The sequence below is a fragment of the Idiotropiscis lumnitzeri genome, chromosome 13 (genome assembly GCF_059441095.1).
Source record: "Idiotropiscis lumnitzeri isolate Australia: NSW breed Sydney's pygmy pipehorse chromosome 13, RoL_Ilum_1.0, whole genome shotgun sequence".
Lineage (NCBI taxonomy): Eukaryota > Metazoa > Chordata > Actinopteri > Syngnathiformes > Syngnathidae > Idiotropiscis > Idiotropiscis lumnitzeri.
This window is the reverse complement of record NC_142403.1, coordinates 11,327,823-11,465,509: the sequence shown is the minus strand read 5'-3', so window position 1 is coordinate 11,465,509 and position 137,687 is coordinate 11,327,823. Positions and strand designations below refer to the sequence as shown.

General features: G+C 42.7%; 5 protein-coding genes across 8 annotated transcripts; 2 read left to right on the top strand and 3 right to left on the bottom strand.

Annotated features, from left to right (window-relative positions):
* Positions 1–16,399: 16,399 nt before the first annotated feature.
* fbn3 (fibrillin 3) lies at positions 16,400–73,101 on the top strand. Its single transcript, XM_088312889.1, has 65 exons — positions 16,400–16,532; positions 18,976–19,296; positions 25,739–25,821; positions 25,938–26,039; positions 30,663–30,758; positions 30,896–30,991; positions 39,630–39,827; positions 40,890–41,015; positions 44,125–44,250; positions 48,885–49,037; positions 49,325–49,576; positions 50,463–50,606; positions 50,782–50,901; positions 50,971–51,096; positions 51,170–51,292; positions 51,817–52,092; positions 52,175–52,228; positions 52,312–52,437; positions 52,848–52,973; positions 53,142–53,261; positions 54,777–54,914; positions 55,026–55,076; positions 55,160–55,285; positions 55,393–55,617; positions 56,570–56,695; positions 56,765–56,893; positions 57,006–57,131; positions 58,466–58,591; positions 58,659–58,781; positions 58,858–58,983; positions 59,084–59,209; positions 59,604–59,726; positions 59,804–59,926; positions 60,032–60,157; positions 60,227–60,349; positions 60,439–60,561; positions 61,111–61,272; positions 61,566–61,634; positions 61,709–61,834; positions 61,924–62,049; positions 62,121–62,270; positions 62,367–62,438; positions 63,237–63,362; positions 63,434–63,559; positions 64,458–64,583; positions 64,662–64,778; positions 65,167–65,295; positions 65,363–65,482; positions 65,562–65,687; positions 65,842–65,994; positions 66,171–66,236; positions 66,321–66,446; positions 66,784–66,903; positions 66,992–67,114; positions 67,190–67,321; positions 67,500–67,625; positions 67,730–67,936; positions 68,081–68,206; positions 68,314–68,436; positions 69,390–69,506; positions 69,581–69,709; positions 69,809–69,928; positions 70,012–70,243; positions 70,401–70,557; positions 70,647–73,101. The coding sequence occupies exons 2-65, from the start codon at positions 19,112–19,114 to the stop codon at positions 71,019–71,021; spliced, it is 8,679 nt and encodes a 2,892-aa protein (XP_088169015.1). The 5' UTR covers positions 16,400–16,532; positions 18,976–19,111; the 3' UTR covers positions 71,022–73,101.
* Positions 73,102–73,428: 327 nt separating this feature from the next.
* ctxn1 (cortexin 1) lies at positions 73,429–85,814 on the bottom strand. Its single transcript, XM_088312890.1, has 2 exons — positions 85,728–85,814; positions 73,429–75,927 (listed from the first exon to the last, which is right to left on the bottom strand). The coding sequence occupies exon 2, from the start codon at positions 75,289–75,291 to the stop codon at positions 74,893–74,895; it is 399 nt and encodes a 132-aa protein (XP_088169016.1). The 5' UTR covers positions 75,292–75,927; positions 85,728–85,814; the 3' UTR covers positions 73,429–74,892.
* Positions 85,815–102,651: 16,837 nt separating this feature from the next.
* timm44 (translocase of inner mitochondrial membrane 44 homolog (yeast)) lies at positions 102,652–108,924 on the bottom strand. Its single transcript, XM_088314187.1, has 13 exons — positions 108,827–108,924; positions 108,330–108,434; positions 107,973–108,176; positions 107,806–107,886; positions 107,563–107,712; positions 107,311–107,447; positions 107,096–107,181; positions 106,127–106,219; positions 105,678–105,802; positions 105,212–105,262; positions 104,978–105,067; positions 104,291–104,401; positions 102,652–103,661 (listed from the first exon to the last, which is right to left on the bottom strand). Exons 1-13 carry the CDS (start codon positions 108,854–108,856, stop codon positions 103,542–103,544), a joined length of 1,383 nt encoding a protein of 460 aa, XP_088170313.1. The 5' UTR covers positions 108,857–108,924; the 3' UTR covers positions 102,652–103,541.
* Positions 108,925–109,592: 668 nt separating this feature from the next.
* hnrnpm (heterogeneous nuclear ribonucleoprotein M) lies at positions 109,593–116,230 on the bottom strand. 4 transcript variants are annotated; one of them, XM_088313017.1, is made up of 16 exons: positions 116,006–116,230; positions 115,312–115,493; positions 113,831–113,883; positions 113,123–113,130; positions 112,933–113,026; positions 112,623–112,853; positions 111,827–111,980; positions 111,686–111,735; positions 111,552–111,609; positions 111,340–111,450; positions 111,217–111,261; positions 111,055–111,129; positions 110,881–110,976; positions 110,210–110,784; positions 110,073–110,124; positions 109,593–109,989 (listed from the first exon to the last, which is right to left on the bottom strand). In XM_088313017.1, exons 1-16 carry the CDS (start codon positions 116,092–116,094, stop codon positions 109,826–109,828), a joined length of 2,037 nt encoding a protein of 678 aa, XP_088169143.1. In that variant the 5' UTR covers positions 116,095–116,230; the 3' UTR covers positions 109,593–109,825. The 4 variants fall into 4 exon arrangements, with proteins under 4 accessions (XP_088169143.1, XP_088169141.1, XP_088169140.1 ...); XM_088313015.1 differs by lacking the exons at positions 113,831–113,883; positions 115,312–115,493; positions 116,006–116,230 and having other exon boundaries at positions 110,881–110,979; positions 111,055–111,123; positions 113,123–113,789; XM_088313014.1 differs by lacking the exons at positions 113,831–113,883; positions 115,312–115,493; positions 116,006–116,230 and having other exon boundaries at positions 110,881–110,979; positions 113,123–113,788.
* Positions 116,231–116,650: 420 nt separating this feature from the next.
* On the top strand, positions 116,651–122,473 carry dmap1 (DNA methyltransferase 1 associated protein 1). Its single transcript, XM_088313018.1, has 10 exons — positions 116,651–117,109; positions 117,296–117,387; positions 117,608–117,803; positions 117,902–118,060; positions 118,165–118,332; positions 118,578–118,763; positions 119,116–119,187; positions 120,445–120,517; positions 120,999–121,339; positions 121,975–122,473. The coding sequence occupies exons 1-10, from the start codon at positions 117,014–117,016 to the stop codon at positions 122,032–122,034; spliced, it is 1,443 nt and encodes a 480-aa protein (XP_088169144.1). The 5' UTR covers positions 116,651–117,013; the 3' UTR covers positions 122,035–122,473.
* The last annotated feature ends 15,214 nt before the right edge of the window (positions 122,474–137,687 follow it).

Below are 137,687 nucleotides of genomic sequence, written 5' to 3'. Positions count from 1 at the left end.
ATCTACTAGCAATTTCCTGAGACCCACCGATCTATTATTTGCTCAGACATCTTTTCTATCATTGTGGTTGTTGCCATCCAACCAGTCAAAGTGCTCAAGACGTATAAATTGTGTAACTGGAGATGTGTGTGAGTGCTTTAGCGCACGGGAAGGAATTTACGAGTGGCAGACTCCAGATTGGCGTGTGCTCTACCTGAACCGCAACCAATGTTGTTTTTGGTGCGCAGAGCTTGCTTACATCTTGACATGTGAACCTGCGAGCAAACGCAAGTAGCTGCGCAATGATAAGCGAGATGGAAAGATTTTGTTTTAGCAGCAGGCAGGAATTCTCCAAATTGTGTGAGAATGCGACAGGTGTCTCGAGGAATTAAGGACATTTAACATAGATAGAAAGTGCAAGCTGCAGTGTAGTATTGTGACTTTATAATGCAATCTGCACACAAATCCGAAAGTTCGATTCTGCATTCTGTTGAAAAAAATTCAAATGAATGAAGAATTTTAAGGGTGCAAGCTGCTTAATTTTAGGCAAGATAATTAATTCCCTAGAAGAAAGAAAAGCCGTTTGTGACGCGGTGTGTTCTGCTATTAACACCAGAGCAGGAATGTGGGCTGTCTGGAATCAAAGCAGGTCACTTCATTGAAGCTGGCACGGTGCATGGACTGCAATCACTTCAGCATATATGCGCTGCTATACATCGGCAGATAAAATTAATACATATTGCACAAAACGTATTGTGCAAATTTCTCAATCAAGTAAAGTTTTGAGTTAAAAAAAAAAAGACGATCGACCACTTTCTGGCATACTTTCAAATGAACTTATGGGTTAAAGGTCGGCTCAAAGGTCGACACTTGAACCCGTACGCATGAACACTCACAATAGATGTTTTTTTGGCATGAACGTGGTCGAAGGTTATGAATGTTGCTCAAAAAGGGAGTCAGATGCTCAAAAAGTGGAATCGTGGCGTGAATACGGCAGAAATCCTGCCGTAAATTAGAGCAGACCAAGCAAGGCTTAGTTTGAAGGAGGTGAATAAAACAATTTGCAAATCAAACTCCAGATTTGATTAAATCATTTTCAAATTAAAACAAACAAGCAAACTGTTTCCATCCATTCTTCTGACGTTCCTCGTCGACATTAAACTGTTAAAGTTCGCACTTGCATCTGATATGTTTTAGAGATTATTTTTCTTTCTTCCGTGATAATCTTTTGAATGTCACATTGACAAAAACATTTCAAAATAACTTTTGCCCGGGAATACGCCAGACATGGCAAACCGCAAATCATGGTGAATGTGCTCCTCAAGGTGGTGCTAGAGCAGAACTCTTGGAAGTTTTTGTTTTTTTTCCCCAATGGGATGCCCCTCCAGTGTCATGATATCAAACGACCTCAATATTTCATTTGGAGTGACGGCGTATAGTTCATCCGCTCACAGTGACCAGCGAGCATGCGGGCCCACGCCGCCCATCCGACCGCCAGCTCTGCGGTCGTCTGCTATACTCTGCCAATAACAACATGGCAGGGGAGGTGGGAACTCAATTCAGGAAACCAGCTGGCTCACTGCAGCAGTGGTGGCGGCCTCAAGCCTGCCTGGGCTGCTGAGGAGCTCAAACCACAGCGGCCATATTTGCAAGGCAAACTCCAGGACGTGCGCACACACACACACACACACAAAAACAAACACACATACATTGACAAGGACATCTGACAGGGACAATACAACGACGACAACTGAAAGTAAACAGGGAACTAAATACAAACAAACTAACGAGACAACGAGGAGCACCTGGACCAGACACAATGGATTGGAAGGCTGGGATTGGGTAGACGAACACAGGTGGACGCAATGAACATGATGAGACACACCAAACACAAGGAAAAAACATGAAAGTAAGTCCTAAAAAAAAACCAAAAAAAAAAACCAGACGAATCATGACATGGAGTTTGCATGTATCCTCGTCCCACGTTTCCAAAACGCACCGGTTCGGTTCATTAAAGTCGTTTTTGGCTGTGTGTGTACTGCAAGGGTGTACCCCGAATAGGCTTTAGTTGATCAAATCAAATAAATGAGTTGTCCAAAATGGATGGGTGGCTCTTGTCTTGGTGGTGGGAGAATTGGACCATTTTGTAACCACTTCCCATGGACATTGGAAATTGGATCTGGACTTTGAGGCGGTCAAGCCATGTGTGAAAATGATGTCTCATGCTCCCCAAAGCGCTCTTTCACTATTCCAGACTCATGAATGCTGCTATTGTCATCTTGGAATGTGCTCCCCTCGTCAGAGAAGCTGAGAGAGAGAGAGAGAGAGAAAAAAGCCATTCGTGGAAAAACCTGCTCATTTTGGATATTCAGCCAGATGGCCTCATTTTGGGGGAACATGTCAAATTGGAGAGCAACTGAAGCAAGTCCAGTTTAGAACAGCAAGCATGACAACGGCATCATCATCGTCCTCGCCCAACGTGCCCTCCACTTTTCACCAAACCACATAAAATGATGAATTAAAATCGTTTATTTGCAACTCAACGCATGTTTTCCTCATCACGTACGCTCACCCGGAGAAAAGCCACGCAGATGCGGGGAGAACATCCAAACTCCACAAAGGAAGGCCGGAGCCAGAATCGACCTGTGCACCTCTCAACCATTCGCCCCTGCCGACCGTCACGTGGACATGCACAATAGAAATCGAAAAGGATTACATATCGTCCTATTTAAATCCAGATGGTAACTTTATTTTTTGTTCATGCAATGGATTTTTCTTTGACACATATTGCTTTTCCTGTACTTTACCCGGTTTTCTCATCATAAACATCCTGCCCCCCCCCCCAAAAAAAACAAAAACAAAAAAAACAACTATGAGCTCGAACACTCCTTGGCATCCTCTTCCTCACTCGGCCAGGTGCTCTGCCAAAACTTGGCAAGGCCTCGCGTGTATGCGCCATCTTTTTTTTATTTTATTTTATTCATCTGCACTCCTCCACCAGCTCCACTGTTTTTGCTTCTTCTTTTGTCTGTTGTGCTTGGCATTAACGCTCCTGTCGACCCTCGAGCGTGGAGCCAGTGAACTCTCCAGCTCTAAGCTAAGACAACAGGCCCCCTCTTCTTAACACACACAATATTCAAGATCAGGCTTTCACAATAACTGGAGGCGTACTGTAAAAATGTTGCTCGTCGAGTGTGTCTCCCTCTTGGACCACTTTTGACCTCCTTTCTGAGGAAACCTAAACGTGGCTGTATCAATTTCTTCCACTAGAGGGCGCCAGATGTTGATGCATGTTGAGACTTCACAGCAGTAGACAAACAAAAGTGAATATTTGATACTTACCTCGGGGTCTACATTTCATTTCATTTACAGTTGAACTGAATTCAAAATGGATTCCTTCGCGTAGAAAAGTCAACCGAAATGTGGTGCTAATTTGCTTCCCTGGATGCATTCACTTTCAATTTCCAAGGAATTCCTGCAAGACACACATGTTTTCCTTCCTTCTAACAACTATGCAAAAGTGATTTCATGGAGTTTTATTTTTTAGGTGCGCCAAGATAATAATAGTAGTTATATAGATTCCTGCTGTGGAAGCAACAAACGAGGTTGCCTCATGCAACAAGCAGCTCTAAAGTCCGCTCACATTGCATGGTGGTACACGACTGTTAGTTGGGCTGCTTGGTTCAAGGCTTGATTTCCATCCTTGGAAGGAGACCAGAAATGCAAACACAGTGTGACTGAAAATGAACACATTTGATTGTCAAGTAGAAAGTCAGCAACCATGCACGTTTCCAACCTTCATGAACAGCTAAACTTCAATTCGGGCGTGGCTACGGCATCAATTCTGTCTGGCTGCTGGGGTTACTCTGTCGTGGTTTCACCCTGGAACTATTTGGAAGCTCTGAGGTCATAGGGTAAAGGTCAAAGTCGATTTAATGTCTAGCTAGAAAGTCTTCCTGTGTGGAGTTTACATACATGATAGTTGAAGATGAAATTGTGGTCGTGCTATGCCCAAACTATTTTTTTTTTTTTTTTGTCAAGGTCACACACACACACACACACTTCCGAGCCTTACATGTGCTTTGTGGCTCATTTCTGGAGAAGTTGTTTCATTTTATGTGTATGCCCGTTCTGATGAGAAACAAGTCAAGCATTTGAATAAGTCCTTGATATTTAGTCCCCTCCTTTTTGTGGTTTAAAAACTAAATAAAATATTTTGGAAAATTGGCATCTTCATTGGTTCACTTAAAAAGTTTAGTTTTGTGCAACTGTATATAATTAAAGGGAGGACAAGATCCAAGATGGCTGATTTTTCACTAAAAAGCACAGTTGACATGTTTTTTTAATCAGGAAACTGAAATGTGTTACCATTTTTTAAAAATCTTTTTATCATTTCTTTTCAAAACTTAAATGACGACAAAATTTTTTTAGGCAATGCATTTTAGTACAGATGTCATTTTTAACATGCAAACCTATCTTAAAAGTGCCAATGTTCTTTTTGTATAAGTTTCTCTCCTCCTATCATGGATAGTGTGAGACCCAAATATGTACAAGAAGACACAAAGGATAAGAATTTGCCTCCAAGGGCAATGGCGCTAAATCAAATCGGGTTAAAGCTTACTTTTAGTCAACGGCATTGAAAGTATTGTGGAACATGACAACAAACTGTTCACAAGACAGAACGAGTCACGAGGTTAAAAGTCCTCGAGATGATTGCGGACAACGAGAGGCGGGCCAGCAAGGCACAATCAGCAAGAAGGAGAAGAATGACGAGCTAAACACGAGCAGGTGGGCCTCTTTGTTCCTACTCGATCCTTGTTTATGCTCAGGTTACGCAACTGTTTTCCAACATGCTCTTGTCTTTTCTGGATTGGGAAATAAGAATTTTTGTGTCTTATGGAATGATTAATACTGGATTTTTCTTGGGTATCTCATTGTCATGCTGACGGTTATTTATTTATTAATTTTTTTCATGAAACGCACAATTCGACGTGATCCATGAACTCATCATCGTGAACGACGTCATCATCCGCCTCCACATTCACTTGAATGCGCACTTAATCAGACCGATAAAGTCAAAGCTCAGGACAGGAAATGAATAATTGGGATTAAAGATATTTACAAGAGAGACGAGCCAAAGTTGCTCATGGCGGCATTTCAAGGGCTTTCGAAAACTTTTTCCACATGTTCTGCATCTTGTCTTTTAACAGCAAACACGGCTGCAGGCATGTCATTGATCGATAAAAATCTCAAATGAAAGCTCGCCTGAAGTGCCGCCCTTCAATGAACCTGTCTGCGCTTCTCCTTCATCCCAGCTGTGCTTTACAGGTCGGGACGCGCAAATGTGGGGACCCCCCCCCCTCCGCCCCCCACCGCCTCTAACTGCCACCAAATCTTGTCATTGTCTTTGTCTGACATCATCAAATTACGTATAGCATCAGCGTCTCTCACCGCCATTTCAATAAAGATCATCATTATCATTCTAAGCTCGGACTGCATCATATTTGGCTGACTTTTCGGGTCAGCAAGGGAAAGGGCGGGTCGGATCCCAGACGCAGGCGTGCGTGACAGCAGGAGTACATTTTTACAAATGATCGCTCTGACTTAATGGCAAAGCTTGAACGAAATGAAAGACTAGCAACGAACGACTCCTCCACTTTGTGTTCCCTTGTCATTAGCGCTTAAACGCCATCATCACTCGATCAGACAGATACAGCGTTGCCACGCTTTGATTCTTGCCGTCACTATTTATGTGGGCGGTGGTGAATCTTCCAAGCCTGTTGCATTACTTCTGAATCGATTCTTCTTCTTCTGAATGATGCGAATGGTCTCCTGGCAACAACAGTGGCCGCATTGACCGATGCCAATGTAAAAGCGCCAACGAGCCCAAAATAATGTTTTCATGTTCCCCGCTACATGTTAGCGAGAGGGTGGCCTTACAACGGCTTCCTGTTTACAATGTTCTGTTTTCGTGCTTGCCTGATATCCGCATGTTGCAAACTTTTGAAAATGTCCCCAAATATGTGTGCCACTGATCACCCGCTTTAAGCCTGCCGCACACCAAGCAATGTGGCAGAACTCGACTATATTGTGTGAGGTTTGGTGAATGAATGGCGGGTAATTCGGTAGCGCTAGCTAGCTAGCGAGCTAATGATGGCAACCAAAATGATTAAAACTCAGCACGATAAGAGTCTCATTCGTGTGTGTGTTGGCTGAGGTCAAATAAGGCGAGCTGGCAATGGCAGGCCGTGAATTTTGGAACTTGGGCCCTCATTGGAGATGTCCCCAACTTCCAGACGCTTAATCCCACCGCGATCACATTGCAAGTCAGGCAAATGACCCTGACTCGCAAATGTAATAACTAAGGAGGTTCCTCAGTCCTTAAACCGCAGAGGTTTTACATAAACAAGTCTGAAGAGGTTTGAAGTACTGGTTCAGTTCACACCACTCAGAGAAAACTGTGGAGTTGGCGAATGGGTTTTGTTTGGTTTGTCTTCTGTCGCTTGCTCTTCTAAATCTCTCGTCTTCTTCTTCTTCTTTCTTTTGACATTCAATCTCGTGAGACGATGCTGATGTGCTGAAGGCCAATCCAGGAGTGCGACTCTCCACGAGAAATGGGAATATCGCCGGGAAGCACAATCCCAAAATGTGCGTTCCCGGCGATATTACAAGATTTTATGTCCCACTTGCGGATTTCCTTCATTGCGTCTGGTGTCTTTAAATCCATAGAAATATCCAAATTACATAATTGCAATTTTGGATACACCAGCTAGTTTCTGTCTTCTTTTTATTCCTCCTTACAGCTTTCATCAGATCAATGTCAACTTGTTCATTGCCCAAATTCCAAGCATCTTATCTCTAAATGTACTTCAACCAACCATCTCTTGTGGACTGCCAGGTTCTGCGGCGTATATGAAAGTTGACTGATGCCGCTGAGGAATTTGCCCTCCATCTCCAGAGCTGTAAATCACATGACGGGCATTTGGGAATGACCATAACGAAGATGGACGGCTGGAGTGGGAAATGACAGTGGGAGTTGCATTCCTCAGGCCAGTTGTCTGATTACAGTCATGGCTGAGATGTTCGTTCAATTCCCATACAAGGTTTTATGTTAAAGTATGTTGAGATCGGAAGTTTTGTTACAAAGAGACCATTTTCTCTGAACGGCTCATTATGATCCTTCATAAAAAAGTATTTAAAAAAAAATTTGACTGTGTGGCCTTCTTTCATGTTGTATTGAACGTCTGCTGCACATTCTTGAAGCCGTCCCAGAACGCTCCATTTAAGTCGTTTGTAAAGTGCATGTGCAAGCTTGACTTTCTTCTGTGACGCAGAATTGAGAAGAACAATTGAGTGAGAGAGCAAACGACACGGGGGATGTTCACAGTCGCATGTCGGCCGGCAGCAAGCAGCAGATGCTGGCGGCCGAAAAGTGGAACGGGTCTTCAATGCTGCCATTTTAAAGCCACTCCAGAGGAAATCTCGCCAAAATGGTAGACTGACCTTATGTAATATTCTGCATGGATAAAGTTTGGGAATGTAGCTCAGTGCTTATTCAGACCAGCAGAGAAAGTCGCCGTACTCGCCCTGATGGCTCCTCACGGCCACAAAAAAAAAAAAAGACAAAAAATGGACACACAAGTCGAAGATGAAGAATTATTCCTTCTTCTTCTTCGAAACGATCTTTGATCGTTTATTTCAACACGATCGCTTTTGCATTCATAGCTAATGAAGTAAAACACTCGATGCAAAAGAGCGCCATCGTTGTGACTTTGCTGCCTCGTGTGTGCGCTTTCTGTACAAAGTTGCCCAAGAAGCATTTGTGTACATAAGCAATCCAGAATGTGAAAATCGCCTCATCAAGTCTTTTCGATCTCCACTCTTGAGCTTTTGTACGTCCTGCTGCGTGTTTCCCGACAAAACACCTTCCCGTTTTTTTGGGGTTGGTCCAAAACTCCTGGGTGGTCTGTCGATGAGCCATTCCATGTTTGACCCGAAACAAACGTGTCGTGGACAGTTGCGAGGAACAACAGGATGTGTTTGTGTGTATAGCGCTACGTGAATCAAGTTTCCCATCAGCGACATGGCTGAGAAGCAGCTTTGGGGATTTGTTTTATCAGAATGGTGTTTAATTATTCGACAAAATGATGGCTTTGCTCAAGAATCCCTTGCTTGACATTGTTTTGAAAGGGTCAACCAAATCAAACTTATTCAAACACACAAACAATGCTGTATATGTTTTTTTTTTTTTTTCCGGCACCACTGCAATTGTTCCAAGTCGGCATGAGAACAGCTGCAAATAAAGACGTGTGTGCGTGTGTGTGTGTGTGTGTGGGAGGGGTCACATGAAAGGTGGCAGGAATGCTGATAGGCAGCTCGAGGATGTTACGAGGATGTTGCGAGTATCTCATCATTTGTTCCTCAAACCTCGAACGGAGCCGATCGGGCAAGACAGCGGGGAAGCATCCTGTCCTTCTATTTTGTCCCGACTCCACCTGCTTTAACTCCACTTTCACACTCATAAAAACTCTTTGTGACGTTTCCAGCTCTCGCACGCACGCACGCACAAAAGTTGACTGCCGCAACGTCATTGATGTCCGACAAAGTGAGGTAGACATCACAAAATAGTTTGGGATGCTTTTAATTTCCGATGGCTTCAAGGGAATCAGCTGGTGTTTAGTTTGGCCTTGACGGCCATATCGCCTCTTTGTAGATGACGCTCTTTGCTGAGAAATTCTTTTTTTTTTTTTTTTTTTTTTGCTGGAAATAAAAAAAAAAAAAAACATTAAATGACTGAATCAATCAGTTTGTCAATGACAGAAAATTCAAATAAATTTAACATATATTGTTTACTTTAAAATGACTGAATAGAATCGATAGTTTGTTTTTTTAGCTTTCTGACAAGATTCAAATACAGACGACAATGTTGTCCAATACTTGTTGATGTCACTTCAGAGAAGAATGAATTCATTTCACAAAGTAATTGAGGAGTTCAAAGGCAAAAGCAGACTTTTCCTTTTTTGGTCAAATGAGTTTTGCTTTGCTTTTTTTTTTTTTTATAGCATCTTAAACTTGATTTTTATTCATATTTTATTCATTTTAATCCCAAGTTAATAACATTTTTGCAATTAAGAGGCTAATGTGAGAACAGTGCGTACTCTGCGTTTTGCCTTAACAAAGCTGGCAGAGGCTCCAGCACGCCCTCAACCCTCGTGAGGAAAATGAATGATTGAAAGACGCTTGATGTCATTTTAGCGCAAAACTCCAACAACAGAAAATCCCAACATACATTTTTACACAACTGAAACGGAACATATCACGCATTATGAATGTGAATTCATAACAAGTGTGTGTGTACGAGAACTACAATCACTTACGAACCTTCAACCTTGATTTGAATTAGTGCTTAATCCAAACCGGTTGACGGGAGAGCAAGTCACAATATCTACTTGATTGCAAGGAGCAACAGCGCACAATTTATTGTACAATCTGAGCACAGAATCCATAACGATCGCTCCAATGTAACAATGATGGCCATTTCGATTGAGTTCCATCTTTCGACTCAACTCCCTGAAAACCTCATGACGGCTTCAAATGTAAGCAGAGTCAAGTCTTTCTGCAAATATGCAAGTGGCTGACAGGAGAAGACCAACGCCAGCTCGCTACAATACAGAATGTGTGTTAAAGCTTAGCTGCCGTCAGACAGATGTGATAAAAAAAAAAAAAAAATGCTCCTTTCCTCTCCTTTTACTTGACGCAAGTTTACATATGGAGCAAGCGATGACCTCACCCATTCCGAGTCCCGGCACCCCCAAGGTCTGGACAGGAAATAGGCCAGAGCAGCACCCCCACCCAGCTCGCTTGCGCCCCTCCCTACTCAATGGAAGACATCAAAGTCGACACGACCGACGAAAGAAACGACGATTTTAGAACGCAGACACACCCGCTCGTGTCAAATACCGAACGCTCTTAACACAGTTAGTTGGTTTTACATTTTTAAACTGTCAATTCCGGTCGTAGCTTGAATTCCTGTTTGAGGGGATGTTTTATGCGCCTTCGAAAATGAAGAAGAAGAAGAAAAAAAAAAAGCACATCTGAAAGCCATTAGGCGTTCAAACTGTTAGCGAGCACTCGGTGGATTCTTTCCGCTCTCTTGGCATGTCGCTACATCTCTTTCTTTGCCTTATTTCTCATGTGACCGCCTTCGACCTCTTTCGCTTTTTCTTACTTAAGTCCACACACTGGTCCCGAAACTCGGCGACATCTCCCAGTCGTGGCTCACGTCAGACACATGAGCCGCCGCCCGTCCATGTTTGAACAGCCACTTCGCTTTGGACACATTGACATTGTCACTGTGGAAGAGCATCTCTTCGCCACAAAAGCGGGCAGGGAACTTTGGGGGGCCGCTTCTCGTATAAACGTTTGTTTTATGAGATCACGTATCGTCGTGCCCTCGCTCGCCTCCGAACACTGCCGTTCTTTGTCTGCGCTCTCGTTCGACTTTGAAGTTGCGCATTCCAGTCTCACTGCATCACCAAGAACGCACAGCTGCCGTTCTCGACGGAGCCGAGCGCTGCCGAGCAGGTAAGGCCAGGCGACGAATGTCTATGCTGTCGGCAAATGATGGAAAGAAATACAGAGGCGTGAGAGACAGGGGTGGAAAAATCCAAACAGTAGACATGGGCGGAGAACACATAAAAACAATAAAAGTAACGATGACAATGACATAAAGCAAAGGTGATTCATGTTCTCCATGCTTCACGCTTTTCAAACAACATTAAAGCGCCACACTTGAACTTTGAAAACAAATGACGTTTGGGGACGCTGTCGTCTCAAATACGCGACACACATAACGATTATCGGACCAAAGTGGAGCATTTCCCGCCTCGCGATTCACGATCAGTCCACTCAGGCCCAATTTTCGCATGTTTCTGAAAGATTGTCCTGAGAGATTATCATATGCTGTGCGATGTGTACAATCAGAAATGTTAAACCTGTTCAATAAGCCGTGTGTGTGACGCGAAACAGAACCGTGGCCAATTAGCAGAGCTAGCCAGTCCGTCCCAAGGGCGAAATTTTTATAGATAAGGCCGGAGGGTGGAGGCCGGAACGGTACCTAGGTCACAGCCGGAGGGCGGGGGACTGACCGGCAAAAAAGGGTCAAGTGCCCAGCTCTGCTAATTAGGAAGCGACCTGGTGCTCATGCTGTTTTCCAATCAGCAGCTGCTTGTATTATGAATCTCGCAAGTCATTCAGCACAAGAAAAATGACATCGAGAAGAGTTTGTAACCACAATAAAAAAAGTTTAAATAATATTAGTACCTTTGCCATCCATTTGTGGGCGATTCACAGATTCCAGATTTGATGATCATTCATTTTTGAGGATCTGCTATGAAAAGGGATTTGTCCATCACTGTTTGCACTTTTAATCCTTGATGAGATTTTTGATAAAACAAAATTTGACTTGTTGAATAGTAACGCATTCCCATTCCTTTTGAAATCTGAAGCCTTTTTTGTAGAATTGAGTGCATGTGTGTGATGGTGCTGTTTGTATCATCGGCAAAAGGGGAAACGCACCCACGTACCACCAAATTCCCAGCTGTGCTCATCCTCAGATCTGGAGCCAGTCCAAAGTGAGAGCAGGACGACCCTGCCGAGCACACCAACATGCACTCCGTCCTGACCCACTGACCGAAAATTCCCACTCCAAGAAGTGATTTAGATAAAAAGCCATTGTGGAAAAAAAAGTGCGCGAATATCGCATACTCTGAAGCAGCAGTAATCAACATCTTCCCATTCATTGATTGGACTATTTTCTGGATGTTTTTCGTTTTTTCTGACGTGACCTACATATGCATTGGTTCGCCCCACTGGGCAAGCAAAGCAGTACAGTCTGACTAATCCTGGTCATTAATCTCCTCCTGCTGAGAATCTGCGGTGGAAGTGAATTTGGCAGGCAGCAAGATTTTCTCCCGTGATGGGCCAAAGACACTCTGGAAACGTCCACCAGGATCTGGTCGTCTCTCGCTCGCCTGTCAGCATGCAACACAGATCATCTTATACGCCCACAGACACGCTAACACATTTCACCTCAAAACATGAAATGAGTTTGCATAGTGGGAATTCTTCTCGACTGTATATTAAAGAGCGACGGTTCAAGCTTTTATTCTTAATAAATACTTAGTGGCTGGCTCGGGCTTGTCACGAAACGTCCCTCAGTTATTCTGCCATAGGCCGAAACTGCTGGAATGTTTCCCATGGTGCACCTTTCACCTCTGTCCTCCTCTCTATATTTTTTTTTATATACAGAACCAGTCCAAAGTTAGAATTCTATTGTTGATTGGCAATTTGAATGAGGTGCGGCCAAACTTTTCATTTAAGCCATTTTTCTCCCCTCTAATCAAAGTCAGTAGAGGCCTTGATTCTCTGATGTTTCTGTGATTCCAAAAAAAAAAAAGCCAATCAATATTTGCTTGGCCCAAAATAGGAGAGTGATTGGTTGTGTTTCTTGTGTAGGCAAGATTTGTGCCCAAACCATCAGCTTGGAATGCCGTTTCCAGATGCTTTCTTTTTTTAGGTTCCATTTAAATGAAAATTGTTTTCCTGAGATTGTTGTCTCTATGTACACGTTTTTACTAGCCTGCCCTTGAACACGTTTGTAATAATCATAATTATTAGGAGGTTTGATGATTTTGCCCGTTGGATTGTGGAATACAATTCCAATTTATGAACATAACCTTAATCTATGTTGCTATGTGCGGCCATCTGCCTCAATCTTCCGTTTTCATCCAAGAGGTCAAGTTAGACTCAACTGTGATTTTAATCGTTGAAAACGTTCACTTTCTGGAATACTCCAAGCATACGTGAGCAGCACTTATTTTGGACTCTTACAATATTTATTATTTCATCCCGTGACAGACATACCAACGCAGGTCCAAAACGTTTTGGACGTTATGCACAATGTAAACATTTCATATGTTGCTGACAAAATGTCGACGATGCAAAGAAGGAGGCGTTTGTTACTTTTGTCAGTCTTCTTAAATAGTTTGACAGTCTTTGAATGTCGACTGAGTTTGTTTAAAAAGACATTGGTATGAAAAAAAAAAAAGCAAAGAAAAAAATAATATATCAAATATCTTCCAACATGAGCGATATGTTGGTTATCCCTTTCTACTGGGCAACGTAACAATACAATCCGTTCCGTGTTCAACTAACAGCTCGCTTTTTTCCACAACCAGACATCACAACGTCCAAACAAGTGTGACTAATACCATCATTTAATGGGATCACCCAATTAAAGTAGACGACGGCAGCGTGTCTTGCTCGCACATGCTCGAGTCGCATGTTTACTCGCCGTCTTCACTTGAATCCAGCGTCAACAAAACTCCCATTTGACCGCGTTTGGGGGGGAAAAACCCCTGGCCTGCTTTTTGGTGGCTGAGGCAAACTGCTCGTCAAGTCGTATTTACCCTCGGTCGACATATGGTGTGCCTGTGTGTGTGTGAGTGTTGACATCCGTGTAAACAAATGCGTGTGCTGGGGAAAAGGAGATGAGAGACAGTGAGAGGCAAAGGGAGAACCTGGGAAAAGTTTGCGTCTGGATCCGAAAACTCTGGTCACATGTGGCGAATATGATTGTGCTGAGGGGGCGGAGTCATGATGGAAAAGTGACAGAAGTAGGTGAAATGCTTCCTGTATATAGTACGGAACAAATCTGATTCATACATTGAAGAAGTGTTCATTCTGATTTAGCGTTCCAAAACACATTTCAACAAGCAAAGTGACAAGAACAGAAGTGAACAAACCCATTCCATCCGTCATCATGTGGCGCCGGAGTCGATCCCAGTAGACTGCACTGGTCACCAGTCATGTGAGAGTTTTACATTTTTATTTTAATTTTTTTGGGCATCGACCGACTTCTCCTCAAACTTGCAAAGGGAATGAAACCTCGGCATTAAACCAGTGATCACCGTCGTTTTTTTTAGCCGTGACCCTGAACAGAAAAAGCCGCTCAAAATGGATCCACGGACAAGAAGGGCTTCTGTTCATTTTTTTTCATGACACTCATCTGAACTGGGCTGCACGGGAGGGGAAAAAATAGAACGGGGTCACTTGGAACAGTCAGTCTGAATCCGTCTCAAGTGGTACTCTTCAGTTCAGCGTGTTGTTCTTTGTTTAGTATTTTGTCCGACTTTTGGCAAATTGCAACAAATTAAATAAAGAAAAGTGACACACAGTCCTCTATTTCCGAACAGCTTTGATAGAGATCACGTTTTATATGTTAACGTGTACAATGGTACCTCGGATTACAAATTTTAAGCTCCGTCTGCCAATGCTAGAGTGAAGTGACAAAAAGAGAACAATGTAAAAAAAAAAAAAAAAAAAAAAATCAAACAATGACAACGCTCGCAAGGAGCGAGGAGAACTCACTCCCAGGCTTTCATACATGTGCTCCGTTTTCTGATGTCACACTAGGCCACGCCCATTAAAGGCACACATTCCTAAAGTTCATTTCTTTCAAGTTGCTGATAAATAAATGCTAATAAATGCTTAACACCTGTAGCAAATTTTTGCCACGTAAATGCTTAATCTAATGAAACGAACATAATAGAATCATTCGACGTACTTACTGATTAACAACACGTGTCACTTTTCAAAGACAAACTTCAGGCACATCCTGACAATAAAACACTCAATTGTATCTCCGGATCTTTTCCGCTTGTTGCATTTAGATCATCGCGACTCCTGCTGAGCCCAAACGTTTTATGGTTGTAATGATGTCACTTTCTTGACTTAACTTGAAGAGTGGTTTATTGCGGCAATTAAAAAACATCCCTGCCCTCCTTGGGTTTGTCAGAAAGTACGGGGGAAATTAATTGTGAATATTTACGGGTTGAATTCAGGCTGTTGATTGTCTAAAACTAAACATTTATGAGCATCACAAACACTTGAGAGTCAAACACACTGCTCATCTTGTCGTCCTCAAAGATGTTTCCAGGGACAACTTCTGTCTCTTACCTTTGACTCATTGAGAGGGACATCATAGCACAAAATTATGATCAAGATTCAAAACGATGCGGAGAGGCGAGCAACTGTCTACATGTCTCCTTGTCTGAGGCGCAAAGATTCCCAGATGGACCAAAAGTACTCGTCAAAATGAGCTGCGGTCACGTGAGCCGAATCGAGCCAAGGCCACAGCAGATGTCGGATTTCATGTTCATCATCAAATCATCCAGAGACTCGTTGCGGTTCGTCACCTGCTGACATTTAAGAAATTATCCCCAACATCTGGGTGTTCTTTTAGTGAAACGGCAACCACAACAATAAACATATCGTTAAATTAGTACCTCCCTGAAGGTGTCAATCAAAACTAAGAACATGCAAATTCTTTTGTTGTCGCTCTCATTAGATGCCGTGCCTACTCGAAAAATCTGTGGGTGTATAGATTGCCAAACGAACCTGCCGGAAGAAATTCTATCGTGAAGTGTGAATGTTTTGAGCAAATTGTGTTCAGATGAACGCAGAAGGTTGCAACATTTGACATGTGCTCAGCTGTCCCGACCAATTGACCACCCAGATGGCCTCCCCCCTTTTTGGTGCGAACTTCCCATCGGCACTTGAGGCAACAAAGCACAAGGATGTGTCAATCACAAGGTCTGCCGGTGTCCAGACCGTAAAGACACACTTCATTTGAACAGCAGGCGTAAATTGGACACAAAGCTGTTAATCCTTAAACAAAATAAAATAGAAAGCGTTTGCGTGTAAATTTTTGTATTGTAATTAAAATTACACTTCTTAGAAACATTTCTTTTAATACTTGCGTTTATTTGGCCTGTCCCAATCAAGATTTTTTTTTTTTTAAAGATGTTTTGGTACATGTACAGTATAGGTCACTTCTATCCAGCCCACCTGTCATCTACAAATTTCCTCTCCGTACGTGTAACTAATCCAAGTACAATGGCATCATGTGTTAGCCGTACTTCAGTTCGATTTTGGAACTTTTGGAAAAATGCTTTGTAAGTGGAGCTCTTGAGTAAACAGATATGGAACTGTGCTGCAATGTGAGAGTTTAAACTAACATTTTCTTGACTTGGAGTATATTTACGTAGTGTCAAAGCCATTATGAGCCCTTTCACCTTCTTTTGTTGATCAAGTGGGCTCCTTTTCCGCAGGCAGGCAGATGTGAATGCAAATGCATCTTATCACATGTGGAGTGTCCTGTTGCCCTGGAGGAGGGATGAGAGTGACGTCAGAGCACTGCTGGCCCCTGTTAGAACAACTCCAGGAGACTTCTTGAGGAATGTGGGTTTGTCCTGTAGACCGTTACCCCCCACCCCCCTTCCCCAACCCCCTCTTTTTCTTTTTCTTTCTTTTTTTTTTTTTTTTAACTCCCTCCCCTTATCCCAAACGGGGCAATTCCTTAACTTTTCTCCTCGTCCCCCCCACTCTCAATCCTCTAGTAGTTGAAAATTGCATCCTCGGTGCGCGTATATTCGTGCGTCTTAATTCCAACAGCGGGCTGCTCGACGTCAAGGCGCTTCGATTGTTCCAAGGTATTGCGGGCATGTTTATTAGTTATCTCGTGACAAAAGAGTGTAATGTGACTTATTCAATGACTCCGAGGGGGGGTGACTATTGTTCCAGAGACCAGTGCGCGTTTCACGGCGGATTAACTCGTCCTCGGAGAAGATTCACGTCAAATGTGCACGTTAACATGCTGCGCGCGTGCACGTTACTGCAAAAGTTTCACATCGCAATGTTGGTGTGTTTGTGTGCGTGCGTGTGTGTGTGTGTGTTAAAGCTTTTCATTGCCTTGCATGTATTAAAAAAATACGTTCGGGTTGGACTTTTTAGCTTGATTGTTTCCGCTGAAAAAAAAGTCCAATCTTTCTTTCTTCATTTGAGCCACTTTCGCTCCACGTCACGTTGAATGAAGCGCGTAGAGACTGATGCGTTTATTTCCATTCATAAAATTTGCTGCTGCTCTGCGGTATCAAATATATCGTCGTCATCCGACTTGGACACGGAAAGTGCCACTTTGATTTTTATATACTTGCATTTTCTTGGTGTAGTGGAAATGTCGTGGAACGGGTTGACTTTTCTTTTTTTTTTTTCTTTTTTTTTTTTTTTTTTTTTTTTTTTTTAGTAAGGAGTTTGCTGTTACTTTTTTCAGCCAACAACCCATGACAAGGCAACAAGTGGTTAGCACATCTGCCTCACACTTCCACCTTCTCTAGTTTTCCTGTTTTTTTTCCAGGTCGTCTGGCTTCCTGCCACAATTTCAAAAAATGTTTTTTATGTTGAATGGAAATTTGAAATGTTCAGAGGTGTGAATGAGAATGCTTGTTTGTCTATGGCATGCAATTGGCTGGCAGATGCCCCGCCTCTGTTGGAATTTAGTCACATCCTTCACCTCTTGGCCCAAATCAGCTGGGCTCGACTTCAATGGCCTGCTCATTTAAGCATGATGGTCATCAGTGCGGCATTATTATCACTTTCTCAAATTTTAAGTTCATTTCACACACATTTGAAGTTTGCCTTTTTGAATGAGCTGAAATGCTGTTGTTTTTGTAGTTGAGATTGTAGTTTTTTATTTTAAGAAAAATGCTTTACTATCATCATTGAGCAGCTCAACTTGGAATCGACTGAAACTACACAAAAAAAAGCTTTGTCCGGCTTTATTTGGACGGCCTGTGGTGTAAAAGTGCTCTGATCACCACTCTTGACTGCTGTACTGTAATGAATCAGGCGCAAGAATGCCGCTCAACTCCACTCTCTTATTACGAGGCGCTCCTTTGACCTCCGTGGAAAAGTCATAACATGCAGGAACACACACACTGTTTGGAAATCATGCTTTTATCTTTGCCAAATTCTGTCAAGTCATCGTCTTTGACTACTCATCATTATTTTTTTTGGTTTTATTTTTTTTACGTGGCCGTGTGTCAGATAGCTTTGTCCACTCTTATTTAGGTGGCACAATATGTATGTCATGTGGTCAGAGCCGCAGTTGCTCGACTCTGACCGGGGCCCCCGCAGTTCCTTCTTCAAGCTGTGGTCTATAATGAGGAGCTGAAGAGAAAATAAACCCCAAGGCTTTCCAATCCAGGCAGAGAGTGTTTTTCATATGTAACATCGCCCCAAAAAGGACAAAATGGGAAGACTATGCAGCACTTTGGATGAGGTCAGCTCATCCAAAATGGAATGATTTTAAATATAGATGACATAATGGACATAATTGGTATACTTGATGTGCAATTTGTCTTCATCTATTAAGTGGTCTGACGTCTGCTTGTGGAATGGCGGATTTTTCAAGGAGAAAAATTTTGGTCATTGGAGGTTTTAGCCTCACCATGTCATTCCCCGCCCATTACATGTGTGTCTTTGGCCGTCTCGAGGCTTTGAGGGGTGAGCTGCTCCATGTTTAAAACATGCAAAAAAAAAAAAACCCAAAACAAACATCACTATCTCACTTGCTGTTGTGTCAGCGTGTGGCTCCCCGTCACAGTGGCACACTACACGACCGACATTTCCGCACAAACTTCCTGCTTGTTATATACTTGTTATATGCATTGCATTACAACATACTTCTGTAGAAGATGCTGATTTTAGCAGAATGTCGGCTAACTGCACACTGTAGTAACATGCTAAGTTAGTAATTAAAAGTAAAAAAAAAAAAAGAAAAAATAAAGTGCGTCACTGGGTATTGTTTTAGCTGTGGCCCAAATTTCAAGAAAACAAAAATGCTGAAAAATCGTCGTTTTGAAGATGACATAACGTGACAACTCCACAATTTTGAGTGCTGCACAATTCTCAGTCTTGTCATGTTTTCAGCCATTACTTGCAAACGTGAACAATGTATTAAAAAAAACAAAATTTGGAATGAAATAACATTTCACATTCTTAACTGCCATTCTAGTGCAGAAGTGTAAACGCGAGAGGCATGCTGAATGTTTTCTGTTTTTCAAGACTTTTATCTCCATTTTCTTTTCTTTCCAGTCCCGACTGCGGCGTGCACACCAAGACTTGGTCTGGATCCAGGTCGAGATTGTTCCGCTCAGTCTGGGTCCAAACAGTGATCAGAGAGTCTGAGCAGGAACTCGTGTTTCATTTGGAGGGATCGCCGGCCGGACCAATGGGATCAGGGAAGCTGGCCCAGGTTCTGCTGGGATGGCTGGCGCTGTGCCTTGCGCCGGCCCAGGTGGCGCACGCTCAGACTGCCAATGGGAACGGACCACTCCAGGCGAGCCGCTTCACGGCCACCAACGACCAGAGAGAGGCGCAGCGAGTTCGGCGCCGCGGCTCGGAGACACTTCGGGGGTAGGCGCAACTTTACTGTCTGTTTTTATGCACCAAAGAATCGGCATGAAAGTTGATCCTCGATTGATTCCCTTGTCTGTTGGGACAGAACTCTCCAAAGTGCGCGTGAAGTGTGTCATGCACACAGCGGGTGCAATTTGCCACGTTCAGATAGTGAGGCGTGTGCTTTGAACCCGACGGGGTGGACGGAATGATTCTCGGGGTTTCAACTTCCTGTTGTTGTAGTGCTCATACGTTTACATGCGCCTCGGGTGTGTAAACATTTGAGCACAATTGAGCCAACTTTAAACTCAGCAAGTCTGGAATGGAAATGCTGACTTGGACGGCCGTAATGAAAGCGTTTTTTGTTGTCTTTCGCTACGCTAATGTGGAACATTCTAATGAAACGGCTTCATTAGCCGAAGAATGAAAAAGTGCATCTACTCCAGTTTTTGCATCAACATCTTTGTCGAGGCTTAAAACCATAAATGACTTTACCCCCCACCCCCGATTTCCTGGCAGCGCCCTTTCAACTGCTGTGAGGCCAGACCGCTTTCTATCAAATTATGCTGCCGAATACTAGCGCATTGTTTTCCCCACAACGACACATGTTTGACCTTAACAAGCTGCCCGTCACGCTCGACTCACATTTCCGAGGGAAAGAGTGGAAAAAGCAGCTTTCTATACATCGGGAGAGGGTGACCCTAAATTGTCGTGGGTGTTGGTTTGAAGCGGGAGAAAGTTTTTGAAGCTGTGCTATGTTGAGGCAGCTGATGTAACGTTCGCGCGAGTGTGAGCGAGCACCAAGCACAAGTGGCGAGCCGTCTGGCCTCGTCTGCTGGCCTTTACGCTAATCAGAAGCACGTCCAGATGATCGTTTGATCTCAAACAGTTATGTAGCATTTCACTTGGCTGCACTGTTTCTAGTATTTGAATGTTTTTTTTATTTTTTTAAGAAAGCTGATTTCATCCTCACAGGGTCATCTCGCTAGTCCGTGATGACGTCCGAATTTTTCATTTTTCTGATCGTTTGGTCAGAGCAAAACCAGTTCCAGTGGTTAATATGAGTTCATTTGGATTTGAATGTTTCCTATACTATTCCTCTTTTCTACAATTGCAACGTGTTATTAATTTGGGTAAATCTCCACTGAAGGCTCGATGAGCAAATGCAAATCCCGCCAATGATGTGTACCAAAGTGTTTGGACACTGAAAGTCAAACTGGGAGACAATCCAGTGGAGCCTTTAATGACAAGCTAATTATCAATTCCGTTTTCAGGAAAACCGAATTATTTCGATGATGTCCGATTGCATTTGCAAGTATGTCTTGCTTTTGCCTTTTATCTTTGGCAAACACTTCTAGCGTCACTTTTTTGCACGTGTCACAATTGCAAATGTCAATTGTTTTGGAATGTAAACTCATTGCTCATCACACGATGGATTGCGTTCAATATTGCTTCGTGTTCATACCATGTGCATGTATGGACATGCATGTTTTTAAAAGTTGTTTGTATGAGCGTCTGTGTAATGAACCTAAAAGGTCACATTGGCTCTCTACAGATTCAGGCCTAGTACCCCATCCATTGCCCCCCCGTCCTCTGTCAATTACAAACTTCCAAACCGTTTGGCCTTGTATATTGTGTTACTATGCAAAAAAAAAAAAAAAAACCCGTTTCGTTGGGCCCCGTTGTCCAAATCAGTTCTTCCAATCATGCACGCAACATGCTTGTGCCAAGCCACAGGAAATGAGGCAGTCCTATGAAAAGCGACGTTTGTTTCACCGGTGTGGTTGACAACGCAGCAGAAGCTGCACGTTGACGGCGACGGAATATACACACGTACTTTTGTTTTATTAACCGATGGAGGGTAAAAGTAGGGTTGACATATTGCTTGTTTAATTGTTCTCAAATGGGAATGTTGAGAAAATAAAGCTCTGGTGGAATATAAAGGCAGCTGTCGAGGAGTCTGGCTGACTCTTTGTTGCACATTTCATCATCTAGATCCGACATATCTCGACTTTTCTGAAGGGACATTCAATTGCTCAAATGAAATATATTACCCGGCAGAGCAATAAATTACATTCACAGTTTGTCTAAACCTCAAACAAAGGACCATTGTGCAATTGTATATTATTTGTCAAAAATGACAGAAGAATAAAAGCTTGCAGACTTGCAAAACGTGATCATGTGGAAACATGGCAGCCATCAGGACAAAAGTCTCGTCATGATTTTTTTTTTTTTTAATGCGTCGAATGAATGAATTGCGCAATAATAAAAAGTCTGCAGTGCACCACTACCACCAGCACGTCTTTCGGACATGAAATTGAAGTGGTAATGTAAACGTTAGCTGGCAACTGAAGCAGACTTTTCCATCCCCGGGAGCCGCAAGTTAGCCGGCCAAAGCAAATAAGTGTCGAAAGTTCATTTTTCATTACAGGTTGTCGCTGGCTGAAAACCAATTTTTAATTGTTTTAATTATGAACTTTGTTACTTTGAGGTGACTCTTGGGGGGAATATGCACCACATTGACAAAGTATTGGGACAGCTGGCCTGAAGAGCGAAAGGAAATTAAGACCGCCGTTCAAGACATTTTATTTTGTTCTGTGGGATTTTTTTTTTTTTTTTTTTGTCCATTCAACCAGATGAACTTTTGTGAAGTCAACGTCATTCTAATAAGTTCTTTTGCACCAATTTCATCCAAGCACACTTTTATGGAGTTTGTTTTGTGTGCAGAAAAAAAAATCTGCCTAACATTGCGAACATACAAGCTAGTAAGACGCAGAATTAGGATATTTGTGCATTTCGTGTTTGTGTAATCATCAGCTGGGCAACTTTGAACTACGCGGTAGGGAAAACGAGTGCTGCACAGAATTGAGTTGTTGAAGGTCAGCGATTGGCCTCCAAGTACAACGATATGCGATCCATTGGAGACCCTGCAGTGCATCCAAAATGGACCGGCAATCACAGCCGACTGTCAGTTTGTGTGCGTGTGGCAGATGGAGGGCGGTTAGCGTAATGACGGCCATTACGCCGACCTTGGGCTAACGTGCAGTGTTTATTTGCTGGCGAGAATTCTATATCCACAAACGTGTCCCAGGTCTACGCGCTTGTGCTGATGTTGACTACTTGTGACTATCGGGCTGCCGCAACACGGCTGCTTGCGATCAGTCCACTCAGACTTTTGCCTTGTTACCTTCAATGCTTTCATTCATGTTGGATTTTTGCTTGCAGGAAGGAGTGAATATGTTTAACAGTTGAATGCTATACCTCAGATGGATCGTTAAAAAAAAAAAAAAGATTATTTAGAATGTCTATGTCTATAAAGGCAAAAATTAGGTACACAATTCAGAGACTGCATTGTTCGGAGTCAGCGCTCGAATTAAAAAAAAGTCGTCTTTGGACAATCTAGGAAGTTACTATGCTACTTTATATGATTTCTCACTTTGTGAAAATATTTAAATTTGTCGAGATTTCTCGTGGAGAAGGACCCAAATTAAGTGAATGGTTAAAAACAAAAGCAGTTTAATTTAAAAAAAAAACAAACAAAAAAAAACAACCAAAAAGGCAAACAAGCTTCTTGGAAAATCAAAAACACTGTTGTACAAAACAACGAGAATCAAAGTATCAGACCGAACATGAGGAAAACAGAACTTGATTTGGACTGCAGACAAACAAAAACTACTTGACACGGACAAAAGAGCTGCCGAGGAAACGTTGAACTAAATACAAACAAACTGACGAGGCAACGAGGAACATCTGGACCAGGTGCACCTGATTGGCCAGCGCAGGTGGACACGATATGCTAATGAGCCAGACAAAGCAACAAGAAAAACAACCAACGTAATTCGGAGTCAAAAACCAAAATCACAACGACAGACCATGACAAAAATTGCTGTGACAATTTATGATGCGATCAGGACAGACTCGACTTTGCGTCACTTTCGTTGCTCTGGCAGAGTTGAACGAAGTTCCTCTAGTTGCCTCAGGCTGCATCAGCATGAGAGCATCAATAAATGTGTGACGAGAAATGCGTGCTCATCTTCTACTGTCTGTTCAAACAACAACTGCTATTTTCCACTCCAATTCGATGTGCATTTAGTTGAATTTTCGCTATTAATTTATCTGAGTTTTGTATGTATGCGCCATCCATGACGTAGGAATCACGACCAGCTGGTTGAAATCTCTACATTTGAATTTGTTGCCCACATGGAATAACTCTGCTTTGGGTGTGTGGCTCATCTGATAAGTTTTACTATTAATGAATATTGTAGCTGCTGTGAAGTACGTTCACCTTTTATGGGCATCCGACTTCCTCGTGAGCTCATGGCTCATTTTCTATACATTCCTCAATCCTCGTCACTCCCATCTCATGGCAAGCCGACAGGAATGCGTCAAATACCAGACTGATGACTTTTGCTCTTTAACAAGATCATAGACGAGGTACGCAGGCACTTCACCCAAACTTTTGCTCTTGTTTGTCTCGATGGAAACAGCCCACTGCGGTCAATGGCTGCTCTCAGCTGCTTTAAACTTTGACCCTGTGGATTCCCGCATGAGCGGGCTGAGCCTCAGGCGGTGCCGATGTTGCGCTTTCTAATTCGGTACCAATTTGCTGGAAACTCAGAGGAATGTCATCAGTGATTCATGACATATTTTGGTGTCCTGTGAGTTTTGTTTTGTGGTTGTGGAAGAGCACAACCAGTTGACGTTTAAAACGTGCGTAGAGCAATTCTTGCAAAGATTTAAAAAAAAAATTTTTTTTTTTATTTGACCTTCCACAGTTTCTGCAATTAGCAATATGCACACTGACAAGAATGAGGGAGTTGTTCTTACGACCGAAAATCTGCTTCCGATTCACGTGCGACTCGAATAAAGTTAATGAATGCAAATGCAGCGCATTTTTCCAAAGCCCAACTCAAAGATGAAATACTTTTTCTTTGTACATAAAGCACTTCTCCTTTGTCGAGATAATCTATTGACGTCACAAGTGTGGCAAATGAAGAATCATCATGAGCCTTCAGATCATCACAGTAAAAGCAGCTTTTTAAGTGAGCAGCCTGAGGCACGCTGAGTTTGAGTGGCCTTTTCTTGCGGACAGCCTAAGGCACACCTGTGCAATAATCATGCTATATAATCAGCATCTTAATACGCCTGCGAGGTAGAGATTTGTCAATGATATTTGAAAGAAACACACCTTCTGCGTACCTAAAAAAAAAAAAATTAAGTTCCGCTGATGCTAACTGGCAGCAACACCAAAAGTATCGCTTACCAATTTTCAAGAAGATAAGATGGCAGCCATCAACTTCATCAACATCAACTTGTTTGGCTTTCCCTCCCACTTGTCGCTTTTCCTTTGCCACCGTCTTGTCCTCCCCATTTGTGACGGTCTTATTTTAGGTGTGGCAATTGTCTCAAAGAACACACTGCTTCTAACTTTCTCTGTAACTTTTTTTCATGTGTAGGACAAACTTCACTGAGCGCGAAATTTTGAGGCCGGCTCCTATTTGTGATCTTAGTAAATCTGGCCCGGAGATTCATTCCATTTTTCATAACTTAAAGCATTCAGGGAGCAAATAAATGCTGAGCTTGGAAACGTTTTTTGAGAGCAGTTGACTCATTGGGAAGCATTTGTTTTAAAAAAACAAACAAACAATCAAAGCACCTCCCTCATCGACAATAAACACAAGCGGTCCTTTTCGATGAGGTATTTCTAAACAATTGTAAAATGGCTCTCACTCTGATGGGAACTCCCAAAAGTCACTGTGATGATGTCACCTCGATGATGTCACCGTTGACTGAAGCGCTATATAAATATTTTGAAGATCCCCTTTTACAGGGATGATGGCATCTTAACAGGCAGGCAAGTTTCAATCAAATGGAAATTATCGGTCACAAAACTCACAAAAGACGACAGAGCATAATTTCAAATTTAAATTTAAAGCAAATGCAAAGTACACAAATGACCACTGATATTCCCCGTTTTGTATGCTTTGAAAGGACAACATCACTGTTGGAACCGGTTCAGATTGAATTTACTTTTGTAGTCCGACTGGATTTGGCTTTTAGGGTTGATGCATGTGGGGGATTTCTTTCTCTGGATGATAACGAGTCATCCTCCTCTTATTGGTTTTAAAAGCCTCAAAGTGTGTGTGTGTGTGTGTGAGAGTAATGTCAGTCATTTGCAAATGTGGTTTTGCTGTTTCCTGAGAGGAAATCTCGCGGCCGAGACCAATCAAACGCTCCAAAGGCTGCGATGACAATTACATCTGTCAAGGGAGCGGATTCAGATCCGATTTTTGGGGGGAACAACTTGGTCATTGCTGGGCAATAACCTGACAGAGGCCCTCCTCGCCAGGTTCCCTCGCTGGGAATCCCATCATGCATCACTGGGGAGAGTTTTGCTTCACTGTCTTTTGTTGACCTTTTCTAAGTTAGTTTCTAACCCTCTTACTTTTTTGTGTGTCAGACCCAACGTGTGTGGTTCTCGCTTCCATTCCTACTGCTGCCCCGGTTGGAAGACTCTGCCAGGCGGGAACCAGTGTATTGTTCGTAAGTTCCACCATCCTTTCGTCTTCGTCGCTGTTATCAAACCCGTCGGAGAAAATAACTGTTGCTGCTTTAGCTGCTGTTTCAAACGACACGCCCTTTCTCCTTTGACCTCACAGCAATTTGCAGGAACTCCTGCGGTGACGGCTTCTGTTCCAGACCCAACATGTGCACCTGTTCAAACGGGCAGCTCTCTTCCAGCTGTGGGGCAGGAGGAGGAGGTGAGTTGGCATAGCACCTATCACAAAAACAACAACTCATCCAATCGTGCACATTTTTTTTTTTTACTGTACTTTTCAGTCTTTTATTGATTTCATATGCGTACACACAATCCAATCCTGGAGTCTGCTCAATGCTCAATTTGTTCCGATTTCAAAACAAATTTTCCCATCATTAATATCTCCGCGAAGGGATTTTTCATCACGCAACTCAAACTGGCCCAGCTACTTCTAAAATAACGTTCTTTCCAACGTGACATTTTTATTTCCCACCGGCCTCATCACTCTTATCGCGTGTGCAGAGTTACACATGGAGTCTGTCTCTCGCCAGCACTTCAGTTGAGCAATCTCTGGTTGCCTTGACCTATTTAAGGAGGAGTCCATGTATGTGGTGAGGTGCGTAAAGTCCAAATCGTCTGAGGGGAATTCAAGTTTAGCGTAATGGTGAAATGAGAAGGGTGTTAGCAGCAAATATTTGAAGGCCACTTTGGGAGCACGTAAAGTATGCGTGGATGTGCGCGTTAAGTGGCGTGCAATGGGTCTCGCCTCACTGCTTCAGTTAGGCCAAAATCAGCTCATCAGTCATGCGTGGCCTCTTGCCAGACCCTTTGCACATGCTTCCATTCCGTGTGAGGCGCGCAAACGCCTAACTTGCTCAATTTCACTCACGGATGTGCGTTGAATCTTATATGACATGAATTTCAAACACGGAAACACGGCCGGAGCGGGCACACGTGGAAAGATGCGTTCAAGGTGATGTCCCCTGAAGAGGAAGAGGAAGGGGCGGGGCCAGCCTCTGACCTGAACAGCAGGATGCTCACTGCAGCGTCAGCGTTTTGGCAGGAGCTATGAAGTCATGTTCCACAGTGGGTCAAAGGTCACCAAAAGATAAGTTAAAGCTTAGCGAGCTTTGGCGTGCTTCACTGAAGTGTCGCTCACTCACGCACACTGCGAGTCCTCGCCGTGCCCCTGCTGTGATTTATCGAGCGATTTCATTGGCTTGCGGGGGAAACGTCGCGAAGATGGGAGGCAATTTCATGTGACTGCGGTCGTGGTCTGTGTATCATGGTGTCATTACGTTCGCAAGCCTCTGAAGCAGTTCGAATGATAGTCAACGGTCAGGCCGGAGAGAATGTTTGTTCATTCATCCACTGGAACGTTTGTGAGCGGATACAAAGGCCAAGAGTTGAATTTTGATGACCCAAACATAACTTTATATCACGCTGGCATAGCAAAGAAAACTGGGCCGACCTCTTAAAAGCATGAAGCTGGAAACAAAGAATTCAAATTGAGACTCGTGGCCAGGGTGGTGCTTCACATAGCTGACTTGTGTGACGTTGGAGTCGGGATCACTTCCCAAAAGTGGAATGGAATGCTTATGAATGGTCAAGCGAGAAAGGAAAATTAGAATTCAAAACCATCCCTGAACTTGTTGCTATGGCAACCAGAATGTACAGTTGATGCGCCTCACTAAGACATTGCTATACTTGCTAAACAAACGAGCTGTTAATTTTTTTTTTTTTTTTTTTTTTTAGAATTAGAATTAGAAATCCCTTTATTGTCATTTGTTCACTTGCAGTAGTTTTTGACCAATTGGATCTTTTCTTTTTTCATGACGTTTTGCTTGAAGCTATGCAAAGGGGATTTTCATTTTTCGGCGGTGTCATTAGTAAACATCGTTCTCTTAAAAGTGCAACAGCCCAAGCCGATGTTTGGATAAAATACATCATTTCAAAGGGTAATTTAGCGCAATTAACGCGGTTCCAATTGACTTGACCTTTATTATCCACAGTCCCAATTTTGCAAACTGGTTTACTGAGTCTCAGATAATTAAACTTGCCAATTGAGGTTTAAAGAAAACTGAAGCCCATTGAGGGAGTTTCAACAGAAAACACACAGCCTTTTTTTTTTTTTTTTTTTTTTTTTTTTAAACAAAACAGTTGAAGCTGTGTGCACGAGTCAACATACTGATAACCTTGGAGCTATGCGTCAGTTCCCAGAATGTATGTCGCCCTGACAGAGGAGGGTGCCAAGCAGCTGCGCTAAAGAACGTCGAGGGTCACCTTTTGTTGCCTCATAACCGTTATTAAAAAAAATCATTACCGCCAACATTTTTGCCCTGATGTTGAGAAACAGCTGTCATCGGTCTAACAAGCTTCTGTAGACCTTTGAAAATTGGCAGCTGCGGAAAGCACAGAAAGACCTTTTCGAATTGGAAGTTGGAATGAGTTGTGTGTTAAGATACGGAACAAAAATGATTGATTGCAAGGAAAATTGAGGACATGTTCAAATTTGTGTAAGATTTAGGCACCAGACATCCTTTATCTGTTCCGCTTCTTCTTACGAGGGTCACCAGCATGCTGGAGCCTATCCCAGCTGTTTTTGAGCAGTAGGCCAGGTAGACCCTGAACTGGTTGGCAGCCAATCGCAGGGCACTCAAAGACAAACAACCACCAACGCTCACAAACACAACCAGGGGCAATTCAGAGTACAATGCATGCTTTTGGAATGTGGGAAGAAACCGAAGCACTTGAAGAAATGCCACCCAGGCACGGAGAGAACATGCAAACTCCAAACCGGAATCGAACCCACGACCTCTGCATTGTATTAGATTCAGTTTCTTCCACTAGATGGAGAAATGTGTTTTGTGTTATGGAACATGCATGACCCAAATCTGTGCATATGTTGGAATAAGCCGTATTCTATCACTAACACATGCATAATGACACATTCTTAAGCATGCTCTGCTCGAATCGCCATAAACTGAGGGAACCACGTATTACAGTCATCATGCTACTTTTGGAATCTTACTTAACAACACGGTTTGGTTGGTCGTCTGCGGGATTGAATTAGGTTTTAGACTTTTATGTTTTTCCGTACGAGTGTTTTTTTTTATCTGTTATGACACACAATGTCAACACAAATGAAAAACAAAAAAAACAGCTTTGACAAGAGTCCGCTTTGGGTCAAGACAAGACTAACGTGTCCTACGATGTGACAAAAATTGGACAACATTCATCGTTTTAATCTATGTCGTCGCAATCTGAAAATGGAGTTTGCCTCGTCACCGCGCTCTCTGTGGGTTGAGCTAATCACAACTCGGCACAGCAATAAAGCTCCCTAGTTTTCCATCACACTCAAAACACACACACACACACACAGGCATGGACTTCCTGTGTTTCGCAGCCTCTCGTAAAAAGCACCCAGATGTGAGCAGCTGAGCGACAACGCTAGCTGTAAGACAGAGGTGCATTGTGGTGGCTCCACAGAAAACGCATGCACATCCCCCAACAGCCACTCGCTGTGCACGTGCAACTTTCCAGGCTCGGGTCATTGGGGTGAACCGTCTCTCTCCCTCTCTCTCTCTCTCACGCACACACACACACTCTCTCTCTCTCTCTCTCTCTCTCTCTCTCTCTCTCTCTCACTCTCTCTCTCTCTCTCTCTCTCTCTCTCTCTCTCTCTCTCGTTCTCAACCTGCAGCCGATGCCATGGCACGGGGAGGAGGTGCAAGGCGATGTTAGCCAGTGAGATCATCTTCTCCTGTCGCCAAAAGAGCGTGTTTGCTTCTCGCCTCTCCTCTTTGACACCCCCCGCCCCCCCACTCCCATGCAGCTCCCGTGACAAAGAAAATATGACAAACGCTCCGATCAGGCCGCGACTGGGTCTTTGAGTTTGAGGTGCGCTTTGCAGTTGGAGCAATCTGCGAGAATTTTTGGCCCAATTTTTTATGTTGTGCAAGCATGCTCCATGTTGGACATCTTTGGCCCGAGTCAAGTCGCAAGACCTTGGACATGAATGTGTCCACCGTGGCTGATGTTCCTACCCAGAGAGGAAAACTTGACCGGTTTCCTTTGAGATGATCGAACTCAACCACAGAGAGAAAGACAATTGCACACTCAACTAAAAAGCCTCCTCCTCCCTAAAAGGGCTTCGTTGACAAAAGAATCACACTTTTGCACACTAGACTGAAATGTGCAGAAAGTTTTGAATTCGTGGTTCCGGTCTGGTCTGATGAATGGGTGGCTCCAAATACACTCTCACTGGACCAACGGGGGGGTGGGAGGTGATGCCCGGCCATTTCCCCTCTGCTGCTGCAAGGCCTCCGCATGCCAGAAATGGTAAAGCTGGAGACATAAACAGATGGTGGAAAAAAGAGGAGAGAAAGAGGAAATTAATGTTGAGCTTGCGATTAGGGTTTCCAAAGCATGGGGGTGAATGCAGGAATGTGGAGCAAGAAAGGAAAACAAACACACCAGGACGAAAGGACAACCGGTCATCATCCCGTTAAGCCAACATGAAAGGAAACGGAGAAGAGCGAAGTCGCTTTGCAGCTTCTTTAAAATCCATACGATAACTCAAATGGGGAGCAGGCGTCGCCAACATTTTTGGGTTCTGAGCAATATGAAGCCACATGATAACCTATAAACCTAGGCAAATATCAGAGTAAAATAATCAGCGCAAAATTTGCTTACGCTTAATATTTTACTCTCAAATTTTACAAAAATAAAATTGACTCCCAAAATGTTCAACCGGTTAAAAAAAAAAAAAAGTGAATATCAAACTGATTGCTCTCATCACCCTTTTTATGGACCGTGCTAATTCTTTTTTTTTTTTTTTTTTCAGTTCAGTCGTGTAACGTGAGGTGCATGAATGGAGGCAGTTGTGCTGAGGACTCGTGTACGTGCACTAAAGGCTTCACGGGCAACCACTGTGGACAGCGTAAGTACAATCCATACACATTTAACACATAACAAACAGCAAATTTCATTCTGTACAAAGAAGCACCATAAAACAAGCGCACGAAATATGAAAGAAAAATGTTGATCAGCATTTCTTTATTTATTTTTTTTTTAAAGCTGTGTGTGAGAACGGCTGCCAGAACGGTGGACGCTGCATCGGGCCCAACAGATGCGCCTGCGTGTACGGCTTCACCGGGCCTCAGTGCGAGAGAGGTCAGAGTTCATCTTCATTCATGTTACAGTGGTATCTTAACTTCCAAGTGCCTCAACTTACAAGTTTTTCAAGCTTGGTTTCTTTTTTTTCGTTGTTCAAAAGAATCACTGCCCGTGTACAATTCAGTTGTATTGAACTTTTTGTGCAATTTAGGTACAATTCGTGCATAACACGACAGTAACATAATTTTTATGAACACTTAGACCCACTATGCTACTGTATTTTTATATTTTTATATTGGTCTTGATGGTGGGACTTGGGCCACCCTGTTTTTATTTTTTTTAGGCAGTACTTGTTGTAAAAGTTGTGAGAACAACCGCTCAATTTGTCCATCTTTGTGAATGTGAGTATGTTGTTTGTCCGTATGTGATCTGCGATTGGCTGGCGACCTGTCCAGGGTTCACCCCACCCACCTCTCGCCCAGACACTTTTTTTTGGAGCAAATCAGTCAGAAGATGAGTTTACTTTTGTTTTTGTTAACACTGTGAAGGAAAAAAAAAAAATCCTTTTATCTCAAGTCTTTAGCAGAGCGCGATAGCTGGGAAGGACACCAAGCACTTAAAAGATTTTGTGTTATTTTTTTTAAATCGGTGCAAGACTTTAATGTGGTTGTTGTAGTGACATTATCTGGCCAGATGTATTGTATAAATGATGGCTTGAGTGCCTGTTTAGCATTCAGGCTCCTTCTGAGGCAGATGACTTCATGACTTCAGCGCAGACAGACAGACAGACTGGCAGACAGAGGGCGTTTGTCTGCCGCGCTTTGAGTGGAAGCATGTGGCTGCGAGCGATGAAGGGAGGGACGGATGAAAAGCTACACAAGTGCAAAGCGAGAGATGTTTGGAAAGTCTCGCTAGTGATCCTCAAGTGGATTGTGGGAAGGTTGGATTGCGTCTCCATATAGAGCATGAGGCAAAAGTCAACCGCGAGCTCGGGTTGGTTGAACTGTCCTTGTCATAAAAGTCATTTTAACATGAATACAACAGAAAACGTTTTAGGGCTGGTTCCATTCCATTTAACTTTAAGAGAATTCTGCTATTGTCATCTTATCCCGTGCTAGCTTTTCTTACTTTCTTGGTGGTAAAGTCATTCTTTTGGTTTGCAGTGAGTAGCTGAATTTTTCAGTTGATTTTTACCGTAACTCAACCGGAATGGAAGAAGCAAAAAGGGAAATCACATTTTTTGATTGGCCGTCTGAAAGTTTGCGCTGCAATTCACCTGCAGAAATGCCAGCCAAAGTCGCTGTCTACTGTCATTGATAACTCATATTTCCCTGGCTTGTCTTTGCCGAAATCTCCCAATTTTCCTCACTCCATTTTCCCTTCATCTTTGTGTAAAAGCCTCCACACAGTTGCCCGGCGTTTGTTTCCCCAAGTTTAGCGCTCCTCGCCATTTGCCATCGTCTTTGCTTGCCCCGTTTTGTTTGTTATGTTTCCTCCAACTTATGTTCCCACTTCATCATCTCTACCTTTTGTGTCTTGGGCGTCCCACTTTTCCCATGAAACAGCAGGGTGTTGTTTTCTTGCAAAATACAACATTTGTGTGTCGAGTGTGTCCGAGGGAGCCTTAATGACATCTGGCGAAAAATAACGCTGCCCCCCCCCCCTCGTTGGCCAACAAGCCCACAGAACTGAGTGCGTCGCCTTGCTTAGTGAAGTGCTCGTGGACATTTCCTGATGGAAGGAAGGGGAGAAAAGAAGGAGGGAGGAAGACAGGCACAAATAAAAATGGCCTCCCCAGCTGTGTCCACAAAGCCAAGTGGAGGCAAACAACCTTCATATCGGAGGGCAAAGTTGTAAAATCTTTGCTTGTGTGTTTTTTGTTGCCAGAAGGTCCCGTTGAAAGAATTACGGTAGTTTTATTGCTAACTATTACTCTTGTTGACGTATGCAAAGTAAATACTGACCATCCATAAGATGAAGTCGACCAACACAATCTAACAAGCAATGCGCTGCAAGAGCAATGCTAATGTAAGCTTTCTAAAAATAATTAGCATCATTTGTTGGACAGAAAATTCACTCAAAGAATGCAAATTTAATTGAATGTGTGAACACTAATATTCCAGGAGCCATGTCCGCTCAGGAATTTTTGTACATTTTGTCCTTGTTTGTTTTTCAATATGGCTAATATTTTAAATCATGCGGTTTGGCAGGAATTTCTTTTCTTGTTATTCTGACATGCAAGTCTTTTATAGTTTTTTGATATATTCCAACTTCAGTTCAGACTTAAGCCCATGAAACTTTAAACGCAAGTTTTATTTTTTGGAATTATTGAGTTTTCATTACAAAAAAAAAACATCCACAAAATTATTTTCAATATACCTAGAATGAATAATATTTTTTTTTTTTAGTCTTGCATAAGTCACAGATTATTTGACTGTGACTGCAGTTTTAGTCCCTCCCCCTTTTGGGGCCCAAATGATGTTATTGCCTGTCATCAAATTCACCAATTTCCATCTCTGCCGTTACTGTATGAAACTATAAATCCGGTCATATCAACATTCCATTTATTTGAAACACATTTGACATTTTCAGTCTTTTGCACCAGATTAAACTATTTCCCCATATCGGCTGACAAATTAAAATATTCGCTTTTTGATCTTAGCGTGTGCGTGCATGCGTGTGACCCGTGAAGCATGCGCCGATCATTTCAGGGTTGAAAAGAGGGCGTCTTTCGAGGGATGTTTTCTTGCGTCTTTGTCTCGCTCCAAGTAGACTCTTCCATCTATTGAGCGTCTTTGGCTCCTACGACGCCCAAATTGCCGTCCTTGGTTCCAAATAATCACAAAAGTCTCTTGAGCGCAACAAATGATGTCAGTGTGTTACAGTAAAAAAAAATATATATTCCCATGGACCACGGAGACTATAAATTGTATGATCGTACAATCACAACAAAGACCCCAAAACGTTGCGCTCACAGGAATTCCCATAAAATCAGCGTGGCCATATTCCGTATAGAAGTACACAATTTGAATCTTTTATGTCAATATCTTTACGATGATATGCTACTAATTGCTGTTATTTACAAAAGAAAATCACAACAGTGTATGCAGTTTCACAGTGCAATAATATTTAGAAAAGCGGTGAAATTGGAATGCCGAGGCCAAATTTAAACATCTCATTTATCGCAATCAAATGTTAAAATGAGGCCGTTTTCTCAAAAGAAAAACTAAATAATGGACGCTGCTTGTTTTCATGTTGCCATATTTATGTTCCTTTGCGGCGCACCATTGTGAGGGCGCATTTTCCCCGTCCCAAAATAACCGCCAAAGCACAATTCATGGATTTTTTTTCATCTTCACGGCACAATGGCCTAGCGACTCATACAATGACTTTTCTTGTTTCAAAGTACAGTTTCCAATGAGAAAGTTGACTAGATGAACGGGTCGATAAGCATTTGAGCTGATGCATGTTTCCTGTTTGAGTTGAGCGCACCGCTGACGCCGTCTCGCATCTCAGCCTCACATCGGTACACTTCATGCAAGGAACCGAGATCTTTGCGGCCCGTTTACAACGGCTGTGATAAGAGCCAGAAACGATGCTATGCTTGGAAGAAACACACAAAGACGCACACATGTGCAAATAAACAAATGTGCGCTTGAGACTCTTTTATTTATCAGTGGGAGGAAACAAAATAATGCAATCAGACTGCAAGATGTGTGTGTGTGTGCACAGGTGTGTTCCATTACATTTGTTCTAAAACCAAATTAGCCGCTGTACAGTTTAGAATCGACTTCCGGTTTGAAAATCACATGCTTGTGCTCACAGACAGACATTTTATTCATTTGACTTATTGACCTTGTTTCTTAAAAAAAAAAAAAATCCCTCCGAATAATAATCGCTTCATTACCATGCAATCAACTCATTTGAAATTTAGCATCATTCCAATACGCCTCTCGTGGGACTTTTGCAAATGTCCGCGGCATTATTAATGAGTCTGAAATGGATTTCCCTCCCTCCCACATTTCTCTTTCCCTCCAAGTGCTTGGGTCAGTGCCCCAGCAACTCCTTTACGATCCCACAACTGGACTGCATTGCTGGGAAAGTGCTGAAGACTTTCGTTCCAGACAGAATGATTTTTTTTTTTTTCCTCACTTCAACCTTGAGACAATTTTTATCTTGCTTTGCTCCAACATTCATCAGAGCATAAGAGCCACAGGCTTTTATGAGCACTCACATTTAATATCAGCTGCTCTGCTGGCGGGCTGACTAATTGAGCCCGAGTGATCAAGGTCAAAGTTCACCAACAGATCAGCTGCCTGAAGCAAACTTTGGCTTGCTTGAGAAACTGCTTTCAGATAGTAAGTGTTAAATAAAAACCTGATGGATGTTCAAAACTGGTGCTGAGAGAAGGTCTGGAGAATATTTTGGACTAAACGAGGTCAAATTGCTTCCCCATGTTGGATTTCTCTCATGTCCTGAGATGCCTGAGCTCATGCTCCCAAGCGTCCACAGAATTTCCATACAGTACGTCCAGATGGGACCGCGTAAACGTGTCCCCGACCCACCACCACCAAACTGCATGCACAGAACGGTAAAGTCATGTGACGCATGGACGACATGTGCTGCGTTTTACTGGGTTGAAAAAACATTCTTGTGTGTTATTTAATTGGAAAGAAAGCCTTCCGTTATTTACGTTGGCTCAACACGATACGACAACTCGGACACTGTGCTTTCCCACGCACCAAAATGCCTCATTTGCTATTTCGACTTGCATACATATAAAGTTGAGATTCTTTTTTTAATCAAGGACACACATCGTTGACTTGGCTGAACTTGTTTCCTTTCCTCTTCATCATTTTATTTCACCGAGGAGGAAGCAAGTGGCTTCGTTTAAAAGAGAAATGTCCTGGAGCAAGTTATTGTCGTCATTTCCAGACGCACAAAGTTTTAGTTTCTCTTTTGGCTTCAACACCATTTAAAACAATTTATTTTCGTGTGATATGTTTTTTCTGTTGTCTGTTACCAATTTGCACATTTGCCTTTCACTGTTAAATCCACTAGTAAAAATAGTCCCCACATTTTTTTTTGTATTAAACAAATATAATAGTTCACCTCCTTGTGGGCCCCAAAATAAGAATAAAAGCAGTCTGTGTTTTTCTACGGGGTTTTTTGGAGATAAATGTGTCGTCCAATATGAGGCGTACCTTATTCGCTGAAAATGGAGACTTTGACGCTTGGCAATTTTTTTAAAAAGTGTTTAAATGAGAACAGTGGTGCAAAACTTATTTTTGTCATGGGACACTTCATCGTTATGATTTCCTTCAAAGGGCCCTTATGTCTTTGTACCCATCTAAATGTATGTTTTATTAAAATTATGAGCAATTACTTTTTGAATCATAAGCCTCTAAATTGTTGTAACGTGGTATTGCTAACAAAAAAAATCTTTCATGTCTCAGTATTGACAATTTGCAATATATATGAAATTGTCGACACATGATTTGGCTTTGCAAATCCAGGCGCGGGCCACATTTGGCCCCTGGGCTTTAAGTTTGACACCTGTGGTTTAGGAGGTTGGTATAAATTCTGAGCTTTTCCAGCAACATGACTGTCAAAAAGTGATGAGAGCTTTTCTACAAAATGGCAGACACACTGCAACGAGCTGCACAGATAATTATCTTCCGTTAAGGGCTTATGTTAAATTACTATTTTTTTTTCAAGTTCTTTAAATACACTTTTTGAATGATACAGACATATTTAAAAATGTATATTAAGAGACGGCAAGATCAACGATTAATACAAAAATAATGCACATACAACTTAAAAAGGAACGAAAATGGGACAGGGAACGTGGAACACAATAGAGTGTTGTTTTTTTGTTGTTGTTTTTTTTTTAACTGTGTTCAAATAAAAACACCACATTTGATCAAACTTTGGCAGCCATTATGCGTTCTGCCATCATGGTTTGTTTTTTGTTTTCTTCACCCTGGTTTCCATCCTTCTATTAAAAAACCATGTTTGGTTTCCCCAAGCATTACGTTTGTATTTTTTCACCACAAATCCCAATTTTAGTCACGATTCACATTATTTTTAAAGACTTTGTTTTGTTTATGTTATAAAATTCACGCTTTTGAAATGTATTCTGTGGTAATTATAACCACATGTATTTTTTTTGGGGGGTTTTATTTTTGTTCAAGGATAAGTTGACCTTGTTCCATGATATTGTATGATGAGTGTGAGACAAAAATCGTCTGTGTTTGGGCGGGGTCCAGTTACATGAAGCAGATGAGAATTGCCTGTTCATGTGAGGCGATATGACCTCGCCTAAGGAAGAAACAGACATCAGCCATCCTGATTGTATTATCGTTAGTCTCAAAGTGCTGGTCCTGTCTCTTATGCTCTCAAGCGTTGACATTTTTCCTTTGACACTCCCCATTCCACTCTTATCTCCCAGCGGAACACAACTTTAAAAAGAAAACTGTCAAACCGAAAACAGAGTCCAGCATTTCAGTGAAAGAGTGTCAAAATAGACATAGTAAGAGCGCTTTGTCGTGGAGATGCCAAAATGCAGAACGTGGCGACCTGAATCGACGAGTAACGTTCGATGGCATTATGGCGGCAGCTCTGTAACAGACGATTACCACCTCTTGCAGCTCTAGTTTTTATTTTTTTTCTTTCCATTTTCTATTTTCTGATCGTTCAAGCGCATTTTTGACCCCCTAAACATTCACGAAAACTCACCAAACTTTGCAGTCTCATCAGGCACGGCGAAAAATGTGATATTTTAACGTCGTCGTAAACGACGCAAACAAAATGGCGGTGTGCTTCTTTTTGAATTGCAGACATTCCGTTCACGTCGTTGACTTGGGGAGAAGTCAACTTTCCGCAGGCGGATCTGTTTTGTTCCGTGTTATGGGGACAAAATCCACGTTTTCCAAAACTGAGACATACGGATAATATTATAAGGCGATTTTATGATGTTTGACCTCTTTGGTATGGAAAAAAATGGAGACAAAAACTCTAAAGACTGTCTTTATGTGTGCACCTCCGATAAGCTTCAGCTTCTGCATGACCTTGAACAGGGTGAGCATGAAAGAACACGGATGGATGGCTTACATTAATAACAGCGAATCATTTTTTTTGAATGAAATCCGACTAAAGCCTCGTGACAACAGGCTCAGTGGCGTATGAAGACCTTGAGAAGATCAAAAACGAAGCTAATGGGCAGGCATGAATTCCCAAAGTGGGCTAAGACAAGACAGGTGGATGAGAAGGAAAACTTTGCAGGGGCCAATGTTGACTTTGACCCCCCCCCCGTTCTTTCCTTTCTTTCCCTCCCTCCTATATGTTTCCCACATATGTAATCACTTTTCATGTATGTAGCACCACGAGCTGCTAAGGCCAATCAGTCTGTTGCCTCCAACAGGACGCCACACTGATTTATCTCTCCATCTCATTTTGTGGCTCGCGCCGGTGCACACGGCTCTCTTTTTACACATTTCGCTAGCCAAACTGCCGACCGTGTCAATGTCGTTTCAAAATTGAGCTTGTGTTTACTCTGGCCCTCCAGTTGCGATTTCTCATTTCAGGGGAAGTCGGAGTACACTATTGAAATAAAGAGCATTTGCATTGCTAAAAAAAAAAAATACTTTGAGCCTGAGATCACTCTGCGTTTACTTCCATTGTCTCCAACGTTGAGGCAATCGTCGAACGCGTATGCACATCTGTCTGACATTTGTCTAATGGAAGCGCGTGCATCGCATGAGGCGTGTTGTCCTGACGCGAATGCACTCAAATGAAAAGTGCATTGTCCCATTGTGGCATTCAAGTTTGGAGTGACTAGTTGTCACGCGGAAATGCTTGCTGATTATTGTGTCATATCATTTCTAAGACTGTTCAGTTCCAGTTTGAATAAAATGAGTGAAAGTTGATAGTAGGACTGTTTGATTTTGCCCAAGAAAATCACGATTATTTTTTCTCAAACTCGATTTTCCAATTTCAGTGTAAAATACAAATAATGAAAAATAAAGTATTTTGAATGTCTTTTATTTAAACTTAATTTTTCTTTCATGATGAATGATAGTGAATTTAATTTAAGACACACAGAACAATCCCTTGGGATAAACAACCTTTTACTTATACAACAGACTTCAGATCTGTTCTTATACTAATAATGAAAGAAGAAAGCGCATATACCATCTGAAACGAAATCAAACATGAGAGAAAGTAGTCAGACAGTCTGTAAAAACAAGTTGCAGAGGAAACTACGGTGGCCAAAAATAAAAAATCTTAAAAATCGTTTTTTCCAGAAAATTCCGTTACAGTTCAAAATCGCTTAATCGAGTAGTCCTAGTTGATACATCCAGGCATGGCAGTGGCTAACTGCTCACCGGAGCGGCTAAGATACCAGCACCGATATTGTTCTTGTTAAGTCTTGGCCAAAGCTGCTACTGCTAAATGTTTTTTTTTTGGTTCATTTCTTGATCCAAAAGCAATTTAAAACAATGAAAGTGGGCGTTAGTTTCAACATCAATGAGTCATGCTGCTGAAACCGTGCTGTGATGCTCGGCCAAACATCAATGACTCAAACTCGGTGTCTCCTAAAATAATCCCCTCGCGCACAACCAGATGCGCTCAGTGGACTGACTCAGAGCGTTATCGTAATTCAATCAAATCCTTTTCGCTCTCGCCACAACAGATTACAGGACCGGGCCGTGTTTCACGCAGGTGAACAACCAGTTGTGTCAGGGCCAGCTCAGTGGAATCGTGTGCACCAAGACACTGTGCTGCGCCACCATTGGCCGAGCGTGGGGACACCCCTGCGAGCAGTGCCCCGCCCAGCCGCACCCGTGCAGACGAGGCTTCATCCCCAACATCCGCACCGGAGCTTGCCAAGGTCAGTGTAATGTTCCGATCATTACTCATGACGTGTCGTCAGCGCCACTCAACATCTCCAGGCCAATGTCAACAAGTCGGAGGACCGTTTACATGTACACAGCAGGCAGGATGCTTACATCCTGGGAAAACTGAAATGTTTATACGTTGCAAATCCATAGTGTCCATATCAGTGTCCCAGTTATTGTAACCGGAGCCATTTGCAAACTTGGAATTTGGACTTCATCACTCAGGGTAGGAAATATAACCCGAGACACATTTTCCCGCCCCCCCAAAAAGAATCAGTCCAATTGCAGTTTGTCTTACTTCAGTTCAGAATCTTTTGACTTTAGAGGTTCTACAGGAATGAAGCACAGACAAAGAGAAGAAAAAAATAAAATTGCCTCCTTCAGATGGAGCTTAAAGTTTTGGAAAGCCTCAGCCCGCCCAAATATCATCTTGTAGGTCAAACAGATCTTTATTTATTGCACCTAATACATGTGCTAAAATCACCGAATCACCGGCGAGCCTTGAGCGACGTCTCGCTGGAAGCGCTACAAAGCGCACGTGACCGCAAATCCAAATGGAAGGAGTTCACGCCAGGCTGTGGGCGGCGACGTGCTCGCTTTGTGTCTCGCCCAGAAGAGCCGACAGCGTTGAGTTGTGTCGTGTTCAGGTGGAGCAGAGGTTGAACGTGTTCAGGAGATTGAAAACAGCATCTTCAAGAGTCTTTGGGTTGCGAAGACTGTCGAGGGGGAAATAAATCCACTTTATGAAATGGTGTATGCGCGCCGTTGCGTTCATTTCCCAAGGAGCCCGCCTACTGACATATCAGCAATGCTGGGAAAAGTGACTCATTTTGAATTCTGGGAAAACTTTACATTTAATAAACTTGTTTCCTGTTTAAACGAGCTCGTCTTGCTGGAAGTTACGACTCATTCTGCTAACGCGTCCATTGTAAACTCTTTTAATAAACCACAACAAAATGGCCACCACTCTCTGCATATGCGTTTGATATGCTGCATTTTAGCATCTGCATTGTGCCTTTTACGTTTCGCCTTTTGTCTCTCTCGTTTGCTGTCAGATGTGGACGAGTGTCAAGCGGTGCCAGGACTTTGCGCTGGAGGTAACTGCATCAACACTGTGGGTTCCTACGAGTGCAAATGTCCCGCCGGCCACCGTCAGAGTGAAAAGAGCCACAAATGTGAAGGTCAGTCTGGTATTGTTTTTAAATTTGGAATGTTTTATAATATTCTTATGCATGGTGATGTGGAAATAATCAACAAATTATCAAAATATGCAATCCAATACAATACAACTTTTTTTATATAGCACATTTCACAACAGCTAAAGCTATAACAAAAATATAAATAATATTCTTCTTCTTTTTTTCTTAAAATGTACTCTTAAGAGTGGCTAGCACATATAATGGACAGTTTTGAGGTTCGCAGTTCAAAACCAGGCTCCAGCCTTCCTCTGTGGAGTTTGCCTGTTTTCCCCATGCTGGATTTTCTCTGGCTTCCTCAGTCACAAATTAAAACAAACAAACAAAGAAACAAAAGAAAACAAAAAAAACACATGCATGTTAGGTCATTCGATAGAATGCACTTGAGTTGATCAAGAAGTTAAAAACAGAAACTATTTTTCTGTGTGCTGTCAAGAACCCACATGGAAATCTTGCCTTTACATAGATATCTGGATAGCTACATAGCTAGCTAGCTAGCTAGCTAGTTAGCTAGCTAGGTCGATTGATCGATCGATCAAGGTTTCCCACAATCGAGTAGTTGACAAAACAAAAGGAGAATTGTGGCAGTCTGCAAAGAGCTTCATGGTCTGAGTGGAAACAATCATCATGGGTCCTTTTGGGTCAGCTCGCCATGTTCGGACAAGCCGAGAGCCTGCTTGAGGTTTTGAGGCAATTTAGATAAAGTGCAGTTAAGATGTAAGATGTGGGTGTCTGATTGTTTTTGGCTCGACGTGGCACCTGCTTTTTATGGTCGGCTTTTACTTGAGTTGAGTGTGCGCTTAACTGTTTTTTTTCCAGCCGTTTTTTCCCCTTCGTAAGTTCAGAGTTTGGCTGCCAACCAGCGGTTGCTTTCTGAGCTCTTTGAGCATGTTTAAGTTACACACGATCTGCCAGGTTGTGGTGGAGGTTGAGGAGAACCCAAAGGCAGGGAAGCGAAGATTGGGTAACTTATTATTATAACTTATTTAATTGAAAATAAAAAGGCAAACAAGGCACTGGGAAAATCCAAAAATACATAAGTACAAAATAACAGCAATCAAGAAATAAGACACGCTGACAAGCAAATAATAGAAATATAGTGTGAATATTTATATAAAAAATTATTAGCCTACAAACAGATGAGAATACAATCTTTTGACATGAAAGTCTCCAAACAAAGAAATAAAACAAGCTGTAAATTTAATTCAAATTTCAGCTGAATACTCTCAAAGTCACCTTTGGTGTTTGGAATGTTCGATTTTTGTTTTACAGAATACGTTTTTTTGGCATCAGTTTGTATCAAAGTTAGTATCAGATCTGACTCAAAATAAATGTCTGAGATCTCAGATAAATACCCATCCATCCATTATCTGAGCCACTTTTGCTCACGAGGGTCGCGGGCGTGCTGGAGCCTCCCGCAGCTGACGTAGTGCAGAATTCAGGGTCCACCCTGAACTGGTTGCCAGCCAGTCGCAGCTCAGATAAATAAAATCCGCAAAAAGGAAAATCTTTTAGATTGTCCTACCACCCTCCAGGGAAATAAGTGGCCATGGAAATTCAAACATCTCTCACTGACATCCCTCGTGGCATCCAATCCAATCCACAGAGCGCAGTTCGACCCTTAAAAAATCTATCAGTCCCTCAAAAAATAACATCTTGCACAAAACGTGCAAGTTTACTCAATTTAAAAAAAAAAAAGTTTCTACTTCAGTACAAAATAATCTTAGAATAATCGACTGCAGTCGTGCGGGAACAGACTTTATCTCAAATGTTCTCACAAATTTGGAAGTGTGTGAAGAATTGAGATCTTGGTTGAACGAAAGAGTCGAGTTCATGTCTTGGTGGCTTCATTAATTACGTAGAAGGTTTGCCTCAGCGCTTTTGCCAATTTCGTGTGGTTTACAGTAAAAGGCACCGACAAACAGTTGCTAAGGGAAAACACACACACGCAAGTCGTATGAAACGCGTAACGATGCCCCACAGCGGTGCAGTAATTGCACACGCATATAAATAAGTGGCACACATCATAAAAACGGGATACGGCTGAGAATTTCATTTTGGGTTTCCCCGCATGAAGCAAAATGAAGCGCGGCCCAAAGTGAATAATCGTCAAGCAATGTGGCGTCATAAAGCATAGCGCACCGAGGTGGGCCCCCTCGCCACTGTGCTTTGGTGCTCGCAGAGGTCGTTGCCGTTTCATTTGGACTTTATTGACTTCTTCTCTCGCATTATGTGGAGCTAGAATTGAATTAGCAGCTGGATATTGCAAGAGCTTTGTGTTTGTAGCGCGAATCCCTCTTGAAGAATAAAGACATAATTGCTCAGGTGACATCATGCACTGATCCTTGATTTGAATTAGTGAGCAATTATTTGCTTGGGTTTATGTTGGTGGAAATGAGAAGGCTTGGCATTTTCATCTGAGTTGATGAATTCTTCAAAAGTGATATCAATTTAAGAGAGACACACAATATGGTGACATCGTTCCATAAAAGCAACCCCGAAATCACAGGGCACTTACAGACAATTAGCGAGGTCAGAGCCTGGATTTGAACTCATGAGCTCAGAACTGTGATGTAAATGTGAACTAGTCCGCCACTATAAACTGCGTTGAGTTTTATTATTCAATAGATTTTTTATTTTTGTTTTGGTGGTTGTGTAGATGTGCACTACAAATCCAATTTGAATTAAAATAAATAAATAAATATTTTTTATTACACTCTGCTTATCAATGTAATATTTTATTTGTGGCTTGGTTGTTGAAATTTGTGTTTTTAATTAATATACTGAAATAAACATTTTTATTTTTCATTTTTGTATCATCCAAATCTGCCTCATCAATCTCAACTACTGTTTACATTTCAGAATGCCCAATTTACAATCCAAATTGTTAGCCGCATAGCAAAATTGCCAAGCTATATCTAAAGAATTTCGGAAAACAAGAAAAAAGAAAAAGAAAATTTCAACCCTTGTGAATTTCCACAATTAAGAATTTACAACATGAAAAAGATTTTTTTTCAAATGCTGTCCTAACACAAAGTTCACGATGAGCTCGGCGTATGCTAATAGACTAACGAAGCCCACATTTGCGTTTCAGACGTTGATGAATGCAGCACCCTGGCCGGCGTGTGCGACGGTGGCGAGTGCACCAACACGGCGGGTAGTTACGTGTGCACCTGCCCACGCGGTTACATCTCCAGCACCGATGGCTCCAGATGTGTGGGTGAGTGTCACCAAATGTCACCACATTCCCGAACGTTGAGTCAGATTGGCTGCAGACACACAAACACACTTTTTGTATACTACAACATTCATTGACACACGGTGAGACACAAATACTCCGCACCCCATAAAACATGAGCAGGTGTTAATGTATTATTCATGTCAATCAAAGCAAACACAGTCAGGTAGTAACCTAGAACATTAAGTTCAGGCTTGAAAATGCGGCGTGAGTTTCATGCCATGCAAAACTGCTCACCATACGAGAAAATGTTTGTTTGTTTTTGCATTGTCAGATGCAAACGTTATTGCAAGGGCTTGCGAAGCCTTTTTATTTCCTTTTAACTCATTCAATCCATTAGACGTATATTTACATTTTCCAAATTGTAGTCCCCTGCCTCCCGAAGACGTATTTATACGTCATAGCCTTTTTTTTTTTTTTCTTTTTTTTTGGGCGTCATAGCGCCATGTTTTTATCTTTAGAACACAATATTCTGTAGGCCTTACAAAATCAGTCAAAATCCAGAAAAAAAACCCGCTGTGATTCTGGGGTTTCAATGAGTTAATAAGATCTTTGATCAGGTCAAACTGTTAACAGAAGTGAGAAAAATAAACAACATATTTGTTCTATTTGTATTCAGCACCTTTCTCCAGACCAAAGTGTATTTTCTTCCTTTGCGCTTGCACCGCCAGTTTTGCCTAAAAGTATTATGTGAAGTATATTTCCAGTTTTAAAAAGGACTCAGACCCAAGGCCATTACCGCCCGCACGTTTCAGTTTTCGCACGATATGTTAATCATCCGCCTCAACAAGAACGACATGTAGCTGATGCATGAGCTTGATGTCATGCAAGTCTCCTTTAAACGTTGAGATTTACGCCACTTAAAGTGAAAACATGTTGACGAGGACTGGGAATCAAAAACAATTTTATAATACCACTCATTTTGACTGGAGCCAGAGATGGAATAATTTGAAGTATAAACATCGGCCCGATTATGCAAATGTTAGATCCATTGTGCGAAATCTTTTGACAAGATGTCGTGCGGTGTCTGCAGTCGTTTGTTCCCATGCAACAAAAAATGTTCGTCATCTGCCAGGCCTGAGGTCAACTCCCATGTGCAGGCTCATCTTTCTCACCCATACCAAACATTAAAAATGTGATCTTTGCATGGGAGCATTGTCACGTCCAAACAACAGCGAGCCTTTTCCACCTCGGTTGAACAGTCAAGGATTGAGTATTTCGCCTTATTGGAAGCATAGGGCTGTGAAAAAAAAAGCCTCAGAGATGTCCTCTTGAGTCACCCAACCTTGACTTGAACCCGGATTCTCTTTTTTTTTCTAGTTAAAAGTTAATTAAAAGAATGAAAGATGGTTGTTAAGGAGAGACGTATTTTTTTTAATACTGAACAGGAGGAGAAGTTGACTGGAAGTTCCCTCTCTATTCTATTTCTCCAAAATGGATGCATAATTTTCATAATTTGGTTTCATTTTTTTCGCATTTACCCTCTGCGGTCCATCATAACCTCGCTTCTTTTAAATGAGGTTTCGTGCCTTTCAATGTGTCTGAAGGGAAAGAAAAAAAAAAAAAAAACAAGCACAAGGACAAATTAAAAAAGTGCACATCCTTCCTCGGCTTTTAGTCCCATTTCCAAACAGGACCAGACAAGATGTGGCGGAGACAGATGAAGGAAGCCAGACCCGCCAGCGTATCCGATTGATATAATCTTGGAGTATTCGGAGCTTTTAATCTCAGGTCCCACCTCCAAATTGGGCAGAGTTCAACTCGGCAAAAACAATTCTGTGTTGCTTCTTGTTAGACTTCCACTCTGACAGGACGACAATAAAAAAACTAAACCAACTTATTTCATTTTTGGGGAATAAACCCACTGACCGTACGATATATGATGCATGATTTGTTGCTTACTTGGCTTCATTATGACACATTTGCTCAAGAACCACCTCGAAAAATATGTTAGAAAAGTTCCAAAAGTACGAGTGCGTTCATTTGGAGCCGCAATCACGCCGGAAAAACATTTTCACTTTGCACGAGAGTGCCACACATCAACGAGGATTTTCAATTTGAGTTGACTCCGTTGGTCATATATTAAATCAAATTCATTATTTTGAACGTGTGGACCGCCATTCATGAATGGATTTCAGGGTTTTTCTTAAACTAATACCACAAAAAAACCAATATTTTTTCCCATTTTATAGAGCATAATGTAAGCATTCACAGGACAGGGAGGGGCATGTAACTGAAGCCTTGGATTGACTTAATAAGTGGTTGGCCTTCCTGTGGCAGAAATAACCTGAACCTAAGTTTCCTGCTCATGCAGATCAGACGGGCACAAACATCAGGAGGAATTTTGGACCATTCCTCGTTGCGAAACGATTGTAGTCCAGCAGGAATCCTGGAATATCTGGTGTGAATAGCTCATATCAGTTTATATTTCATACAGAATAGTGCAAAGTTGGGCACTTGACCCTTTTTTGACGGTCAGTCCCCCGGCCTCCAGCCGCGATCTGGCTAGTCTTCTCGCCTCGACCTACTGGGCTTATTCCCTCGAAGGACTGCCCAGCTCTGGAGTAGAGATGGTGGTCTATGGCTACAATGGACAAATGACCGGGAAATGGCATTGCAAGAATTTTAATCTTGTGAAATCTAGATTGGCTCTTTTTCTAGCAAGTAAAAATGTCATTTCATTCGTTTTGGTTTGGTGCAATGCAGGATGGGTAGACATACATGCACCAAGTGCAAAATCAGTTGTTAAGACAATTCTTTTTTTTTTTCTAAGCTATAAATGCCCGACCTATAAAAAGGCTAATTTAAGAAGTAATGGCTGTGTTCAGGAGGCAAGGTGACTCGGTCCACGCTGGATGTCTCGCATGGATGCCGCGATAGACGAGGCCAGAGGGGGCTGGCGGCAGGGCGTGACAGTAATCAGAGCCGAATGCCCTGTCACATGCAGCAAAAAGATCCGTCCAGTCAGTTCGGCTCGATAAACACCTCTCTTCAAACGAAAGCATATGGCGCAACGTAAACCGCCGTCTGCTTCCAATTAAAAATCTTCGTCATCCTCATCAGCAAATCTCGTCCAAGTCCTCCAACTCGCGTCGTCCTGTGGGATGTTAACAGGTTTTAACTCACATGTGGCCACTTTGTACAAACGGGGAACGCGATGGGAATGCATATCTGTATCATGTGTGTGTGTGTGTGTGTACTAAAATAAAGTGGACCTCACAATTGGCAAAGACGGGTGTGCGTGTGTGTGTGTGTGTGTAATTCAAACATTCCCACACACTGCAAAGCCCCACTAATGTTCTGATCTAATTGGCAAGAATTGCTCCACATGGAACTGATTAATTCCAGACTGATGGCTCATTAGCGAGATAATCGACATGTGGGCCCCCCTAAGATGCACCCCTCCCCCTCCTTCAATAATGCTTAACTTTTCTTTTTCATCTGGCCCTTTAGTCGCCAAGCACACATACCGTACACTTTTAATGTTTCTTTCTTGCTAATAGAGTGATTTCCAGGAAATAGCCACAACCACACGCGCTTTACTTGAACTCTTGGCCCACTGACTTCCACCTGTCAAAATGTTCCAAAAGAGAGCCATCTCCTTTTTTTGGAAGGCCCCTTCGATGCTGGCAGTTGGTCGAGACCCGAGGCAACCTTTTGCTACAGCCAAGTCATAAAGCACTTCCTCCCCACCCACCACGGAGGGCACAGGGCATCCGTCCGCCTCAGTGCTGCTCTTTTCACTTGTCCTGTGTCCTACAGTGGCATGGCTGGAAACATTTTTAATTTTCTATTTTTGAGCTGAGGTTTCACACAGTGCTCTTTTCTAATTGAAGTGTGAGGTCTGTTGAATCTCTGATGCTATCACAGTTTTTTTTTTTTTTGTTCACTCCAAACAACAACAACAAGACTTGTAACTTGTAATCATAACCAGCAGAGGGCGGAGTCATTACGCACTTTTGACGTACGCAACGCACTTCTTGCTAAACACTTCTATTTGAAAGTGTAAGCTGCATGTAAAATTTGAATTGCATCGCGTCATCCTGAGCGACTGTGGAAACGTATTTCATATTCAAAGGTCTTGTAAAGAGACTTCAGACATGTGTTTCTAAATACATGATACATGTCTGAAGACACCGCGACGCAGTCGGGCCTCTCACATGAGTCTGCAATAAAAACTTAATTCGCAAAAGCAGTTATGCTGCAGAATTGACACGTGCAGTTTGCTGGCTAGACAAACCGACACCCTGAAAATAAATCTGAGTCGGCTGGCATGGCGTCTTTAGAGTGCCTTGTCGTTGGAATGGAAAAGCCCCTTGATAACCGGTCGGAGATATTCCGGCCACAGGAGGCTTTCAGCAGTATTTTGGCAGCTCAAAGTGATAAAATTGACCATTATTAAAGGATTTCATGTAATGCTTCAGTTGTACTTAAAAAAAAACAACAACAGCAAAAATAGAGCTCCAAGAGCAATCATAAGCTTATCATTATAATCTAAAAACAAGAAAGACGTGATGGATAACTCTTTTTAAATGTTTTTTTTTGTTTTAATGGCACTATCGAACTTGACTACGTACAAGCAGTGAATTGATTAAATTGCGCATATTGTATTGCAGACCAACGTGTGGGCACGTGTTTCTCTGCACTGGCGAACGGCAGATGTGCGGCTGAACTGTCCGGCCAGTACACCAAGATGCAATGTTGCTGTGACACCGGCCGCTGCTGGGCTTTGGGACAGATTCCCGAGATGTGCCCTGTGAGGGGCTCTGGTGAGTGCAAACGCAAATGTTCTGCTTTTACAAACACTAAACATGAACCAAAGCTAAAATGATACTCAGTAGAGCGCCAAGATCACCATCTTTGGTGGAGTTTTTGCAATGATAAATGATGCCCGAAACAGATCTGCACGAAAAGGCGATTGTGTTTGTTTTTTTAAACAACAACACCTCATAGTGGGAATTGTGGCTGAGGAAGGAAACAAATGCAACAAAAAAAAACAAACTATCAACTGTCTGTGACCCTCTATTATTTCCCTTCTCCCTTCTTTTTCTCATAGACGAGTTCCGTCGTTTATGTATCGTGGGCGTTCCTCAGGGACACTACCCCAATGGATACTTCCCGAACAACAACGGCTACGGACCCAAATTTCCCAGTATTCCCAATGGGAATGGCGGAGGCGCTTTCGGAGGCAACGGCGGAAGCTTTGGCGGCAATGGTGGAAGTTTTGGCGGGAATGGAGGCAGCTTTGGTGGCAATGGAGGAAGCTTTGGAGGGAATGGAGGGGGACTTATGACCCATCACCAAATTGGTGAGTTGGACTGGTAACCAATCACAAGTTGATTGTGAATGGTTCTCTGTGACTTGATCCAGAATTGGACGACAGCATAACCTTTTGGAAAAATAGAACATATATATTATAATCTGTTTTGAAACATATAACTGAATTCATCCAGCTCAATCATCAAGGGTACATTCTCTTTGAGATATTCAAGTTGGCATATCATATATTTTGCTCTTTGTATTGAAAAGTATTGCTTGATTTTGACAATTAAATAAAAAAAATCTTCCATGTTTTTTTTTAATTCATATGATAATTTCAATTACAGTAACCAGATTGGAAGTTACCGGTTTGCAAATCAGTGCGAATGTTCATGCTAGCCACGTTAGCTCAGATGCTAACTAGCCAAGAGCAAACAAAGAGTGCGGCTTTTGTTTATAGTCTTTTTCTTGTATACGAATATCCACATGGCATTGGTCCTAGCGACAAGCTCCATTACAGCTGAAACATTGGCAAAATATAAACATGATGAAATATGAAATGATCTTCGATCTAACCACGGTCGGAGCAATTAGCATGATAACGTCATTTCTGTTGAGTCTTGTAGCTCCCTTTGTTTTCTCTTCCCCTTTGGCCCAAAAAAGTTTCAGTAACCGAATTTTGTTTTCTGAGACAACATTGACGCTCAATTACTGATATTTGAAAGATGTCTATAACAAAATCTCTTACAGTTTCAAGGAAGACGTAAACAAAATCAAGTGGGAGTCTTTTTTACCACATTCACATTTTGTCGCAATTTTCTTTTATGCATTGTTTATTTAAAATATGATATTGACAGAGAATGCCATCCTATTCTGGAAGGAGCCATGTACTTCTCAGCTCTTAATTTCCCTTCTTCTGTTTCATGTCTGCTCAGGCACAGTGACTGTGAATGACACCATCGACATCTGCAAGCACTTCACCAATCTGTGTCTGAATGGCCGCTGCATTCCCACACCCACGAGCTATCGCTGCGAGTGCAATATGGGCTACAAGCAGGATGTACGCGGGGAATGCATTGGTGAGTAACATGCCCACACGGCATCATTTAGCCCCCTTTAGCCTCCCCCCAAGGCATCGTCTTCCAACCACGGCAATGTACCGCCACCTTCTGTCAGCCTCGGTAACTCAACATGACTTACGTGACGCTTACCTGCAGCAACTCGAAACAATTTTACTTTATCTTTGGATTGCAGATGTTGATGAATGTGTGAGTAATCCGTGCATCAACGGCGACTGCGTCAACACTCCGGGGTCGTATCACTGCAAGTGTCACGAGGGCTACCAGGGAACGCCCACCAAGCAAGCTTGTATCGGTATGTCCGGGCAAAAGAACCGGAATCCAACTGTGAGAATATGTTCATGTTTCAATTTGTGCCGTGTAGATATTGACGAGTGTATCGTCAATGGGGTGATGTGTCGCAATGGCCGCTGCGTCAACACTGAGGGAAGCTTCCAGTGTATCTGCAATGCTGGCTTTGAACTCACACCTGATGGCAAGAACTGCATTGGTAAGGAGACCGACTGCTTCTTTGAATGGTTGTGTTTGCTCTCAACCTTCAACTTTGACCTTTGTGCTTCCAGATCACGATGAATGTGCCACCACCAACATGTGTCTGAACGGCATGTGCATCAATGAGGACGGCAGCTTCAAATGTATCTGCAAGCCCGGCTTTGCCCTTGCACCAAATGGACGCTACTGCACTGGTATGTAACAAGTTGAGTCCTTTAATCCATGACGAGACCATGATTGATGCATTAAGTCCAGAAAGAAAAATGCAGACTGTTACAAATTTACTGCCCAGAGTTGAAAAAGAAGTCAAACAAAACAAAAAAAAAAGGAAGGGACAAGAAATTTGTGACACCAACATCATCTGGAGCAGTTCAGAAAAATTTATCTCATAAAATGACATGACATCATACTCAACAGGGACGCGGATTATTAAATTTAGTGTACGTATATACAGCGAAAGCTCGGTTTACGTGATTAATGCATTCCAAGAGGTTTGACTATAATATAATTGGAGAAAAAAATATATTTCCCATAGGAAATAATGTAAATCCAATAATTCTTTTCCTAACAACCATAAATATTAAAATTTATTTTTTTGATGGAAAATAATACATTCAACATACAGAAAACAAAGTGAAATAAATGTAAACGACAACTCAAATGAACGTTAAGATTACCTTGACAAAAACATGCGATTGATGTTGCTTCTCTCCGACAGACATCGACGAATGTCTGACACCTGGAATTTGCATGAACGGCCGTTGCATCAACTCGGAGGGCTCCTTCCGCTGCGAGTGCCCGCCGGGCCTGGCCATCGACGTGGACGGGAGAGTGTGCGTGGACACGCACATGAGGACCACCTGTTACGGCGCCATCAAGATGGGCACGTGCTCGCGGCCCTTCCCAGGCGCCGTGACCAAGTCCGAGTGCTGTTGCGCCAATGCCGAACATGGATTTGGAGAACCCTGCCACCCTTGTCCGTCGCGCAACTCCGGTACAACTCTGATTGGCTTTTTTTCACTTTTCTCCGTTGTCCAAACACGGTGTCAACTTCAACTGTGTGTGTGATCTTGCAGCTGAGTTTCAGGCTGTGTGCAGCAGTGGCATCGGCATCACAGCTGACGGGAGAGGTCAGTATCAGGTCTGCAGTGTTGCTAAAAAACACTTTGCCAAGTCAGTAACTGTAAAACTATTTTGATCGACTTGATCGCAGACATCAATGAGTGCGCCCTGGACCCGGATATTTGTCAGAACGGCATTTGTGAGAATCTAAGAGGAAGCTACCGCTGCATCTGTAACATCGGCTATGAGTCAGACACCAGTGGCAAAAATTGCGTTGGTGAGTCTTTTTTTTTTTGTTCTTTTTTAATACTGTTTATGAAATGCTCCATCCATTTGCCACATTCATCTTCAAATGAGATTTTCGACTCAAATCATTTTTTAGAGGTGTCAGTGGGGAGACCCAGAATAATCAGGGCGCTTCTGTTTTCGACAGTCGAAATAGCAGTGCACAAACAAAAAGTTTTTGATTCACCTACTGGACACTTTATTAGGTACACAAACACATTGTAACTGCTTGGGTCCAATCCATGTCATGTCACAAATATTCTGACTTTACGAAATGGTCATATTCAGTTTCATTATATCAACAATATTTTTTTTATTATTGCCATTTTGTTTTCATCTAAAACAATTTAGCATCTCAATTATTGCTTTGAATCTCAAAACATGAATGTTTTTTTTTTTCAGACATCAATGAGTGTCTGGTCAACCGCCAGCTTTGTGATAATGGCCTGTGCAGAAACACTCCTGGCTCGTATACATGTTCCTGTCCAAAGGGTTTTGTCTTCAAGCCAGAATCAGAGACATGTGAAGGTGAACACAAAAACACACACACGCACACGCACCCACCCCCCCCCCCCACCCACACACACATCCGGGATCCCCTCTGTTCTTGATAAAAGTTCATAATCTAGTTTGCACTGTAAATCAGTCCCATCTCCATCACTGACTGAGGTGTGCGTCTTTGTGTTTCTGTTCCAGATATCAACGAATGCGAGTCCAGTCCGTGCGTCAATGGCGTGTGTCGCAACGTGATCGGGTCCTTCAACTGCGAGTGCACCCATGGCAGCAAGCTGGACTCAACAAATACCATCTGTGTGGGTAAGGCAACGATGACGCAAACTACCGCCAAGTGGTCCTCCACTTGGCAAACTTTCATGGTCAAGGGTGACTTTTTATTTTTAAAATGAATAGATAGACAAATAAAAAGCCCACAATCAATTTCGTTTTTTCTTATGTATGGTGAAATATTTAACAACCTACCCATGTCAGGCTTGCCTTTTATTTGAAAAATGACGTTATACTTTACAGGCATGCATGAATAAAGCAATATTGCGTATATCCATACGTGGAATATATTTGGAAAGGAAATTTCCAAAAACGAAGAAATTAGTGTCAAAACAAAAGCTGAATTTTGGGGCCGTCTTTTGTGCGGATGTAATTAATTATATTTAATTTTATTGTATTTGTATACATATTTGTCGTGTTAACTTTCCATTTCTGAATGAAGTGATTGAGGGGAGTTTTGAACAGGCACCCTAAAAATAATGTTGGCTCAAATTGACCCATGTATTAGTCCGATTTCTCCCATGTTTTTAGATTGTGAAAACATTGTGGGGAGGGAAATATTTTAAAATATCATATACATCTTTTAAAACGCTGTTATTGAACATGAACTTTTCTTGAGTAAATTTCTATTTTATCCACTTTGGCCCGCGAAAGAGTTCAGTGACCTGGCAATCTATAATTGAGTCAGTATATTATTATTTACTTTTTTTTTTTTTTTTTACTCCTACTGAACGCCCTTCGAGTCTGTAAGCTGATTTATTGGACGTGTATTTACATTCCTGGCCACTGTGGGACATTATAAAGTCAGACAAAGCTACAAGTTGACATGTGCGATATTTTCTCGGCTATCAATAGTCTTTACTTGTTTGGAAGTTTGTTACTTTTGGAATATTGCTTGCTGTTTCTGGAAGTGGAAAATATAATTAGTCACGCAATAAATACAAAACTTTTGCATGAGCTGCCACTGTCGGAGAGCTAAAAAAAATGCTGCTGCCTTTGGCTTCCTACTGTATCTGCTTTTAATTTGAGGGATCATCACTCACCCGTAAAAATGAAGTGGAAAGAAAATTGTGTTTTGCTTTTTGGGTGGTCCTGTGAGGAAAATGCAACTAAGTTACTGCACTCGCTCTTCAACTGTGATGTCACTATCTATCTATCTATCTATCAGATAGCTAGCTAGCTATCTGGTGAGCTAATTATTTATCTATCAAACAGTATCAGTATCTATCAGTCTATCAATGATATCGGTCTGCCTCCCTGCCTGTCCGTCAAGTTCTCAAATCCAGAGTTCAAATGTAGAGTTTGTCCACAGAAATGACGCATTTGTTTCTGAGGGATGCTAACATGTCAAAATGCTAAAATAAAACAAACCAAACAAAACAAAAAAAAAGCAAGCTAGAAATCTTCAGATCTTGCATGACTATATTGTTGAATTTCTGTGAGCAGTAAACAAGAGGTATGTGGTGTTATTTAGGCGTCAGAATGAATACATTTGGACAAGTTTCGAGGAAATGTTGGCACTTCATGTGTTCTGCTTTGCCCCCACAGATAGCATGAAGAGTACGTGTTGGCTGACCATCCAGGACAGCCGCTGCGAGGTGAACATCAACGGGGCCACGCTCAAGTCCGAGTGCTGCTCGACATTGGGAGCGGCCTGGGGAAGCCCTTGTGAACGTTGCGAGATTGGTTAGTCAATACATTCTTTGCGCAAGCCAATCTCAAGTGGATAGTTACAAAGATGTAGAGTGTTGCAAAGATGCAAATGTGTGATTTGTATCTTCACTACATTGTTATTAGACACCGCCTGTTCACGAGGATTCGCTCGCATGAAGGGCCTTGTCTGTGAAGGTAAGAACAACGGAGCGCACAGTCAATAGATGCTCAGTTGACCTCTTTGCCCTAAAAGATGATCTCATTGTTGTTTCCTATAGACATTAATGAGTGTGAAGTGTTCCCTGGAGTGTGTACAAATGGCCGCTGTGTGAACACGCAGGGCTCTTTCCGCTGCGAATGTGCCGAGGGCCTCACTTTGGACAGCACGGGGCGTACGTGTGTGGGTAAGAGGATGACACTGATGATGACACAGGATGAGAGACGTAGCACTCCAAAAATGAAAAATAAAAATCCTAACGTAACGACGACCACCTCTTTCAAATGTTGCAAGATATGCGCAGCGAGCAGTGCTACATGAAGTGGCACGAGGACGAGTGCGGCGAGCCTCTGCCTGGCCGCTACCGAGTGGACATGTGTTGCTGCTCCGTGGGCGCCGCCTGGGGGGTCGACTGCGAGGAGTGCCCCAAAGCCAGCTCTCCCGAGTACAGGGCCATCTGTCCAAGAGGACCTGGTTTTGCGAACAGGGACATCCTGACTGGCAGGCCCTTCTACAAAGGTACTTTCACACATCACCCTTCAGTGAAGTCCGCCTTTGTCCGAATGAAATAAACCCCCCTCATAATAGCATCGTTTATGACAAGACGGTTGGAGAAATAATAACTGACACACACCTATCCATTACTGGGTGTTGGACTACCTACCTTCTCTTGAAAGGTCCATCTTGAAAATGGCCTTGCAAGTATATCTGCAATCAAATCCACACCTTTCCCTCCTTCGGCCATTGTGGTTTAAAAAAAACAAGAATATATTTTCGATTTTCCAACAGTCGCCAGTTACGACTTTCTGGTGTCTTATTAGCGCTGCCCCCTCTTAAGTGAGTATCCAGTGACAAGACGCGTTCATCACTTTCAATGTAAGGCCTGTAAGAAGTCATCTACTCGTGATCTGATTGGCTATCACAACTGTCTATCAACTCTAACAGCCCCTTCACTCACACAGAATAGACTCCCGCATGGTTGTATCTGATGGCTCGGACGAATAGTGCGTGCTGCTGGTTTTATGAAATCTGCCCGGCAACACAAGCTAGCTGAATTCTGATTGGATTAAAAACTCTCACCTAAAAATCTAACACTAGTATATAAATGACATCAATGTAATATATATATATATCACCGCCGGTGATAATTTGTTCTCACTTCCTAAGGAGAGCTACTGAGATTTAAGGGCTTCTATTTGGGACCCCGAATATATGTAAACGTTCACTAGGATACAGTTGCTTGCCAATATTTCGGCCATGTTGAGGCCCCCCGAAAGGCGTTGAAGGACGATAATAATAAACAAAACCATTCGAAGAAAGCCTTCGCAATGCCTGGTTCTCGGAAAGTAATTGTTTTTTTTATGGAGATGTTTAAAAAGGTTTCATGTGCAAGAATGTTTTATCCTCATTTATTACAGCTTGTTATATTGTATACTAAAATGCTGTTTCTGTGTCTGCATGTTTTCCACAGATGTGAACGAGTGCAAGGTCTTTAACGGTTTGTGTACGCATGGAACATGCCGGAACACCATTGGAAGTTTCAAGTGTCGCTGCAACAGCGGCTTTGCTCTGACAGCCGAGGAGAGGAACTGTACAGGTACATAAAAACAAAAGAAGAAACGCATTATCGCAAAGATACAAATTATTCAGCTCCTTTTAATCTTAGACATCGACGAGTGTCGCATCTCCCCGGACCTGTGTGGTCACGGTACATGCGTCAACACTCCTGGCAGCTTTGAGTGTGAATGCTTTGAAGGCTATGAAAGCGGCTTCATGATGATGAAGAACTGCATGGGTGAGTCACACGCGAACAATGCCGTCTCTCAGCTGCTTCTGATGAAGAAACTGATGTCGACATTTTAATTGATCTGGTCCTTTGTCCCTCTCGTCGTCTCGACGGCTGGCAGACATCGACGAGTGCGAGCGCAACCCCCTGCTGTGTCGCGGCGGGACTTGTCTCAACACTGAAGGCAGTTATGAGTGCGAATGCCCCCCAGGACACACGCTCAGCCCTGATGGATCGGCTTGTGAAGGTACGACACATGTCGTGCATACTTGGCCAGGAGCGCCGCCGCTGATTTGCTGCCCTATGAAAGAAAAAAAACGCACGTTGGGGGTGTCTACGCGGAAAATGTTTTTTCATCTGGACTCTGTTGGCCATGGACACTTATCTTGGCATCACTTTTCCGCACTTACTTTTCCTGCTTGTCGTTCCACCAACCCAATTTGATGAAACCCAAATCAAGAGCTACGGCGGAGTGACTATTTTACAAATTGTTATTCAGTGGAGCCTCGACCCTCACTTAAAGGACAATGTCACAAAAGAGATTTTACAATGTTCTTTCTTGGCCTCTTTGTGTAAATGAGTTGAAGTTCTTACGGTAAGCGTATAATAAAAAACACACACAAGAACAAAGACAGAAACTTGAAAACATCGCCGACCTTGACTGGTCTAATAAAGCTCGATTTTGATTGACGATGTTTGTAATTTCAATGGCGTCATAACAAAGGTTTTCAGCCAATTGCATTTTGTTTTCACTCCCAACTTGCCATTGTGTTGAACTGGTGAAACTAAAAACATAATAATGTCATCGTTTGATTTCTGATATTACGTTACCTTTAATATCCAGATGGACAAATGAGACACAGTGTGTGTGTCAAACAATGTGAGCATAATTCATATACTAGATTTAAACATCCATCTTTTAGATCTTGCCTGAGACGATTTCTTCCACCTCTTTTTACCGTCGCTATCGCAACCAATTATAGAATCCATCATTCTATACAAAAACAAAAAAGAAGAGAATGCAATTTTGCCAAATTCAGTCAATCACGTGAATCAGTTAAAAATTAATGTATATCGAAAAACATGATAAAAATGATCTCCACCATGCTGACTATTAATTGTCGTAATGTGTGCATATCGCGACACATATCGCATTTTGCTCGTCGAAATTGACTGGAACATATTTTGCTCTGAGCAACCAATCAGAACACGGAAACATGCGGATGTCATTGAGGGCACGTCAAACAACTTGTGAGGTCTGATCACTTTGCTAATATTGTTACATGGGCCAGCAGTGCAGATTCTGAAGGCCCCGGGCAGATGACATTGACGTGGAAGTATAACATCCACGTACTGGAATCTGGAGGAATGCGACGAAATAAAGAGATTTGACAGTGCACAAAAAGAATTTGATGAATTTAGGTTGTACGTGTTGCTCGGAGCTTCGAATAGACGCTTTCGGCTCACCGTTGAAAGAATCGCAGGCTTTCGTTCTTCTGAATCTTATTTGAAAACTGCCATCATCAAGCCGTTATTTCAGCCCGGTAAAGTATTTTTTTTTTTTTCAATTTGTCTAACCAGATGTGAATGAGTGCCAGCTGAGCGACAATTTGTGTAAGAACGGCCAGTGCGTCAACATGCCGGGAACATACCAGTGCTCTTGTGACACCGGCTACCAGGCCACACCAGACAGACAGGGCTGCGTTGGTGAGTGCACACGAGTCGCCCACAATTTTCTTCAACATGACCTGAGCGTATCCAATCTGTTACTCAGATATTGACGAGTGCACCATCATGAACGGAGGTTGCGAGACCCACTGCACCAACTCGGAGGGCAGCTACGAGTGCAGCTGCAGTGAAGGCTACGCGCTCATGCCCGACCTCAGGACATGTTCAGGTAAACCTCGTTGCACTTTTTTCTCACGTTTTCAGCCGCCAATTGAAGCTTTAAAAGCATTTTCCCTTTCGATTAGACATTGATGAGTGTGAGGAGACGCCGGACATCTGCGACGGGGGCCAGTGTACAAACATTCCGGGCGAATACCGCTGCCTGTGCTATGACGGTTTTATGGCTTCCATGGACATGAGGACCTGCATCGGTGAGAAGGACAAAAAAATAACATTTGGAATCTTTCTCAGGATTGTGATTCCATTTAAGTCATCCCTTCCTTTTCCTTGTGTTCGTTTATACGCGCGCAGATGTGAACGAGTGTGATTTGAACCCAAACATCTGTCTCCATGGCGACTGTGAGAACACCAAAGGCTCCTTCATCTGTCACTGTCAGCTTGGTTACTTTGTCAAGAAGGGATCGACTGGATGCACAGGTGAGCACGTAAAGACTCACACACACATACAAATACGAAAACATATAAGTCGAGGACTCAAATGCTGGTTCATATACGGGAAAGCGTATCACAGCAATGCGCTGATTGTCCAGCATGTCCTTTATGAGCTGTGAACAACGCAGCTGATGACGCGAGAGCATTCAGATTACAAGTTTAGTTCTTTCAATCTTCTGGTGATGCCACTTCTAGATTTCGAGTGATTTTCGTTCCGTATATCGTAAATAATGATACACTGATGCACGATCAACCAAAGAATTAAACAATCAACTCCATTGAGAAGAATTGTTTTTGTCAGTTATCTCAACATTGTCATCATCATAATTTAAATGCCAATGAATATTGACAATGAGACTATTCTTGAATTTATTTTCAGATATTGACGAGTGTGAGATCGGCGCTCATAACTGCGACATGCACGCCGCATGCATCAACGTTCCCGGAAGCTTCAAGTGTCGCTGTCGTGATGGCTGGATAGGAGACGGCATCAAGTGCATCGGTGAGTACCTTTTGCCCATTTCACTTTTCGATATGATTGGACCACGTTCGACTGTGAATGTTCCTTTCTGCGTGCAGATCAGGACGAGTGCGCCGCCGAGGACCACAACTGCAACCTGAACGCCGACTGCGTCAATACGCCAGGATCCTACAGGTGCACATGCAAGGAGGGCTTCAATGGGGACGGATTTTCCTGTTCTGGTAAGAAGTTGTTTTTTTTTTTTTTTTAACTTCCCACAAGAAATTATGATTCACATCAAAGCAGAGCTGTTATGACCGACGGCTCACTGCCCTCTCATGCCTCAGACATGGACGAGTGTGCAGACAATGTCAACCTTTGTGAGAACGGCCAGTGCCTGAACGCACCGGGAGGCTACCGTTGCGAGTGTGAGATGGGCTTCACCCCGACAGAGGACAGCAAGGCCTGTCAAGGTGCGCATGTCAGCCCCTTCTGTACACTTTATTTGCCGTGGAATACATCTTTCAAATTTGCCCTCACAGATATCGATGAGTGTAATTTCCAGAACATCTGCGTGTTTGGAACGTGCCAGAACCTTCCGGGGATGTTCCGCTGTGTCTGTGATGATGGCTACGAGCTGGATCGGAGCGGAGGGAACTGCACAGGTTAGCGTCGTGGAAGCACCAGTGGACAAAATGTTTCTGTTTTTGTCCGATTTTTTTCTGAGGTTTTTTTGTGCCGCTGTCCGCTCCAGACATCAATGAGTGTGCCGACCCAGTCAACTGCATCAACGGGCTGTGTGTGAACACACCGGGAAGTTACCTGTGCAACTGCCCGGCCGACTTTGAGCTCAACCCCACTGGTGTCGGTTGTGTCGGTGAGGACGCCTGGCTTTATTTATATAGTCATAAAAAGATACATGTCAGTGCTCATTTTATATATTAAGTCAATAAAAAGTATTATTCTTCAATATACAAAGAGTAAAATAATGAATCTTTTTTTTTCCATTTTTTTATGATTATAGCACCAAAACGACATTTGAATGTTGCAACAGAAACAATCAAAATGAGAATGTTTTTTACCCTGCAGGTTATATTAGGTCGTGATTATCCTTCTGCATCACTTTTTTAATTTTCCATTTCGAGGAATTGTTCTAATTTCTTGAAATGCACCAGAATTTAGCTTATTTTATACTATCTGTATATTTTATACAGTAGCTTCAGTCCGACAAGATGTGAGAAGTATTCTTGGATTTTCATTGATAAGACAGACCCGAAGCTCTTTTGAGCTGCTCTTCCATTTTTTTATTTATTAATTAAGTCTATCCATATACCGTGCATGAATAAATGATCACTCACGTTTTTTAACTTTGGCTAAGATTTTTTTTTTTTAACCTAATCTATTTTTCATGCTCTGTCTGCCTCAGATACTCGTGTGGGAAACTGCTTCCTGGACATCCTCGCCCGAGGCGATGGTGGAATCTCCTGCAGCGCTGAGATCGGCGTGGGCGTGACCAGAGCTTCGTGTTGCTGCTCGTTGGCTGGAGCCTGGGGCAACCCTTGCGAACTGTGCCCTGCCCCCAACTCCAGTATGAAGCACCTCCTCATTGGCTATTTTGTTTTTTAGATGTCATCATTCGTTGGCTGGCCACTTTTGTTTGCAACTGCCCAATCTGGGCAGTTTCTCATATTTTGCTTCCCTTATTTTGTATACTTGAGACAAAATCTTAAATGTAGTATTATTATCTATGAACTTGTTTTAGACTTGATGCAAGGGTTTTCTTGTACCTAAAGTGGCTCGTGACATCTTCGGATTTAGCTGCGGTAAAGCCGAACAAAATGCACTTATCTGTGCGTAACAAGCTTTATTTTTATTCACCAGCCGAATATCGCACTCTTTGTCCCGGAGGCGAAGGTTTCCGACCCAACCCCATTACGGTCATCCTAGAAGGTAAACCATTCACAGCTTTCTGTCTTTCTTTGCTCAGCATGGATGGCCAAGACAATCTTTGATTGATTCTTTAGATATTGATGAGTGCCAGGAGCTTCCCGGCCTCTGCCAGGGTGGAAACTGCATCAACACCTTTGGTAGCTTCCAGTGTGAGTGCCCAGCAGGTTATTATCTCAACGAGGAGACTCGCATCTGTGAGGGTAAGACGATTCCCAACCAACGGCGACCTCAATCACGTTGTTATTGTTTCTCATTTCAACTTCGACGCACCGCTTTTCCTATCTTGTAGACATTGACGAATGCACCACTCACATCGGCATCTGCGGACCTGGTACCTGCTACAATACTTTGGGCAACTACACATGCGTGTGTCCCCCCGAGTACATGCAGGTCAACGGAGGAAACAACTGCATGGGTTAGTGACATCACATGCCACATCTGTTGACAGAATTCTGGCGCTCATTCTGTTCTGTTCGTGAAATTCAGACATGAGGAAAAGCGTGTGTTACCGCAACTTCAACGATACGTGCGAGAACGAGCTGTCCTTCAACATGACCAAGAAGATGTGTTGCTGTGCCTACAACGTAGGCAAGGCCTGGAACAAGCCGTGCGAGGCCTGCCCAACACCTGCTACCTGTGAGAAAACAAACAAACAAAAAAAAAAAAACGGCTCTCGAAGAAACAAGCGTGATGCATTTCTTTCAATGTTGTGCCCGTCCTTTTGTGTTTCAGCTGAGTATCAATTACTCTGCGGTAACCAGGCCCCCGGCTTCATCATTGACATCCATACTGGCAAGCCAGTTGGTAAGGTCATCACTGTGCACGGCACAAAAAAAGCTGCACTTGCCTTTGTCCTCATTAACAAAGAATAAAAAAAAAAAAAACTCTGAATCGTACGAGAATGAAGACGTATCACTTTTTGATAAAAAGTTGTTATGATTAAGTTATTACAAGAATAAAGTCTTTTTTGTCCGAAGAAATACGATTTTAACAGCTTGGACATATCCAGTAATGCATTATATAAGCCAAACAAAACGACGGAGATTCGTAATTACCAATATTCATTTCGATCAGAATATTAACAATTGATATGGATGATAATCTGATGTTTAGGTGCCAAAACAACACCTAATAAGTGATTCTTTTATAAAACTGGACAAAAAAATCTCTACAGCAGCTATTCCTCTGATACCATTGCAGTACTTGCCCGTGTAAAGAGAGACTTTTTTTTTTCGCATGTTATGACTCCTCTTGGAGTACATAAAATAAATTTCCCACATTAAAAAAAAAAAAAAGCGCGACTTCATTCTCATAACACACTTTCATCTAATAATAAGAAGCACCTTTTTTATTTTGAAAATATGTAATTCTGGTTGAAATATTCAACTTCTCAGAAGATTACAGCATCAAAGTTGTGTAAATGCATTTTTTTTTTCAGTGGGGACCTAATATTGTACTTGGTAAAATCAAGATGTGTTTTAAAAAAAACAAAACAAAACTGTTCTTGGTTGGGAAATTACCCGTAAACGTATTTGTCGCCTATGGTTTCAAAGTCGTTGCCATCTATCCATATGTTGATCCTGCTGCTGTCATTCCGTGCAGATATTGATGAGTGCAGGGAGATTCCCGGCATCTGTGCCAACGGCGTTTGCATCAACCAGATCGGGAGCTTCCGCTGCGAATGTCCGATGGGCTTCAGCTATAACAACATTCTGCTGATTTGTGAAGGTAAGCCTCATCAAATAACAGACTGTCCACAAAGCAAGATGACGTTGACGCCGCATTTGCTTCCTACTCAGATATTGACGAGTGCAACAGCGGGGACAACCTTTGCCAGCGTAACGCTAAGTGCATCAACATTCCCGGCAGTTATCGCTGCGAGTGTTCGCCGGGCTTCAAACTTTCGCCAAGTGGCGCCTGCGTGGGTGAGTGCATTATTAGATTCATTAACTATCATTGCAAATCTGTTTTACACACTTCTTTCATCCCCAAATTATTTAAATATTGTCTGAGAAAGTGGTTGTGAATGCTGCTGATGACTTCAGCGAGCCTCTTCATAGTCGCAACATGCTACTCGTCAATTCACATACGTGTTTTTTTTTGTTTTTTTTTTTAACTATAAACTAAAAAACTCCCCTAGTCACAGAATCGATATGTATTTTTCAGCTACATTCGTGCCCTAAAACACTACATGATGGCGCCAAATTCATGCTTACCGGGAAAAGTTGGTATCAAGGAAGTATGTTGATTGATGTCTCAATCTGTTTTAAGATTTTTGTATTTCGGGAAGAAGCGAGCATCAACCCGTCAGTGTATGCTCATTTGCTGGAGTCACAGGCGAAACACAGTACGAAAAGGATCGGACTACACAGCTAGCTCCTGGGTTGTTGGCACGATTGAAGGAGAGTCTTTGACCCCATGTTGTACACATACTTCCAATAATCCTTTTTTTCCCCCCAAAAGTAAATTGTTTCAGGCTCATGTTGTAAGATAAATTTGAATTGATATTTCAATCTAGATTGTTTAAGCAATTAATACACGATAGGCAATTGTCAATATTTTGGGGAAGTCAGTTACTCTGAGTTTGTTCGCAGCAGTGCTCGGTCCCGGTCCCCTGCCCGTAGTGGAGATTTATTTACGGATAGCTCTGGTTCATGTGCCAAAGTCTTGGTATGACTTTGAAGTCATCTGAAAGGATACCTAATACGTTCATATTTTTGCCGTGACATCCTACAAATGTCAGTGTTTCTTGTGTTGTTGCCTTTGACGTCTCTACCATGCTCGTCTCTCAGCATTCCCTCTTCCTCTCCTTGGTTGTGTCAGACCGCAACGAGTGCCAAGAGATTCCGAACGTGTGCAGCCATGGAGAGTGCATCGATACCCAAGGCAGCTACCGGTGCCTCTGCCACAACGGCTTCAAGGCCACCGCAGACCAGACAATGTGCATGGGTGAGAGGGATGATCCGCGACTGTGACCTTTTTGTGTTCCTTTGCTCAGTTGAACTCGAACATTTGATGTATTTGTAGACATTGACGAGTGCGACCGACAGCCGTGTGGCAACGGGACGTGCAAAAACACGGTGGGGTCCTACAACTGCCTGTGCTTCCCCGGCTTCGAGCTCACCCACAACAATGACTGCATGGGTATGGAATGGACCACTCGTTACAAGACATAATAATAATAATAATAATAACAATAATAATTTCACTTTTGGATCGGATGTGGTCCCAACTCATGGTGACCACGGGATCAGATCGAACAAAGTAAATAACTACAGAAATGCGGCAGTAGCTCTACGGCATTCGCTTTTTTTAATTTATTCATTTATTTATTTTTAGTATTGCACAACAGTCAACTGCTCTAACCTTCTCCTTAGCTTTAGTGCATTTATTGATTATATATTCATTTATTAATCTGTGGATTAATCGGTTATTGGGATGCTAAATATCGGAATGGACATCGGCCTGAAAATATTTGCTTTTTGTCAGGCCCCAATACGGAAAAGTCTAACCTTAAATGTTCACCTGGCAGACATCGACGAGTGCAGCGCCCTGCAGGGTCAAGTGTGCCGGAATGGGCAGTGCATCAACGGAATGGGTTCCTTCCAATGTCTCTGCCACGAAGGTTATGAGAATACACCCGATGGCAAAAACTGCGTTGGTAAGTGCCATGAGTGAGTTAAATACAAGTTGATGTCATATTTAAACATGTAATGTCCCCCCGACAGATATCAACGAGTGCGTGAGTCTGCCTGGCACGTGTTCCCCGGGAACTTGTCAGAATTTGGATGGATCCTTCCGATGTATTTGTCCTCCGGGCTATGAGGTGCAGAATGACCAGTGCATTGGTAAGACGCACCCTTGGACACTTTGCAACAAGCACAAAAATCGTCATCTTCAAGTTGTCATGTGCTGGCGCATTCCCAGATATCAACGAGTGTGAGGTGGAACCAAACCTTTGCCAGTTTGGCACCTGCACCAACACGCCCGGCAGCTTCCAGTGCACCTGCCAACCGGGATTCGTGCTCTCGGACAATAAGCGGCGCTGCTATGGTGAGACAAACTCGTCGGTGGCTGACTTTTGGGCTCAAGGGTCGCATAAGATTTTCGAAATAGACAGACGGGCCTGGAAATAAAAGTTGAATGCCATTGCCAAATGCGTACAATTTGCATCGCAATCCGTTCATTCTCGTCTCTTTGACGACAGACACCCGAGAGAGTTTCTGTTTCACCAAATTCGAGGTCGGAAAGTGTTCCGTCCCAAAAGCTTTCAACACCACCAAAGCAAAGTGCTGCTGCAGCAAGATGCCCGGAGAGGGTTGGGGACTTCCTTGCGAGTTGTGTCCCAGAGAGACGGAAGGTGTGTAACGCAGCTGCACACAGTCACACACTTGACGAAAGATTTTGCATGTGACAAGGTTCTGATGGTCTCTACTGAAATTAAAGGATTTGAATTGAAGAAACACGTGAAGAGAATTAATGAACGTCTGCTTATTATGGCCTCTGTCAACTAATGATCTTTTCCATGTTTTGCAGCTGCTTTTAACACTTTATGTCCGTACGGCCACGGAGCGCTGCCCGGACCTGGTGATGCTCGTGAGGGTGCGTGCTCATTAATCAAGTCAATATGATGGAATCATAATGACGTGCGTGGTCAACTTATATGTCATTTTTTTTCTCGTGCAGATATGAATGAGTGTCTGGATAATCCGGGCATCTGCCAGAACGGCATCTGCATCAACACAGACGGCTCGTTCCGCTGTGAATGCCCCTTTGGGTACAACCTGGACTACACTGGAGTTAATTGTATCGGTATGTTACTTCAAATTTGGATGGGAGGTTTTTGGAATTTTTTGTTTATTGCCTTCAGGAACGAAAATCTGCCACGTTCGTAAATATTTTTATTTAAAAATGATATACGAAATATGCAATATTGCAACTGAGTAATTATTGTTTTATGTTTATTATTTTTTTTTTAACTTTATGACTTTCAATTTATTATTATATATTGCATTTTGGCTGTGATGTGGTCCATGTACGTATAATATTCATTCGACTCGCCATCATATGCATTTGATAGGAATCCATTTTACTAAAGAAGGTGTTATCTGCCCTCTCTTTAAGTAACCATCTTTGTTGTCGTGCGCAGACGCGGATGAATGCTCCATCGGAAACCCGTGCGGAAATGGAACGTGCACCAATGTGGTGGGAGGCTTTGAATGTTCTTGCCAAGAGGGTTTCGAACCCGGGCCCATGATGACGTGTGAAGGTCAGCCATCGTCATCTTCATCATGATCATCATGACGATTCTCACGACACTCACATGGATTTTGTACGTTGTCCTTTCCTGTCCGCAGACATCAATGAGTGCTCCAAGAATCCTCTCCTGTGTGCCTTCCGTTGTGTGAACACCTTCGGCTCCTACGAGTGCATGTGTCCGACCGGCTACGTGCTCCGAGACGACCAGCGCATGTGTCGAGGTACAATGAAAGCAAATTAAGAAAGAACATTGGACTGTCCGGCGAGCGTTGACCTTTTTGGCCTTTTGTCATTAGACCAGGATGAGTGCTCAGAGGGTTTGGATGATTGCGAGTCCAAGGGCATGACGTGTAAGAACCTGATCGGGACCTTCATGTGTATTTGCCCACCTGGCATGCAGCGCCGGCCTGATGGAGACGGATGTATGGGTGAGAAAAAAATGTTCCTGCTTCAAATAATTTGTACAGCAAGCCATGTGGACAGCGAGAACAGGAATGAACGAGTATAGAAAAGAGATTTATTTCGGTAGCTACATTTAAAATGAGATTCGTAGAAAAAGTCATTAAAAAAAAATCACGTTTACTTTTTCCTTCTGTGTGTTTGCAGACTTGAATGAATGCAGAGCCAAGCCTGGCATTTGTAAGAACGGACGCTGCGTCAACACGGTGGGAAGTTACCGCTGCGAGTGCAACGATGGCTTCGAGCCCAGCTCCACTGGAACGGAATGTATCGGTGAGACGCCGATTCCTGCCTCGGACACAGCGTGAAGGACAAGTCGTCGTGATTCAAAGCCACAAAAAGCATGAGTCATTCGTTTCTTCTTCTTTCTCCTCCAGACAACCGCAAGGGCTTCTGTTACATGGAGGTGCTGCAGACGATGTGTCAGCAGTCGTCCAGCAACAGGAACAGCGTGACCAAGTCCGAGTGCTGCTGCAACACGGGTCGTGGTTGGGGCTCGCAGTGTGAGCTGTGCCCGCTGCCGGGCACCGTCCACTACAAGAAGATGTGCCCGCTTGGGCCCGGCTACACCACAGATGGCAGAGGCGAGTAGCTGAGCGTTGCATAGTCGAGCATCCGTACTGTTTGTGGGCCATTATTCCAAAATCTACGACATTGCTCAACATGACGCCTCCAGTGAAGCGTGGTCGCGCTCATGCACTTGAAGCATTTTTTTTTTCTGCATCCAGATATCAACGAGTGTCAGGTGATGCCAGATCTGTGTCGCAACGGTCAGTGCATCAACACGATCGGATCCTTCCGCTGCCACTGTAACGTTGGTTACAAGAGCGACTTTACAGCTACCTCATGTGAAGGTAAGGCTGACCGCCCCTCGGGATTGATGTTCTTTTCAGCCTTGTTTTGGCAACGCTAACAGCACCCCTCGCTTTCTATTCCGCATCCGGGTTTGATGCGGTGACAGACATGGATGAGTGCTCACTGTCTCCCAAGCCGTGCAACTTTCTGTGCAAAAACACGGAGGGCAGCTACCTCTGCTCCTGCCCGAGAGGATACAGCCTGCAGCCTGATGGCAAGACCTGCAAAGGTGCGTAGACTCCAGTGTGGCATTTGTGCTCACCTTCTTATTGTTGGGGTTACCTCAAAAAATCTCTGTTGTGCTCTTGCTTCCGTGTAGCAACGAGATTTTCTTTGGAATGTTCATGCTATGAAAGTTCACTTTAAGATTTGGACAGCATACAAACCTTGTAGAGAGGATAAAAAAAATCATCACTGAGACGATAAAGTAAAAAAAAAATATTTTTAATAAATTGAAGTCAAATTTCCCACTTTGACGCAAATTCAGCATTATTTTAGTAGAAGGTTGAAGAAAACTCGATGAAACATTTCAGTTTGTCTTTTTCACAAACTCCTCATCACAACGTAGGTCTGGATATTGTATCCAGTCAGAAAAAAAATAAGAATATATTTTTTTATTTTTTTTCTATTCTATTTCTATTTTTTTTTTTCGTATTTTCCATTTGTGACACAAATGAGGTGGCGGGAAATTATTTTTTTCAAATCCCTCTGAATGCACGTTTATATTTATGCTCATAAAAATATGACTTTATCGTCCTACAAAATAAAATCACATCATATTAAAAAGTCAAATTCATCAAAATATTGTCACTTACTTTTCATAGTAATAGTCGTAGAACAGTCACAAAAATCTTTTTTATTTATATTTATTTATATTTATTTATTAAAAAAATTTGAGTCATATTACAACATTAGTACCATAATATGACACCTTTATTCCTATTAAAAAATGTTTTTAATAATAATGCAACTTTTGTCCTATAATAGTATTCCTACATTTACATAATGAATCAAATTTTAGTAATGTTACAACATTATTAATGCAATATTCGACTTTTCTCCAGTTAGGCCCAATTTTTGTGGAAAATGTCAAGAAGACATTTCACTTCCATATGATGGAGGTGACAAGTGCTAGAAATCAGCGCAGGTCTGCTCAAATTTCTCTTCTTCTCTCCTGCAAAGATGTGGACGAATGTTCCAGCAAGCAACACAACTGCCAATTTCTTTGCGTCAACACCATCGGTGGCTTCACTTGCAAGTGTCCCCCCGGCTTCTCTCAGCATCAAACAGCCTGCATTGGTGAGCGCAATATGGCGCCCGCTTACTGTCAATCACCCTTGCGTGCATTGAATGAAATCTTTTTTTTCCCCCAGACAACAACGAGTGCGTGGGTCAGAACAGCGTGTGCGGTTCTCAGGCTTCGTGCGTCAACACTCCGGGTAGCTTCAACTGTGAGTGCTCTAAAGGCTTCTCTTTGGACACCACAGGCCTGGAATGTGAGGGTGAGTGAGCCGCAAGTCGGACGTCGGTTTTGTGTGGACGTGATCGAACGTGCTTTGATGTTTGGATGTCACAACACCAAATATTGTCGCGTTGCTCAGATGTGGACGAATGCAGCAGCAACCACCGCTGTCAGCATGGCTGTCAGAACATGATGGGAGGTTTCCGCTGCGGCTGCCCTCAAGGCTACGTGCAGCACTACCAGTGGAACCAGTGTGTCGGTCAGTCTCGTTATTGTACACGGAACACGTAATAACAGATATTTTTCTTGATTCCTCATACCTTGCATTCCTTTTCTGAGCAGATGAGAACGAGTGCCAGTCGGGCTCGATGTGCGGCTCGGCTTCCTGCTACAACACGCTGGGCAGCTACAAGTGCGTGTGCCCCTCCGGCTTCGACTTTGAGGCGTCTGCCGGCGGCTGCCAGGATGTTAACGAGTGCTCCATGGGAGGCAACCCGTGCATGTACGGCTGCTCCAACACGGACGGAGGATACCTTTGCGGCTGTCCTGGAGGCTTCTACAGGGCTGGACAAGGGTGAGCGACGGAGACAGTCGGCTTTCAGATGTCACACTCGTTCTCTTACAAATTGGCCTACTTGGAAAACGGGCGAAAATGAACCTCTGTATTTGTTTGGCCAGATCTGATGTGACTAAATATTCCCGTTTTATTTGTTTGATTGTGTGCTCTGCAGTCACTGCATATCAGGTTCAGGCTTCCCAGGCCACTTGGGCAGCGAAGGCGAGGATGACGACAGTTTGTCACCAGAGGCCTGCTACGAGTGTAAGATCAACGGAGGAGGAAAGAACGGACGGCACAAACGCAACGCAGATGAAAATGAGCTTGATCACGTAAGTCATCGAGCGTGACTATTGACTCATTTTCAATGTCTGTAAACGGAAGGTGCCAGGGTACAAATATGCTGACAATCCCATTGTAGGAGCCGGTGAGTCTGGCCAGCGTGGACACGGACGCCTCCATCCCCATGAACCTTTCTCTGGCCTCGCTGGCCAACAAGATACCTCTGTTGGAGCTGCTGCCCGCCCTGCAGCCGCTGGAGCACCACGTGCGCTACGTCATCACCCACGGCAACGCCAAGCAACACTTCCGCCTGCTGGAGCGCCGCGACGGAAAGAGCGTGCTGCGGCTGGGCAAGAGGCCGCCTCCCGCCGGCTCGTACCGGCTCGACATCGCCAGCCTGCCTCTGTTCGGGCCGCGGAGACGAAGCCAGCTGGACGAGCAGCACGACAAGGACTACCTACAAGGGGAAATCGGGGACGCCCTGCGCATCAAGCTTCTCGTCCACCTGCACTGAGCGCGCTCGCAAGCCCCGCCCCCCGGACTCACGCCCCTTCGAAGATCTGAAGCGCCCGTGTATCCAGCACAGGGTCAACCGAGGGCTCGGAAAGACTAAAGCGATCGGCCCAACTCTGCCACCACTTTGTTACTGTTCATGTTATGATGTGTTCATGTTCTGTGTGATTTAGATTCTCCTTTTGTTTTTGTTTTTTTACCTTGATTATACTTGTGTCCATCCTTCTCTTCCACAACACAGCGAGGTGCGTAGAGCCCCCCCACCATACAGACGCATCTCAATAAACGGGGATATTTTTGAAGCTTCATTTACTTCAGCTCATAACATTTGAAAAGTGAATCATGAAAAAAAAGCCAAAATTCCCAACAATATGAAACAGAAACAATCAAAATCATTTTTATTATAGTCATTTGCAAAGTCTTCACTTGAAAGTTATTTTAAAAGCTACAGTATGTAATATATGACGTTAATATTTGGAATTGAACGACAAAAAAAAATTAAATCTAGAAATGTTTCTACAATATTCCAATTTATTGAGGTGCAATTGTAAAAGACATAATGGCACACAAGTCCATGAAGCACTTTTGTAGGCAGGCAAGTCAAAAAGAAAAAAAAAAGGAAAAAAAAAAGCACAACACGTGAGGGGATTTATGACAAGGAAAAAAAAAAGTGCTGAGAGCTTCCATAAATGTCTTTCTGCGTCTGCTTTTCAAGCGTCATTCGGCGATGTCTGACTCGGAATGAGGCTTCTTCATGGCTCCTCATTTCAAACATTACATCTCACGTCAGCTGTCACGTGACGGGACACGCAACAGATGTGGAACGTTCGGTTACCTCAGTGTGATGCTGACATGCAAACTAAAGAGGGTGCTATCGTCATGAGCAGGGAACACCACGCTGAGCAGCTTTTTGCAACATCACCTCACTTTTTGTAGTCATCCCCCTTTTTGGGGATTTGAAGGTGCCTTGATTGTTAACCAAGGAGGGCTCAACTGATTTCCAAGTCACCGGATCAGAATTGTGATCTTAAAATGAGCTGTACCGTGTTTACACCTCAGCATCAAGAAAGCTGCAAATTCAAGTCTGGTGATGACAGTATCAGTGCAAGCACACAAAAAAAAAATCATCTGTCGGGTCCTACTCTTCATTCCTCATATTATTTTTTTCTCTCTAAGAGAAAAAATCAAAACAAAACAGGTGCTATAGATCATCCCGTCTGCTGTACAAAGAGAGCGCAGTCTTGAATCTGGATTGCAAAAGTGACATTTGTTAAATGTGCCAGGCTTTTTTTTTTATTGTGTTTATTTGTTTTGTCTCAGTGCTGAAAAAAACTAAACAAACAATATTATCGAATGTGCTTCTAGAAAGTGTGTTTAAATAAAAAGGTGATTTTTTTTTTTTTTTTAAATGTCAAGACAGCCAAAGTAAGCAGTAGATTGAAGGCCTCTCAATGCTCTTGACTGTCGTTGTCGTCATCGGGAGTGTCCTCATAAGTCAGCATAAGCGAAAGGGAGCTTCCATTTACTGTCTTCACAATGCTAAAAGCGTCAGCGCAAACTTGACCACCTCCAGCTCGGCTCATAATGGTGCTAAATGATGACAATTCTTCTTTTGAGCATTCAAGGTTGCCTCGGCCATGTTTAAGCGCACGTAATCATTTCGTGGCCATTCCTAACCTGGAAGTCTTTGTAACACGTATCTTTTGAGTGTCCCTCGTTTCTCTTACCCGCCAGTTTTCGTTTGTTTGTTTTTGGAGATTTCAGTGGCAAACTTGAATCGTGCCTTCAGCATCATCACCCACTTGCACTGAGTTCTGATATTTGCCAGCAAACCAACAACTTGGCTCGACGTTTCAGTCCTTTTCAAAGACAACGCTAACGTGACAATCATCCGTACACAGCACATTTATTAGTCAAAGAGCAATACATCGCATTGTTTTTAATATTCGGACCCTCATTTATGTGCAAAGACAAAAACCAAAATGTCATTGGCAGTCGGTAAGATATGAATGAGTTACATGATATTGTAAACTTTTGTCAAGTGACAATTTGCAATAAAGTATTGTGGGTTATATTTTTAAGTTTTGTTTCCTGGCTCTCTCTTCCCGCCTGTTGCAAACAAGTTCAAAGATTAATTTTTTTTCCCCTCTGCCACACCGTTCATAGATTTAACTTGAGTCAAAATTATCAATAAATGTGAATGGAAATGTTGACGGTTATCCAACAGTTGACTCGCAACCAGTCCAGGGTGTGCCCTGTCTCTCGCCTAGTCAGCTGAGATGGGCGCTAAAAAAAATGATTCGATGTCAATCAAGTCAGTCTTGCCTTACGCTTGTACACATCTAAAATGTACATACACTTTGGGTGGCGATTGCGGGATGAATAATAAACACATACACAACTGAAGAGGAAATGTAGATATATATATATATATATTTATTTATTTTGGTCTGATCATAGCCAGTGTATCAAAACCAAAGCCCAAAAGTTTGAAAAAGATGTCATTACAAAACAGAAAGACAAAGAAAAGCAATCAGCTTTGCCTCCCTCAAAGACAAGGCTGAGTCACTACTTGGAAAATCGACAGCGCACTTTGGACACAATCAGGAAAGGACGACAAGATAGCAAAAAGGAGACTCCCAAACTTGAGTCCAGATTAGAAAAATAAAGCAAGATTTTTTTTTTTCCTAAAGGTTGCTTTTGCTTCATCACCACACTTGTCAGGCAAAAGAAACAATTCACATAAACTGTGCTAGCAGTCGTAAGAGATTATACTACTTCTTCGATACGGAAATGTATAGATAGGATCAATATGGCTTTGTAAGTTATAGACACAAACACACAACACTGATAAGAATCGAAGGAGACACAAACTATCTGCGCTGGCTGGAAAAGCATCGCAAGGATCAATGTCTACAAAATGCAATCAGCACACACACACAAAAAAAAAGAAATGTTAGCATGTGCAATCCTTGATGAGCAACTAACGAATGGATGCTTTGTAACAGGCATGATTCATTAAAGGGCCTTCTGCGTAAGTGTAAACTCGCCAGTTATGTCAGCGGGCGCTCCGATGTCAGCGGTCGGTCCGAATGGAAAACTTCCATCAGCAGTTTACAAAGTGGACGAGAGGAAGAAAATGTGTCTGTTGGGGGAGGTGTAACCAAAAACGATTTCAATCAGAAAATCCATTTTTATTTCACCAAATTGAATGAATTGAAAATTTAACATCCTGGAATCGTGTTGCACGCACCCCCGTGTATCCAGATATGGATTCAATAGACTTTAAGAAGCAATGTACATCAGGTAGAAATTAGTCGAATGATGTTCTTTCTTTGACTTTGAATAACTTGATAAATAAATTTATATATATATATATATATATATATATATATATATATATATATATACACAAATAAAAACATTGACACCGAAATTTGTAAAAATCAGTTTGTTAGTTAAAACAATCGACCAGGCTGATGGATTAGAGTGGAACGTCCATAGTGCAGATTTTTCACGGATTTATTGTCTTTTTATATAATCCCACATTTGAAACAAAACCTTGCCTTGCGTCAATGTGATGACGAAAATGGCTTCATGTGTTTCGAGTCTGCTCACGTGATGCCGTGCTGTCAAGCTCGTACAACAGCTCAGATTAAGGCAGCTTCATTATTTGGGCTTTTTGTGGTCCTGCTGGTCTGCATGAGTGCCGTCATGGTGTGACTCCTATTTACACAAACACACGTCAGCCAAAACGGGATTTTACACCAACATTGACGAAAGAAAAAAAAATCCTTGAGTGTGTTCGCAATATTGTCCTCATTTGGATTTGATTTCAAAGCGCTGCAAGATTGCATCTTGTTGAGCGTCTCCTACACCAAGGCGTAATCAAACTGACCCCTTTCCAGCCCCTCCTTGTGGTCAGTCCAGGATGATGCGGGCATGCGACTGTAGGGGTCCAGCAGGATCCTGAAGCACCTGACCAGCAAGAAGACCAGGAAGAGCATGAGCAGGCCCACGAAGGCCAAAGCCGTGCGCTGCTCGGCGTCCACCCCGACCAAGGCCAGCGGGGGGCTGCTGCTGCCGCCGGCGGCACCCCCGCCGCCGCCGGCACCGCCGGGGAGGGAAGAGCCGGCCGGGGACAGCAGCAACTCGTAGTCCAGCGTGGGCCCATCGCTCATCCTCCACGGGGCCCGGAGGCAGGGCTTGCACACCGACTGGATGGTTGGTGTGTTGGGGGGGGGCGACGAGAAGGAAGCGAAGGTGTTCATCAGCGACTGATTGCGGTCGTTTGACAAATCTTCTTTGGTCTTTCAACCAAAGATTGGAGGTTAAGTCCAGCTCGTTTCTGGTCGATGTTTCTTCTGGTGTCTTTTGGGAAACGCTTATATGAATTTATGAGGGAAATTGCAAAGCCGTTTGCAGTGGGCGCCCTCAGGCGATAAGATTTCAGAGACGACAGGAAGTCAACCTTCTGGGATGTGATACTGTGCAAATCAAGAAACAGGTGCAGTGCCCGGACGTCCGTCAGGTCAGAAAAATGGATCAGGTTTATCGACAGCCTTGTTCAGTGCAAAAATAGCAAACAGTATGTTGCAAAAAGTCCTGCCACTGCCGACCGAGATGAAGAGTGATAAGTGACTCTGTGGCGTCAAGTGTCCCCACAAGTTCTCTCACCATTCCCTTTGGGATGAGCGCCCCACACACACACACATACACACACACGGAGAAAAAAAAAAAAAAGACTAATGGTGAAGCCACAAGTCGGGAAATAGTCCGAGTGAGTCAGTCAAATGTGTGAACTTGATTAAAAAAAGACGAGTGCGATCGTTGAGTCTTCGAAGGTGCTCAAGGTGACGACGTCCTCTGCAGACGTGACGTCAGCAGCGCTGGAGTGGCTGCGGCTCCTGAAACAAAAGTTTCAAAGACCGGTTAGTGAACTTACAAAAATTAGATGCTTTAAGGCTTTTTTTTTCCAGTTTTCAAATTGCAGCCCAGTGTTGTAGATACGCATCGGATTGCAACATTGCCAACAGTCTATATTTTTAGCAACATGTTTCTTATCCTGTGGTGAATTTGGAGTTAGTTACTTTGACTCAACCAGATAGTTTGGAAAAATGAAAAAAAAAATATGATGTGCTCAAAAAAAGTAAAGACGTTTTAAATTAGCTGTTTATCAGCATTATTAGTCTTTGAAGGAACAATTTAACGTGCATTTTTGTCTCTAAATGACGCATCGGTAACATATCGGTTTTTAAATTCAATGGTTTCCCGACCCTTGCGCTCGAAGCAGCATTTGTCTTAGAGGGATAAACTAAACTCAAGAGAGACAAAATTTCCTTTAAAGAAAACAAAATGGCAAACAGGGAAATGGGATATGTAAAAATTCTACAAGAATTGAAGGACAACTGACATTAACAACGAAAGCAGAGCACTAAAAAAAAAAGAAAAAGAAAAAAAGAGACGAGACAATGACGAACACTTGGAAAAGACGCAAGCGGCAGACTGAAAGACACAAGCGATCGTGATGACAAGCGCACGTAGACAAAAACTAAAGAAAGACTTGGTCAATATGAAACTAAAATCAAACAAAAGATATCATGCCACACAAACATGCTCATCTTCTGAGATCACAAAAGGTTAGTTGAGCAATTTTCATGGTGGGAAACCCGGAAAGCTCCGACAAGAAGCCTCGATGGCCATAAAGGGGCGGGGCCAACTGTCAATTCCCATCCATACACTTAAAATGTGTTATGACACCCAAATATGAAAAGACGTTCAATTGCTTGTAATGAACAGCATAAGGATGACATTAAGTCGCACCTTGTTAATTTCATCGGTCATTAGTAGCCTTAATAGTGACAGTGATGTCAGCCATCACATCTTGTAATGAAGCAGACGATGGCCACATTAGCTGTTATGAATCGTGATTGTGGATTACAACAACCCTCATTTGTCAGTGCGCGGTTACACGGACACTCATTGCGCAATCACCCTCATTCATCCCCAAAGGTGGAGCCTCATCAATAATCGAAAATCGCTCCTCTCCTGTGACCGACCGGCTTTCAAATCACGTAACACGTGACACTGTCAACGGAGAACGTATGAAGATGAATAGAGGAGGTGGCAGATGGGCGGGGCTCACGTTGCTACGGTGATTGATGAGCAGCGCACGCGAGAGCGGGAAATGATTTTCATTTGCCACTAAGACACCTGTCAGTCTTTGTCAATGTTTCCGATGCTTGTGGAAGCAGGATGGAAGCATACGACACAAAAAAAAAAAAAAAATAGGTCGAAGCCTTGGAAGTCCTTCTGGGGACATTATTACGATGATGGCCAAGTTTTGTCTTGTAAACAGAAGGTTGTCACTTTGTGTCCTTGAGCAAGACACTCAATCCCAAATTGATGGACTCCTCGGCAGCTCATTCATCTCTGAGATAGTTGTGGCTGCACAGCCAACATTTGGTGAGCTCACCTCTGGCCCAACGTCAGCTGGTTTAATAAGCTCCACCCATTTGTGATCCTAACGAGGACAAAGGCTGGAGAAATTGTGCGCATCACATTGAGCTGCGTGACCTTAAGTGGGCTGCAAAGTCATGTTTATTGCACAGATAGATGGTAATAGAAGTGAATTGATGGGAATAGAATGGATGCATTTGGCTTGAACCCCCATGTGCACGGATATTTCTTTTTGTCTGCATAAGAATGCATCGCCCACCTGTCAAGTGCGATTGAGACGATTAAATGCCACCTGAAATAACAAACGTGCCGTGAATCATGGGGACGTTAACAGACTCAGCTCAGTTTATTTTTCTTGTCATTAAATCGACTTCACAAAATCTGAAATCAAGATGAAAAGCCAAGCGCAACGCACTGCGGGGAGGAAGAATGGATCATATAAACGGTGGATGTTTTTTCCAAGGCTCCAAAAGTGGACAAATCTGAAAGCAAAGCGATCAAGGCACCTCAGCTGTGAGATTCAAATCGGGGGCCTCCAGAAAAAAACTGTCCCCAAAAGTTTGCTGTTTGCTCCCGGTTTCTCGTGCTGTCGCTCCAAGCAAAGCCCCATCTGGCATGCACACACACGCACACACTCACGCCGGAGCAAGCCGCAAACCGACTCACAGCTGTCAGTGTTGAGTTGTTATTTCTAACCTGACCAAAGCGATTCTTCTGACACTAATTCAATTAGAAAAACATTGCGAATCTGTTTCAATTGCACCCCAAGCAGTTTAAGGTGATGTACCTTTCTCCAGGATACCTTTAAGTAAACTATGACCTATTGGTTTGGATTACATTGGATTTTTTTGTTTTGGTCATTTCATATGATTAGAATGTGGCTAGGCAGAATTCATTCAAGCATAACCAGTCAATGAATCATTTCAGAATACGTTATGTCAAATGTCAAGAAAGGCTGAAAATCAAATCAAAAGGATAATGATGGAAATGTTGAAATGCAAAGCGCAATCTCACTGTGTGCATAGCTGGGGTTTTTTTATTTTGGTATTTTGCTAGAAGAGGGCATCTGCGCCGTTGTGGGAAGTAACACAGCCACCTTTGAGCCACTGGAAGCGGCTCAGTGGCATATAGATGCTGGCAAAGTGCACTTAGAAGGCACAGCAAGAACATCTCCCCTTGTGGATGATGTCAAGTTGCACACTGTGGGAGGGAACCGATTTACAGCATTCCATTCATTTCAATGGGGAAAGAGTTTTGACCTGAGCATGGTATATACATATATATATACATATACATAGATATTGGCAAAGCCAATCATTGGTTTGCATAAAATATGAAATGCGCTTCTGCTGTCACCGCTGTACCCAAACTGAACCGAGGTGCACCACTTGACAGAAATGTGTCATTGCTATTGACTGACTTGACGAGACTATTCATGGGTCCTTGAGTACATCCGTCACCGAAGGGACCTCACCTGTGGAGTGCTGCTAATGAACAAGCTGGCAAGCAGGTCACCTTCAACACACACAAAAGAAGCAAAAGAACTGGGATAAAAGTCCAAGGTCTATAAATTAACCTGCAAGCATGTACAATGAAAAAGCCCGGAGCCGCCGTGGAGGTATTTTTAGCCACCGAGCGAGACAAAGTGTCTGTGGAGTCGTTTCTCTTTGCACTCTTAGCTCACCGCCAGACGTCTCCTCATGCGTCGTAATTCGCCTGGCAGACAGGCGCGAGCTACAATAAGGATGATAAAGTTTGACAATTAAATACTCGATTGTCTCGCGGGCGTCGGTTGCGCTTGGACAAGCAGCGGAAGGAGGGCGTGTGTGCGAGATGCCCGTAGGAAGACAAACAGACACACGGGAGGGCCAGAAAAATGTTCTTTCGCCCAGTGTGAATGCAAATGAGAAGCGCTCAAGACTGCTGACCTTTTAAAACTAAATGTTACCACAGCAAAGGCAGCGCACTTTGATTTAACCCTTTGTTTGGCGCTCATTCAAGTAGGCCAACAACTAACGATTATTTGAATAATTGGGTCATCAATTGGATTGAACCTAATTTATTAACAAAAACACTTGCCCGAGTACTCTGGAAAAACTAAACGCAAGGCACAAAAAAGAAAAAAAAGAATAAAAAAAGGCCTGAAAAAGACCAGAATTCAAAGCCACAAGCGGAAACCACAAGAATAAAAAATAAATAAATACATTTAAAAAAAACAACAACAAAAAACGACGTGACAGCGATGATCCGACAAAGAGTGACAGAAATCAGCAGGGACTTAAATACAAGTAAAGTGACAAGACAACAAGGCACACCTGGACAGGACACAAAGGGTTGGAGGGATCTGATTAGTTATTAACACAAAGGACCAGCATGACGAGTATAGCTGGAAACAAAAGCTAAAAAGGAAGTTAAAAAAAAAGCACAAAAGCCAAATGCAATGGAAACAAAAACAAAATCATTGAATGTTACCTTCAAAGCAGAAAGCGCATTCTGCAATTTTGAGGCAAATGACTTAACTCAATTGTGACGTGAACAAATTAGAAGCCAAACAAGCTTTTGGTTTGCACTCGATTTGGAAGCGTGCCCTCCACTATGTGAGGTGATGTCGCAAAAATGTGGAGTGCCCCAACACTTGGCCCTCATTACGCTGACAAATGGCGACTGAGAAAGCGAAAAGGTGGGGGTGGTGTTGGGGGGGGGGGGCGCGTTCCAATCGGCTCCAAGACAAACTTGACTTCGTGGCAAAGTAGACAAATGAGCGAGCGATTTTGAGGGCAAGACACAGATGTACACAGATGTAGCAGCAAGAGGAAAAGAACAAGCTGTGTGTTTTATGATTCTCCACAAAACAGCAAACAATTCCTTCTGGGAACCTGCGACATCGAACATTTTAGACACAAAAAGCCGCAAAAGAACATCAAGCCCGATTCCTCTCAGCAATTCCAAAGCTTTCAATGTTACTTCTTCCACTTTAGTCTTTCACACTTTTAAATGCAGCAGCCGGGCGGAGAAGTTAGTGATAAGACGTGTATGCGCGTGTATATGCCCGCGTGTGTGCGTGCGTGTGTGTGAGCGTGTGCGTGTCCTTTTCCAAAGATGTCAAGCAAGATCAGATCTGCAGACGCCGCTTCAGGCCCGTCGTGTCATCTCCTCTGGTTTGCGTCACTGTCTGTGACGGCTCGGCGTGCCTCAGCTTTTAATTGTGACGTCTTGAAATACGGTTTGAGCTGATCAATAATCACGTGATAAGCCACTCGATGAGCACCACTACAATCAAAATGATCATTGAGCGTTTGGAGATAATAATTATAATATAATATATAATATAATAAAATAATATAATAATAATTTATTATAGAACTTTCAATTTCCATGATGCAAAATTAGCATTGCCGTGTCTCATAATTTTGGGTACCAGGTGAGAGGTTAATTAATGAAAAAAATTCTAAAGATTTTTTTTTTTCAGGATGCATTCAAGACACAGCTACAAAGCCCTCGAATTGACTGGAGAAATCTACAGCACACACTTTCACACAAGCACACGCGCACACACACTGACTATCACTTTTGTCCACCAGCAGTTGCAGTGCATCTCAATCATGTGCATCATATCTGACCATCAGTACCTCTCAACACTCCGCAGTGTTGTCACTTTCTAAAATTGCCCTTATCACCCTCTCCCACTCGCACAACTCTCCAAAGCCGCCAATCCCGCCAGTCAGAGTTAATCAACGTCAGCCCAATCCCCCCCCACCTACATCCTATATTTAATTCACCAATGCGACACATGAAATATTCATACAATGACGAGTCGGACACCGCCGTCCACAACTGGTAGCAAGCAGGTCAGGAAGACAGCCTCATATTTGAACCACTTCAACATGTTTCTCTCGAAATGTAAACAAGAAAAAAATGGTTATTTCGTTACAGCTTTTCAAAAACTATTTTCTTCAGAAATTGGAGGTCTTGGAAAGGAAAACACAATACTGCTCCCACAGATAAAAGTTGAAGGCATAAGTGGGGAGAGAGGTCAAAATGGACAGAAAAAGAAGCGGAGAAGAGAAGAGGAAGGAAGGAGAAAAGGTGTTAAGGAGAATGCTAATGGCAGTGATGCACCCCTTCATTGCGCAGCTACCTGGGGAGATGGCGAGGTCGCGCGGCATCAATCGTAAACTTCGGGAGGTCAAATGGAAAGAGGGTGAGAAAAAGAAAAAGAAGACTGCATTGAAGGAAGATGAGAAGCGTGGCAAAATGGAGATGTCAGCACTCTGCAAGCCGGAAAAAAAAAACTTTGCTTCCATCAAGCTGCTATACACACGTGTGTATATATATATATATATATATATATATATATATCTGAACCTGTTATTGTAAATTTAAAATCACCTCCAGAAAATCAAAACCACAATAAAAAGCATTATATCTAATCTACATTCGAGATAACTGGACCATTAAATTAGGAAATCGATTTTCCTGCAAGCAATGGAACAAAGCCGAGGAAATACCTTACAACAATTTATTATCAGAATTCTTTTCTCATTCCTTTTTCTTATCCCCGCGCGGGTTGCGGCTGTGCTGAAGCGGATATCCGCTTACTTGGGGTGCGAGGCGGGATACACCGGCTTGGTTGCCAGCTAATATAAAATCATCTCAGCGAAAAAATATGGTAGAGCCAAGTAAGGGAAGTAGGGAAAACAAGACGAGATGACAAGCGTTACATGACCCATAATAGCAACATAACAACAATAATAATAATAATTTCAAGTGAAATACAAGCAAACATTTGATAGTTAGGTACACCTGGACAAGGCACAAATGGCTGGAGGGAGCTGATTGGTTGACGTATGGGACCGACTGGCCGATGAGAACAGGTGGAATAAATGTAAGAATAATTGTTGGCAAACACTCAGCTATCAGCTCAAATTCAGAATGCGCAGTGGCAATGTAAATCCAGCCGATGATGTCCAGTAAAGGCTCGTCCAAATAACACACTTGGGTGTTAAAATGTTAATCGGAAACATAAAGCTCAGCCACGAAAAGAAGGACTATTAAAGGCACAAGAAAAGACGTCCCAAAGCCACGGAAGGACACATCACCTTGCCCGAGAGCAGCCGATTACATTATTGAGCTTATGGTCGAGGGCAGAATAGGGGCGGCCGGGGGGGGTCGGGGGGGCGTGAACACATCTGGTCTGGAAAAAAACGGGAAAGATTATCTGCACACTTTGCTTTGCGGACCGTCAGCACTTTTCATTGACACGTGTCCTCACTTTTTTTATCACACGATTTCCAGTTAATAGACTCACCCTGGGAGCTAAAGCATGAAGCGGCGTGGGTGTCTCAGGCGAGGTGGGGTTGGGGGGGGGGGGTCTCTTCAAATGACACCAAATGGGTTGTTTATGACCTTGTGTGCTACAGAGCCACATTACATGCAGCCAAATTGAATCACACTCACTTGACATTGCTATTATTTCAGGGGCAATAAAGTGCGATATGGAAAAATATATAGACACGCACGTCATTTTGCCCACACAGCCGCTTGAAAAAGTCATTTCGTAACTGGAACGGATTCCAGCGTTTGAATTACGGCTGTCAAAACAAGGAGGCAAAGACAATTTGGTGTCTTTAAGAGCGGCCTGACAGTGTCATAAAGACGCAGCCGTGGTGGGCGATGGAGAATAAATGACAGCAGATATGGTGGCTAATAACACAGAGTCAGTGTGTGCGTGTGCACGTGTGCGTGTGTGTGTGAATGATTCACTAATGTGCTCTTTGTTATGTTGCACATCCTTCCGGCAAACCTCAGGAGGTCTTTGCAGGCTTTTCATTTTCCTGGGCCACTCTGCTCCAGTTACAGGTCATTACGGCCCGACGGCGGGGGGGAAAGGGGGGGGGCATTCGTTGTCTTCCTGGAGATCAGCATGACCTCGCCACTTGTTGTCTATTTTTTTTTTTATCTCCAAAGTGTGCACATGCAGGCAATGTCGACTGCAACTAAAGCCTCGAGGTTGCGTGTCGTCTTGGCCCAACACGTGACCTACAATGGAATGGCGCTAAGTAAGAATCGACTGGTTTCATTTGCAGTGCAGTGTTCCCCCACCATATCATGGTTCATCTTTCACGTAGAGATGATCAAACAATCATTTTGATGTTTTTGATAGTAAACAGACAAAGTCCAAATTTTGACTTTCTCTTTCTCAGTGAAGTTATTACATTTTGCCAGAACATGGCAGGCAACATTAAGGTAGAGCGGAAGAGTTGCAGCATAATTAAACGCAAGAAGAAAAGACAGAGAAGATCCCCTGATCTAGTTGAGCTCCAGTAGTAGTTGTCACCACAGAGCACAGTGAAAATAGTTTTTTTTTTTTAGGATTGCTGATAGGGTTTGGGGTTGGTTTGGGGGATTAGGGTTAGGGTTTAGGATTTGGGTATAGTGTTAGTATTTAGGATTCAGGGTTTAGGGTTTGGGTTTAGGATTTGGGTTAGAGTTTAGGGTGAGGAATTAGGGTTTAGGGTTAGGGTTTATGGTTAGGGCTCGGGTTAGGGTTAGGGTTGGGTATTTGGGTTAGGGTTTGGGGTTAGGGTTAGTGACTAGGTTTAAGATTAGGGGTAGAGTTTAGAGTTAGGGTCTGGAGTTAAGGTTTCGATTTAGAGTTTAGGATTAAGATTTAGGATTAGGATATGGGATAGGGTTTAGGGTTGGGGATTAGGGTTAGGGTTTAGGATTGGTGATGAGGTTTGGGGTTGAGTTTTGGGTGAGGGTTTAGGGCTAAGGGGTTAAGGGTTAAGGTTTAGGGTTTTTTGTTAGGGTTTGGGTTTATATGTTAAAACATGTCTGTTAATAAAAAATATAAGCGTAAAAAGACTTTCGGAAGATCCTGCATATGTGTGAGACCAAAATAATCACGCACAGTCCAATTCAGAACACAACTACAGCCACAAGAACAAAAAACAAAACTCTCTGCCGGTTGTCTGAGAAAAGATGAGCAAGTGTACCTAATAATCTGACCTGAGGTACAGACGCCAGGATAGGTGTGCGAGTTCAGTTGAGTTTTGGAACCATTTTGTGAGTTTTCCTCAAGAGAGTCACCAATGCACAACCGGTGGTTACCAAACTGGGCCACATTGGAGACTTTGATTCGATTTAAACGACGGACCCGGGCAACAAAAGTCATATAAAATGCAAATTAATGCTCTTCGACATATTATTCACCTGAAACCTCCAAGGTACCAGAAAAACACCGGAGCATCATCTGACACTGTTAAAGTCATGTAACGCTAATTACCATTAAGAAGAGGGCAATTCTTTAGCAATTAGTCAGGGCCGAATTTCGGAGCCTTGCACGCACGCCTCTTACCACCTCACTCACGCCCCTGCGAACATGACATCTCGTGCACCTCTTCTATCCTGCATCCATTTTCAAAACCGAGAAGGTTAATAAAATGAGATTTAAGTTTCTGAGTGACATTTTTGATGACTGATTAGGCACATGACCGACCCTAATGAGCCATAAGAGAGCTTCCTGTGAAATAATAAAGAAGTCTTTCCGGTATGCTTTTTCAACAACCACGAGGTGTCTTGCTGCTGGCGAAATGGGAATTCCACACAAGCCGCATCATTGCAATTTGATGGCACGCGGCTGCATGATGTGGAAAAGCGACTGCAAATAAATTCAAGCAAGCAGGTGTGCTCAAATGCACCTTAAGTGTTAGTAATTTAAATTAACATTTATTATATTTATTACATGCATAAATGGCGTGTTTAAATAGCATTAAGTAAAAATGTGTTGCAACACGTTAGTGTGCCAGGAGGGAAAACTATCCAATTTAACTTAATCGGTAAGAAATATATATTTGGATGTCAGCTACGTCAAGTGGAAGGCAGAACAAATAAATGTAATTTACCGACGTGGAAACTTTTAGTGGTGGGGAGGGGCTCGTTGTGAGGCTTATTTATTTGTTTCTTTATTTTGTTTTCTAATAAATGTGTCGTGGCTCAGTAGAGGTTGGGAGACACAAGTCAGCGTCACCGGTCGGATCAAAACGCAAGGCAAGATTATCGCCAATTTGAGTGTTCGACAAAGTTCGATAATCAAAATGAAATGGCACGACACGACGGTTGAAAATCCAACTTTGCTTTCAATGTCGTCAATCGGTCTCGTGCGGGCACGATGAGTCCAAACAACTTGATTTTTATTTGGGGGGGGTGACAAGCCTTTAAAGCAGAACAAAAATGTTGTACGGACCTGTTTCCACGCGAGTTTCCTCTCCTGCAGCCTGAAACTTTGTGATGCTGTCCTCCTCCTCCTCCCTCTCTTCCCTCGCCTCCTTCTCACTTGCTGCAGTTTTTGCGCCGACTCTCTGCAAAAGGCAGCCGCTCTCTTCAAGCCACGCCCACAGAGAGTCGGCAGCCAATCAGGCAGCGACCTTCGCTTTTGTATTCTTAATAATATTAATACGTGACACTCAAAGCGCGTGGTTTTGCTCTTTATGAAGCCCCACCATTAGGTACACTTGCACTAATGAGATAGAGTGTAAATAAAAACCTTTCAAAAGTGAGTTGGCTATCGATGCATGCATTTGGATTGACATTTTGGTTAGTGTAAGTTCAAAGGTTATGCTAGTGTTACTTTTGTGGTTAGGTGCGATATTATATTTATGCAAATATCCTGACCTGATTGGCAGACCACAATTTGTAAATATCTCAAAATAGTTGACGGCAGTGCTCCTCAGTAAAACATAATTTCATAAACCTGCTCCACTTATTCTTGCGCACATTTCTGTCCTTGGAACACTTCAGACCAAAACAGACTGTTGGAAAATCGCTGCAGGCTTCCATTGAACTTGTGCTGTGCATGGGTGAGAATTAGAAAAATGTAAAAAAAAAAAAAAAAAAGGTATATTTTTCTCCGTCTGCATCAAAAATCAATTAATTGCAAAGTGTTCATGTGCACACTTGTTGGGCATAAAGATGACATTTTGTTTCAATTAGGGAGTAAAACGCAGAATTTTCTTGTGCTTCACATCACACCACAACACTTCCAAAGCATTTCTCCTGGTTTACTCTGTCTTGTCTTGTCTTGTCTCTACTCTACTCTACTCTACTCTACTCTACTCTACTCTACTCTACTCTACTCTACTCTTCTCTTCTCTTTTCTTCTCTTCTCTAGCTTTTCCTTCAGGGCATGTAGCGACATCTGTGCCGCCTGCTGCCACGCTTTCCAGTTGCTGCTGGCGCCATCCCCTCGTACGACTTTTAGCTACAGTTTCTTGTTGCTGGCAGGAAACGACCCAATCGCAACGAGGACCAGTCGAGCATGTGAAAAGACGTCTCAGTTCCATTTATGACTGCGTGTGGCCTTTTGCAAGTCGGGGTGCCACTTCCATTTGACTTGTGTGGAACTTTGTTGCCCTGTTTGCTGTGTGTGCCGGCACGGGCTGCTAAATGTCAACTGCCCTTTGAATTGATCAGCAGTGAAGAAAAGAAACCAAAATGTAAGGTGCTGAAATGCAGAACGTGCAACAAGAATATCTTTGACAGAGCTGGGCAGTCCGTCCCGGGGGTGGAACGGTCCAGCCATCCGGCCCGGCTGGACGGCAATTTTTGCGGTGAGAGGATTGGGGTGACAAATTAAAAAAAAGGGTTTGATTAACAAAGGCCGGAGGTTGGTTTGAGTGGATTTGAATAGTAAGTAGTAGCCCTATTTGATGCGCTCATGAAAATGTTGTCACAGACGATGTGTGGTCTTCATGAAGTGACCAGCCGGAAGGAGATACATGACTTGAGTTATTGCTCTGAAAAGAGAATCATTTTTTAGATATGTAGAGGATCAAAAGTTTGTCATTGGTGGGCAAAAAAAGGTATCATATCCACCTCACGACTTCTTCAAGTGGAGCCAAAGCAATGAAGCAACTGCCATTATTTTTACAACATGATAATTCACACTATTCAAACTGCGACTTCTTTTTATTTCCTAAAAGAAAAAAAAGAAAAGCTAAAATATAAAATAATGTATTGCTACAAAGATTCAAGCTCTTCTTGTCTCATTTGAAATGTCATTAAATATGTTTTTTTTTCAGAAAATATAGGCGGTTTGTTTTGCGTTTAGTTAACCTTCTTCTTACAAACCAAAATGCGTCCTTCAAAACAAAGTGCAAAATCAAACCGAGACTCACTTTTACAACCGAGCCATTAGACAATTACGAGGTTTGAACGTTATAAAAACACATTTTCAGTAAACATTAAAATGTAAACTCCAGACAGGAAAGTCTGAGCTGACATTTGTAGCCAGAATCTGCGTGAGGCACCCGTGCAAAGCACATTCATCAAAGTTGTGTGATTGCCAGCGTCAAGTCAACCCCAGGGGAAAAAAAAATCACATTTGTTGACTTTTGTGTGTTGATCAGAATTGTACCTTCTATTGAAGTTGAAATGGAAGGAAACTATAATTTTTCAATTCCCACACAAAATTGTGCTTCACGTGATTAAACATATCAAATTTAAAGGCATTTACAAAACCAAACAATTGAAGACATTTCAAAGCAAAGTAAAGAAAAAAAGAAAAAGTTATTTACTAAAATGACTTGCGAATGTACATTTAATGTCAGTTAAGAAAAGCATTGATAAGAAACACAAACAAACAAAAAAAAAAGGAGCCTTGCCATAGCTCACCTTTCACCTCATCAGCTGAGATCAGCTTCAAAAGTTTCCACGAGGGAGCATGCAAACTTGCCATGAAAACTGCAACCGAGCTCCGTGTGTGTCTTTTTGCCGCTGGTGTTGCTGTGCCAAAAGATTGAGTACGTATTGTACGCTCTTCAATTATTTATGAAAGCGCTTCTATGCAAGGGCCTCTTCATTCATTCCACAGCTCAACACAGTCAATAAGTTATTTAGTTATAGTACACAACGTAGGAAGTGCTTGATGAGCGTCATCGTGCGTGTGGACGGAAACGTTCAAACCTTTGACCACCCGAATGGACTTGCAATTAATTAATTAACACGGTACTTTTAATGAAAGCAATTTTCTCTCGGAACTAATTGGCAGCGTCACATTAGGGAGCACAAACGCCCGTGAGTGCGTGAGTAGAGACATTTGAGGCGTATGTGTGTGTGCACGCATGCGTGCGTGTGTGTAGGTCAATGCATTACAGATTGTGTTGTGTGTCTCTCCATGAGATTGTTTCCTGTACGAGGCTCCATTTAGACCTTAATCTTATTTGTTGAAAAACATTTCCCATCTTATTAACCTCATCGCATATATTTTCGATGAATGTTGTGTGCGTGGGGGTGTGTGTGTGTGTGTGTGTGTGTTTGTACTTATTATGATGTGAGGACCGACATCCGTTTTTAACCCACAGAGTGAGGACGCGTGTGTGTGTGTGAGTGTATTTTGTATGTGTGGGGGATTTGACAGGCAGCTGGTAATCTCCTCACTCTTCCCCGAGGCTCCGTGTCCCCGGAGGCCGTAATCCATGCCGTCGGCGCATGGATCATGACAAAAACATGAACAGAAAAACACATGATTGAGGCAAAGTGAGCCGACAACACGTGAAAGTCATCGAAACCTGCTGGGAATGCGAGCTGGTTTCTCGCCATTGACCTTGTGAGTCTCGGGTCCCCTCTGTATTGTGTGTGTGCGTGTGCGTGCAATTTACTGTAGAGGGATTCGGCTGATGGCGCCCGGAAGAACCTTGCAAAATTGTATCGTGTCAGTCCTCCAACTGAAGGTTTCGCTTAGTCTAACGTTCGATTAATTGTGCAGCTGACGCTGAGCTGAATCAGTCCATTTGTGTGCACATGATTGCAAAACTTTGCAGGCTTGTCGTCCCTCTGTGCCTGTTCTTTGGACACGCGTGTCCTCTGCTGTCACGGCCATCGAGAGGAAACCTTTTATTTCTTTGGTGCTTTGCTACCGACTGGACAAAGTGCACTTGGAAGGGAATCGGGTTCAAATGCTTCCCCTTAGTTTTAAGCCAAGCTTTCAATCTCAATGTTTAATACCTTCCAACTGTTGCTCCGACTCCTCAGATGGTAGAAACTCAAGTTTCATGAGCAAATAAAAAAACAGTATCACAATCTATGTCATCATTATGTCAGAAACGACACACTGAAATCACTTCATGACATTTTGTATGATGTGCTTGTCAGTATTGCCGTAGCAGGGCGGGTTCAAGGCCTTTCTTTGCTGGCCTAACGTAATCAAGAAATCATGATCATAATTACGATAAAAGATAATTTCATTATATTTGTCGCAGTGATGTCAAATTATATCCTCGTGTTCTATTTTTAGGTGAGAGTTGGAATCCAATCAGAATTCAGTTAGCCTGTGTTGCCAGGCAGATTTCATAATACCAGTCGCACGCGCGAGCCGTCCGAGGCCTTCAGATACCATCGTGCGGGCGTTTCTATTATGAGGGGGATTTATTCAAGTCGGACTAAGGAGGACTTCACTGAAAGCTAACTTGTGAAATGCACGGCCCACCACTGCAGGTAGCGACCATTTGAACAATCGTGAGGCCAGAATCAGTATTTGACTGCTTAGGCTTAGCCGTTTTGGCGTATAATTCCCTCGCTCACGGCTCATCAGTTGTCATTAGAGTAGCGTTGCACACCTGCCAACCACAATTGATGTCATCCATGGGAAGTTTCTTGAAACGAGATCACATTTTGACAAACCTTGCAACAGAACGACCGTTGATGAACGAACCAAACTGCTCGAGCAAGCATACGTGCCAAGCAAGGGAACGTCGATCTGGAACTCAGCATCAACAACAGTTTGATTCATTTTATTTCCAGGCAAAAATTTGGCCTCAGTGCATCCCTGCTGGCAGCCGCTATTTTTTATTTCTTTTATCTCATTTTTTTTCAAGATAAGATTGCCCAGGAATTTGCTGAAATGACCAGAAACCTGCCAGCATTTAGCATTCAAAATAAAAGCCCAATCGATCATCTCTTTTTTTTAATTTTTTTTTTCATCCGATTGACGCACGCTAAATCAGTCATTAAACTTTGCATTAGGCGGGATTCAATCTAAAATGTCAGTGCACTGTCTGGGTGATGATGCTTTCTGGAACAAATCATGAAATTGCTGAAAATATGATGTGTACTACACTGGATTAGAAATTGCGAATCATCAAGCTATCAGTCACAAAACACAAATTAGATTAACCAAAATAAAAAGCGACAAAATGTGACAGAAACAAGTAGAGGAGGATTCCATTTGTGTTCTTCAACATCCATCCATCATGCCTCAACAGTTTGCTTTTATTGCAACATTTGCACCACCTATGACCTTGATGAGCGTAATTTAAGGATTCATTTTATGCCCTGCAGCAGAATGTGGCCACGTGAAATGCTTCATTCTTTATTCAGAAAGTCTTGAATTATTTAAAGGTTTCCAATGAGTAAACAATTCCCATGGCTGCTTCCTCAATTAAAAAATATGAAATGCATCATTCATTTTCACGCCGAGTTGGAAGGACTAAGACATAATACTTCCTGAATTTATGTTGAATCAAGTTTGCATTTTTTATTTAAAAACAAAGTGACTTGGGAAGATGTTTCCACTTTAGTGAGGACGTGAGGTGATGTCATAGCGGCGCTGCAGAACGTTAAGCAAATATTTAAAGCCACCACATTCAAAAAAATTGTCGGCCCCTGAACCCGTTCTGGCCACCACACCCTCCCAAAAAAAATTGTTCGTACATGACCCCGCTGCAGGAGAGATGCGAAGGGCAGAGGTTTATTTAAAGATCATTAGCTGGCTAATTTAATATTCATTGTTGGTTTTCTTCTCCTACTTGTCCTTCTTCATCTCCTCCTTCTTCTTTCTTCTTCTCCACGAACATGCCCAATGCAAGTAAATACGCACAGTTGATCGCGGCGCTTTTGACGCATTCGGAGGCAATTTTTGTCATTTGCCCATTTTGCGAGTAGGTTCATCATACGTAACGAGGGCCGATTCTTGGGCGGGGCTAAAATCCGCCTCCGGCCTTTGTTAATCGAATCCTTTTTTAAAATTTGTCACCCATCCATCCTCTGCTCCAAAAATGGACTACCGGTCAGGCCGGAGGGCGGCACAGTTCCGTTCCCGGGCTGCCAAGCTCTGACATTTTCATTTACTTCCAAAATAATTTTCATACTTTGCAAAGCCAAATTCTAATACTGTAGCACAGTAGCTGTACTATTTGCCGTCACAAGATTGAATAGTTCAGTAAAACATTCATGGTTCTACACTACTCATGTTTATGAGGCATCAAGTCGAATGTAAATGTTGCCTTTGCGAGCACGCTCGGACTGTGCGAAGTGAAGCAAATGCACATTAGCGTTTCGGCCGAAGGTGTGAGGCTGACAAAGACCAGACGTGCTGACGCCTGAAGCGGCCGGTTGCATGAAACATTCAAAATTGCCTTAACGCTCTCCATGCAAAAAACGGAACGTTTGGAATATTTTCATCTGGCTTTTTAATTTCCGCCCTTTGCATATTTTATCAAACGGCACCTCGCCTCTCTCCTTAATCCAGCCCCTCATCTGACTCCCACCCCCTCCCCCACGTGCTATCTCCCGGCCGCTATCCATCATGCCATCTGACTTTAATATGCTTTCCACAAGAATATAAACCATTCATCACTCTATGCCGAGGCCCAGGACAATGCCTTGCTGCACATTTCATAGGCCAGTAAGCCTCGGCAATAGAACCGCTAATGTCTCTATTTAGTCCGGCAGACAGGTCGGGTACAATCCGTCACAGGGCCGACCACGCTGACTGTGTCACGCCCTTTATGGACCCATAAGCGCTTTCTTGGGAAACAACCCTTTTTTTCCTCTCGCTGGATGGATCGGCAGAGAACTGACTCTTGACATGCGTACTCCGAATTTTTATTGACAGTGTAAACACATTTTTTTTTACAACTTTACTTCACAATACAATACATCTCGTGTAATAATGGCGAGTAATCTAAACAAAAATGAGGGGACCTGATTGCCCGCTGGCTCTAAGTAGGCTGTGGAGGTTCACTGGGAAATCAAAGTCTGTGGGGACAATGAAGTCACATTATCAAGTTCCATTCATGCATTGCTTTTAAATGACTGCAATTATTCCTTGAAGCATGATTAGCCTTGTGGGGATTCTGTACTGTAGCAGCTTGACATTAGTGGAATTTGGCAGGAGATTGCAAGAAAGGAAACACTCAACGATGAAGAACATTCAAGTGTGTTAACGTGACTTTTGCTGAGAGGCTCTGTCGACGACTTTTTGCCTTTCTTACTGAGTGGGGAAGTTTGTGGCAACGAAGGAGTTTCAGAGCCACACCAAAAGAATTTAATGGACATTCTTAGAAACTGCTAAGCTCTTTCTCTCTCTCCGCCATATACTGAACTGCACTTTTGTCATTGTGTCACATTTATAACAACACAGCTAATTAGATGTACTTCCAAACAAATATACTTGGAAGACTGGAAATTCATTCTCTGAATATTTTTGAAGCTTTATTTTCCCCTCCTTGCATATTTAGATTTTTCATTGTGGCCTTTAAAAGTTGTAAATTGCAAATAATCACAAGATCAAGCAAACTTTAGCTAGACTCATTTCAAGCCCATTCATGAGCGCTTAACTGCTGCTTACCACAGGTCATCAAAATTCCGGCAGAGTTTAATGAAGCTTAATGAAAAGATGTTTAATGATGAAGTCCAACTTTATTTGCGGCAGAAGATGAATCATGCTTCATCGCTTTGCCAAAGAGTTTTCATCGCATTTTCTTTCCTGCGAAAATTATTTTTTTGTTTTTGTTGATTTACTGCCTTGTGCTTGTCCTGGTAACTGCCGTTGGCGAACTGGAGCCGATCCCAACTGGTCAGAAGCAGCGTCAACAAGCAACCATTCAAACTCACGTTCACATCTTCAGGTAATTTGGAGCAGGCGTGCTCGAGAGCCCCTCTGCAACACACCTGATTCCGATCATCAGGATCCGCATCAGGCTTTTGCAAACCTTGCTCATGAGCTGATCATAAGCAGGTGTGTTGGAATAGGGTGACGCCTAAAACAGGCAGGAGGGAAATTTTTAAAAAGGGTTTGATTAACGAATGCCGGAGGTTGAATTTTAGTCCGGCCCACGAATCGGCTCTCGTGCGTGTGATGAACCTACTCGCGAAATGGGCAAACGACAAAAATTGCCTCAGGACCAGTCACAAGAGCTACTAGCAACTGTTTGCGTATGTAGAGACTTGAGACAGCAGTTTGCGTTCAAGCGTGCCCGTATTTCCTTATTCTGACATCACGTATCCCGTGCCTCCCACGTGCCACTGGGGCATACCATTACAAGAAGGAGGGGGGCAATACAACAGACATAGAGAAAAGAGGGGAAGTCACACCGTTAACCGACTTCGGTTTGACGAATCATTTACCACCACAATAAGCTCATAATAAGGTAAGTGCATTTGAGTAGTAAATTAGTCCGCTACTGATTTTTATAGGGGTAATAGTATTGCCCCCCGCTCTTGTAATGGTATGCCTCAGTAGCAGGTGGGAGGTGCGATTTATGTGACGTCAGAATATGGAACGGGTCGGGGGCCAACAATTTTTATGGACTTTAAGATAGCGGCCGGAGGGCGGGGGACCGGCAAAAAATTGTCTCGTTCCCCGCTCTGATTATTAGTGTGTAGTTATTAGAAAGTGTCTGTTCAATTTGGTCAAATAAAATCTACTTGACCAATCTCTTTATATCAAGCTGTATGCTGCTGCAAAGGTGATTTAACAAAACACTAATGATCCCGTCTGACTCCAGCATTCTTTTGAAGCCTTGGTGAAGGTCTTGAGCAAAGTGGAATAGCTTTCGGTGCACTGCCTTCCTTTTCTCTTTCAGTGGTTACTTTGCACTCGCTCTCATCTCAAATGTTCCCACTCAGTTTTTCATTCATCCGTGTTATGAGACCTCATCTTTCCCCACTTGTCCTTATTCTCGTTCCACCTTCGCCTCCATTCATAAATCACCTTTGCTCCTCTACCTTTCTGACCTTAAAAACGATTGCTAGAGGAAGGAGCTATTCATTCACAAGCTCATCTACACTACCTGTCATGTTGGTAAGTAGAGGAAAACGAAGTTAGGAGGGAAAAAAATAAATAAATAAAAAATCCTAAGGCTGTGGACAAGCTGACCTGTAATTTCTCAGGGGACTTCCAGAAGATTCTTTTTTTTTTTCATGATTAACAGTCAACAATTTTCTTTATGCTAATGCACAGTGACTGATCCGGCTTGCTCCAAGCGTGGAAAGTTAATCTAACAGCGCCTTCATCATCATTAAGCTTATTGATAGGCGCTGGAGAGCAGCAGGACACAAACTGTAAGCAAGCGGGCTCATCCTTTGGAGCCAAGTTCCATCCTGATTCTGTCCCATGGATTAGCTGCCACGGTGGCTCAGGTCATCTGTCAGCACGTTCGCAAACAGGACTTGCAAAACTGCCCGAAGGAAACCTCCGCCAAGGCTTGAGCCACCGTTGAGCTGGATAATCAATAAGCGGCATTTCACATGGAGCCATGGATCAACATGTCCTTTATTAGCACAGCCAATAACAACATGATCTGATTTTCTGAGATCTCACCGTGAGTGTCTAAAAATGTGATTTTGTCCTTGAATTTAAATTACTTCCAAATGCTCAATTTGATTCTGATAAAACTTGCTTTCACATTGTTGCTTGCGACCCAGCACACACATATCCAATTTTACCCTAAATGGAAAGATCCATGATAGAAAAGCGTACAGCACGCACCTGCCTCGAAGGTTGGAGGTTCAAGTCCTGCATGGCTCCGCCCTGCCAGTGTAGAATTTGCATATCCTTGCCATCCTTATGCAGGTTTTTCTCAGGTAGCCACTTTGCCTTTCTCCCACATTCCAAAAACATGTTTCCTGGAATTTCCTGAAGAATCTTAAATTGTCTCAAAGTGTGACCAGCCCACACCTAATTTTAGGTCTTCTTTCTAGTTCACGTTTCCATCAAGCCAGTCTCTAAAGAGGTACATGCAAGGAAGTGCGTAGCAAAAACTGGAGCATCCAAAAACTAGTTATTGACTAAAAAAAAGGCAAAAGGGGTACTGGAAGATTATAATCAACAACAAAAAAAAGTCCAAAAACGAGTTTTAAATTTACAAAGCAAAAGTGGGGATAGACTTACTGCAAAAGAAAACAAGTCATGACGCAGCAAGCACAAAGAAAGAAAGCAAGAAACTTAATGCAAGCCAACTAAGGCGACAACGAGGAACAGCTGGACAAGACACAAGTGGCTGACGAAGCTGATGAGATGACACATGCAAACAGACGTGGAAACAAAAAGACTCAACAAGACCTAACACCAAATAAAACCAAACAAAGACGTGGATGATGTTGTGAGCGGCACACAAACAAACCCTTGCTGGTGGGAAACGAAAAAAAAAAGGGAGAAAATCCCAGCCGCATTGACACATTCCTTTCCGAGCGCAATGTTGCTAAATGCTCATTTTCAAGCTGTAAAGTCCAACATTCTTCTTTTATTTTGTGTCCTTTTTTTTGTCTGAGTGCTTCCATACAAGCTGCAGTGATAAATGTGCTTCTCTATTTTTTTTTTCTGCTGTTCGCCTGTGTGGGCCAAAAAGTTAATGGCCTTGTTTGACACTCTTCTTCTGAAACAGCGCATATCTGTGGAGGAGCGCCGCATGTATTTACGGTTATGCTGCCATCACGTCGTCGTACTACGAGTTCTCCTACGCTGGCTAATATGGCCACTCGGACCTCTCAATCTGACCACATATCAGACCTTAGGACGGGAAAAGGTAAACACAGCCCCGACTGCAGCGACGACGTAGACGGTGGCCGATCAATAGAAACAGCATTTGCATCCATTGTTTTGCCTCCTCTCAGCAGAATCATTTTTCTCATAAAGGATCTGCTCCCTGCAATTAGACGAAGCAAGCTGATGGCGTCGCGCGTTCGGACAGACAATTTGATTTGCGATCGAGACGAGTGATGATAATGGAAGTGAAATAGAGACAAATTGTATCCCCCAAGGGGCGAGAAAATGGTTTAAAATGACCAAAAAGAAAAGATTGACATAATGGGAATTAGACATGGCGCCGTTCTGTAGAATCACAAAACTGAGTTAATCATAGAGAACCAACAAATCCACTATTCCTTCAAATTTGGTGAATTAGTGGATTATAGTATTCTTCAAATTATGCTTAAAGCTCACAAACAGACTTTGCTAACCATCAGTCAAAAAAGATTTGAAAAAAGAGAACTTTGTTGAAACTACAGCGGAATATCCGCCTCCAGAAAGTTAAAAAACAAAAACGGCCCTAGTTTAATAACAACTGGGAATCAGACACACAAACAGAAGCAGCGTGAAAGCAGAGGAGAGGATTCTGAAGCGGCGCGGAATCAGCAACATTTATGCTTGACGGGAACGTTTATCATCTCGGATTTTTAACTGATTATACATTACAAAAAAAAAAAAAACTTTAAAAACACAAAAGATTTCCCGTCATAGTAATATTCATTACAAACAAAAAGGCTAGCAACGTAGTAACTGTGCCTACTGTCAGTCGGCTACAGTGCTAATGCTAGCTTAGTACCGCTAGCGCTGCAAGTTAGGTATGCGTTCTGTGTGAATATTCATGTCGTTCAACATTGCGCTTTTCTAATCGCATGCCATTACGAATGCTCATGTTTGAGAATCGTCATTGATGTGACTGATCAGACACTCGAGGAAGGAAATGAGGCTACATTCAAATCTTGCTAGCAGTTTTAAACTTGCCCTGATAATATAGAGTTAAGTACTGCTGACAAAAAAAAAAATGTTGTTCGGCTAATCGATCTACACACTATGACCCAATGTAAGTGTCGTTTTTTTGTTTTATATATACTAATTGTTCCTCACTAATGCCCATGCCATTGTGACAGTAATCAGCAAATGTATGTCAAATGGGACCAAAAAGCCGAAGATGAGACACTTTGAAGACCTGTGCCGTGATCAGTCTGCTTGCTTTTTTTTTCTTCTTTAAATCAGCCTCAACACATGCAGAACCACACAAAGTTCCACGAGCACCGTCGTGCCATTGTCCAGCATTTGCACTGTAATGTGAGCCGTGGCAGTCGCAGCACGTCTTCGTCGTCTCTGCAGCCGCTGGTGGGACAGACACGCTGCAGATCAGAGTACACTCACGGCCTATTACCGCAAAAGCGCTACATCTATGCCTGCATATATTAAATGAGCTTTGACGCTCATCTGCAATGCTGAAAAAGTACAAGTTCCTCTATTACAGCTGCCTCCGATCCGACTCTTTCTGGACCATTTTTTTTTTATTAAAATGAGGTTGTTATCAACTCTCTTTGATATCACCGGCAGATCTTACGGGACCTGAGTGATGTACGAAAATGAGATAAGAACATATGACTTTCCAGCGCTTCAATATTATTAGATCATGAACATAGTTAGACTTGCAATAACAATGGAAGGCTTTATGAAAAGATGAAACAGATAAACTCAAATAATGGAAAATAAAATAAAGCTTCACCTGTAGCAGTGTTTCTCAACCTTTATTGCGGTCAGGCACTCATCAGAAAAATCTCATGGCACACCAGCAAACAAAAATTCCTAAAATAATTTGAATATTGAAATAATGATGAACTCATTTTACAACCCCAATTCCATTGACGTTGGGATTGATTGTTTTTAGCAAATAATCATTTGCTTAGAATGCTCTGGCTGCTACGCGTTCTAAAAAAAAGATGCGGCAGGCAAAAAAGGCAAAGAATTTAGGGATTTCATAATCTGTGGTCCATAATATTAGCAAAAGATGCAGAGAATCTGGATTAATTACTACATGTGAGTGGCAAGGCCGAACACCAACCTCAATGAGTGCGAGCAGTAGACAGGCCTGCCAGCAGTCCAGACCCGCAAGCCATTGAAAATGTGTAGCCGCTGCATTATGAAGCATAGAATTTAAAAAAAAATAAAATAAAAAAAGCACTGAAGCTAAATATCGCGCAAAAACGGGAAAGAATTGCACGTAGAAATTATTTTGTGCCCTCACTTTGCAAACATTTATTAAATGTTGTCCAAAGAAAATGCGACATAACACAGTAGTGAACCTGATGATCCTGAGCCAGTTTTTTGGAAAGTTTTGCAGCCATAAAATTCCTAGTCAATGATTATTTACTAAAAACAATCATGTTTATCAGTTTAAACATGAAATATCTTGCCTTTTTAGCATATTCAATGAAAGATAGTTTGAACGAATGATTATATTCTGCTTTTATTTACATTTTACACAACATCAATGGAATAGGAGTTAATTTAATCACATATTTACTCAGTGTGAAATATGGGCCAGTTTAATTGAACACAAAGCCATAAATTATTGCAAACAACATGTGGATAAACGGTAAATTATCTCATGAAAGAGCACTTAATTGTTCTGCCTGTCACTACATGTTGTTGCATTGAGAGATGAACCGAGACTTTACTTTTAAACTACTAATCATGTTGAGACAAATGATGTGGAATCCCACTGATCACAAAAGCATTTGCATCTAGCTGACCGACAGGATTTGTTTGATGTGAAACTATTGCCGTTTTGAGGGACAACCTCCTATAAAACTCTGAAACCAAGTCTTCTCGCTTGCACAAAACTTTTCAGCTCAAATGCGCTGTCGTGCATGACATCGAGCAAGATCAGCAAACATGAAGGGATTTACGCTTTGACTTTTTTTTTTTTTGCGACACCAAAAGGAGCAGCCTCAACAAAAAAAGACGTCCTTCCCGGAGATCATACAGAAATTCCTTCCTGGCCAGTACTTGAAAAGAGATGCAACCAACTGTCCCGCAGAGTGCACTTTTGACAGTGTGTGTGTGCGCGTGTGCGTGTGCGTGTGTGTGTGTCCATCAAATGCCATGTTGTCACAGGGCCTCTGTGCACTGGCAAATCTGGGTCAGATGACGCACCCGCGCGTGGAAAAACGCCCACGTGTGCAACTTTGACCTTCATCAAGCACTTTCCAAAACTTCCTGGCCATCAGCAGTTAATGTTCACTTCTGTCAGTTGTGGACGCAAAATGCAGGGAAGTGCTTTAAAAGGAGATTTAATTTAAAGAGAAAAAAAAAAGGCAAACAAGGTACTCGGATAAACCAAAATAGTTCAACACCGCAAGGATCAAAGTATTCAGAATCAGAATCATCTTTACTGGCCAAGAATGTTAAAAAAAACGCAAGGAATTTGGCTCCAGCCGTATGAGCTACGCTAGTATTACAGTAACAGGCAATTACAATATAGAAAAATATGACGTATATGTAAAATGTTTCCGTATTGTAGAGGTACCATTGTGCAGTATTACCACTCCACCAATCGGGCCGTAATAATAATAATAAGAATAAGAATAAGAATAAGAATAAAACCAGATGAGGACAACTTCAACTCCAATCAAGTGTTGTATAAAACTCACATGATGTAGACGACTATTTGTTGTCAGCAACGAGGAAATGGCAAGAAAAATGAGCCCGACTAGAGGACAATCTCGGTTAAATGGTCCCGATGGAAGATGAGCATCAAGGGAGCACAAGCAAGGCCGACACAATTAATCGGAAGAAATTAAGTCAGACGACAGCAGATGAAAATGGGGCATCTGTTTAAAGAAGCTGACTGGCACGTGACACGTTACATGTGCATATGAAAACACGGAATAAAACGTCACACAAATAAACGTGAGACGTAATCATATCCAGTGAAAGAAGAACTTATTTCCATGCTGATGCTTCAATACGTTTTATGGGGTGGATTTTTTTTTCTCCATTTTCTTAGCTGTTGTCAGTCAGTCTGTCAGTCCTGCTTGCATCTGCCAACTTGCATTCAGACCTCAGCATGATGTCCGCACTCACCCGTCAAGTGAGAGAGTCAACGTGACACTTGTGTCCCACTTCGCTGGGACGTCACGTGACCCAGCACCACCTCGGCCTCCGTGTGCGTGTGCGCGTGCGTGCCTACCCTTATGGACACGTCGACGCACACCCCGATTTTCAATTTCCTTCGGACTTTTTTCAGCTGGTGATCCCGTCATTGCGTCTCGGCTAAATTCAACTCTACGTTGACTCTCCCATTGCAATATAACCAAATATAATGTAATATAGTATTGTAATAATGTAATATTCAATACTTTACAAAATCAGATTGTTCGCTGAAATTCCATAGAGTCTTTGCATCATGTGCATGCTTTTGCTCTGCTAAAATGCATTTTATTATCAGAGGCGTATCTGTAACCCAGCTAGAAATGTCTCAGTTGGTTGCCTCCATGAGGTGTCGCCATGCGTGCCTTTATCATCACATTCGAATTCGGAGATTCCTGAAATCAAGCTAAGAACAATGATGACTGGCACAAAGTGACTGGCAGGGAGTATGATGGAAGAACATATGAACTCATATCAAAATATTAGGGAAATTAGGGTATTTGTGTCAGGCCTCAGTTCACTGTTTTTTTTGTTTTGTTTAAAAAAACATTTTTAACACCAGTATTGTGAAAAGAATAGCAATGACAATGCCAGTGGGTGCATATTATTACCTTGAAAAGACATCACTAATATTAGCCGACGGGTGAATTGTGTTCTTTTCTGCTTTTTATCCAGCCAATAAGTTATGAAAATCAGTCTGCAAATTATGAAATAACTGATTAGTGGCAACTTAGTATTTAAAAAAAAAAACTCTTAATTGGACTTCGAGAAAACATACGAATTGAGATTTTGTTTTGTCCCCTCTAAAAATTGATTTTCCAATGTCGCCACATCAAGACCTGCTAGTGTATACACACAGACACACGCACGCACACACAAGTTTGTGTCAGCTAATTTCTGGTTGAGTGCGTCTCAAATCCGATCCATCTGACCAATCCCCAGTGTGTGCATCCTCCATGCAGGGAGACTCCTGTGAATATCCACGTGAGGAGATTGTGGGGGTGCATTTAGAGTGATGAGCACCACATTGGAGGAGATGCAACCTCAGCACAGCTCAGCAACAAGGAGGATCCATCACATCTTGTGAGCAGAGGAGCTGCTGCTGGTCCTCCGCCTCCCCCTCCTCCACCCACACTGACAGAGATGCATAAGCAAGCATGCGGGCCCGTCCTCCAAATGCACACTTTCTGTCATCAATCCTGTCGATTGCAACGCGATGCTGCAAATGGACGCAACATTGCATTGCGCTCTCCAAGCTGCCATCATCTTTCAGATATCTGCCACAAGCCATCAACTGCTGCGGGGTGAGCCATGCACCTGCACCTGAACTCATCCGAGATGCACGGCCATGGATGTTCACATGGAGCCTGAATAAAGAGCAGCGCTCATCTTGGACTCCTTGAACGCACACTTCCGTGAATACAAACACGCAATCTTTGAAGATATGGAAGTGACAGTTAGGCGAAGGATCTAGAAATACGAGACGCTTTCAAGATGGTACAATACTCAACATTGAGGCACTAACACGTCCTTCCAATATAAAGACTTTTTGGTTTTACTAACTAGCATTCTTCCCAGACCAGTAATCAGATTACAGTTACGAGAGCTGGGCAGTCCGTCACGAGGGCAGAACGGTCTGGCCCTCCGGACGCCCATTTTTGGGGCGGGGGGAACGGGGTCAGGAGCCAACAGTTTTTCTGGATAAGGCCGGAGGGTCGAGGCCGGAAAGATACAGAGATCGCAGCCGGAGGGTGGGGGACTAACCGGCACAAAAGGGTCAAGTGCCCAGCTCTGGGCGTGACCTATCCATTATTACTGTATCATTGTTTATAAAATAAATACCCAGAGAAAATTTGAATTTAAAATACAAACTCCTTCCTGGTCAAAAAGGAAGGAGTAGAAATTAAACATGAACATGAATAAAACCATCAAAAAGATAAATATAACGGCAACAAGAGTAATAATAATCTCCCCACAATCAATAGACCTCTTGAGGTGAAGGCTACATGCTATTCACTTCCAATAAATTACATGTATTAATCAAATCAATTGTTAATTTAATGTTGAGGCAGTGTATGCAGATGCTGAATGTAACTAATAAAGTAACTTGTAACCTAACCGAGCTTCGTCAAAAACCAAGTCATCAGTCACCGAGGCAACACTGGGCCTGAAACTTTACTTGTATGACTTTTAAACAAACTGCAACATGGAGTTTTTCCATTTACTAACAAAACAAAACATTAAGCGTCTCTACCATCTAGTCGTTGAAGTAAACACATTGAGCAGCGTGACTTCCAGTATAAAGATTTATCCCATTAGCGTTATAGAGCAAAGGCACTCGGAGGTCAAGTTAAGTCTAACAAACCATGTAAAAAAAAAAAAAAAAAAAGAAATCCTCAAAAAATATGTTGACATTGAGCACCATTTCCTGCCAAGCACAATTGGAAATGTGAATGGTTGGTGGTGTCATGATGACTGCACATTGCAACTCAGCTTTTCATTCCAAAGAAAACCATCAGCCATCACAATTTAGACTGAATTGTAATCTAAAAATAATGACTTGTGTCAGCCGTGAAGGGAATCATAAAAAAGCTTGGACTGGATATTTGATTCTTATCAACATGACATTTATTTTTTAAAAAAATGTCCACTAGTGTGTGTGGAGCGAGATGGAGGGAGGCTTATCTTTTGTTTGTTTTTTTCACAATAAATATAGACTTTTTGACAGTTTGACAATTAGACTGGATGATTATCAAGCAGCGGGCTGGGCTGGAGCTGCTCAGACATAATAACAGATGTGGAAAACATGATTGGGGAAAAATTGCCGCAATCTTTTGCATTGTTCTCTGCGTATTATGCCATCTGGGCTAAAATAATTTTTGGGGAGGGGGCGAATGGTGATCCAGCACAGACTTAGTTCAAGCACATGAGCGCTGTTGGTACCCTAGCGCCCCCTTGTGTGAGGCATAAAAAAGCCAACATAATGAAGCGGAAACATTTTCTGACTCCCCATCTGATTACGCAACGTTCAGGTTGAGGACGTTCTCTCCCCGGGTGAGCGGGTGTTTCTTCCGCGGGTATCAAAGAGTCTTAAAGGATCTGTTCAGTGCTTGAGGCAGAGATGTCAAGTAGTCTCCAGGCAGCGTGCGGATTGAGCTCCTCTTGGTCTCGACAGAGGGCCCACACGTACATCATCCTCAGAACTTTATCCTAGCAGGAGAGAAAGTAAGAACATGACTCATCCTTCTTATCAAATGTGACGCAACAATATTAGTTAAACCTGGACGATATGCCGAATTCAATTTGAGTTATCAAATTTGGTGAGACAAGAAGGGCACAATATCCGACAGCACTTTACTTCAAACAATAATGTCAATCAATTTGATACACGAGTCCCTTTCACTCATATCGCTTCATGAGTAGCTAATGTTGTGCTGGCCTGATGTGAACTCTGCTGAGGCTTGTAAACGTCCCCATTGTGACACAGTCAATATGTGATCAATTGTGAGGATGTTTTTTTCAAATGATGCCCTAACCTCCATAACACCACCACATGTGCCCGAGGCACTACAATAGACAATTAGGCAGATTTACAGCTCATGAAGTATTTGTTGTGGATAGAAATAAATGCAGCCATAAGCGTCACAATTGGCCAATTTATGTTCTGTCTGAATCACACAACGGTGATTATTGTGATTATTCATGTCAAAACCAAAATTACCATTGTGAACGCATGCACATTTAATATGATATACAGTCTGAACCTTAAAATAAAACTGTCGATGTGCATGTGTGTATTTTTTCTTTTATGTGTGTGCGTGTGCGTGACTGTCACTTACGGGGTCACCTTCCACCACTTCTCCTTTGGTATTTCGTATTACCATCACTAACTGAGCTTGGAAGGTGATGATCAATACCGGACCCTGATCCATCATTTTTCCCATGGCCAGCTGGAGAAGAGTTCACATAAACACAGATGTATATATTTGGATGAGCACAGCTCGAGTTTTAACAATGTCCCGTGTTTAATGTGTTTGTTGTGTAGATTTGGCACTGAATCAAAATATTCAGCTTCAAGATAGGACAAAATGTTACAAATAGTTGTACAAGCACAAAAATACAAATTCACTTAAATCCTCTCCGACAGTGCCTAAGCAATTCATCTTTTACAAAGATTTTTTTTTCTAATGCAGTTCACTTACTAATTATATTCATCCAGATGCATTTTAATATCTATCGGGTAAAGTATTTGCCACGACAGTACCATGAGTCCTTTCACAGATGATTCCCCCATTTTAGTTATTCAATCATCAAATGCGGTGAGATTATTCATGATAACAGTGAGCACTGTTTCTCGTGATTCGCTTTGGTCTTTTTCCCCGCACTGATGTTCTGCGCAACTACTTTTCAGAATATACGATGGCGCCATCTGTCACAGATTTGGGGGAAGCCGCTAACGGTGGCTTCTTTGAGCAGAAGGAACAAGCTGCTGTTTCTTGTCTTGTCAGTAGTAGGTTGCAACTTACGTCAATGCTGTCGATGTCTAGGATCTTTGAGTGGAACTGAAATCCCACTGCCTTGGCTTGTTGGATCGGGTGTGCTAGCTGACTGTATGTCTGCACATTATGAAAAAATAAATAAATTAAAAAAACTGAACCAAATCATGACTTCACATTCATGATCCTGACATCTTAACAGTTCAACTGTCGAAAGGCCATTTCAAGATTTGTTGTAGTGAGTGCGCGAGACAAAGGTTGTACCGCTTCATAACACCAATCTTTCAGCACCTCCAGGTCCCCTCTGATCATTGCCTGTGTGGACAAAAAATACGAAGTAACTTCGTAGGGTATACCTAAACAATCAAAGATTCAATACAAATAAGATTAAAAAAATATATTTTACAAAGACAATAATGTTCACACTTTATTGACACTATTAAAGAGGACAATAAAATGGCATTTTCATTATTTTGCCACTCTGTGACTAAAGACGCTAAATTAATTCAGCTTTAAAAAGTTGTCATTAGTGCATTTCAATGCCACTAAATGACGATTTAAAAAAAAAAATCAAACGTGAAATGATATGAATAATACAGCAAACTAAAATGTAAAATGGTTAATGTTACACTCTTCTAATGTTTAAAACAGATATTTTGTATCTCTGGGAGTAGTAGATGTTTCTTAGCTTCCCCAGTTGGTGTGTGACGTAACTGCAAGTTCTTCCTACCTCCAAAATATTCGGGATGATGTCATGCTCACACTGCTTCAGGAAAGAATCTTTGTCAAAGGATGGGTCCGCCTTGAGAATTTCTGTCAGTACCTCAGACATCTCCGTCTTGGAGAAAAGTCCACCTGGACATATGTGACGGACAGGAAAGAATTCAGCAGCTAACAACGACAGACTGGCAGAACAAACAGTTGTAAATGTGGATTCTTCCAACGCAATTTAATAAAAGTACAAAATAATAATGCAAATTATGCAAATTACTATATAAGCCAGTGTCAATAACGAGTGACTGTTACAAGTTCCAATAGCGGTGAGAGAGTATTTATTTAACTCAGACTACCATAAGTTCAAGGTTGACTAGAGATGATGCAGCATTTCGACTGTACTTTTCCGTTATCAGCTTGAATAAGCCTCACAGCATGACTAATGCGCACTATTACATCTCACACCTATGAGGTCGGTCATTTTGTCAGTGACGGCCCGCGATGCTCTGACGAAAGCGTTGTCACTCTCATCATACTTCATCTTCATTTCAAAGAACCCTGCAGTGGGAATGAAGTTGGGCACAAAAGGTGAGAGCGCATAATGAGGTTAAACGCACAAATGGGACTTCCCGTAGGGTCAGCTGGTGAAACAATGAGATAAAAAAAAGGAACATACCCTTGTTCAAACGCCAGGTTTTTGTGATATAAAAAAATTAGACCAAGGTAAATCATTTCCAAACGTTCACTACCATTAGTATGACCTGCAGCATGACATTTTCCCAAGGGGTAAGTGAAATTAAACTAGGATAATGTGGACACATTTTTCAGTGCCTTTGATAAACCCCCTAATAAAGTTCAGCTCTTCTACTGTAGTAGTTTGCGACATTTTTGTCATAATTTCCTACAGCGCAAGTCATGGTCAGCAAAGAACTTACACAACATCAGAGGGATCTCATTGTGGAAAAAGTCAGGAGAAGGGTACAGAAGAATTTCCAAGGGATTCAAAATAGTATTATACAGATTGAAAACAGAAGAAGAAAAAATATGGCACAGCTGTGACATTACCAAGAACTGGCCTCAAAAAATTATAAAAATAATCATAATCATTTAACATGTGATTGGTTATTTGATTGGTTATACAGCAACATCATTCGTTCTCAGGAACTATGTGCAATTGCGCAATAGAATTAGAATTAGAAATCCCTTTATTGTCATTGTACTCAAGAGTACAATACTTACCTCAGTTATTTCTACTTGTATTCTCAAAAATATTACATTCCATTTAGTTGAGTTGATCAGTTATATAGTTCACAAAGGTGGAAAACGTTTTGAAATGATTTCGCTTGAGCGCATTTTTTATATCACACACGCAAAAAAAAAAAAAACAGGACTTTGTGGCATGCAACAGAATTGGATGAAGCATTTTTTCCTTACTATTGAAGACCACATTATTGTCTTTAAAGTCCTTCCACTGCTGGAACCATTTGGAGTCCTTGTGAAGCACCACACCCATGGCGTCCCTAAAGAACACATACAAAGGATGAGAACTTTGCTAACGTGGTAAATGAAACACGGCGGTCCGGAGGGGAGAACATGGCTATGGCGTGCCCCTCTCAGCTTGAGAGCAAAGCAGGTGGCCACTCACGTACTCGTTGGCTTCAAAGACCTTGTTGCCATCTGACGATCCCTTCGAGGAGAATTCGCTCCTCTTCCTGAGTCGAGGAGGGGGTCGGTAGGGGCCAGTGTGGCCCAGATCGCCAATCTCTTTCTTTACACTCTCCATACCCTAAAAACATGGACACAAATGTGAAATTCTCAACATGAAAAGGAGGTATTATAGAGTCGTTTCACACCAATAGAACAGTGAACCTCTCAAATGTAGAGAAGCGCTGGATCCAAACCTGTGATATAGCTTTGAATGCACCGGTCTTTCCCAACATCTCTCCACTCTTTGAAACGCTCTCCGCTGAGGTCTTTGCAGTTTTGGCTGCCTCCTCCATTCCCTCCTTAATCTTCTTTCCAATTTCTGTCCGAGTGACCTCCTCCAGGCCCTGCTCACCAACAACACAAACGGATCATCAACTTGTTCCGCATATGAATCAGAATACCATAAATAGACTAAATGAGATGCGTTTGGCATTTACCTCCTTGACTGTATCTGAGAGGGTCTCCAACTTCTTTTTAAGAACCTCAGAAGTCTTTACTGTTTCAGACTCAATTGTTTTCTAAGAAAATGAGAAATGTTTGCCAAACTCAACCAACTCAATTACACAGATGGACACAAATGCAATATGTGAGGTCAGATACTAACATATTTCCTGCGCGCTTGCCTCAGTGCGTCCGACTCTTCAAGTTTTTTTGCCTCTTCCCGGAACTTTTTGATGTTTTCTTTCATTTCCTTGTTTTTGCTCATCTCCTGCTTCAAGTTGTCCAGGAATTCGCCGAGGAACCCTTTTCTTCCTCCTCCCCTTTCCCCTGACAAATACCTCGCCTGTTGAAGTGATGACTGGGGCACCTTTGGAGCATTGCAGGGAGATACAGTAGAATTGAATCAATAAAAGACGTCTGCATCAGTGTTTTGTTAGAGCTTTAAACAAAAACGTGAAGGAAATGTCAACGATACAAAGGTTGGTTGAGCTTACACAATACTTGTTATCAATACTCTTACCTGAGAAGTGCTTGGGAGAATGTACCGTATTCTGAAGACATTTGTTCTGTTGTGCAGCAGCAGGAAAGATGAGGGGAATGCCAACGAGTATCTTTTCAAACATACCTGATGACAGACGTACAATATTAGCCCTAAACTTATGGATAGAAGTACAAATATGATCGCACATTACGAGATGTTAAAATTCGTAGTCAAGTTCAAACTGAATTTGTGCAACTTTAACGGCTTGGTTAAATCATCACAAACACTATTTAGTAAGGTCCGTTTTGTTCCGAATACTTTGCTTGTTTTGTCTGCGTGTTACGATGACGGAATACCGAGCGAGACGACTAGACTTGACATTCGAGCGACAGTCTACTCCGCGTCGAGTCGAATGAAAAACAAGACAATCTACATACTGAGCAGTTAACAGTTACACGTGATCTATATAAGTCGAAATAAGGGATATCCAGCACACTTGTTGAGTTTCAAATGTTCGGTGAATGCCAAACGCTCACCTGGTAACACTGGCACAAGGGGGCCGCCATCTTGAATCTAATAACTAATGACCTCTTTCCGGTATCGAATAAGCTGCCGTGTAACTGGGGGCGGAACTTCGTTTTTCATTGGCTAATATGCAGGCAGGGCGGGTCTTCCCTCTGTACGACTTCGAATGCGAACTCTGTCCGTCATGCGTGGAGTTTGCATTTCGCCCCCGATTGCGTGAGGTTTCGCCGGCACTTTCATAACATCCATCCATCCATTTTCAATACCGCTTCTCCTCACTAGGGTAGTGGGGGGTGCTGGAGCCAATCCCAGGTATCTTCGGGCAGTAGGCGGGGGACACCCTGAATTGGTTGCCAGCCAATTGCAGGGCACACAGAGCCGAACAACCATTCGCACTCACACTCATACCTAGGGGCAATTATGTTTTTGGAATGTGTTGAGTACCCGGAGGAAACCCACGCAGGCATGGGGAGAACATGCAAACTCCACAGGATGGTCAGTGCCGGGCTTGAACCCACGACAGATGCTGTCTCTCACTGTCGTGCTAACCAGTCGACCACCGTGCCGCCCTCTTTCATAACATTCCAGATACAAATTTTTAAACTGGGAACGCATGCATGTGCCGATTGACTGGCCTGCAACCAATTTAGAGTCGCACCACCTCTCACCTAGTCACTTGGGATGGGCTTCTTCTAGACTGCTTATCCTCACTTGAGTCACTGTTGTTCAGTGAGAACAAAAATAATAAATGGGTGAGGAACACAATGACAAAAATAGTCAAGAGTAAAGGTTGAAGTTTATTATCAAAACACCTTGATGTACAATGTGGTCAGATGAAGCATAGCAGAAAAAAAAATCTTTTACAAACTAAAAACATCATTTACAAACTAAAAACTTGACTAGTAAAACAATTTCACTGTAACAAATGTCAAACCAAGGGAATAATAAAGAAGAATGTCTGGCAAATGTAGACAATAGTGTACTAATAACCACTGCTCAACAAGAACAACTTATGCATTCCTATCAATCCTAACATCGATTTCTCTTCCATTCAGACGATAGCCATTCATGGTACGACAAGCACGATCGGCAGTCTCGGGGTTGTCAAAGCGAACCACACCACAGCCCTTGGACTTGCCATTCTCCATCTTGATATCAGCATACTGCACCATACCTGCAAACAAATGCACCCAGATGAAGACAAAAATGCATTGATTATCAATGGCGTGGTATTTGTGTTGATGATTATCACCCTACCACATGTATTGAAGGTATCCTTCAGCATCTTCCATGTAAAGTCAAATGGCAGCTACAAGACAAAAACGGCAAAGGGTTAATCATACTATATTATGTCTCCGTAGAGGCAATAAGGCTACAAAAGATAAAGGACGTACGTTGCGGACAAAGATCTGGCAACCCTTTCTCATATTTCCTGCTCCACTTCCAGGTGCTCCTGCTCCGCCTCCAGCTCCACCGAAGGAATTTCCACTGAAGCCACGATCCATATCGGAAGAGCGATCAAACTGACCACCGCCGCCACCAGATCCCATCCGGTCAATTCCAGAGCTCATACGATCAAGGCCACCGGACTGAAAGCGGTCAAGACCTCCGGTCGAGCCCATGCGGTCGAAGTTGTTGGACATTCGGTCAAGCCCAGTGTTGCTCATGCGATCCATGCCCATCGGGGAATTAAAGTCCAGACCAGAGGCTATGCGATCCAAATTTGACGGGCCCAAGCGGTCGAAACCAGTTGGGCCGAGGCGATCCATACTGGAGCTCATACGGTCGAGGCCACCTCCAAGCCGGTCCATCCCAGAACCAAGACGGTCAAAGCCAGAACCCATTCTGTCCATGTCGGACACACGGTCAAGCCTGTCAATGCCCATCCGATCCATCCCTCCAATGCGATCCATGCTCGTTCCGAGACGGTCCATTCCAGAATTCATGCGGTCCATACCCATTGAATTTCCTGTACACGAGATAAAAGTAAAAATTGTAAAGGATTACATGTGCAGTCTGGTGTTTATGTCTTGTACAATTTTTGGCAAAGAGCGTTATCCCATACCTCTATCAAAGGAATCTCCAAAATTATTGCGAGACATGCCCATTTCATTTCGACCAAAGTCCCGGTCAAACCCGCCACCAATACCTCGGTCCATCTCTGCTGATGCGAGAGATGCAGAAATTAGAGCTGAAGTAAGCCTTAAACTTGAACTTTCTATGTATGAAAACTCCTTACCATTCATTCTGCCCATCCCAGATGAGCCAAAGCGATCCATGTTGTTCATTCCTCCAAAGTTTTCCATTCCTAAATCTCAGACCACATAAGAATGGCACATAAGTATCAAAAACATGGATACCACAAAAACTGCTGAAGAAACATTTGGGCTCTGGAATGTACCTCCCATACGGTTTCCCATGTTGCCAAAGCCCATTCCGTCCATTCCTAAGAGAGAAGACCAAAGACCAATGAGCAACCAAATGTATTCTTGTAACTTTTAAGAACAAACTCGGCAATAAGAACCTCCAATGCCCATGTTGCCCATTCCACCACCGCCGCCGCCTCGGTTAAGCTGGGTAGCGTCAATAGGCTGACCACCAGGCCCTAAACCCAAACCAATGCCACTCAGGCCACCTGAGTATTAAAATTAATAAATAAATGATTAACAGGGATTAGAGAAATGTACATGAATGCTGCTGTAATGGATTTGTTTATTTAAAACATTTGATGCTTACGTGGAAGAGAGACACCCCTGTCAGGTGGTCCAAAATCTTTGGGCATGGACTTCTCATCCTGAAAGGGACAAAAACGCTGTACAAACTCACAAAAGAAGACAAACTGTACTGTAGGCGCACATTGGCAAACATACCAGTTTCACGTGCATGATCCGGTTGAACAACAGCTGTCCATTAAACATGGCTGCAAAGTTATTAAGGAAAGTATTTGAGACTTGGTCAACTTGTCTTAAAAAAATTATTCCAAATGTCAGGTGGCCATTTTGTAAGGATACAGACAGCTTGGACGGCTTCAATGGGCATGTCGAACGTCGCGGTGCCCATCCCTCTACTTTTTCCATCCTTGTCCTCCAGGATGTCAGCCCTCACCACTATGCCAGCCATGCTGAAAACCTCTTTCAATTTCTTCCAGCCCACTTTGTAATCAAGCTGAAGAAATATTAGGCAGAGTTAAGACTTCCAACAGTGAACAGACACACAGCAAATATTGTGGATTTTTCATCAGGGATGCAAAACAATGAAAATTGTTGGCTGAAACCCAACGAAATAGTAGATTAAGAACCTTGGAAAAAATAGCTTACACATTGCCAAATTTGTCTAGGTGCGAGCTATGTTTCTTTCCAAGCAATGCGCACACTTGCACGACCACCAGTGAGGAAGTCCTCAGTGGTAATGCAGCCTTCTTGCCCCGGGCCATCGCCGGATGAGCTTGAGTCTCATTTCACCGCCACCCACCTCTTGCCACGGCGCCATGGTGGTTGACGACTACGGCGTGACACACCGCTAACCTTGTCCGGAATTCACTCCCCCCCCCTTTCTTCTCGATCTAATCATACCCCGAGCACCAAAGCAGTGGCAAAACGACGATGTTGTCGTCTGGGTTTCACACCGGATTGCACTTGCTTTTGCACGCGTCGTCAGAGCATCCTTTTTCGGTTGTGTTGTTTCTGTGACAAAAGTATTTTGGCTGCAAACCAAAAGAGCATTTTTGGGGCATTTTCAGCCCAAAAATTCCAGTAATTGAATTTTGGTTGCATCCCTGTTTTTCATCATTAAATAATTAAGTCTCACGTTTGCAACAAAGACAGTGTTGCCAATTCTCCCCGCTTGGAGGCCATGGATGATCTCCATGGGAATGCTGGGGTTGTTCATCAGGCTGGGAGGGATGTTGATCATGGGGCCATTTGGTCCAGGGGCCATTCGCTCCATGTTCATGCGATCCATTCCGCCCATGCCACCATGGGGGCCTCCACCCCCTTGCGCCTTGTTCATTCCCCTCTGAGCAATCATACCATCGGTGGCCTAAAATAAAAAATACTCATCAGTGACCATTTAGGAAAGGGGGTGAAGGAAAATTGTGTTCATTACTTCTGCGGCGTACCTCTTTCACTTTCAGGGGACGGCCGTTGAGGTTGTGCTTGTTGACATTCTCCACTGCCTTCTTCATTAGCTCTTCAGTCCTAAACTCAACCACACTAACAGACCAGAAACAACCAGTAAGAAAATGTTTTTTCAGCAATTTCATACAAATACACAACTTGTCACAGAATAGAAATAATAAAGTTACTTACGCGCACCCCTTTGTTGATTGAAGAACACGGACCACCCAGAATGAAAAAATTGATACACGTTAGAAAAAAACATACTAAACTACATTTTACAAGGTGATTTTTATAAACACAAAATGAAGATCATGCACATCAAAACATCCATTACAACACGCTTAAATCCTTGGCCACAACAGGTGTCACAACTATTCCAATTACTTTACAAAATCACTCATCAATGACGCAAAGCAGTCACTTGCTTATTTTTCTGTCCAACATCCAAAAGAGGAAACCCACAATGAAATTGGATTCCTCGGTACAGAGATATTGGAGGTTAATATTCCAGCAAAGAGATTCTTCTTTCTAAAATTATTTTTGGATTAAACAACCATCATTAAGACCTTCAACAGCCACTTGCAAACTTCACCTTCTTTAGGTCATTAGAAGAAATTCCAGCAACCAAATAGGTACGCTTGTGTGAGTGAGCTATCTCACAGATAAGATGCTAAGCGAAAGCTGAACTCCTTAAAGAGCATCAACCCTAAAGTGACCTCACGTCATGGCCACAGGCGAACCCACAAAGGACGTCTCCGACATGTCACAATCTCACCCGCTCCATCAAGTTTCAGAATCTGACAATTGCCCAACAATGAAAAGAGAAACTAAAGCTGACAAACACAAGTTTGTCAAGGATAGTTAAAAAATTGTGTATTTGTATATATTTGCACTTACCCTTGATTTGCCTTCTGCGTCCATTAAGTGTTCCACGTACGTTACCTCACCCACTACAAATCAGATCCCAGACGACACACACCAAGGGAGAGAAGCCGAGAGAACAATTGGGGTTTAGGATGGAAACAAGAATGGTGGCCAGTGAGCTCAGACGTGCAGTCCCGAGCCTTCCTCCAGCACCTCTGTCGCAGCACAATATGGTACAGGTCTACAAAAAGCAAACTTTTTCTTAACCAAAACGCACTCCATAGCCCTGCCATTTTAAAGGATTCTCCCAAAGCACCAAAACAGAGAACTACGGCTATACAAGTTTTGCCATAAATCTTCCTGTTTGGAAATAAAACACCTACTTGATGATTGACAAAATGTTTTAGAAAGAATGCAAACCCTGTCCCAAACCACGACTTGCTTCATTGCTAACCTGTGTGCACTGAGACACCATTGTAAACCTCAGGGGAATGCATAACTACCTTTGTCAAGCAGCCGAGTCATTCTAATCCTATAAATATAATGACCATAGCCTCAGTTAAAGTAAAACGATTTGTACGCAGAAAAATAACGAAAGATGTTTTCTTAGTGGGTAGTTTTATCAAGTACAATTTAGATACAGCATCGACCACAGCCTTCACCCTGATACGGGGTCTGTTCAACAAAATGGACCAAACCTCTAAAGCCAAAGACAATATGATGTAAGAAGTTGTTTCATTTTGTAGACCTGTACCCCAAACAATCCCAACACACGTCAAGACTTTGATTGGCACAACATGGAGACCTGCTGAGAAAACATTTGGCTTGTCAAGGAAACACCTAAAAGAAGAAAATGAAATGTAACTCCACAATCAGGTAACAGATACTATTTAGCCCTTCTTAAAGGGGCCGCTACAGACAATTCAGAACATGCGTTTACAAGCTCCAAGATGTGACTTGCTTTTAAAAACAACAACAACAAAAAAAAAAAGACGAGTTTTGGACAACCCACAATGGTGGACCAAAATCAATAGCGTACATTGGAAAAGGGATTTTCCAGCTCAGTCTTAAGACAAAAAGCTCAAACTTCTCTAAATGTTTTTTGGGGGGGAAACGACAAAAACTCATTTTATAGACTTTGCCAAGAGAGAGCAAGACACATTTTCTGCCATGCAAGTCATTGAAGATGAAAATCACACCCCATAAGTTATAACTCATTTGTATTGTAACAACAGGAATTACATTTCTCAAAATAAAACACAATTAATATTTTTACTAAAAAAAATTCTAATCAAAACGGTCATTCTGTCTGACCTCCAAGGCAACAGCCTCAGTGCAAACCTACCGCAAAACATTAAAAATATATTGGGTGCTCTCTTTCCAAACCACACAATTTCTCCAAAGCGGATGTGCAACTGCCTGTTAAAAGCACTGATAGGCCAATTAAAAAAAAATATACCACACACCTCTTCAATCACATGGACTGAATGAAAACCCTAACCAAGAAATCTTACCTTTTTCTTTCATTAGGTCTTTGAGGGCTTGCCACTTAACATCATAGGGGATGTTGCTGACAAAAACTCGGTATCTCTTGTTCACATTTCCATAAGGTTCAAATCGACCACCTCCACCTCTCTTCTGGGGCCTCTCCTTCCTGCTAGAATTTCCCTCGTGTTTGACCTTGCCATTCATTTCTCTGCGTGGGAGAAATAAAAAAAAAAAATCTGAATTACTCAAGGATTTTTGCTAACCCAAATGACCATTTCAGAGGCCTTGGTGGTTAATAAAGACACGCCACAGATGAATGATTATTGCGAAAACCTGGTGATTGAAGATATTCAAATGACATCATCGTTAAAAAAAACACACACGATTGTTATTTAAAAAATGGTTAAGGGTTTTACTTTACACGAGTCAGCTTACAACTCACAGTGCGCTAACGCGGCGTTGAGCATAAAATGGCTGCCGTCCCAGCGAAGCAATGAAGAACGTTAAACCAGGAACTAGACATGCCTGGACCCATATTAAAACTATTTACGGGGACTCTGTCACTACCCACAGCCACGCAAATCTTCAATTTAGCTTTATGTTTGCATGATGTCCTAAAATCGTCATCACCGTGTGATGTGGCGGACAACCAGCGAGCTAGCTAGGTTAGCTTGGGGCGGGGGTAGCTAACAAAAGAAAGGGTGGACGAGTGGACATTACCCTTGCTGTTGCTGCTGCTGCGGCGGAGTCGGCGGCGACTGCTGCTGCTCAGTTTTGTCAGAAGTATTTTCATTCTGCTCGGTGGACATGTTGTAAGATAAACAGATTGCAGATAAACGCGTCGCTTCTCTTAAAAATAAGTCTGCAGACCGCAGTTGACTTCAAGTGCAAAGAGTGCGCGCAACGTTCTGAAAATGGCGGAGAAAATTTTCGCGAGAGGCGGAAGTAGAATTTTAAAAGTGACATCCACTTTTTTCCGTATTGTTCCTTCAAAATAAAATTCATGCAGGGCGAATTCTGTGATTCTACATTACTTTTACGATTCCAAATGTCACGTTAAAGTAAAGTACACGTAAAAAATAATTCGCCCATTGTTCCCTAAACATATTTGACGGAACTGTGGTGGTTGTGCTTCCAGGTTATGAACAGCAGAGGGCGGAACGGCTTCACTAATGTGTTTTATTTTCATTGAGTATATGAACTCACAAGGAAAATTGGTTGTATATAAATCACACATTCTTTCATTTTCTGTATCGTATAATCCATTAAAAGTTGAATCACAGGGATCCAGACGCCACCATTTTGTAGGCAGTATAAAACTACCGTGGTGCAAAGCTAATCATTTCAGTCCTGTTGGTGGCGCCATTTTGTATTTTGACAACCAATTTACGTACAATTTAAAACACGAAGAAGACGTAAGCGAAGGAGTCAGAAATGCTAGTAGTTCATTAGCTAAGCGGAACAATAGCAGGGCATATTGAACCACATAAAAGCAATTGTTACACTAAGCCTTCAGTTTAACTCCGTCTAAAAAAATACTTAACCAGATAAACTTTGAGTATATCATGGTCCGGTGGGATTCTGTTTAAATATACCGCAGAATGACAGCGTGAGCCTTAGCCTGTGAGCAACAACGCGTTCTGTCGACGTCAATGAATAAGCGCTAGAACATGAGGACGCCGTGTTTACGAGTTGTGTGAAGCGTCAGTTTCGAGCATTTATAGCATCATGACTACCGGTGCTGATGTGAGGGACATTCTAGAGTTGACGGGCGGGGATAACGATGGCCCGATCAGCAAGAAAGACCTCATCAATTCTGACAAGGTGAGAGTTAAACAATACTTTCCTATTCATTGCGATCGGTGATGTTGGAATCTAAATAAGTCATTTGTGGGAACAAACCGTCTTCCCTTAAGAAGAGTCCATATGAATCATGATTGATTATGCAGTATTATTTGAAACGTGTGCTTGGTTGCTTATCAATTCTCCAATCGTATTTATCCATCCCAGAAAAAGTCCAAGAAGACAACTGAAACATTGACCTTCAAGAGGCCAGAGGGAATGCACAGAGAGGTCTATGCACTGTTGTATTCTGATAAAAAGTATGTATATTTCATATAATGGTGTCACTTTGAATGTGTGTACTGGTTAAGATTGATTTAAGATTCAGTGAATGCTTCATCCAATATGAGTTCCATGTATTTGATTCAAAATGACTTGGTCGTACTGTATCTGATTAATTACTTTAGGTTGTTTTTCTCCTATCATAATATCCTAACATTCTCTTATAACTGTAAATGTCTCCATTGTGTTCCGCCACAGGGATGCGCCTCCACTGTTTCCCAGTGACACCACCCAGGGCTACAGGACAGTCAAAGCCAAACTGGGTTGTAAAAAGGTTCGTCCTTGGAAGTGGATGTCCTTCAGTAATCCAGCTCGAAGAGATGGTGCCATATTCCACCACTGGCGACGAGTGGCAGAGGAGGGCAAAGATTACCCTTTTGCCCGCTTCAACAAGGTGGGAAATGGGAACACACTGCGCTCTTGAGCCAGAAAAACATAAATGTTTCCCCTATTATGAAGTACATTTTGTTCTTCGTCCTGGTTCCCTGACAGACAGTGCAGGTACCTGTGTACTCGGAGCAGGAATACCAGCTGCATCTCCATGACGACAGCTGGACTAAAGCAGAGACGGACCACCTATTTGACCTCTGCAAACGCTTTGACCTGCGCTTTATAGTAGTGCATGACCGCTATGATCACCAGCAGTACAGAGTAATCAATCCTCCCTCCACAGCAGTATTGTTCATTAAATATTACAGAATTAGAGCAAAATTATTTAGTTTTCCGTAATATATCTTCTTTGTTGATAATTTCAGAAACGCTCTGTAGAAGATCTCAAAGAGCGCTACTATGGTATTTGTGGGAAGCTAACCAAGGTCCGTGCGCCTTCAGGGACGGACCCCAAAATCTACATCTTTGATGCTGGCCATGAAAGGCGACGTAAAGAGCAACTGGACAAGCTCTTTAATCGTACACCTGAGCAAGTGAGACACCTTGCTTTTTCTTACTAGGAACTGCCACATCATATGCTATTCCCAATGGGGAAAACACCAGCAGCAGCATGTTCATGTAAAATTATCTGCTCAAATAGTTTTCAAGTTTTAATTCTAAAGAGTAAACTAGAGGGTTGTCAGCAATATCATTAAGTCACCATTTTTTCCGATGTGAATTTCTTTTAAATTTGCAGCTCTGCTCATGTTAACTTGTACTTCTGTATTTTTGCCAACAGGTGGCAGAAGAGGAATATCTGATCCAGGAGTTGAGAAAGATTGAAACAAGGAAGAAGGAGCGGGAGAGGAACGCTCAGGATCTACAGAAGCTCATAAAAGCTGCAGACACGACCACAGAGTTGAGACGTGCAGAAAAGAGAGTTTCCAAAAAGAAACTTCCACAAAAAAGAGAAACAGAAAAACCGGTAGGCACTCGTGCACCAACATCATCTTAGATGTGGGTCTCATGATTTTAACAACAAATCTGATTAATTAACGATGCATAGTATGTATGTATACATTTTTGTTGTTATTATTATTATTATTATTATTACTACTATATATTATCAGCTAGGCAACATCTACAACGATGTTGAATCAAAACCTTTCTGACAGTGTCAATAAAACTGAGCGCTATTAGCTGGTTGCTGTTACACTTCCTGATACAAAACTTTCATTTGAATTTGCGGGTTTACTTAATGACCGGTGACTTTATTATCTAGCGTATATAGTTTGTCAGGCCAGCTGAACCCATTTATAATTGTTCTTTTCATCCAGACTGTTCCAGAGACAGCAGGCATCAAATTCCCAGATTTTAAATCTTCTGGAGTTACGCTGCGCAGCCAGAGGGTGAGTACTACTGCTCGCTCCAACACCTGTTGTTTGCCACTTGCGACATATTGCCGGCATCAGGAAGAATCCTCGCAGTTAAGATCTCAAATCACTTTTCAGGAAACAAAAAACAGGGCTTATTTCTCATCAAAGAGACCAATGCGCCGTGGAGAGACCGACCAGTTGTATAGATTTGTATAAAAATATGACTTGATTACATTTGGACAGATTATAAATATATTCAAACCTAAAACAGAGAAATAACTTTAACTGTCTCATTGCTTTTGATAAAGACTGTGTCGAAAACAAGTTCTGCGTTCTGCTTTGTAGACATAAAAAAATTGGAATTTATACTAACGCTTGGACGTCTGAATGCGCAAGCCTATGTGTTCAGTGGATGTGAGGATTGTCGCCATAACCAGTTCAAGGCTCGATGCTAACTTTTGCATTAGTAGCACCAGCATACGATTACGTCGCACCTTTTTTTGAGGAGGTACAACGTGACCATATTTGCTGATGTTAAGTTGTCAAACCGTTGTTTCATATAACAAAAAGATTGACAATGATGCACGATAATATTTACAAAATATTTTACTGTAACAAGAAGTCTGTCTGCAATAGCCCGTAGCTGACAAAACAAGTGTGATGACTTATTTGTAAATGTTCAATTCAATAATCCAGTTTTCAAGATATGGAAAGGCCCTCCCTTGTCCGTCCGCAAAGAGGCAGAGTTGTTGTCTCCATTGAACAGGAACAAGTCATCTCGCTTTTTTAATTTCAATGTTCTTATATTTTGATTTATTTATTTATTCATTTTTTTACGAGCCAGGGGTTGCTAGGCAGGTTTTTGGTATTTCATTTATCTTAACGTGGAACCAGTTCATTGAAATCTTCGCGTGAACATGACACTCCAGCCAGAATCTTTCACTTCTGCTCACTATCCCTCATTAACGCCATGATAGCTAATTCTGCTGATGACACATCAGTACCCGTGCTTGTAGAGCCAGCAATGGTGGAGCCTTATTCATCTTCAAGACTGATGAGGAACTGCCGCTCTCGATGCGGCGTGCACGAGCACAACTACAGACCGGAGTTTGCCTCCTCCTAATCAGTCAGACAGAGTTCAGTGAATGAAAACATTTGGATGTGGCCCGTTGAAGTGCATTTGATCGGAATTAAAAAGCCTGATTTGTTTCTCATCATCTCCCGTGCCTACCTTAAATCATATCTGTGAGTGTGCGTCTCTCACACTCCGTATCTTTTGTGTGATTCCAGATGAAACTGCCAGGCTCGGTGGGTCAGAAAAAGATCAAGGCAATTGAGCAGATTCTGGTGGATCAAGGAGTGGGTGAGTGAGAAGCTGCTTTACTGGTCCCATCGCAAAAGACACACTGGACATGGAATTTAAAAGTTTGCCTTTTATTGGGAATGAATACATACTCAGTAGGAACTGAACTGGAACTTATTAAACTTTGTAGACTCATGGTCTACTGAGCGTTTACATGATCAAATCTTGCAATATTTGGTGCATTTTTTGAGTCAATTATGTCCTTAAATTGGTTAAGTAAAATGTATTTCTTCGGTTTAAAAAAAATTACCACAGTAGTTAGGTTAGTTGAGTCAGTGTAAATATTAGTAAAATAAAGCATTTTACATATTTGTTTGAATTGCGTTAAATGGTAGTTGAGCATAATTAAATAAGAATGATAACATGAGAATTCTATCATTAAAATAAAATATTTTACACACGCAACTCATCTATTTCTTTTTTAATCGATGAATTTTATAGCTGATCTTTAAATCAAATGTTTTTTGTTCATGTGCCGCAGATCTCAACCCAATGCCGACGGAAGAAATTGTGCAGATGTTCAACGAGCTGCGAAGCGACCTGGTGCTCCTCTACGAGCTGAAGCAGGCACACAGCAATTGTGAGTACGAACAACAGATGCTGCGTCACCGCTACGAAGCCCTGCTGAAGGTTGGAAGCGGAGGTGCATGCGGGATCGCGGCGACGTCTGCACCGCAAGGTGTCGAACCCGGTGGCACCAACACCATGACTGCGTGCACTCCGGTTGGGGAAGCCCAGACCTGGCCCGGCACTGATGACATCAAGGTTGAAGCCAAGGAGCAGATCATCGACGTGGTGGGAGCTCCACTGACCCCCAATTCGGTGAGTTCGCAATTGGTCAGCAGACTTTGACATCTGGTCTTTGATAATCGGGTACGGAGGAGTAGTCGTACTTTTTATATTGTGTACATGCTTATGTATTCTCTGCACTAGGCATTTATAGTCAGTCAAACTCAATGACGTAATCCATATATATTTAAAATATAGTTAATTCAAGAAATTTATAATGGATTTTCTTTTTCTTTTTTTACTGAAAATCGATTCAACAATATGGGCCATCTTGCAAAGGTGCAACACTAACTGTAGCGCAAGGCCAACAGGGACAAATGGTGGGGAGAAAAAATATAGTTTGTATACATATATGTATATATATGGGGAGAAAAAATATAGTTTGTGTGTGTATATATATATATATATATATATATATATATATATATATATATATATATATATATATATATATATATATATATATATATATAATTATTCAGCAAAAAAAAACACATGAAAAATGTAATTTAGCCAATCAGAAGCCTGCACAGAAAGTACCTTGTGGAAAAGGCACAATAAGCGCAATGGTGAAGCAAAGAAAATGGATTCATTCATGTGGGCAGAGAGTGAAGTGGAGTCACTCCTGAGTTGGCCTTGATGAGATTGCAACATTTATCACATTCCAGCGCAAGCGGAGAGAATCAGCATCCAGCTCGTCATCAGTGAAGAAGGTGAAGAAGCCCTGATGTCGACTGCTTCAAGGTGGGGATGAGAACAAGGGATCACCTTAAGAAAACGTGACGGCTGAACATGCGAGACACGGCAGGATGCCACACACACACTTACAGAGTTCCAAACGCAACTTCTCAGCAACTAATGGCATCGGCCTGACCCATCCGAGCTCAGTCTGCTCACCATCATTGGGACAAAGACGACGACTGAGTGACATTTCATTTCATTCCATTACTGCTCTTCTCGCTGCTTTCGCCAGGTTCAGCCTTAGATGAAGCTAGATCAACTGTAAATTGCCAGGCTGAGCTAATCGGGACATGGGGAAGAAGATGGGGAGGACTTAGTAATTGAAATGAATTGGAATGAAAGCGACGACTCTGGAGTGGGAAGACCAACATCCATGAGGCTGCTGTGACACGCTTGTTTTTGTGTCTTAATATTGTCGACTGGAGATGCGTTGTATGCGCTTGTCGTGTTGACGAGCTCTGCTCCCGTCACCGTTGACTCATTTTGTTGTTTGTTCTAACGTGACATTGATGATGCTCTAGTTAATGTTTCAATAAATCTCATAGTGTCGTTTCACTTACTTTGCCCGTGCGTCTTTAATCTGTGCACTTTACATTTCACATGTCAGGCACCTTTCACGTGTTAGACACGTTCATGTTTGGAAAATTGCTTTTTTGAAGACACGTTTTCCAGGGAGAATGTCGACTCATGACTTCCTAGCTTTATGTGTCATTTACATTAAGTAGCAACTAAAGACTTCATTACTTTGATAATTAAGCAGCGATCAGTGCGCTGGCACAGTCATAGCAATGTAATTAGTTTCCCTCCTGATAATTCTGCTAATTGCGTGTCATTGGTGTCGTTTAACCTATGTTGACATCATTTCTATGCAAATTGGGAACATGTTGGCCCAAAAGAGGGGATCAATGGCAATCTTTAATTACAGACACACAAATAGTGTAAACAGGCTGTCAACAAGAGGGGCCCGTCTTTGAGCTTTTTTAAAAAAAAAAAGTCAATCATACTGTAACTCAACAAGGAAAATCCTTTTGATATTAAGTACCTAGTTTGTGCCATACTATCTATACACTGTCTATAAATATTATGTACATTAATATTCTGCATTTAAAATGACAGAATCAAAAAACTGCTACCTTTAATTATATAGTACAACATTTTGGTTACTGGCCTTGCCATTTACGAACGGAAATTTTTCCAGATTCTCTGATACTTTTGATGATATTACCGAAGGTTGATGATTAAGTCCCTAAATTCCGTTGGAATTGTACATTGTGAAATGTTCTTAAACTATTTGCTCATGCCCCATCCTTGCTTTTGTGAACTTTTGCGCCTTTTCTACCGAATCATGACACTCACCTGTTTTCAATTAATCTGTTCACCTGTGCAGTCTTTCAAACCAGTGTTTTGTTTTGTTTTTGGGGCGGGGGGCACATTACTCAACTTTCACAGTCTTTTGTTGATGTTGCAGCTTTTGTGGAACATGTTGCGGGCATCAATTCATAATCTGAGAATGCAAAAAAAAAAAAAAAAGGACAATATTCATAATTTTCAGCATTAAATATTAAATTTAATGTCATCTCAGGGAGCGGGCAGGTTGAAAAGGTTTGGCAAAAAAAAAAAAAAAATTATTTACATTTTGCACCATGTCACCAATTCAATGGAATTAGGATATGACAATACCACCAGTGTCTAATCTAAACATTCCAAGTGCAAAGTAGTTTAATTGCATTTCCGTCTTTAATCGGCGCTCTTAGGGTTACAAACTCTGGTCTATGTGTCGTTTGAGTTAGAGGCAAAGAACGAAAAGGGAGAAGGCAAGTAAACATGGGTAAAATTGATTCTCTGTGTCTATATTTCATGTTGAAAATTGGCTCATAAATCCAGTGGTTTGATCTATGGTGCCCGTCGTTGCTTGAAAAAACCTCCGTAAATGTGTAATTTCTCCCTTGACAGAACACAGCCAAGAGGCTATCTTTCTTTGCACCCCCCCTTTCCCTTACACGCTCCCCCTTAACCCCCCTCTGGCTCCATAGCGTTGGCCCAAGGCTGGATTAATGCTTCTCTCTTTCTGATATCGTCTCTTCATCACTGCTCATCCATTCATCAAAAGCGCTCGCCCTCTTATCTCTCAGCATCTAAACCTTTCTCAAGTTATATGGCAGTGGCAGTGGGCGTCCCGTGTAAGTTGGGCTTGGAGAAGGTGGAGATTATTAATAAATACTAGGGTCTAAATTGAAAATGGGTGTGCAAGGGCTATTGCTGCACCAGTCGCGTGTGAATGATAAAGATTCAGCTCCGTGCAGGCTTTTCTGTGTATGTTCTGCAACGCTGATGTGAGAAACATGAGTGTGGAGTGTGTTATATGCTGCTGATGGGATCTCTTTATCAAGGCCCGGCTGACGCTTTAATCACGGCCTAAGAGGTGTGCGGGCTGTTTATCATAATTGGACTGTATCCAGGCTAATCGTGGGCATACGTCAGTGTCGGGCGGGAGGGGTCGCTCGGCCGCACCAATAGGCTGTCGCTGGTGCAAGTGATTGAACACGCAGTTAAGAGAGAGGCTGTGGTACCGAGGGGCTTAATGTAGGAAGAGGCAGCAGGTCATTGCAGAGGTGATGGAAGCCTCTCCAAATGCATCACGCCTTGTGGTAATCATTGATGTGACAATGATTAGATTGTCGATGCTTCCTTTCCGAGGTGCGCCACTTTATTCCTATCATGTCACATACGATCATTGATTGCAACAAAAGGGGGGGGTGAGGTTGTGGGGTGGAGGTGGTGGTGGTGGTGGTGGTGGGGTGGGGGGGGGTCTTGTGTCGTGTCTGCATGAGCGCTTCACCATGCGCCCCAAACAGATTGTCACCTCCATGCCCGCCTCTCATCTTCATGTCGCCCACTTTGATTTTCACCTCCTGCGGGTTTGAGGTCACCTTGAGGGAGAAAACTTTTAATCATCACATCAAATTCACCCATGACCTCTGTGGGATGCAGAGCTCTAACAAAATGGGGTGGGGGGTGGTTGAAAATCACAAGTGCCCCCAGGGCTGGATGGTGGAAGTCATTTCCACTGGATTATTTTGCTTTTAGCGGAAGTTCTGCCGGCCAATGACTAGTACTAAGCAGTGCTTACAGCAAAGCATTAACCCCACTGTCCCCCCTTCCCATTAAAGCTTTGGGGAGGGGGGGGGGGGGGGTAGAGCGGAGCGGAGTGCACGGAAGACAGACTGGACTAAATCTAGACTTGCTATTTCCCAAGTCTATGCTGCCGTTGGCCTCAGGTCACTCGTCGTCCTTCACACGTACTCGGTTGGTCTCATTTTGGCCATTATATAAAAAGTAGAAAGGTATGGAAGATTTCTTTTTGCATGAAAGTCTTCTGTTAAATCAATTGTCACTCCCACACAGCATTAACAAATGATGTAAAAAGTTGACTTGGCTTGAGAGGCGGGGTACGCCTTGGACTGGTCAACAGCCAATCACAGGGAAAATGGAGATATTTACACCTGAGGACAGTTTACAATCTTCAATTAACCTAGCTTGCATGTTGTGCAAGAAAATCGGGACATTGAATGACCCTCGTATATTAAAGGGATGTGAGTATTAATTTGACCTGTGACAAAATGGCAAACTCTAACTTGTTATATTACACAAGGCACCTTGTTGACATATTTGATGATTGCATGTACTCGCGATGAAGTCAGCAATCCCGTCAGGGTTAAGAGAAAGCATCATGCCCAGGTCAGCCTTGTGATTGCACGCTGCCCATAAACTTGGTGAAAACACTTGAGGTCAAACGACGGCAGACTTGATTTGATTTGTGAGCGAGAAGCCCGCGTGTCAAATGTGACGGACCTCGTCCAAGCAGTGCAGCCGATGTCTTCCGTCTCTTTACCTGCTCAAACGCAATCTAAGCAAAGAGAAAGAAAGGAGAAAAAAAAATCCAATTTGCCATGTGGATCCACAGCTGTCACAGCAGGAGAATTCAAGATTAGCCATAACTCACTGAGGTGCTGCGCAGGTCAGGAAGCGGCTGAGCTGGCAACATCACTCTGGGGTGCAATAACAAAGAATTTTAACCTCTGACTCCAACAAAACATGCTCAACATTGTTGTGCGCAACACCTTGCGCCCAAAAAGGAAGACATGGCAGAATGTCACTATAAATGCTTCATATTTTTATTTATTTATTTATTTTTTAACACCCTGCTGGTTCTGGAGCTGCCACTGCTGTGATACTCCATATGGGGGGGGCTTGGGATTGGGAGGGGGTTCCTGTGGCTGCCCTGCCAGCGTTGCCGTGTCATCATGCTCACGGGCCGACTGCCTGCCTGCCTGCCCGCCTGGTTGGCCCGCCACCGCCAGAACCTCAATTACCTGACTGACGTTTCATTAGCGTCTGCAGCTGATCCCGCGGCTGAGAGGCAGCGGGGCGCAGGGGAGCATGCAGCACAAAGGCGGTGGAGAGGTGTTTGCAGGCTTCCATGCGTTCTATTCCCGTGCGCTGTCACTGTCATGGCTCAGAGTACAGCCGAACGCACGGCCAGCCCATTATACTCCAGTCATTTACACATGCTTGTATTCATGCCGTATGTGTGTGTACTAAAGTGGAGCTGGCAAGGCCGTCATCCAGTCCGTCTGACCTGGATTTTTTAGGGCAAATTGGAAATAGGAATGGGCCACTTCATTAGGTACACCTGTAGAATCTAATGAGATCCAAATATCAAAACTTGCTGAAAGCATCAGTTTTATAATCACTTGTCCTCATTTGGGTGAGTTGAAGCCTCTACGCGCTGTTGCAGGCGCACAATGTGCCAGATGTAAAGTAAAAAAAAACAAAACAAACTCACATTTGGATTAGATAATTTAAAGATTTAGTATTGAATGAAACAAGCATTCCTGTTTCTGGCTCAGTATGTGGGAGGACGTCACACAAGAAGAGGGAGAACATGCAAAGTATCTCCATACAGGAAGGGCCTGAGGCAAGATTTGAACCCAAGTAGAGGTTTCAAATCCTGGCCCAGAAAGAAAAAAAACCAAAAAACACAAAAATAGAATTACAAGATGGTCAAATTCAAAATAGCCCGACATCTGGACTTTTCTTGTTTGTTGAAAACATTTCGACCACCATTCATTCATTCAAAAGGCGCTTTCAGGTGTTCACTTTTGCAATTGGAGTCGTCTTATTTTTGTTTCAGGTGGTCTTGTCCCCTTATGGGGGTCACAGTAGACTCGTTTTTCTTATTGCTGCTTGCAGGCGCAGCTGCAGGTGACCGACCATTCTGCACAGCAAACGTTTTTTCAACTGTTTCGTAGTAAAGTATCCTAAACTTGTGTTGTCAACACACACAAGGAGCCAACTCAACAATACAAAACGTAACTTTTGGCAAAGGCAGTTTTATTTTGGGGCAATTAGCATGATGGCCTCACAGTGCAGAGGTTGTGAGTACGAATCCGGAGTTTGCATGTTCTCCCCATGCCAGCGTGGGTTTCCTCCGGGTACTCCGGTTTCCTTCCACATTCCAAAAACATGCATGGCAGGTTGATTGGACACTCTAAATTGCCCCTAGGTGTGAGTGTGAGCAAGAATGGTTGTCCGTCTGCGATTGGCAGGCAACCAGTTCAGGGTGTACCCCGCCTATACTGCCCGAAGATAGCTGGGATTCGCTTCAGCACCCCCCGCGTCCCTTGTGAGGACAAGCGGTACAGGTAATGGATGAAAGGAGGAAAGGCAGTCAACATTTTTGTACAGATTTTCTCAAACATTTGGTTTCTATTTGGCACCCATGACTCAGAACTCAAAGAAATTGGAATTATCATGTGTAACACAAAAAACAAAGCCACAACATTATTTATTTGTATTTTTTTAGCTCAAGATGAGCTTTACTTTAGGATAGACAAAATTAGACCCTAGATCGCCGAGAGCTTCAGCAGTGAGCAACAAGAGGCAAGTCACTAAACCAAAAACAACATCCCCTCATGCTACATGCGTTAAACTGATTTTTTTCTTCATTTTTGTTAACAGTGGAAGTTAATATCGTTTTTTATTCTTCTGCTTGGGATTTTGATGGATTGGGGCCGATGTACCAAATGGCAACACTTGCTGCCATGCGAGATGCCAAAAATGTACACGACTGATTTGCTTGTAGCCTCTCCACTTGTGGGCTTAGTTGGAGTCAAGTGGAATTTCTCTCGGCAGAGATGATCCAGGGTGAACGGAGCAGGCTTAGTGAGACTTCCAGCTCGAGCCTCTCCATGGAGGCCACGCTTGCCTGAGTCTCTGCCGCCCATTTGTCATGCTCGCCCAGTAGGATCCCCGCAGAGATTAGGGCACAGCACCGTCGACACCAGTATAGAATAATAGCAATAAACACAGACAAGCTTGTGTCGCGCCTTGTCGGGCTCGTTGACGCTTTGTAACGGATGGCCAAAGTTTGCTGTGCACTACATCTTCTTCCAGAACGCTTGAAACGCGAATGTCCCACCGTTCTCGTGTCAGCAAACACAACAGGTGAAGGAAAACCTACGACGACCAGAATTGTGCTATCAAAATGGACACAAGTGCTTCAACCCGCATTGACCCAAACTAATAAATCATGACCTGATGCCGAACATAAAATGCAAAGGCTTGCCTCGAATTGGAATTATTCGCCACAAAGACCATTAGTCCAATCCAGAGTGCCTCTTCATTTCCATATTTTTGAATATTCTACTTAATTATGCAAAGAGAATAGTGAGGTAGATGAAGTTCTTAAAAAAAAGAAAAAAAAAAGCCCATAAAGTGCTTATTAAGAGCTGAGGGGATTAATGACAGTTAATATGAGGTCAATCAAACATTTAATGCAAAGGCCTTCCTGCAGGCAAACAGTATTTAAATGAGTCAATTAGTCGTTCATTATCTCCTCGCCTGTAAGTGGACTCAGACCTGCTTCAATGTTATCACAGAATAAGTCCCGCCGAAAAAGGAACTAATGAAATATTTCAAAGTTAACATGGAAAATGTGTAAATATTGATTGCCTCGGGGCTGGCTACATGTTGTTGGCAAATTAGGGAATAATATGCCATATTCCCGGGAGATTATCCCATAAATCATAATTATTGAGTTAGTGCAATCCCTTCCTCCCAATTAGTGCTGTTGTTGAGACGGAATGATGGGGGGTGTGGGGGCGGGGGAGGGGGGCTGGAGTTGTCCATCATGATGTCGTATATCAAAGCGGACATGCGCCGGTACATATCTCGGCCCCCAAGTTGTTTTCGTATTAACGCAGCACCCAAGTTTATACTATCTGCATGGGAAACAAACATATTGGCCACAAAGTCTCTTGAGTTTCAAACTATGCAGATATGTCATTGTCAGGACCCCCACCACCCACCCTCCATTCTCCTTCTTTTTGCTTCCTCCCCTCTTTCGCAACCCTCCCTCCACGTGTGCGTCTCCGCTCTTGTCATTTGCACCAGCACACAATTACTGCGTGTGATTGCTATCAGGCGGGACGGTCGGGGAGCCTCCTAAATTAAGGCCTAAATAGGATTTCCTCCATGGCGAAGGCCACAGCCCCGCACATGGTAATGAAAGCCGATACATCACAATCAGGCCGACAATCCTATTCATACTGCGACACATTACTCTCACTCCTCATAATTATCCAGGCCTGACAGACGGGCCTGTGAGGCACGGTGGGTGGGGGGAGGCGAGGAGGAGCAAGTGGGAGAGGAGTGGCACTCACCGGCCACTTTATTAGGTACACCTACCAAATCTACAGTAACGTGTTCCAGTACAAGAGCTGCACCAAGATTCTGCAGTGTGCAGTCTTCTGCTAAGCAATCCAAATATGTCAGGCTAATATTATTTATTTATTTATTTATTTATTTATTTCCACTCACTTTTGTATAAGTAAATGAAATCCATAATATGAAATTCACAATATTTTTCATGTTTAATTTCTGTTCTGGTTATTAAAAACTAAATCAAGTCCAAACTTTTTGGATGATAATAATCGACGTTGACTGGAGTTGTGCACTCAATCATTAAATTCCTTTGTTGGCTCTGTGACGACAGCATGATGATGGAACATCGTTATGATACAACCTGGCAGATTTTTTTGGTCTTATTTTGATTTCGGTCTCATTTCATAATGGTGTACCTAATTAAATGTCTCGCGAGTATTCCACCTGCTTTATCTCCGCGAGTCCCTCTGGTTCAATCCTGCAGCGCCACAATATGCTGTTCTAATTTACGCATAATTATAACCAAAAGAATAGGTGCAATATCAGCATTTTTCCCACAATGAAAAGATGATTTCAATATGCCCACCATCTAACAGTGACTCAAGTCCATCCCAGACAAACTCACTCCTTCACACAGCGTGATGTGATGTGATGAGATGTGAGGAGGGACAGCTTTGCGATCAATAGCATGAGCCGGAATCAGCGATGGGGAGAAGAAGACAATGGCCTATCAGATTGAGGTTGACTTCTCCTTGTATGTGTGGCAGGACTGTGACAATAGATTGGCTCCCAAATCCGATGGCACAGATGAAAAGAGAGATTGCTAATGCTCTCCAAGCAAACCATTTTAATCTGTGACAGAGGAGGGATTTGCTGAAAGCCATTATCACACGGCGACCCCCCCCCCCACCCCTCACACTTCTCCCCTCCCCTTTCTTTTCTGATAAGCCATCCTTATCAGTCTGCTCGGGGGGGAGTGCATGTATGTGTGAGTAAATCCATACTTTTGCATGCGTTTGCGTTGCAAAGCGCCACCTTCAAAATGCGACGCGCTGAAGCCGAGCGAGCGAGCGAGGGCCGCTCCAGTCGATGTAAATCTCCTTAAGAACTCCGTCAAAGTGTCGCCATGGCAAAGTGCAAAGCAACAATCATGACAGCGACCTAACATGAAGCGCATTGTTCCGTGTGTCTGCTGCTTCGGCCTGCATGACCTCGCGCGTGTGTGCGTGGGCCTCACCTGCAGCTACCTTTCATCTCTTGATTACAACTTTCAAAAGAGAGATGAGATGATGATGGTGCCGGCCCACGCGGGTCACATGCGCCCTTTCTGCTAGACCAGGTGTGCAAGTCGCAGAAGGGGGTGTGTGTGTCTGTGTGTGTGTTGGAGGCGTGAGGAAGCAGGTGGAGAGTTGTGCTTGAGATGGCTCTTTCTAATGTAATGGACTGAGCTGCGCTGCAAGTGTGAATATACGTGGGCTTGTACATGTCTGTACATGTGTGCATTGTCGAGGTTATACATGTTCTTGCGTTTGCGCGTATGCTTGTGCTTGCATTCTTTAGCAGCCTATACCCTTCTGCTTTTTGTGCGCGCGTGTGCGTGTGTGTGTGTGTGTGTGTGCAGAGTACGCTGTCCCTTCTGTGATCAGGACAATCCATCAGGGCCTATTGCTCATTAATCACCAGTCACACACACACATTCACACACACGCACGCGCACACACACCTGGAATCGAGATGGACAGTAGGATCAGATGAGTTGAGCTCCCACACCTGAACCAGACCACTCGAGAACGCGTCACCTCTTCAGACATGAGGAAGCTTCTGTTTGTTTCTTCGAAGAACACAACTGTGTTGATTGGAATCGGTATTGAATCATGTGAACGGAAGGATGGATGGATGTCATAAAGAAAAAAAAAAATGCGTGACGATGCTGCACACGAAATGGCCAGAGACGCAGCCGTGATTTATCATTTGATCCAAAATCAGTGATCATGTCCTAATTTGCTGATGGATTCGTGACGTCGTTGATCACATTGGCAAAATAAGTCAGAACAGCAAACACAAGCTCACGTTCTGTGCCCCCGTGATGAATAATTTCAGCATACAGGGAGGTGTTGGTTTGAAGCAAACGTACGTCTTCAGCCACCTCATCACACTCATCCATCCGCTGCCTCAACAATGAGCAGCTGCCACCGCAACTTCATCCACTGATGAACATCACTCTAGTTTCTGTTAGCAATTGATTTGAACCTTTAAACAGATTAAAAAGCATTTTGAAGTTCTGGGTGATATTAATGAAACACAAAAAATATTCCTTAAATGCTGCATGAGGGTTGAGCTCTCCCAGTTCGAAGGTTTGCTTTTGACCGTTGAACTGCCAGTTTTCTCATCAGCATCGTGTTTAAAGCTTGTGAAGTTGTCTGGACTTCCTCGGTTCCTCTCTCGGGGAGCAGCTAACACAAAGCAAAGCTGCGTAGGCCATTGTTGGAAACACTCATGGCCTTTTTAATGGATCATCGGATCGGAGCTGAGTGAGCGGCCTGTAGACGCAGCGCACTGGCTAATTCACTATTGATCCTGCTCCATAGACCAATTTCCACTTGTGTTTGGTTTGGAACTACAGTTTCAGTCACGCTCTGTCACTCCCTCTGGGCCAGGAGAGGAGCCCGGGCTACTCTCTTATCAGCCCGAGAGCACACTCGCGCACAAGGAGTGTGCGGGACACAGCCAGATGGGGAGTGAAAGCCCACGAGGGGAGGGGAAGAGGAGGGTTACTTGCTTGTACGGAAAGGGAGAGAGGTCATTAGCGGATGGTGATGAGTTCCGTCCACCAAGAGTCAAGGTGGCTTTTATAAAGCGTGGGTACTCTGGAGCCGCACAGGAAGGACCACCTGCCTTGATTTCCTTTAAAACTTTGTGCTGGTTGAGCAGAACCGGGTTAAAAAACACGACAGGAAATAGAGCAGTAATGGAGAGCTGTCCCTGGTGCTGAAAATGTTTTAAAATAGTTCCCCACGCAGTTCCAGACATGAAGGTACCTCCACACGAATAATAATGCCGGCCGCGGGTGATGTTACCGTGGAGACCAACCAAAATGAAAGTTGTGAAAAGCTATGTTGATATTTTATTTGGGTTTTGCATAAATATTACAAATATTTACAAGACAAACTCACGTTTTCTGCTAACAATTAGTGTGAGCTTGACTATTTTCCAACATTCGAAAAAAAAAAAAAGTGAGTCCGGCCTCAACACCCCCCCCCCAAACATTTTGCAGGTCAATGTGGTTACGTTTGGGAGTTGGCTTATTTCAGGCCTCACCAACATGGTGTCTGCAGGAAGCATCACCACAAGTCAGTTCACATTGTGATTTCCTAGGAATTATGCAGAAGTGATTATTTGAAAATGCAAACATAGAGATTTCCAGGAATTTATCTGTAGTCCAATCATTGTTAATAATTATTGTGAGCTCAGTGTCTTTGCATGCGTGAATATCATTTTTTTAAAAATCAGATTTCAAAAGTGGCTTGAATCAATATCCAAAATGATGGCTGTAGTTGGTAACCTTTGGCTTATTTACATTAAATAATAGAATAATTTCTCATACGCACATGCCAGTGTTTCCTGCTCTTAGGTGGACATGCTACAATCAAGAATGTCAAATCCCCATTTTTCATTTTTTTAGTACCTCATCTTAACGCTGCAGAATTCTTCTACATGCGATTGTGTCACTCCACAAATGATTCCAAATTCAAATCTTTCACCCTTGCCTCCAGCCAATCACCTCTCACTCTCCATTGCCGCTGTCTCCACATCCCCCCTCACCTGCACCCCCACCCCAACCCCAAACGCACCTTCTCCCCTCTTTATCTACCCACCTCTCACTCTCCATTTATACAGAATCCCCCCCAAGCGTGCCCCCCCCCCCCTTTCCTCTCAGTCACAACATTGCCTGGACTAATTGCAAACCTGTCAGCAGGTAAATGCTTGGAGACCAGTGTGTGACAGTCACGCTTGCCGACCCCCACGTTGCCACTGACAGTCATTGTGGGTCAGGACAGGACTCGGCAGTCAGTGTGTGTGCGCGTGTGTGTTTATGTGGCCTCTCAGCTTGAATAGTGAGACTCCTACTGTCTGCGGGTGTGTGACGCTCCCATTATGCCGCTAAAGGAAAAAGTCGACAGCCACAGAACAGCTGGGTAATGCACTGTCTGAGTGACAATACACTCTACCTCTCACCCACTCCGCTTCTCACCTCGTCTGCGGGCCTATGACAATGCCACATTGATACTGTCAGGTTAGGGGGCGGCTAGTGTGACATGTCAGCGCACACACACAGGAATAAGAAAGCAAAGCATAGGTGCAAGCGAGCACATGCGGCACGGTGATGAATGATAGGTCGCTACAAATGAGAGGGCAGCAATCATATTTTTATGAGCAGCTCCATCACCTGTTCACGTTTCAACCTTCTCCTCCAATAAAAGAAGAAAGTCATGCATTTACCGTCGAAGCCTGTTTTGTTTTCCCATTCAGCAGCTCTTTACTCTGATATCAGCCTTGATAACCAGGCTCAGCTAATTAAAGCAGGCTGTTGACAGTTGTGCGCCTGACCCTCAGCATGGCCCCCCCCCCAGGGGTCCTGTTAGCATGCTAATGCTAATCCCCGGTGACGGGGGACAGGGCAGGGCTGTCCCCTGCAGCCGCTCTGCTCTTGCGACCACGGGATGTGTCAGGACAGGCACAGTGATGTGCTAACATGGAGACGTCCCCATGTGCATGTCACAAGTGTGTAATTAGAAAAGAGCTGGGCCGAAGGGGACAGCTGTTGTCGCAGCATCTCGACACAGCTCTGCGAAAGAGCAATCGGCGCCTCAAATGGGCTCATAAAAGAGCAACTGGTTCACATGCTTTGCTGCGCACATTTGCCTGACGCGAGCTTGAGGTTATGTTAGATGTGACGACGTTCATGAGGGAGACAAGGCCGCGAATGACGCAACCTCGACTCGGGTTGGGTTGAATTAGGAAGAACAGCCGATGCTAGAATTATCTCTGATTTTGCTACACCAGATATAATATTGTTGCTTTGTAGTCTGTGCACAAGGATTGTTGTGACATTAATATTGCAATGCGTCAAATAGTTCTCTCTCTACTTTATTTATGACACTGGAAACAAATATTTACATTGTTGCTATGTATCTCTTGATGAGGACTTCATAGTAACAAAACGGTTTGGGGTGATCCTTCACACATCAACATCAAATATTCACATGTAACAATTTCGCAATGTACAATATGGGAATGTCTAGATCACTGGTGTCAAAATCAAGGCCCGGGGGCCAGATCTGGCCCGCCATTTCATTTTATGTGGCCCGCACAGGCAAATCATATCTCTTGCTAAAATTGTCATTAATTTTTAAAAGGTTAAAATATTGCAAGCATTGTCTCATGAATTTTAGTTAAACAAACAACATTTTCCTGGATTGTGATTTTAAAAACTAGTTGTACATCAGTTTGTTGTGTATATAATAATAATTTCATGATGATGATTTATATGGGTTCACTGTCGTAATGGCCCACCGAGCAAAACCAAAACTATGATCTGGCCCATGTGAAAAATCATGTTGACCCCCCCCTGGTCTAGATCAAGAATTTGTGACCAGAGATTTCATTAGCTCAAGCTGGAAATCGATATCATTATTGTCGCTGTATGTGCGCACTTCACAAGCATTGCAAATTTTGAAGCTTTAAAAATCAAGATACTGATCAAAATATCAGAATTGTACTCAATGGACTGGAAATAAAGCCGCAAAATTATCATTGAAAAGTATTCAGAACTTTCATTGTTAGTATTCGTTCAGATTATTATTATTTATAAATATACTTGTTGTCCGCAGCAAATTGTTGGGCTCCAGTTGACAATTTTGAATGCCCACAAAAATAAAAGTATCACCACGTATCATTGGTGTGTTCTACTTTTTTAAAATCGTACCACGAGTCACAACCTCGTCTGCATTATGAGTAGGACTGGGGAGGGGGTCACGAATGCTCCCACCTGTCTGTCAGTCTGTCCGTCTCGCACTCCCTTCTCCCCTTCTCAGGGAAGGTCAAGGACGCATGCATATTCATGAAGGAGCCTGGCATAGGATCGATGGCTTTTAATTGTTTTCCCTTAGTTGGTGCGGGGACGTGCCAGTGTCTATTGATCTGTTTCAACAGAGGCCGCTCACAGTGCACAACTATGAGACCTTTACCTGACTGAACACCAATAAAGGAGGGGGGGGGGGGGGGGGGGGCTTGCAATTAGACATTTGAAACACGCAAAAGCATGCACCAGCTTTGGGGGGAAGGGTCTCCAGAGGCGTCGAGATAGGTTGAGAGACAAACAACACAGAGGTGACGCCAAAAGCGACATGGTCAAGACAAAGACAATGACATTTGAATTCGTATTGTAGTTGCCACTGAAATAAATTTTTACATCAACGCTTACATAGCCCTTGAAGAGCTGCCAGTTTTATATTTTTTTAAACAGCTAACGTCCTGTCAACTAACTCCAATAAAAACATTTTCATGTGAAAGTTTACATTCAGAATAACAAAGTCGTCAAGTATCCATCCTTGTGTATCCTTCTGTAAAGACTCTATGTCTCTTCTTTCTCTTTTACGCTCTCATTTATTCTTTCGTTTGCCACAAGTGAATTCATATGAAATTGTCACAGGCAAACTTTACCGATAGATGGAAATCAAATGAGAGAAAAAGATTGTGACAGTCATCCGTTTGAGCCGGACTGGTGAGCGAGCGAGTGCAGTGTGGCTTGTCAAATCTCTGCGCTAACAGTGAATGGGCGCATCTACGCAGAGCATGCAAGGGTGTCATGCACTTTTGGTTTCATGCTTCACGATAAAGCCATTGGCTGGATGACACGCACACACTTTCGCCTTGTCTTTTCTTTGACCTAAAAAAGAGAAAATATTTCAATTTGCTCCTTCTGTTTAAGTGGAAACAAAAGGCAAAATTCTGATTTAATGGGTACATACCAGTATACACTAACTGTCAGTCACGTATACATTGGATGGTGACTAACTTTAACTTTTTCTTTCTGTGCTCCAATCCTTGCTCCCACACTCTAAAATATGTTTATAGATTGATTGGTGCGCTTTCTTGCCTCAAATCCACGTTCAAGACTAATATCAAAGAAATCATTGATTTTTTTTGGACATTGCTCCCATCCCTCTATGCCAGAGGTATTCAATTAAAAGTCACAGAGGTCCACGCCAAAAAATTCTTCCGATTAAAAGGTCCGAACCAAAGTCCGACTTCCCTTAATGTCTAGCCTATGTTCACATTTTTATATAGTTTCAATATTTAGTCATTTTCAACAGAGCACACTTATATAAGAAATATTTAGCAATGTTCCCATTCAACACCTTTGCCAGTCAAACAAATATAAGGCGTTTATTTTACATTCAAGAAAATGTGGCTCCAGGAACTTCCAGAAAAAAACTGTAAAATATCTCCTGCGGAAACATATCAAGTGCTAAGCATTGAGTTAACATCTTTTGCGTTTTAGTTATCAGCCTAAAAAAAACGGAAAGCCTAATTATCCAAGTAAAACAGGTCAACATGTTCAGTACACAATCAATAAAATGAGCCTACTGAAATATTGCGCAATATTTGGATGAAAAATCATTCTGGGCCATAAATAAAAAAAAGAAGAACAAGAAATAACTGAGCAGGCCTTCTTGTGCCTCGAAACGTCACTTATGAAGCCCGTCGGAGACCCCCAACTGCCTTGCTTAACCGCTCCACCAATGTCGCTCCTCCTAAAAACAAACAAATTGAAGTAGACGAGACCTCTTTATTGTGGGGACCATCCAATGCTTCCATTGTCGTGAGAACATTAAACGGATTGGAGGATTCT

Bases quoted from the DNA above. Each gene is read 5' to 3' on its own strand.
- fbn3 (XM_088312889.1), top strand. From the start codon at position 19,112: ATGGGATCAGGGAAGCTGGCCCAGGTTCTGCTGGGATGGCTGGCGCTG. The intron at 55,286-55,392 runs GTAAGAGGATGA...AAATGTTGCAAG, and splicing joins CACGGGGCGTACGTGTGTGG to ATATGCGCAGCGAGCAGTGC. The intron at 65,483-65,561 runs GTAAGACGCACC...GCGCATTCCCAG, and splicing joins GCAGAATGACCAGTGCATTG to ATATCAACGAGTGTGAGGTG.
- ctxn1 (XM_088312890.1), bottom strand. From the start codon at position 75,291: ATGAACACCTTCGCTTCCTTCTCGTCGCCCCCCCCCAACACACCAACC.
- timm44 (XM_088314187.1), bottom strand. From the start codon at position 108,856: ATGGCGGCCCCCTTGTGCCAGTGTTACCAG. The intron at 108,177-108,329 runs GTAAGAGTATTG...AATGCTCCAAAG, and splicing joins TTCTCCCAAGCACTTCTCAG to GTGCCCCAGTCATCACTTCA. The intron at 103,662-104,290 runs GTAAGTGACAGT...CTCTCCTGCTAG, and splicing joins AAGTGGTGGAAGGTGACCCC to GATAAAGTTCTGAGGATGAT.
- hnrnpm (XM_088313017.1), bottom strand. From the start codon at position 116,094: ATGTCCACCGAGCAGAATGAAAATACTTCTGACAAAACTGAGCAGCAG. The intron at 113,884-115,311 runs GTAAGATTTCTT...TCTGATTTGTAG, and splicing joins AGACCTAATGAAAGAAAAAG to TGGGTGAGGTAACGTACGTG. The intron at 111,130-111,216 runs GTACATTCCAGA...ATGTGGTCTGAG, and splicing joins CATGGGAAACCGTATGGGAG to ATTTAGGAATGGAAAACTTT.
- dmap1 (XM_088313018.1), top strand. From the start codon at position 117,014: ATGACTACCGGTGCTGATGTGAGGGACATTCTAGAGTTGACGGGCGGG. The intron at 117,388-117,607 runs GTATGTATATTT...GTTCCGCCACAG, and splicing joins CTGTTGTATTCTGATAAAAA to GGATGCGCCTCCACTGTTTC. The intron at 120,518-120,998 runs GTGAGTGAGAAG...CATGTGCCGCAG, and splicing joins TCTGGTGGATCAAGGAGTGG to ATCTCAACCCAATGCCGACG.